At 46.9% G+C, this 144,179-nt stretch overlaps 2 long non-coding RNA genes across 3 annotated transcripts; one reads left to right on the forward strand and one right to left on the reverse strand.

Moving 5' to 3' along the window:
- The first annotated feature begins 1,725 nt into the window (after positions 1-1,725).
- LOC127461964 (uncharacterized) lies at positions 1,726-56,247 on the forward strand. Of its 2 annotated transcripts, none has more exons than XR_007900243.1 (2): positions 1,726-2,268; positions 55,927-56,247. It is a non-coding gene; the product is annotated as an uncharacterized LOC127461964 (long non-coding RNA). The 2 variants fall into 2 exon arrangements; XR_007900244.1 differs by having other exon boundaries at positions 1,726-2,229.
- LOC127461965 (uncharacterized) lies at positions 15,650-66,417 on the reverse strand. Its single transcript, XR_007900245.1, has 2 exons — positions 66,045-66,417; positions 15,650-15,776 (listed from the first exon to the last, which is right to left on the reverse strand). It is a non-coding gene; the product is annotated as an uncharacterized LOC127461965 (long non-coding RNA).
- Between the last annotated feature and the right edge of the window lie 77,762 nt (positions 66,418-144,179).

Below are 144,179 nucleotides of genomic sequence, written 5' to 3' on the forward strand. Positions count from 1 at the left end.
GGGCACTGCCTGTAGGCACGAGAGAAGAGAAGAAAGGCAAAGGGAGGTTAAAGGCAGCAGAAAGATGGCAGGTGTTCAGCTGAGACACAACTTGGGGACACAACTTCACACTCCTCTGCAGAGTGAGTCTACAGGTGCAGGGCAATGTCACTTGTGTTCCTGGAGGAATCTCCTAAAGCTACCACATCCCACAGCCTTGCACATCTGTCAGGACTCTCCCAGTTTCTCTGTTGCACCGGAGGAGGATGTTCTCCAGGGCAGGCCTTCCCTGCAGCACCGTCAGAGGGACAGCGCAGGTGGGCTCCTTCTCCCAGGGATGGCTGCGGGCTGGGAAGGTGGGGGTGCAGCCAGGGATGCCCGGGGCTGTCCTGCAGAGCAGGGTCCCTGTGCTCCGGGGTTCTTTGTGCCAGGGCAGGGACTTTGCTGCCTGCTGGGGTCAGGTCTCATCCTGCCTGGGTAGTTACCCACCCCTCTGCAGGGAGAAGCTGTCGGTGGGTGGTGAGAACCCCAGCAGGAGCCAGGCAGGTTCTTCCTGCCGTTGGATGAGGTGTGTGTGGTCAGGGCTGTGGGAGGTCAGGGCTGCTCCCAGATCCAGATCACACCAGCACATTTCCAAGAGCACTGTCAAATGGGAAGGACAAAGCACAATTATTAGGAAGGAATGGAGCTTTTCTCAGTCAGTGTTTTCAGTTTCCTACTCCTGAGGAATCTGGGGGTTGAGAAATGGAAAAGGAGCTCCCATGTTGGACAAGTCACTGAGACTCCTGAGCTGTAACTTGGAATGCACGAGTGCTTCTGTAAGCAACTTCCTAAAGTGCTTTCAGCCTCTGCTCTGCTTTTGACAGAAGCAGCATCACTTCTGCTGGACCCATCTGTTTTTTCTTTATCTACCCTTTTCCACCTGCAAAAAGAAAAGTTGCCCAGTCAGTGCACTGCAAACAGGCAGGTTTCTCTCAGGCCACAGTGAGTGCACAGACATTCGGATGGAGTGGTGACAGGGAAGTCATGAATGGATTTCTGATGTTGAGTCTACTGTTTTGAAATCAGAAAATGTGGTGTTGAAGTCATCGTTAGCCTTTGAGAGAGAAACAGGAGAAAAATCGGATAAATTTGTTGCTAAAAATGAGCTGCTTCAAACTGAGGTTGACCACCTTCAAAGTCTTGTTAAAATTTGGATGATTATGAAACAGTCAACTCATGGATTACCCCCATCAATACTAGACAATGCCCGCAGTATAAAGGCATAAAGCCCTCCCAGCCCCTCCAGGAACCCTCAAATCCCATCCCGGTCCCACAGGACACTCCCAACTTCCCCTTAAACCCTCCGAGGCCCCCAGACTACCTGCCAGACCCACAAAAACCCACAAGATGCCCCCAAACCCCTCCCAGTTACCTCCAGCCCTCCCAGGACCTTTCAAACCCTCTCCTAGTTGCCCCCTTCCCCTTGAGTATGCCCCCAAACTCTCTCCCAGTTCCTTCCCACATCCCCGACGATTCCCCAAAACCCCTCACAGCTGCCCCAATCTCCCCAACCTCCCTCCCAAACCCCCAAACTCCCCCAAACCCCTTCCCACTTATCCCCACGACCTCCAACCCCTTCTCAGCCGCCCCATTTCTTACCAAAGCCCCTCCCAGTTGCCGACCCGTTCCCCCAGGCTCGGGTGAAGAGGTGCCCCAGGCTGACAGGCCCGCCCAGACAGGGGCGGTTCCAGCAGTATGGTTGAAATTACAACGATGGTTTTTCAGGCCAAAGGTCTTGGATAGAGGCCAAGCAGGAATTGTTATGACATACTTTATACTATTTTTAAGTGTTAGCTTTATTTTGGGGGGATTAGCAGTTGCTTCTAATCCTTCCCCATATTATGCAGTAGTGGGGTTAGTGTTGGCGTCTATTGTGGGGTGTGGATGGTTAATGAGTTTGGGGGTGTCTTTTGTATCATTAGTGCTATTTCTGGTATATTTAGGTGGGATGTTGGTGGTTTTTGTGTATTCGGTCTCATTGGCAGCAGATCCATTTCCTGAAACTTGAGGGGACTGGCGGGTTGTTGGGTATGGTGTTGGGTTAGTTTTAGTGTTGGGGGGCGGGGTATTTATTGTAGGGCTGTCTGAGTGGTTGGGGATGAACACGGTGGATAGTGGGGGTGTTTTATCTGTTCGGTTGGATTTTGAGGGAGCGGCCATGTTTTATTCTTGGGGGGTTGGTCAATTTTTAATTGCGGGCTGGGGTCTGTTGTTGACGTTGTTTGTCGTACTAGAACTTGTACGAGGGTTGTCTCGGGGGGCGATTCGGGCGATTTAAGGTGGTGTGGTTCAGAGAATAGTTTAATGAAAATGCCAGCTTTGGGAGTTGGTGATAAAGGTTTGATTCCTTTTTTTCTGAAGGGTTGGAAAAAAGTTTGGGGTTGATTGTTAAAGGCCCATGTGGGCGGATGTTAATTAGAGTAGCAGGGGTGATTAATTGGGGAGGTGAGAGGAAATGATGGGGTGAATTAAAGTGTAAACAAACAAACAAACAAGCAATTAACAAATGAATGATAAAGGGAAATGATGGGGTGAATTAAAGTGTAAACAAACAAACAAACAAGCAATTAACAAATGAATGATAAAGGGAAATGATGGGGTGAATTAAAGTGTAAATAAACAAACAAACAAGCAATTAACAAATGAATGATAAAGGGACCCCCTGCCTCGAAAACTCCCGCCCGCCCTGGAACCACCTCAGCTGCCCCTGCAGGGGAGAAATCCAGGCCGGAGCACAGCAGGGGGCAGGGCCAGGCTGGGACCTCGGTGGACAGGGGCACTGGGAGAGCAGGGGAGAGACCAGGATGGACTGAGAGGGCACTGGGGGAGAGGGGAGACACTGGGATGGGCTGAGGGGGCACTGGGAGGGAGAGGGGAAAGTTTTTTGCCCCTTTCCTGGGCACTTGAACACCCTCTGCACCCCCATTCCCGGCCGTACCGGCTGTCCTTCCCCCCAAAGCCATGAACAGGTTTTGGGGCTCCCTCGTGGGTCACAGCCAATAGAACGGCTCTGCTGGAATGACGTCATTGCCAAATTCTGCTGGGCCCCTGTCCTTGTGTCGGTGAGTCATCCGATAGAACGTCGAAACTTCCGCAGGGGCTGCCGGGAGCGGGGCGGTGATGGCAGGGGAGGGGAGGATCGGGATTGAACCCGATTGGTCCTGATCAATCCCGGCCCCAGGGTCTCCCCCTGCCACGCTGTTTTTCACGTGCGGCCCCAATGAGGCCATGGTGGTGTGGGGTGAGTTCAGGGGGTCCGGGGGCTCCTGGTGACCCCTCCGAATCTCCCCCAAGACTCTCGGGAACCGCCCAGATCCCCCCCAAGACTCCTGGGGACCCTCCGCCTTTCCCCCTCGTCCCCCAAATCTCCTGTGCATCCCCTTAACCCTTGAAAATCTCCTGGGACCACCTCAGACCCCCAGACTCCCTCCTGGGGACCCCCAAACACTCTTCAGGACTCCGGGGACCCTCCCGACCCCCTCCTAGAGTCTTTTGGGTGTCACCCACCCTTTACGGCGGATTCCTCCATCCATTTTTCCACCCCGGACTGCTGGGGGTCCACCCCCCCAAGAAACTGCTGGGAACTCCCCAGTGTCCCACCACGAGATTCCTGGGTCCCTCCCCCCCTCAACCCCCTGTGGGTGCCCCATCCTTCCTTCCCCTCGAAAATATTCTTGGGGATCCCCCAATGTCCCCTCCAGCCTCCATCCTGCCAGGGATGGATCTGGGGGGATCTCCTTCCCCTTCCCTCTGGCCCGAAGGCAAATGCCCTCCCTGTCCTTCTTCCTTCGCCCCCAGGCAGAAAAGAGAAGAGAAACAGCCAGTTGGCCCTGGCAGGTGTGGGTGTGTGCAGGTTGTGGTTGAGTGGTTGAGAAGGGAGAGGAGGGGGCTTGTGTTTGGGCCAAGTCCAGCAGGTGATGTCTTTGGTGTCTGGCAGTCCTTGGTCGGCTCCACGACCATCCAGCTGTCAGTGTTCATGACATACCCATCAGCCCTTCTCTTCTTGGCTCCTACACTTGCCAACCCTAAGCTGCTCCTAAGTTCTCTTGCTGTCAGTTCATAAAGAGGTCTTGTCAAGTGTTACTGATTTAGAAACTAAAGCCTGACATCTTTGTCTTTGCCAAAGATGTGTGTGAAAGGGCAGTGCTGTTGCAAAGCAGTGTTGAGCTTCACATTGGGTGACTTGGCAGCTTCCTCTGCATCACCCATGCACCCTGGGTTTCTTTGAAAAGTACTTTTCACTCCAAATGTGACACCACATTAGCCTGTAGGACATCCTGTCCCCAAATGGATAACTGTAAATATTAATAATTAAAAAGTGACCCCCTCCATTATTCAAGAAAAGCTTGTATCTCTGTACTAAAAGCATCCAAGGGTCACGTCCCCCAGTTTTCTATCTGACAAGGGTTTGGAGGGGCTGCTTTGTGCAGGGAACCCTTTGAGGACCCCTTGCACATGGGTAGGGCTGCACTCTGGGGGTGTGGGGCTTTGGTTCTTTGGTTGCCAGGGGCCACTGTGAGTCACTGAGCCGGGGTGGGGACAATGGGCAGGGCTGGCTGGGACAGGCTGTGGCACCTGTGACATAAAAGGGAAGTATCCCCGTGGGGCAGCTCTGCAGGGCCCATCAGAGGATGCTGCCCAGTGCAGCCTGTGCTGTGGGGAGCACGCACACAGGGAGAGGCTGGGCCGGACGAGGGCCGGGGCAGCAAGGCCGCCCCAGGGAGTGGCTTCTGCCCCTGCCTGCAGGGCCCAGCCCCTGGCAGGAGCACCTTGGGCAGGGCCCAGTGCTGCTGTTGGGGCAGGGGGTGAGGCCTTGCCGCCTGTCAGCTGCCTGGGCCCCTGTCATTGCTGCGCCACATCCCCGAGGCTCCATCCCCGCTCCCCCAGCGCCAGCTCCCTCCTTCCCAGCCCCAACCAAGCCCTTCTCTGTGTCCTCCTGCAGGCCATGGCTTTCACAACATTCCTTTTGGTGCTTGTGCAAAGCATCATCCAGTCCCTGCAGGCGGTCGGGGAGGGACTGCACAAGACTCAGTGAGCTTGGAGGTCTTTTCCAAGCTGAAGGACTCTTGGATTCTGTGATTGTGTGCTGGATTCAGCTGGGACCGTGTTAGCAGCATTAGTTTGCTCCCAAAGTTTCCTCGCTGTCAGCTCTTGTCGCCTAAGGCTTGAGCTCCTTTAGCTCCTTGTGCTGAGCTACTGATGGGAAAGGAGAGGCCTCTGCGAGCAGATTCCTGGTGTTCCCTGTAGAACAGTGAGGGAGAAGGTGTAGTCAAGTGGGAAGAGGAGTACTGTTTGTGTGTGACCTCCTATGTGGCCTTGGCGCCTTTGAGGGGCTTGAAGGAGAAAAGAACTTTGTTAAAGTGAGAAGTGAAATAGTGTGTTGGCTGTTCTCTCTGCAGGGAGAAGGTGTCGGTGGGGGAGGGGTCACAGAGTGGGGGAGAGGCTGTAAAGTGGGGGAGGGGTCACAGAGTGGGAGAGGGGTCACAGAATGGGGGAGGGGTCACAGAGTGGGGGAGGAACCACAGAGTGGGGGAGGGGCCATAAAGTGGGGGAAGGGTCTGAGAGTGGGGGAGGGGCCATAAAGTGGATGAGGGGCCATAGAGTGGGGGAGGGGTCAGAGAGTGGGGGAGGGGCCATGAAGTGGGAGAGGGGTCACAGAGTGGGGTAGGGGCTACCGAATGGTGTAGGGGCCACAGAATGGGGAAGGGGTATAAAGTGTGGGAGGGGCCACGGGGTGGGGGAGGGGTGACAGCCTGGACTCGGGGGGTCAGGGCAATGACCTCGGGGAGGGAGAGGGGTCAGGGCATGGGGAAGGGGTCTCACCTGATCCCAGGGCTATCGGGGCCATGGCGGGGCCGAACCTGGTGGGGACACCCAAGTTTTTCCCAAATTTCCCCTCATTTTTCCCAGTTTTTCATCCATTTCTCCCAAATTTCCCACTCTTTCCCCAATTTTCCCCCCATTTCCCCCATTTTTCCCAAATTTCCCCATTTTTCTCAATTTTTCCCCATTTTTTTTCCAAATTCCTTCCATTGTTCCCAAATTTCCCCCGTTTTTTCCCATTTTCCCCAAATTTCCCCCCATTTTTCCCAACTTTCCCCAATTTTTCATCCAATTTTACCCAAATTCCCCCTTTTTTTTTCTCAATTCACCCCATTTTTCCCAAATTTCCCCATTTTCCCCAAATTCCACCATTTTTTCCCAATTTTTTCCTAAATTTCCCCTAATTTTTCCCAATTATCCCCCATTTTTCCTGATTTTTCACCTGTTTTCCCCAAATTTCTTACTTTTTTCCCAGTTTTCCCTCCATTTCCCCTCAAAATCCCCCATTTCCCCAAATTTCTGACTTTTTCCCCAAATTTTCCCCCATTTTTCCACATTTTCCTGGATTTCCCCCCAGTTTTCCTAAATTTCCCCCCATTTTTCCCCATTTTTATCAATTTTCCCCAAATTTCCCACTTTTTTCTCAAATTTTCCCCCATTTTTCCCAATTTTTCATTCCTGTTCACCAAATTTCCCACTTTTTTCCCCAATTTTTCCCCATTTTCCCCAAAATTCCTGGTTTTTTCCCCCCATTTTTTCCCACTGGGGAAATTTGGGAAATTTGGAAAACTGGGGACCCAAAAATCCAAGAAAATGTGGGGAAATGGGGGAAGAATGGGGGGGAAATCTGGAGAAAAATCTGTGAAAATGTGGGAAAAATGGGGGGAAAATCAGGAAAATGGTGAAAAATCTGGGAAAATGTGGGCAAATGGGGAAATTGCGGAAAATTCTGGGAAAAATGTGAGAAAAATCCGGGGAAATGGGAAAAAATGGGGGAAAATGTGGGAAATTCTGGGGAAAATGTGGGAAAATATGGGAAAATATGGAAAAATGAGGAAAAAAAGGGGGGAAATGGGGAAAAATGTGTGAAAATCTGGGAAAATGTGGGAAAAATGGGGGGAAAATCTGGGAAAATGGGGGGAAATCGAGAAAAAATCCGGGAAAATGGGGAAAAAAAAGGGAAAAAACTGGAAAAATGGGGAAAAATTGGGAAAAACCCTGGGAAATTCTGGGGAAAATGGGAGAAAATCTGGGGAAAATTGGAAAAAATGGGGGGGAAAGGGGAAAAAATGGGAAAAATCTGGGAAAATAGGGAGAAAATGGGGGAAAATGGGGAATATTCTGGGAAAATCTGGAAATATGGGGAAAAAAATGTGAGACAAATGGGGAAAAATCTGGGAAAAATGGGGGAAAATGAGGAAAAATCTGGGAAAATGTGGAAAAAATGTTGGAAAAATCATGGAAAATGGGGGGAAATTGGGAAAAAATCCGGGGAAATGTGGGAAAAAAAGGGGGGAAATCCGGGAAAATGGGGAAAATAATTGGGAAAAAATCTGGGAAAAAATGGGAAAAATGAGGAAAAATCTGGGGAAATAGGGAGAAAATCTGGGAAAATGTGGGAAAAAATTTGGGAAAATGTGGGAAAATGGGGAAAAATCCGAGAAAATGAAGGTGAAATGGAGGAAAAATTTGGGGAAAATGTGGAAAAATCTGGGAAAATGTGAAAAAACTGGGAAAAACTGTGGGAAAATGGGGGAAATGAGGAGAAATCCGTGAAAATGGTGGAAAATGAGGAAAAATGTGTGAAAATGGGAAAAATGGGAAAAAAATCCGGAAAAATGGGGAAAATCGGGAAAAATCAAGAAAAATGGGGGAAAATCTGGGAAAATGTGGGAAAATGTGGGAAAATCTGGAAGAAAATCTGGAGAAAAAATCTGAGAAAATGTGGGAAAAATGGGAAAAAATGTGGGAAAAATCTGGGAAAATGCTGGAAAATCTGGGAAAAGTGGAGGAAAAATCTGGGAAAAATCCGGGAAAAAAAAGAAAAAATAGGGAAAAATCTGGGAAAATCTGGGAGAAATCTGGGAAAATGGGGAAAAACTAAGGGGGAAATGCTGGAAATTCTGGGGAAAATGGGGGGAAATGGAGAAAAATGGGAAAAAATCCCAGAAAATGGGGAAAAATGGGGAAAGATTTAAAAAAATGGGAAAAAATCTTGGGAAAATCTGGGAAAAATGGGGAAAAATCTGAGAAAATCTGGGAAAAATGAGGAAAAATCTGGGAAAATGTGGAAAAAATGGGAGAAAATCCAGGAAATGGGGAAAAATGGGGAAAGATAAAAAAAATTTTGGAGAAATGGGGAAAATATGGGAAATTCTGGGAAAAATCCAGGAAAATGGGGGAAGAAATCTGGGCAAATCTGGGAAAAATGTGATAAAAAATCGGGGAAAACGTGGAAAAAATGGGAAAAAAATCTGGGAAAATCTGGAGAAAAATGTGTGAAAATGTGGGAAAAATGTGGGAAAAATGTGGAAAAAATGGGGAAAAATCTGGGAAAATGGGGGGAAAATCTGGGAAAATCTGGAGAAAATGGGGAAAAATCTGGGAAAATGGGGTAAAAATGGGAAAAAATCTGGGAAAATGTAGGAAAATTGGGAAAAATCTGGAAAATGGGGGGGAAATGGGGAAAAATTCAGGAAAATGTGGAAAAATGGGGGAAAATCTGGGAAAAATGTGGAAAATGGGGGGAAATGTGGAAAAATGTGGAAAAATGTGGAAAAACTGGGTTAAACTGGGAGGAACTGGGAGAAACTGGGCCAGAGGGAAAGGGATGTTGCCATGGAAATGTGAGCCAGCCCCTCCCCCACCCAGCCCAGGGCCCACAGGGGGGGAACTGGGTTAAACTGGGACATACTGGGAGGCACTGGGGGGGACACTGGGAGTTACTGGGAGCTACTGGAAGCTACTGGGGGGGTCACTGGGGTTACTGGGATGGACACTGGGGTTACTGGGAGCTACTGGGGGGGTCACTGGGGTTACTGGGAGTTACTGGGAGCTACTGGGGGGCTTACTGGGAGTTACCAGGAGTTACTGGGATGGACACTGGGATTACTGGGAGTTACTGGGAGCTACTGGGATAGACACTGGGGTTACTGGGAGCTACTAGGAGCTACTGGGGGGGTCACTGGGGTTACTGGGGGGGTCACTGGAGATACCGGAGGCATTACTGGGGTTATGTGGAGTAATATGATTGTGGGAAGAATAATTTTTAACATTGTAGAAGGTTTAGATTGTGTAAATGGTCTGATCCATGAGTTCGGGTGGAAGCTACTAGGACTGCTAGACCAGTGCCTACTTCACAGGCTGAGAACGCTAACATAAGAATGGGTATTAAGGTGGGGGATGTTGTTTGGGTTTGAATAGGTCACATAGAGAGGGCAATGTATATTGATAGTATTATACTTTCTAAGCATAGTAGGGCAGAAATTAGGTGTATTCGGTGAAAGGCTAGTCCTAAACTACTTAGGGTGAAGGCAGAGTAGAAGCTTAGATGCAGAAAGGTCATTGAGAAAGTCACGGGGTAGGACTGTGGTTTGTTGAGCCGAAATCAACTGTCTTTGCTAGACTAACTTTCTGAAGTTACTCTGCTCATTCTAAGCCCCCTTGAATTCATTCATAGATTAGCCCCAATGCGAGGAGGAGAATGACTGCGGAGGTTCATGTTAGGGTAGTGAGAGGGGAGAGGAGTTGAGTAGCTCATGGGAGGGGCAGTAGGAGGGCAATTTCTAGGTCGAACAAGAGGAATAAGATTGCGACAAGGAAGAATCGGATTGAAAATGGGAGGCGGGCAGAGCCCAGTGGGTCAAAACCACACTCGTATGGGGACAATTTTTCTGAATCTGGATTTATCTGAGCTAATCAAAGGTTTAGTGAAGTTAGGATAATACACAGTGATAGGGAAATTGTGAATATAAAGAGGATTATGTTAATTGCCTTTCTCTGGTTTTGATCCAGATTTTAGAGATTGGAAGTCAATTGTAATTAATATACTAGAAGGGCAAGATCCTCATCAATAGATTGTTATGTAGAGGAACAGTCAGATAATGTCAACAAAATGTCAGTATCAGGCCGCTGCTTCAAAGCCAAAGTGGTGGTTGGATGTGAAGTGGAATTTTACGAGGCGGAGGAGGCAAATCAAGAGGAAGGAGGATCCAATGATTACGTGGAGACCATGGAATCCTGTGGCGACGAAAAAGGTTGATCCATAGACTCCGTCGGCAGTTGAGAATGGGGCTTCATAATATTCTATTGCTTGAAGTGCTGTAAAGTAGAATCCTAATAGGACGGTTATAAGTAGAGCTTGGGTAGCTTGGTTTCGATTACCCTCTGTGATGCTGTGATGTGCTCATGTAACAGTGACTCCTGAGGCTAGGAGGATAGCAGTATTCAGTAGGGGGACTTCTATTGGGTTTAGAGGTTTGATTCCTATAGGGGGTCATTGTCCTCCGAGTTCTGGAGTGGGAACTAAGTTAGAGTGGAAGAATGCTCAGAAGAATCCTAGGAAGAAGAATGCTTCGGATGTAATAAATAGAATTATTCCGTAACGTAAGCCCTTTTGGACTGTAGGGGTATGGTGGCCTTGGAATGTGCTTTCTCGTACGATGTCACGTCATCATTGGAGTATCACTAGGATTATAGAGAGTAGGCCTAGGAGTAAGAGTTGGATAGAGTTGTGGTGAAATCATATGGCTAGTCCAGAAGTGGTGAGGAGGGCGGCTGCTGCTCCAAAAATGGGTCAAGGGCTTGGGTCTACTATGTGAAATGAGTGGGCTTGGTGTGTCATTAAGGGTTAAATGTTTTCTTGTAAGTAAAGGCTTAGAAGAAGTACAAAGACATATGCTTGGATTATTGCTACGGCCACTTCTAGAATTGTTAAGAGGAGTAGAATTGTTATAGTTAGAAGAGACACGGTGGGTATAATGGGAAGGAGGACGGTAGTGGCTGTTGAAATGAGTTGGATGAGTAGGTGTCCTGCTGTGAGGTTGGCTGTGAGGCGAACTCCTAAGGCTAGAGGGCGAATAAGAAGGTTTGTTGTTTCAATTATGATGAGGGCAGGAATTAGAGGTGTTGGGGTGCCTTCTGGTAGAAGGTGCCCAAGAGAAGCTGAGGGTTGGTTTCGTAGGCCTGTTAGCAGGGTGGCAAGTCATAGAGGGAAGGCGAGGGCTAGGTTTATTGATAGTTGGGTGGTAGGTGTGAATGTGTAAGGTAGGAGGCCTAATAGGTTAATTGTTAGAAGTATAATTATGAGTGATGATAGGATTAGGGCTCATTTATGACCTTTTTTGTTTAATGGGGTTATTAGTTGTTTTGTGATTAAGTGGAGGAATCAGAGTTGAAGAGTTGAGAGACGATTTGTAACTCATCGATTGCCAGGAGAAGGAAGTAATAGGGTTGGAAATAACAGTGAAACGAGGATGAGAGGGATTCCGAGGAGGGTTGGGCTTATGAATTGATCAAAGAAGCTTAGGTTCATGGTCAGTTTCAGGAGTGGGGTTTTGTAGTGAGTAGTGTTTTGTTGGAGGGTGGGTTGGTTGGGGTAAATAGTAGGAGTTTGGGTTGCAGGATAAGAGAAAAAGTGAGTCATGAAGTAAGTATGATAAAAAGTCAAGGTGCGGGGTTTAGTTGGGGCATGTCATTAAGGAGGATGAATAATCCTCTTTCTCTAGCTTAAAAGGCTAGTGCTGGTTCATAGCTTCTTAATGATTAGGATGTTAGAAGTGAAGATCAGTTTTCGAAGTGTGTTAGAGGGGCTGATTCTACTACAATAGGTATGAAGTTGTGGTTGGCTCCACAGATTTCTGAACACTGACCGTAGAAGACTCCAGGGCGGGTTGTGATAAAGGAAGTTTGGTTCAGTCGTCCTGGAATTGCATCGGTTTTTACACCAAGGCTAGGAACAGCTCAGGAGTGGAGAACGTCATCAGCTGTAACAATAATTCGAATCGGGGATTCTATTGGAATGACGATGCGGTTATCAACTTCTAGGAGGCGGAAATGGCCGAGTGGTAGATCTGTAGTTGGTAGTATATAAGAGTCAAAAGATAAATCTTTAAAGTCTGTATATTCGTAGGATCAGTATCATTGGTGGCCAATAGCTTTGAGGGTGAGGTCAGGCTCATCGATTTCGTCTATCATGTAGAGGATTTGAAGGGATGGGAGGGCTAGCATAATTAGGACAATGGCGGGTAGGATTGTTCAGACAAGTTCTACTTCTTGTGCGTCGACGGTATTAGAGGATAGTTTTTCTATAAGTATAAGAGCTAGTAAATATAGGACTAGGCTACAAATGGCTAGTGCGACTATTAGGGCGTGGTCGTGAAATTCAATAAGTTCTTCTATAATAGGGGATGAAGCGCCTTGAAAACCAAATTGAGAGTGGTTGGCCATGGAGTTGGGATGGGATGTACTGGGTTTTCACCTGTGATTTAGTCTTGACAAGGCTATGTAATGATTTTACTAACAACCCATAAGAAAGAAGCATGAGTGGTTTGATGCGGTTGGCTTGAAACCAGCTTATGAGGGTTCGATTCCTTCCTTTCTTGTACTTGGACAAAGGCTGGTTCTTCAAAGGTATGATAGGGAGGAGGGCAGCCGTGAATTCATTCGATGTTTGTGGAGGTAAGTTCTGGTTGCACTACTTTCCGTTTGGATGCGAAGGCTTCTCAGATAATGAACATTAGTATAATTACAGCTACTATGGAGATGAGGGAGCCGATGGAGGATAGGGTGTTTCATAGGGTATAAGCATCTGGGTAGTCTGAGTATCGTTGTGGTATACCAGCTAGGCCTAGGAAATGTTGTGGGAAGAATGTTAGGTTGACTCCAAAGAATATTACTCCAAAGTGGGCCTTAGCTCATGTGGAGTGAAGGGTGTAGCCAGTGAACAGTGGGAATCAATGTGTGAAGCCAGCTAGAATGGCGAATACTGCCCCCATAGACAGTACATAGTGGAAGTGTGCAACTACGTAGTAGGTGTCATGCAGGGCGATGTCTAGGGAGGAGTTGGCAAGGACGATGCCTGTTAGTCCACCAATGGTGAAGAGGAAAATAAAGCCTAGGGCTCATAGTATGGGTGGGTCTCATTTGATTGTTCCACCGTGTAGGGTTGCTAATCAGTTGAAGACTTTAATGCCAGTGGGGATTGCAATGATTATAGTGGCGGATGTGAAGTAAGCTCGGGTGTCTACGTCCATACCAACTGTAAATATGTGGTGAGCTCATACGATAAAGCCTAAGAAACCAATGGATAGTATGGCTCAGACTATGCCTATGTAGCCAAAGGGTTCTTTTTTACCGGCGTAATAGGCTACAACATGGGAAATAATTCCGAATCCTGGCAGGATAAGGATGTAGACCTCTGGATGGCCAAAAAATCAGAATAAGTGTTGGTATAAAATTGGGTCTCCGCCTCCTGCGGGGTCAAAGAATGTAGTGTTTAGGTTTCGATCTGTTAGAAGCATTGTAATGCCAGCAGCGAGGACTGGTAGGGAGAGGAGAAGTAGAACTGCAGTAATTAGGACAGATCAAACGAATAGAGGGGTTTGGTATTGTGAGAGAGCAGGTGGTTTTATATTGATTGCTGTGGTGATAAAGTTGATTGCCCCAAGGATAGATGAGACACCTGCCAGGTGAAGGGAGAAGATAGCAAGGTCTACTGATGCACCGGCATGGGCTAGATTTCCGGCTAAGGGTGGGTATACTGTTCATCCTGTTCCGACTCCGGCTTCTACTGTAGAGGATGCTAGGAGAAGTAGGAAGGATGGGGGAAGTAATCAGAAGCTCATGTTATTTATTCGTGGAAATGCTATGTCGGCGGCACCAATTATTAGTGGTACTAATCAGTTGCCAAATCCTCCGATTATAATAGGCATTACTATAAAGAAAATCATAACGAAGGCATGTGCGGTGACGATTACATTGTAAATTTGGTCATCGCCTAAAAGGGTGCCTGGCTGCCCTAGCTCTGTTCGAATGAGGAGACTAAGGGCTGTGCCGATTATACCAGCTCATGCGCCAAAAATAAGGTAAAGTGTGCCGATATCTTTGTGGTTAGTGGAGAATAGTCAACGGTTGATGAAAGTCATAGGTAAGTTGGCTGAGTGTAGAAGCGTTAGGCTGTAGTCCTTTTTACAGAGGTTTAATTCCTCTTCTTATCGATTCTGTAGTGAAATTCATGTTGAGTTGCAAGCTCATTGATGTGCATTAAACATGCGCCGGGATCTAGTAGACAGAAGCCTGTTGGTTAGGGCATTTAGCTGTTAACTAAAATTTTATGGGATCAAAGCCCATCTGTCTAGGGGGAGGTTCTAGCTTAATTAAAGCATCTGAGTTGCATTCAGGAGATGCAGGTTAGTGTCCTGTGTACCTTAACAGAAACTAAGAGGGATTAGCCCTTGTTTAAGGCTTTGAAGGCCTTCGGTTTAAATAACCTAAGTTTCTAAGGGATTGCGAGTACTATGGGAGATAGTGGTAGGAGCATAATTGATAAGGAGGTAAAGGTTGTGGTTATGGTGTTAGTTGGTTTGTTAGTTTGTCACTGTTTTATGTAGTTGGTGAAGTTTGGTGGTAGTGTGATGGTTGCACAGTAGGCCAGTCGTAGGTAGAAGAAAAGTCCAAGTAAAGAGAGTAGGGTAATAGCTGTGGCTACTACTGTTAGTTCTTGTTTTGTGAGCTCTTGAATAATTAACCACTTGGGTAGGAATCCTGTTAGGGGAGGAAGACCTGCAAGGGAGAGGAGGGTGAGCATGAGGATTATGGTGAGTGATGGGATTTTGGTTCATGTGGATATAACAGTGGATAGTTTTAGGGTATTGGTTGTGTTAAGGATGAGGAAGATGGCGGAAGTTGTTACAGTATACAGATAGAACGTAATTAAAGTCAGATTGGGGTTATAGTTGAGAATAATGGTTATTCATCCTAGGTGTGCGATAGATGAGAAAGCTAAAATTTTGCGAATTTGGGTTTGGTTAAGTCCTATTCAGCCACCTAGGGCAGCGGAAGCAATAGCTATTGAAGATAGGAGAGTTGGGTTGAGTGAGGGGGATGTTAGGTAGAATAGTGTGGTTGGTGGAAATTTTATGACTGTGGCTAGTAGGAGGCATGTTGTTATAGTTGAGCCTTGAAGAACTTCTGGAAATCAGAAATGAAATGGGACTAAGCCTAGTTTAATTGAGATTGCAATGGTTAGTAGTATACATGATATGGGATGGGTTAGTTGGGTGATGTCTCATTGGCCAGAGAATCATGCATTGGTCATGCTGGAGAATAAAAGTAGCGTAGATGCGGCTGCCTGGGTTAGAAAGTATTTAGTAGAGGCTTCAATGGTTCGTGGATGGTGGCTTTTAGAGATCAGTGGAAGAATAGCTAAAGTGTTAATTTCTAAGCCGACTCATGCTATTATTCAGTGGTTACTTGAAATTGTGATTGAGGTTCCTAAGAGCAGGCTTATTGTGGAGATTAGTTTAGCTTGGGGATTCATTAGTAAGGGAAGGAGTTAAACCATCATTTTCGGGGTATGGGCCCGATATCTTAATTAGCTGACCTTACTAGAAAATAATATAGAGGGAGTATAGAGGATTTTGATTCCTTTAGTGTAGGTTCGATTCCTACTTTTCTAAAATTAGGAAATGAGAGGGCTGGTATACCTCTATATTTACTTTATCATAGTAACCCTTTTGGATTCAGGCACATTTCCTTGAGTGTCTTAGGTAGGGGGGTAGGCCTGCATAGGAGATAGGAAGGCTGGTATGCCATAGGCATAAGGCTAATGTTAGGGGTAAGAAGTTTTTTCAGAGCAAATGTATGAGTTGATCATATCGGAATCGAGGGTAAGTGGCGCGGATTCATAAGAATCCTGCGGAAAGGAGGAGGGGCTTTGTAGCTAAAGTAGGGGGAATGAGTTCCTGAGGGAGATTAAGTGAGCTGGGGTTTAGGAATAGAATGGTTGTGAGTGCATTTATTAGTATAATGTTAGCATATTCGGCGAGAAAAAATAAGGCGAATGGCCCTGCGGCATATTCTACGTTGAACCCTGAGACTAGTTCAGATTCTCCTTCTGTCAGGTCAAATGGAGCACGGTTTGTTTCGGCAAGAGTGGAGATATATCATATTATTGCTAGGGGTCAGGAGGAGAAAATGAGGTAGAGAGGTTCTTGAGTTGTAGCTAGGGTATTGAGGGTGTAGTTACCACTAAGGATAATTACGGATAGGAGAATAATGGCCAGGGTAACTTCGTAGGAGATAGTCTGTGCGACTACTCGGAGGGCGCCGATTAAGGCATATTTTGAGTTGGAGGCTCATCCTGACCATAGAATTGAATAGACTGACAAGCTAGATAGAGCTACAAGGAAGAGTATGCCAAGGTTTAGGTCAGTAAGGGGAAAGGGTAGGGGAAGTGGTGTTCAGATTGTAATTGCTAGGAGAAGGGCTAATATAGGGGTAGATATAAATAGATAGGGGGATGAAGTTGATGGACGAATAGGTTCTTTGATGAATAGCTTCACTCCATCTGCTATAGGTTGTAAGAGACCAAATGGTCCTACAATATTAGGGCCTTTCCGGGCTTGCATATAACTTAGAATCTTACGTTCAACTAGGGTAAGAAATGCTACAGCGATGAGGATGGAGAGAGCATAGGATATTGATATAATAAGGTAAGTGAGGGTTAAGTGAATTGTCATGTGATTTGTGTTGGAGCTAGGGAGAGGATTTGAACCTCTGGGTAAAGGGCTTAAGCCTTCTGCATTTGCCAAGCTCTGCCACGCTAGTCGTCCTTTTCTAGGAGGCAGTTGTGGTGAAGCTTTTAGTAATTTATTTGGGTTCATTACTGGGTGCGAAGGCGTGCTTGTGGCATAGGCCTTACTTCTTCGGTCCTTTCGTACTAGAAGGAGTTGTAACATAGATAGAAACCGACCTGGATTACTCCGGTCTGAACTCAGATCACGTAGGACTGTTAATCGTTGAAGAAACGAACCCTTGGTAGCGGTTGCACCACTAGGATGTCCTGATCCAACATCGAGGTCGTAAACCTCCTTGTCGATGTGGGCTCTTGAAGGAGATTGCGCTGTTATCCCTGGGGTAGCTAGGTTCATTACTCAATTATATTGGGTCTGGTTACTATTAGCACGTTGATGGGTAGTTCTTGGTTAAGATGGATTGTCTGGTATTTGGAGGTTGAGTTTGTCTCCAAGGTCGCCCCAACCAAAAAATGCACACCAGCAAAATCCCGGGGAGTGGGCCCTGTGGGTGAGTATTGTTAATGGGAGTGGTAGCAGATTTTAAAGTTCCACAGGGTCTTCTTGTCTTATGGGGATATTCCTGCTTTTGCACAGGGAGATCAATTTCACTGATTATCTGCAGGAGACAGCTAAGACCTCGTTAAGCCATTCATACAAGTGCCGATTTATGGGACAATTGATTGCGCTACCTTTGCACGGTTAGGATACCGCGACCGTTGAACGTATTGTCACTGGGCAGGCTTCACCTTTAATACTTGGTTTGCTAAAGGCTATGTTTTTGGTAAACAGTCGGGCCTTGGATTTGCCTAGTTCCTTTTACAGATTTTAATCGTCTTTGGGGGCGCTCCATAGGTGGGTTAACAGAGTTTTGGGTATAAGGTCTTGTTAAGGTTAAAAAATATCCTGTGGATTGTGAATAATGTTGTAATGTAAGCTTGCGCCATAGAGGGGATCCCTAGTTACTTATTTTAGCATAAATTCTCTTATTTAATATAAGTTGGCCTATTGGGGAAGAGGGAGTCATAAGGGAGTTTGGATTTTTTAGGTGAGGAGCTTTGACGCATTCTTTAATGGTGGCTGCTTGAAGGCCCACAGTTAAGTTGTAATTGAATTTATCCGCTAGGGGAGAGTGTACTCTTTTTTAAAGGAGCTGTACCTCCTTTAAATAGCCCTTAATTCGCTTCATGTGGGTTGAGTGTAGTCCTGGGAGGTGAATTAAGAGGGAACTAAGATTCATTTCATAGGCAACCAGCTATCACCCAGCTCGATTGGCTTTTCACCTCTACTAACGAGTCTTCCCACTCTTTTGCAACAGAGACGGGTTTGCTCAGTAGATAGCTGCTCGTGAGTAGCTCGCTTGGGTTTTGGGGAAGCAAGCTTAAATTGGCGTTTTGCTTGGGTAGTTTCTCGCTAAATCATGATGCAAAAGGTACAAGGGTTGGTCTTTGCTATTTATTGCTTGGTTTGTCATTACTATTTCATCCTTCCCTTACGGTACATGATCTCTATTGCGTCTTGAGTTTACCTTTCTATCGCCTATACTAGGTTGAGTAAGAGAATGTTTTGATTTAATGGGTAGTATTAACTTAGTTTCTATGTAATCTGGTAGAAGAGCTAGAGTTAGGCTTCAAGGCGATCTGATATGGAACAGATATCTTTCAGGTGTAAGCTGAATGCTTTAGTTATAGCTACGCCTTGGTAGACTAAGTGCACCTTCCGGTACACTTACCTTGTTACGACTTGCCTCATCTCTAGCTTGAGGGTTTATTATAAATAGAATTAATTATAGCTTGTGAGGAGGGTGACGGGCGGTATGTACGTGCTTCAGAGCCAGCTTAAAGGAGGCATTATTATCCTGCTTTACTGCTAAATCCGCCTTTTAGGGGTGATTTCACACTCCCTGTCGTGAGGTATTTTATGTTAGAAAATGTAGCCCATTTCTACCATCTCATGAGCTATACCTTGTCCTGTCTTATTAGTGGGATGTTGCTGTTGTGCCCACTGTTAAACCCTCAGTTTAGGGGTGGGCTGACGACGGCGGTATATAGGCTGATTTGGCAAGGGATGGTTGGGTGTATCGTGGGTTATCAGTTATAGAACAGGCTCCTCTAGGTGGGTTTGGAGCACCGCCAAGTCCTTAGAGTTTTAAGCGTTTGTGCTCGTAGTTCTCAGGCGGATGCTTAAGTGGTGAAAGCATCAGGATTTAGGGCCAGGCATAGTGGGGTATCTAATCCCAGTTTGTGTTCTGGCTTTCGTGGAGTTTTGTTGATCATGAAGCTAAGATCATTTCTATGGGAGTATTAGATGCATCTTGTGCTTATAACAGCTTGGTTACATTTCAGTCTTAGTTGAAGTGATAGTGGAAAACCACTCTTTACGCCGTATAAAGTTAATTTGGGTTTCTTGTGTGACCGCAGTGGCTGGCACAAGATTTACCAACCCTGGTAGGTTGCTTTAACTAAGTCAAGTTTACACTTATTGCTTAATATTGATTACTGATGAAAACCCGTGGGGGCGTGGCTAGGCAAGGCGTTTTGGGTTACAATTGGAGTGGTGTGCCTGATGCCTGCTCCTGCTGTCTTTTTAAGGTGCTGAGGGCATTTTCACTGGGATGCGGATACTTGCATGTATATATTTGGCAAGAACTAACTGTAAGGTTAGGACTAAGTCTTTTTTGTCCTTGGGTATGTGCAATAGCCGTCTTAACATCTTCAGTGTTATGCTTTATTGTAAGCTACAAGGACTAAGGCTGTTTTAGGCATAGTGATTATTATTGGGGCTTGTTTTAGTTGTAGTAATAGTTGATATTGATTTAGGATTTGTTTAGTGGTTGGTGAAGTAGTTCTAGTGGATAACAAAAATGTGTTGTTGAGAAGTTAGAAGAGTAGAAAGGGGCAGGATTGTAGTGTTGTGGGTGGGTTTGTTAAGGTTTTATGTTCTTGTAGTTGAAATTACAACGATGGTTTTTCAGGCCAAAGGTCTTGGATAGAGGCCAAGCAGGAATTGTTATGACGTACTTTATACTATTTTTAAGTGTTAGTTTTATTTTGGGAAGACTAGAAGTTGCTTTCAATCCTTCTCCATACTATGCAGTAGTGGGGTTAGTGTTGGCGTCTATTGTAGGGTGTGGATGGTTAATGAGTTTGGGGGTGTCTTTTGTATCACTAGTGTTATTTCTGGTATATTTAGGTGGGATGTTAGTGGTTTTTGTGTATTCAGTTTCATTGGCAGCAGATCCATTTCCTGAGACCTGAGGGGACTGGCAGGTTGTTGGGTATGGTGCTGGGTTAGTTTTAGTGTTGGGAGGTGGGGTGTTTATTATAGGGCTATCAGAGTTAGAGTGGTTAGGGATAAACACAGTGGATAGTGGGGGTGTTTTATCTATTCGGTTGGATTTTGAGGGAGCGGCTATGTTTTATTCTTGGGGGGTGGGACAATTTTTAATTGCGGGCTGGGGTCTGTTGCTGACGTTGTTTGTTGTGCTAGAACTTGTACGAGGGTTGTCTCGTGGGGCAATTCGGGCGGTTTAAGGAGGTGTGGTTCAGAGAATAGTTTAATGAAAATGCCAGCTTTGGGAGTTGGTGATAAAGGTTTGATTCCTTTTTTTCTGAAGGGTTGGAAAAAAGTTTGGGACCAACTGTTAAAGGTGTATGTGAGTGGAATATTAGTTAGAGTAGTGGGGGCGATTAACTGGGGAGGTAAGAGGGTGAAAGGAAATGATGGGGTAGATTAAAGTGTAAACAAACAAATGAACAAATGAATGATGAAAGGAAATGATGGGGTAGATTAAAGTGTGTTAAAAAAATTTAGCAAATTGATGATGCAAATGTCTTAATTGGAAAATTAGGGGAATGGAAAGTTTGTAAAATTTGAAATTTTTGTTAAAAAATTTAAAAACAAAAATTAATGATGAATAGAGGGAAAGTCCCTAGATCATTGCAAAAAATGACAAAATATTTGTCATTTTTTGTGAAATTGAAGACAAAAATATGTCTGGCGTACATTAATTAAATTGCAACTTGATGAGAGATGTAATGGAAAAACCAAGCCAACAGCACGTGACAGTGCATCAGTGCAACAGTATGAGACCGAATAACACTTGAAACCATATCATTAATTTTCACGCGAAAGTGAGAAAACCGCTCGCCGACCATAAGGGGTACATGTCAAACATATATGGGAGCCCCCTGGCGGAGCACTCTGAAGGGCTTATTGAGATCTACCCCAAAAAAAAAACCCAAAAGTTTAGAAGAGAGAAAATGCCGCGATCACGAGGTCCAGGTTGGCCGAACATCCCCAACCATTAGTAACGGAGCGCAAGTTTAGGAAAATTAAGCAAGTTATGACCCTGACCGAGGAACCAGAGGCGACAAAGAGCAAGTTATGAGAGTGGGTTATTGGTGGAAAGGGAAAGAATACACCTGAAGCTGGACATGATAAACATTACTAACGCCGGGTTGCTGGTTTCTCGTGAGGAGTACGACTAATAAATAACCCAGCACTTCTTGGTTGGTACATAGAGCAAGGTTAAGTGGTGAGTGGTCCATGGACCATGGATTTTAGGTTCTGTGACGTTCCTCGTATTGAGAAGGATTTTATGCAAAAATTAGCAGCCTTAGGTTTTAGTTCCTTTGGCGGGATTATTCCTAGAACATGACATGTTATGTCCTTGTGTGGGAATGTGCCTAGATCTGTGAATGACAAGTTTTGGATTGTATGGGAGATAGTATGGAAATTTGGATGGTTTTTGCAATAATAGTATGTCAGATTTTCCTACATGCATGTTATGTCTAATGTGGTGGAGGATGCTATGCAAAGTAATACATACCGTAGGGTATGGGGGGGGGGGGGGGGCCCTCCCCTTGATGTACGTGTTGATTGGAAAGTTGGGGGGTGCTTGGATATTTTTTGGAAAACTCTAAGAAGGGGCGGCCTTCAGTCTTTGGTTTACAAGACCAACGTTTTTTATAAACTATTAGAGTGGTTAGAGGTTGAGTATCTTATTTTCTAGGAGACTAGTAATGGGGAATAAGATGAGAATGATTGTGAAGTAGGTAGTTGAGGCGAGTTGTCCAATGATAATAAATGGATGTTCGACTGGTTGGCTACCGATTCATGTAAGGATTAAAAAATTTGTTACTAGGATTCAGAATAGAAGTTGGGAGAGAGGTCGGAAGGTTATAGTTCGTTGCTTTGATATGTGGAGGAATGGGGCTAGAAATAGAATTAAGACGGAGGCGGCTAGGGCTAGGACTCCTCCTAATTTGTTGGGGATTGATCGTAGGATGGCATATGCAAATAGGAAGTACTACTCAGGTTTAATGTGGGGAGGTGTTACTAATGGGTTTGCAGGTGTAAAATTTTCTGGATCTCCTAAGAGGTTGGGTGAGAATATGGCAAGTGTTATTAGAGGAATGAGGAGGAACAAAAGGCCTAGAATATCTTTTATTGAGAAATAGGGGTGAAATGGGATTTTGTCGCAGTCTGAATAAATACCTAGGGGGTTGTTTGAGCCTGTTTTGTGTAAGAAAGTTAAGTGGATGAGGGTGAGACCTGCAATTAAGAATGGGAGGAGGAAGTGGAGGGCAAAGAACCGGGTAAGTGTAGGGTTGTCAACTGAGAATCCTCCTCAAGCTCATTCTACAAGTGTTTGGCCAATGTAAGGAATTGCTGAGAATAGGTTAGTAATTACTGTAGCGCCTCAGAATGATATTTGGCCTCATGGGAGGACATATCCTACGAAGGCAGTTGCTATTAGAGTTAAGAGGAGAATAACTCCTGTGTTTCAGGTTTCTTTATATAGGTAGGAACCATAGTAGAATCCTCGTCCAATGTGTAGGTAAATGCATATGAAGAAGAAGGAGGCGCCGTTTGCATGGAGGTTTCGGATTAGTCAGCCGAATTGAACATTTCGGCATGTATGGGCGACGGACGTGAATGCCAGGGTGATATCCGCTGTATAATGTATTGCTAGTAGGAGGCCAGTGGTGATTTGGATTGTTAGACAGATGCCAAGAAGAGATCCAAAGTTTCATCAGGCGGAAATGTTTGGTGGTGTTGGGAGGTCAATTAAAGAATTGTTGATTATTTTTAGAAGGGGGTGATGTTTTCGTAAGTTAGGGGCCATTAATTCTTAGTTCTGTGTAAATAAGATTATAATTAAGATAGATAGAGCGAAGGATCCTAGATAGGTTTTGATTAGTCCGGAGTGTAGAGTAGTTGAGATTTTGGATACTTTGAGTTGAAGGGTCGCTAGTCCTTCTGGGCCTATTTTTTTATATCAGGATAGGTCGATTAAATGGGATGCAATGTTCTGGCCGTTGTTTAGGAGTTTAGTAGAGCTGAGGCGGTGTATAAGGGGGTTAAAATATCCTAGAGTGCTGGAGAAGTTTATAGTGATATTTTGTTTGGGGACAGAGAAGGTATGTGTGAGTTTTGATAGTTCTAATGCCAGAATGATGCCTAATGTTGTAATAATGATAGCAGTGGTTTTTGTGACCAGTGGTATGGTTATAGGAGGGGTTTTTGTAGGGGAGATATAAGAGGTAATTAATAGACCAGCTATAATACTTCCGAGAGCGAGACGAGTAATTGGGTTTGTGACTGCTGGGTTGTTTTCATTGATGGGAGTAATGGAGGGAATCCGGGTGTAGTCAGTTTGTACTAGTAGGGCTATAGGTAGGCTGTAAGTTGCAGTAAAAGCTGTAGCTACGAGGGTTAGGAGGAGTGCTCAGGTGTTTAGATAGGAGGTATTAAGACTTTGGATAATGAGATCTTTTGAGTAAAACCCTGCTAAAAATGGTGTTCCTATGAGAGCTAAATTTCCGATTGTCAGGCATGAGGTAGTTGTAGGGAGTAGTTTCTGTAATCCTCCTATTTTTCGAATGTCTTGTTCACCGTTAAGGCTGTGAATGATAGACCCAGAGCAAAGGAAGAGTATGGCTTTAAAGAATGCATGCGTAGAGATGTGTAGGAAGGCTCGTTGAGGTAGATTTAGGCCAATAGTGACTATTATTAGTCCTAGTTGGCTGGATGTAGAGAAAGCAATAATTTTTTTGATGTCGTTTTGGGTAAGAGCGCATGTAGCGGCAAATAGGGTGGATAGGGCACCTATACAAAGGCACATAGTTAGGGCAATTTGGTTGTTACATAATATGTGGTGAGTGCGAATAAGTAGAAAGATTCCGGCAACTACTATTGTGCTGGAATGGAGTAGGGCAGATACAGGGGTTGGCCCTTCTACAGCTGCTGGGAGTCATGGATGCAGGCCAAATTGGGCAAATTTACCTGTGGCGGCTAGGATGAGCCCTAAGAGAGGGAGAAGGGATATTTGGTTTGGGGAGGATTGCTGTTGAATTTCTCAAGTGTTTATTGAGGATGCTAGTCATGCTATGCAGAGGATTAGTCCAATATCCCCAATACGGTTGTAAAGTACGGCTTGAAGTGCAGCGGTGTTGGCTTCTGCTCGACCGTGTCACCATCCAATCAGGAGGAAGGATATAATTCCGACTCCCTCTCAGCTGATAAATAAGAGGAATATGTTATTAGCGATGATTAGGATGAGTATTGCAATGAGAAAGATTAGAAGGTAAAGAGAGAATTTTGTGGTGTGGGGTTCTGAGGCTATATATCATGTTGTAAATTGAAGAATAGATCATGTTACGAATAGTGCAATAGGAAAAAACGTTAAGGAGTATTGGTCTATTTTAAGGCTAAAAGGGATTTTGAAGTTCGCAATAAATTTTCATTCTCAATAGAAAGTGGTATTTTCCATATTTAAGTAGATGGAGAGGATTATGGGAATTAAACTAACTATGAAGGAAGTTTTAACAGTGTGTATGATGGTTGTTGGAGAGTTTAGGTAGTTTTTGGATAGGAGGGGGAGTAGGATGGGTATAGAGAGGGTAGCCAGGGTCAAGAATATAGAGGTGTTGAGGATTAATGGGAAGTCCATTACTTTTACTTGGACTTGCACCAAGATGAATGGTTCCTAAGACCAGTGGATTGCTATTATCCTTTAAAAGTAAGGGGGCTGAGGTCTTAGGCTCAGATGCAAGAGTTAGCAGTTCTTGTTGGTTAAACCTCCCCTCGGCAGGCAAGAAGAGTTTAACTTCTATTTTTAGGATCACAGTCTAATGTTTGGTTTAAAACTATGCTTGCATGTGGGAATTCCTGAGATTAGCTCTGGTTTTAGGATGAGGAGGAGGGAGGGTAGGATATGAAGTGTTATAAGGAGATGTTCTCGTGTATTTGAATTTTGGGTGGTTGTAATATAGGTTGGAGTTGGACCTCGTTGGGTTATAAGGAGTATGTAGAGGGTATAGGCTGCAGTTAGTAGAGTTGCGGCTCCGGTTAGGATAATGGTGAAGGTGGATCAGTTGAAGAGTGCAATTACGATAGTTAATTCAGCTATCAGGTTAGTGGTAGGAGGAAGGGCTATGTTTGTTAGGTTGGCTAGGAGCCATCAGATTCCTGTTAGAGGTAAAAGGGGTTGTAGGCCTCGTGTTAGAAGGAGAGTATGACTATGTATGCGTTCCTAGTTTGTATTAGCTAGGCAAAATAGTATGGAAGAGGTGAGTCCATGTGAAATCATTAGGATTATGGCCCCTGAAAAGGATCAGTGGGTTTGGATTATTGTTGCGGCAATGACTAGACCTATGTGGCTTACTGAGGAGTAGGCGATTAATGACTTAAGGTCGATTTGGCGTAGGCAGATGGAGCTTGTCATTAGTGCCCCTCATAAGGCTAGGGTTAAAAATGGGTAGTAGAGGTAGTCTAATAGGGAGTTTGTAATTATTGAGGTACGCATAATGCCATATCCCCCAAGTTTGAGGAGGAGCGCAGCTAGGAGTATGGATCCTGCGATTGGTGCCTCTACGTGGGCTTTTGGGAGTCATAGGTCTAGTCCGTAAAGGGGAGCTTTCACTATGAAAGCGAGCAATAGGGCTAGACTTGATATGAGGCCTGTTCAGGAGTTTGTAAGAGATGAGTGTGAAAGTTTTATTATAGTGATGTGTATAGTTCCTGTTTGGGTGTGAAGATAGAGGATCACTACTAATAGGGGAAGAGAACTAATTAGTGTATAAAATAAGAGGTAGATTCCAGCACTTAAACGTTCTGGTTGGCTACCCCATCGTGTGATTAGAATTAGGGTAGGGATTAGGGTAGCTTCGAATGCGATATAAAATAATATCAGTTCTAAGGCTGAGAAGGCCAAGATAATGAATGGTTGGGTGAGGATTATGGTTATGGTAAAAATATATTTTCGTGTGGGAGGTTCTTGTTGAAGGTGATTTTGGCTTGCCAGGATTATAAGAGGTAGAAGTCAACAAGATAGAACTAATAAGGGGGATGAAATTTGATCAGTTCCAAGTCATGGTGATAGTTTTTTGCTAGGGTAATAGGTTGAAGGAAGTCATTGTAAGCTAGCGGTTGCAATTAAGAGGTTGTGCGAGGTGACATTGAGTCATAGGAATTTTGGAGGAGATAAGAGGGTCATGGGGAGTAATATGACTGTGGGGAGAATAATTTTTAACATTGTAGAAGGTTTAGATTGTGTAAATGATCCGATCCGTGAGTTCGGGTGGAAGCTACTAGGACTGCTAGACCGGCGCCTGCTTCACAGGTTGAGAATGCTAACATAAGAATGGGCATTAAGGTGGGGGATGTTGTTTGGGTTTGAATAGGTCATATGGAGAGGGCAATGTATATTGATAGTATTATACTTTCTAAGCATAGCAGGGCAGAAATTAGGTGTATTCGGTGAAAGGCTAGTCCTAGACTACTTAGGGTGAAGGCAGAGTAGAAGCTTAAATGCAGAAAGGTCATTGAGAAAGTCACGGGGTAGGACTGTGGTTTGTTGAGCCGAAATCAACTGTCTTTGCTAGACTAACTTTCTGAAGTTATTCTGCTCATTCTAAGCCCCCTTGAATTCATTCATAAATTAGCCCTAGTGCGAGGAGGCGAATGACTGTGGAGGTTCATGTTAAGGTAGCGAGGGGGGAGAGGAGTGGAGTAGTCCATGGGAGGGGCAGTAGGAGGGCAATTTCTAGGTCGAACAAGAGGAATAAGATTGCGACAAGGAAGAATCGGATTGAAAATGGGAGGCGGGCAGAGCCCAGTGGGTCAAAGCCACATTCGTATGGGGATAATTTTTCTGAATCTGGATTTATTTGAGCTAATCAAAGGTTTAGTGAAGATAATACATAGTGATAGAGAAATTGTGAATATAAAGAGGAGGATGTTAATTGCCTTTCTCTGGTTTTGATCCAGATTTTAGAGATTGGAAGTCAATTGTAATTAATATACTAGAAGGGCAAGATCCTCATCAATAGATTGTTATGTAGAGGAACAGTCAGATAATGTCAACAAAATGTCAGTATCAGGCCGCTGCTTCAAAGCCAAAGTGGTGGTTGGATGTGAAGTGGAATTTTACGAGGCGGAGGAGGCAAATCAAGAGGAAGGAGGATCCAATGATTACATGGAGACCATGAAATCCTGTGGCGACAAAAAAGGTTGATCCATAGACTCCGTCGGCAATTGAGAATGGAGCTTCATAATATTCTATTGCTTGAAGTGCTGTAAAGTAGAATCCTAATAGGACGGTTATAAGTAGGGCTTGGGTAGCTTGGTTCCGATTGCCCTCTGTAATGCTGTGATGTGCTCATGTGACAGTGACTCCTGAGGCTAGGAGGATAGCAGTGTTTAGTAGGGGGACTTCTATTGGATTGAGAGGTTTGATTCCTATAGGAGGTCATTGTCCTCCGAGTTCTGGAGTGGGGACTAAGCTGGAGTGGAAGAATGCTCAGAAGAATCCTAGGAAGAAGAATGCTTCGGATGTAATAAATAGAATTATTCCGTAACGTAAGCCCTTTTGGACTGTAGGGGTATGGTGGCCTCGGAATGTGCTTTCTCGTACGATGTCACGTCATCATTGGAGTATCACTAGGATTATAGAGAGTAGGCCTAGGAGTAAGAGTTGGATAGAGTTGTGGTGAAATCATATGGCTAACCCAAAAGCAGCGAGGAGGGCGGCTGTTGCTCCAAAAATGGGTCAAGGGCTTGGGTCTACTATGTGAAATGAGTGGGCTTGGTGTGTCATTAAGGGTTAAATGTTTTCTTGTAAGTAAAGGCTTAGAAGAAGTACAAAGACATACGCTTGGATTATTGCCACGGCCACTTCTAGAATTGTTAAGAGGAGTAGAATTGTTCTAGTTAGAAGGGACACGGTAGGTATAATGGGAAGGAGGACGGTAGTGGCTGTTGAAATGAGTTGGATGAGCAGGTGTCCTGCTGTGAGGTTGACTGTGAGGCGAACTCCTAAGGCTAAAGGGCGAATGAGAAGGCTTGTTGTTTCAATTATGATGAGGGCAAGAATTAGAGGCGTTGGGGTGCCTTCTGGTAGGAGGTGTCCAAGGGAAGCTGAAGGTTGGTTTCGTAGGCCTGTTAGCAGGGTGGCAAGTCATAGAGGGAAGGCGAGGGCTAGGTTTATTGATAGTTGGGTAGTAGGTGTGAATGTGTAAGGTAGGAGGCCTAATAGGTTAATTGTTAGAAGTATAATTATGAGTGATGATAGGATTAGGGCTCATTTATGGCCTTTTTTGTTTAATGGGGTTATTAGTTGTTTTGTGATTAAATGGAGAAATCAGAGTTGAAGAGTTGAAAGATGATTTGTAACTCATCGATTGCCAGGAGAAGGAAGTAATAGGGTTGGGAATAACAGCGAGATGAGGATAAGGGGGATTCCGAGGAGGGTTGGGCTTATGAATTGATCAAAGAAGCTTAGGTTCATGGTCAGTTTCAGGAATGAGTTTTTATAGTGGGTAGTGTTTTGTTGGAGGGTGAGTTAGTTGGGGTAAATAGTAAGAGTTTAGGTTGAAGGATAAAAGAAAAAGTGAATCATGAAGTTAGTATGATAAAAAGTCAAGGTGCGGGGTTTAGTTGGGGCATGTCATTAAGGAGGGTGAATAATCCTCTTTCTCTAGCTTAAAAGGCTAGTGCTGGTTCATAGCTTCTTAATGATTAGGATGTTAGAAGTGAAGATCAGTTTTCGAAGTGTGTTAGAGGGGCTGATTCTACTACGATAGGTATGAAGCTGTGGTTGGCTCCACAGATTTCTGAGCACTGACCGTAGAAGATTCCAGTACGGGTTGTGATAAAGGAAGTTTGGTTCAGTCGTCCTGGAATTGCATCGGTTTTTACACCAAGGCTAGGAACAGCTCAGGAGTGGAGAACGTCATCAGCTGTAACAATAATTCGAATTGGGGATTCTATTGGAATGACGATGCGGTTATCAACTTCTAGGAGGCGGAAATGACCGAGTGTTAGATCCATAGTTGGTAGTATGTAAGAGTCAAAAGATAAATCTTTAAAGTCTGTATATTCGTAGGATCAGTATCATTGGTGGCCAAAAACTTAGAGGGTGAGGTCAGGTTCATCGATTTCGTCTATCATGTAGAGGATTTGAAGGGATGGGAGGGCTAGTATAATTAGGACAATGGCAGGTAAGATTGTTCAGACAAATTCTACTTCTTGTGCGTTGACGGTGTTGGAGGATAGTTTTTCTATAAGTATAAGAGCTAGTAAATACAGGACTAGGCTACAAATGGCTAGTGCGACTATTAGGGCATGGTCGTGAAATTCAATAAGTTCTTCTATAATAGGGGATGAAGCGTCTTGAAAACCAAATTGAGAGTGGTTGGCCATGGAGTTGGGATGGGAGGTTCTGGGTTTTCACCTGTGATTTAGTCTTGACAAGACTATGTAATGATTTTACTAACAACCCATAAGAAAGAAGCATGAGTGGTTTGATGCGGTTGGCTTGAAACCAGCTTATGAGGGTTCGATTCCTTCCTTTCTTGTACTTGGACAAAAGCTGGTTCTTCAAAGGTATGGTAGGGAGGAGGGCAGCCGTGAATTCATTCAATGTTTGTGGAAGTAAGTTCTGGTTGCACTACTTTCCGTTTGGATGCGAAGGTTTCTCAGATAATGAACAATAGTATAATTACAGCTACTATGGAGATGAGGGAACCGATGGAGGATAGGGTGTTTCATAGGGTATGAGCATCTGGGTAGTCTGAGTATCGTCGTGGTATACCAGCTAGGCCTAGGAAATGTTGTGGGAAGAATGTTAGGTTGACCCCAAAGAATATTAGTCCAAAGTGGGCTTTAGCTCATGTAGAGTGAAGGGTGTAGCCAGTGAACAGTGGGAATCAATGTGTGAAGCCAGCTAAAATGGCGAATACTGCCCCCATAGATAATACACAGTGGAAATGTGCAACTACGTAGTAGGTGTCATGCAGGGCGATGTCTAGGGAGGAGTTGGCAAGAACGATGCCTGTTAGTCCACCAATGGTGAAGAGGAAAATAAAGCCTAGGGCTCATAGTATGGGCGGGTCTCATTTGATTGTTCCACCGTGTAGGGTTGCTAGTCAGCTGAAGACTTTAATGCCAGTGGGGATTGCAATAATTATGGTGGCGGATGTGAAGTAAGCTCGGGTATCTACGTCCATTCCAACTGTAAATATGTGGTGAGCTCATACAATAAAGCCCAAGAAAGCAATGGATAATATGGCTCAGACTATGCCTATGTAGCCAAAGGGTTCTTTTTTACCGGCGTAGTAGGCTACAACATGGGAAATAATTCCAAATCCTGGTAGGATAAGGATGTAGACTTCTGGATGGCCAAAAAACCAGAATAAGTGTTGATATAAAATTGGGTCTCCGCCTCCTGCGGGGTCAAAGAATGTAGTGTTTAGGTTTCGATCTGTTAGAAGCATTGTAATGCCAACAGCGAGGACTGGTAGGGAGAGGAGAAGTAGAACTGCAGTAATTAGGACGGATCAAACGAATAGAGGGGTTTGGTATTGTGAGAGAGCAGGTGGTTTTATATTGATTGCTGTGGTGATAAAGTTGATTGCCCCAAGGATGGATGAGACACCTGCCAGGTGAAGGGAGAAGACGGCAAGGTCTATTGATGCACCGGCGTGGGCTAGATTTCCGGCTAGGGGTGGGTATATTGTTCATCCTGTTCCGGCCCCGGCTTCTACTGTAGAAGATGTTAGAAGAAGTAGGAAGGATGGAGGAAGTAGTCAGAAGCTCATGTTATTTATTCGTGGAAATGCTATGTTGGGGGCACCAATTATTAATGGTACTAATCAGTTACCAAACCCTCTGATTATAATAGGCATTACTATAAAGAAAATTATAACGAAGGCATGTGCGGTGACGATTACATTGTAAATTTGGCCATCGCCTAAAAGGGTGCCTGGCTGTCCTAGTTCTGCTCGAATGAGGAGACTAAGGGCTGTGCCGATTATACCAGCTCATGCGCCAAAAATAAGGTAAAGTGTGCCAATATCTTTGTGGTTAGTGGAAAATAGTCAACGGTTGATGAAAGTCACAGGTAAGATGGCTGAGTGTAGAAGCGTTAGGCTGTAGTCCTTTTTACAGAGGTTTGATTCCTCTTCTTATCGATTCTGTAGTGAAGTTCATGTTGAGTTGCAAGCTCATTGATGTGCATTAAACATGCACCGGGATCTAGTAGACAGAAGCCTGTTGGTTGGGGCCTTTAGCTGTTAACTAAAATTTTATGGGATCAAAGCCCATCTGTCTAGGGGGAGGTTATAGCTTAATTAAAGCATCTGAGTTGCATTCAGGAGATGCAGGTTAGTATCCTGTGTACCTTAACAGAAACTAAGAGGGATTAGCCCTTGTTTAAGGCTTTGAAGGCCTTCGGTTTAAATAACCTAAGTTTCTAAGGGATTGCGAGTACTATGGGAGATAGTGGTAGGAGTATAACTGATAAGGAGGTAAAGGTTGTGGTTAGGGTGTTAGTTGGTTTGTTAGTTTGTCATTGTTTTATGTAGTTAGTGAAGTTTGGGGGTAGTGTGATGGTTGCACAGTAGGCCAGTCGTAGGTAGAAGAAAAGTCCAAGTAAAGAGAGTAGGGTAATAGCTGTGGCTACTACTGTTAGTTCTTGTTTTGTGAGCTCTTGAATAATTAACCATTTGGGTAGGAATCCCGTTAGGGGAGGAAGACCTGCAAGGGAGAGGAGAGTGAGCATAAGGATTGTGGTTAGTGATGGAATTTTGGTTCATGTGGATATAACAGTGGATAGTTTTAGGGTATTGGTTGTGTTAAGGATGAAGAAGATGGCGGAAGTTGTTACAGTATATAGATAGAACGTAATTAAAGTCAGATTGGGGTTATAGTTGAGAATAATAGTTATTCATCCTAGGTGTGCGATAGATGAGAAATAAAAAGATTTTCTCTCTACTTCCTGTCAGCAGTGATACCTGGCCACTTCATGGGAAGCAGGACTTCACCACACAGAGAAGCCGCTCAGAAGGCATGTATTGTAAAAAAATGGATTTTCCCCCTTTCCTGTTCCTTTCCTGAGCTCTTGTCGCTGAGCTGACGCCATATATTCTGCAATGTCCCTTTGGTCCATTTGGCTCAACTGACCTGTCTGTATCGCCTCCCATGATCTTGCCCCCGATTCAGGGGACGAAGCCGACAATGCAGATGCTGCACCAGCCCGCCCTGCTCAGCAGTTGCCAAAGCACTGGTGTGATTAACCCCTTTGTAGCTCCCAATGCAAAGCACAGCACTGTGACGCCTGCAGTGAGAACATGAACTCCAGCTCAGACAGACCCAACACATGTGGGATTCTGAAATGTCTCAGGGTTCCTTTGGTTCCACGATGCCCCTCTCAGACCTGGTAGTAGAAAAATAAATCAAAAAATTGAGAAGAAATCATCTTAAAGTCATGCTAAGCCTGACTTCTACAGTCCAGAATCTATATATGTGTGACTGCAGATACTTGGGATGAGGGTAGATGCTCAGAGGAATTCATGGGTTTGATCTAGGAAACCTGTCCCAAAGTTTTCACTGCCTTTTCCTCCTTGGACATTTCCTGATGCCCGGAGGAAGCTCATGTCCAACAGCAGCAGGTGACCCTTGTATAACAAGGAATGAATGATGCTCCTCGTGCGGTGGTGAGACAAAGAGAAGTTTATTCAAAATTCCCACTCTTAAATCCCTGTGTACCATGTGACTTCTTCAGCCAATAGAGTTATATGTGACTGTGCATGTCCCCTCGGGCCCATCGCCCTGGCACATCCCCTGTGCATCCAGACACGCCTCCCACATATCCCCTCTCTCTAATATCTTAAAGAAGTCACAAAAAACAGTGCAAAAAACAGTGCAAACAATCAGAACATTGTAAACTACCAAGCTTCGCAGCGACCCAGCGCATTGCTTCGCTTAGCTTCTTAACTCTAATATAAACCTTTTAAAACCTTATATTCCTTTAGGGTAGTGCAACTTGGATAATTATTTTATTAACTTGGGGCCTTTAGCCCAACTGTGTGTAAACTATAACTTTTATTAATCTGAGGGTTTTTTAATAACTGGGGATTTCAAACTTTATTCAAGAAACAGGGTAAGCATATCAAAACTCAATTCTTTCAAGGTGACCTTGTGGTGTACGTAATGTGGTCTTGTGAGGTATTCTGTGTTTTTATGTTTTCCAGTCACTCAACTCTCTTATTCATTCACTCATCTCACACACGACAGCTGTCATCATTCACGCATACACATGCACACACCAATATTTGCAGTTTGCTTGTCACCACATTGGTCATTAATATAAACCGAAACATAACATAACTGTTTTTAAACTCCTGAGTTATCTGGTTCCTGCAGCTGTGATTGTGTATCCAAATAGGGTTTTACACACCTGGAGGGAATCCACTTTAGTTCTGTTCCTGTTGCCACACAAGCGTAACCTCTCCCCCAAGTCAGAAGATCTAAAGGTCCTGTCCATTGTCCCGAGATCAAATCTTTTACCATGACTAATGGCCTGGGAGAGGCAAACGCCTGAGATTTGTGCTGCTTCTCATATCTGCTTCTTTCAGCACTGTCACAATTTAAAAAATTGATAACATATGTGGCTTTCCACAAACGTTCTTGCGGACTGTATAGCTTCTCCCCCCCTCTTTGTTTTATTAGCATCTCTTTCAGTGTGCGGTGTGCTCTTTCTACAATTGCTTGTCCTGTAGGTGAGTGTGGAATTCCTGTAATATGTGAAATTCCCCATTCTGATAGGAAATTCCTTACCTTTTCAGAGATGTATGCTGGTCCGTTATTGGTCTTAATCTGTTGTGGAGTGCCAAGGGTAGCAAAACAGCTTAGCCAGTGTCTTATTACATCCTTGGCTTTCTCACCTGTGTGTGCTGTAGCAGTGATGTACTGTGAATGTGTGTCTACAGTTACATGTACATATTTCAAGGGGCCAAATTCTGGGATGTGTGTAACATCTGTTTGCCATATCTGATTGGATATTAACCCTCTGGGGTTAACACCTTCCTGAGATGGCATGGGGGTAATTTTTTGACAGTCTGGACAAGTCAATATGATATCTCGGGCCTGATTGATAGTAATTTTGAATTGTCTCTTTAGAGAGCGTGCATTCTGGTGGAAAAATGAATGGGACAATTTTGCTTGCTCAAGGGTCCTAGGTACTGTGTTGAACATTGCTACTTTGTCAGCTTCTCGGTTCCCTTCAGCTATTGGCCCTGGCATGTCAGTGTGAGACCTGATGTGCATTATATAAAAATCAAACCTTCTGTGATTGACAAGGAACCAAATACAACGCATTTCAAACAACAAATGAGGGTTAGAAACATCCCGAAGAAATGAACATTCTAGACGTGAAACTAGCCCTGCAGCATAACAAGAATCAGTGACAATATTAACAGGTTGTTCAGAAAACTTTTCCAGGGCAATACAAATGGCAGCCAGTTCCAGAACCTGCACAGAGCATTGGTTCATGGTCTGTACTTTTTGTTCCCATTGTCCGGTATCAGGATTTATCCAAGTCACTGCAGCTTTCTGTGATCGCCCAGATGCATCTGTAAAAACTGTGAGACCTTTTACTGGCTCACTTCTGCATCTAGTCGTGGTTCTTAAAGGCAAATTACCGATTTCTGCCCAAAGTTTGTGCTTAGGGAGATTAACTGAAATGTTACCATCAAAACCTGCTAAGGTAGCTTGGAACTCGGTGTCCTCAGCTAGCATCCAAGCTAAATTGTCCTTCGTGGCTGGAATGTAATGACCGCTGGATCCCTTCCATCTAGTTCCTGTAATCGAACTCTGCCTTTAATAACAAGCTTAGCAAACATTTCATTAATTGTCCATACAGTTTTAGGTGGGGTGTGGGGCAGAAATAGCCATTCTAGAACCAGCAGTGGGTCCTTTTCAGTCTGGTCCCACTGGAATAAGACTGCAAATGGCTGGTACCTGCTGGGAATTAAGGCCAGGTAGATTTGCAGTTCAGGATCTCTCCTTCTGCTCTGCCTAGATTCGATCGCCTTGGCACAGATGTCTAACGCCTGTTTGGCCTCTGCTGTCAGAGCCCTATTAGACGTCAGATCAGAGTCCCCCTTTAGTAACACAAAGAGAGGGTGTAGCTCCTCTGTGGTTAAGCCTAGAACAGGCCTTAACCAATTAATAGCTCCCAGGAGTTTTTGCAACTCATGTAAGGTTAAAGTGTCTTTTACCTCGAGCTGCAGTGGCTGTGGGGAAATCTGTTGTTGCGTGATTCTCCATCCAAGATAGCTCCAGGGCTGCGATCGCTGGATTTTCTCTTCTGCAACCTGTAAGCCTGCTTCTTGGACAGCATCAGTTAAAGCAGTAACAACAATTTGCAGTTCATTTTCTGTGACCATGCTTATTAAAATATCATCCATATATTGGTAGATTATTGCAGAGGGAAAACGTTTTCTGACGGGTTGAATAGCATTTGCAACTACTGTTTGGCATATGGTTGGACTGTTCTTCATCCCCTGAGGGAGAACAACCCAGTGATACCTTTGCATAGGCTGTGAGTTGTTTAATGCTGGAATAGAAAATGCAAACCTTGGGGCATCCTCGGGGTGCAGGAATATGGTGAAAAAGCAGCCCTTTAAATCAATTATTGTCAGAGGCCAGTTCGCTGGGAGCATAGCAGGTGAGGGTAATCCTGGTTGCAATGCCCCCATAGACTCAATGACTGCGTTTACTGCTCTGAGATCCCGAATCATCCTCCATTTGCCAGTTTTTTTGGGAATGCAAAATACAGGAGTGTTCCAGGGACTATTTGTTGGCACAATGTGTCCTGCTTCCAATTGTTCCTCTACAAACATCTTTAAATGTTCAAGCCTTTCTTTTTTCATGGGCCATTGGTCTACCCAGACCGGCTGGTCACTTTTCCAGACCAGCTTAATCGGTGCTTGGGACGGCTGACCAATGGCCCCTATTGAAAAACCTGGTTGCTTGCAGGAGGAATTTGCATTACTGTGCCAAACTGTGAAAGTATATCACGTCCCCACAGAGAGCAAGGGATCGGGGCTATGAATGGAGCTACCTTTGCTACTTGCCCCTCTGGTCCCAAGACAGTGAGTACTTGAGCACTCTGTCTGGGTCTTTGTGTGCCTCCCACCCCTTGAATGGTTGCAGCTGGGCAAACAGTAGGCCAGTCAAGTGGTCATTCGGAGTCCTTTATGATGGAAACATCGGCTCCCGAATCCAAAAGGCCTGTAAATCGGTGCCCATTAACCTGGCACGTCATGAGCGGCTGTGCTGCTTTGATGGCTGCTGCCCAGTAAACTTGTGGTTGTCCCGTGCTGCCAAAGGCCCCTGAACCCCACTCTCTCCCCCCCTCCCCTGCAGGCAACGTACTGTATAAGGGGATTAACTGAGCAAGCTTCTGTCCTTTAGAGATGAAGCAGGGGGGTGAAGGGGTCCATGCCATTATCAGAATCTCGCTATGAGAATCCGAGTCTATTACACCTGGCAGCACAAACAAACCCATTCTGGTGGTAGAGGACCTTCCAATCTGCAGTGCATGTACCCCTGGATTAAGGGGACCCCGATGTCCAGTCGGGATTAGCACCACCTCAGTGGAAGTTATGAGGACTGTGTCCCTGTTGGATAAGTCCAGTCCAGCGCTGGCTGATGTGGCGGGGCACAGATCGCTGGCTGGGGTGCAGGGGCACAGAGCGCTGGTTGAGCTGGGGGGGCACAAATCGCCAGCCTGTTCCCCTGTGTCACATGTGATTGCTGTACCGGGGCATGCGACAGCGCCCCTCGCCTCCAGTTTTTTGGCATCCTCCTTGCTTTGGGTTGCTTTCAAGGTGCCAATGCTAGAGGTTTCTGAGGGCAGTCCCTTTGGAAATGGTCAGGGGCCCCACAAATGAAACAACCATCTTTGGGTCTGGCCCCCTGTTGTGTCCTTAACTGAGTACTCAGTGCTACTGCTAACAAATCTGATTGATGTGTTAAAGAACCCACCTCTTGGCAGGCACGAACTAATTCTGAGATACTGCAAGTTTCCCTCTTAGGAAGGGTTTGCAGAACTCTTTTACAATCCACATTAGCATTTTCGAAAGCCAGTCTTCTACTAAGGATTTCCCTGGCTTCCTCATTTTCAATCTGCCTATCCAGAGTATATTGCAGCCGATCTAGGAATTTTGTGTAAGGTTCTGTTGGGCCCTGTATTATTTTGGTAAATGACAAGTTTGCATCTCTGTCTGATGTAGGTAATTTTCTTATTGCCCGCATGACATGTTTTGCTATTACCTCGTATACCTCTCTATTGTAACCGGTTTGAGCATCTATGGAACGATAGTTCCCATCCCCTGTGAGTTGGTGTGCTGATACCCCTGCTTGCGGGTCATTAGCGTAAGCAGAACAGATTTCTCTAAAATCGTTCAGCCATACATTGTATTGTGTGTTAGAAAGGCTTATTTGTAACAAGGTTCTCCAGTCATGAGGCATGAAGATGTATGTGGAACTTAGTGACTCTAAAAATGCAAGCGTGTTAGGGGATGATACACCAGTTTCTCTCATTAACTGTCTTAGTTCTTTGGTTAGTTCATGTGGTAATGGTTGGAACCTGCGGCTTTGACGTGGACCGATAATTACTGGACATGCTTGTATAACTTGTAAGTCCCCAGTACGCAATGCCTCTTCTCTGCATAAAGCCCAGCTATCAATTGTACCTTCTCGGTATGTTGCTTCATCCCTTGCCGGCGGAGCTATCCCGAAATCCCCCTCCTCCTCCCCCCATTCCTCCCATTCCCCCCCCCCTGCAGCTCCGGCGAAAGCGGCTGTCTGTGGGTGGGTGGTGGTGGTGGTTGGGGAGTACGGCGCGGGGGCGGGGAAGGATGGGTCGGTGTCCGAACCGCGTGGCAGGTGAGATGGTGGTACCCGCTCCTGGGCGCGTACTCGGCGTTCATGCGCGGGATGGGTTGGCGAGTAAGCTGGGCTAGCCCCCCCACTCCCGTCACGGGACCCCCTGCTGCTGTCCCACTGACTGGAACCTTGCATCTGGGGCCCCGCTCCCTCCCGCCGGTCCGTGTCCCTTGGGCTCCCGGTTCCCTTCCCCGGAGTTGAATTGTGAACGGCTCCACCCCCTCCCCCCGCGGAGCTTTGTGAGTTCAAACTGCGGCGCGTAAAAGTGGGACTGCTGCTTGCAGCCTGAGTGGGGGTGTATGTGTTCGTCATTCTTTGGTGGGATCTGCTTAATGCAGTCATTATAGCTTGCCAGGCTGGGTAAGCATTGTTTGCTTGGGAATCCCCTCTCTGAGCCTTGAGTTTGATAAGATTGCCTATTTTGTCCAATATGTGAATGTTGAGGGCTTCAACCAGAGATAGTTCTGGTACGACTGCTTTAATGAGCCGCACCAACTCTGATAATTCAACCCTTGTAACCTCAACATAGTAAGGATTCAGCAGAGCAGCCAGTGCTTCTGTGTCCCGTGATACTTCGTTAGGGAAAAAGTTTCCCATGTTACCTTTGTGTCTCAGCGCTGTTGGGGTGCGCTGCTGAAGAGGGTCTGTCGGTTTGTTGATTTGTGTTGGCTCACTGTCGGTTGGGTTGTGGCGTCCCGTCGTCGGCGGCTGATGTCCCGGTGCAGGCGGCAAGCGGCAAGCGGTGGCGGCAGGCACGGGCAGCTGTAGCGACGGACGCGGTGGTTGGTTGTAGAGGCGGCGACTTGGGGCTGCGGCGATCGGCGTGTGCAGGCTGCAAAGCGGCGAACGAAGCGGCGGCGCTGGCGGCGGCGTCTCAGTCACGTGGCGGCGGCTCGGCGTGGTCCCGGCTCCGTCTCCGGAGAGCGCGGCGTTCGCAGCGGCGGCAGCGGCGGTTCCGGGGGTTCCCGTGGTTCACTGGGCGGCGCGGGGGTCGGGGGCGCGCTGTGTCGGTGAAGCCCGCGCGGTCTGAATACGGTGCAGGGGCTTTTTGCTGGCAGTGCTTTTTAAGCACGCCGCAGGGTCAGTCAGCAGCGGTGAGCAGGCGGGGAGCCGCGACCAGTTTCTGCTGGACAGAAAACTGGAGCGGGGGCTCCGTGGGGGTCAGCAGTGGCTGGGGTTGCTAGGATGCGGCAGCGACAAGCCGCTTCTTGCACGTGGTCCACACAGTCGGTAGCGAAGAGTCGCTTTACCAGATGACCGACACTCAGGGGACTAACAGGCCTTTCCCTGACGATCTTAAGGTGCTCCGCGGCTCGTTCTCCGAGCTGCAGGCACGCTTTCGCCCAGGGAGCAGTCTTAGACGTGCGGGGTGCGTCCCAGTCACTCACCGCTTTCGATGTTGCGTTGACCCTCTCTGCTCTCTCCGGTGGCTGCTTTGACCTCTCTGTTTCTTCCTTAACTCTTTCTTCTCTTCTTCCGTGCACTATCTTACTATTATTGAGCTCGCTAAACTAACTGTCCGTCTCTTAGAAGCCACTAAGAGCACGGGGTTTATTGACGTCAGGGTTTTTTCTGGTGAAGTCTCCCGTCTCTGAAAATTAGGACGATCCCGGAGACACCAGCTTATCTCCTGATCCAGGATAGATATCTCACTTAATATAAGCTAAAGATGTCCCTGTTCAGGCGACACATGTAGCAGGCGACCCTTGTATAACAAGGAATGAATGATGCTCCTCGTGCGGTGGTGAGACAAAGTTTATTCAAAATTCCCACTCTTAAATCCCTGCGTACCATGTGACTTCTTCAGCCAATATAGTTATATGTGACTGCGCATGTCCCCTCAGGCCCATCGCCCTGGCACATCCCCTGTGCATCCAGACACGCCTCCCACACAGCTCCATCCCCCACTTCCTCCTCCTGGCTGCAGCTCTTGCACTTCTGCTTCTTCCTGGGCATCTCCCTGGCTGCCCTCCTGGGCAACGACCTCATCCTCAGCGCCGTAGCCTGCCACCACCACCTGCACACCCCCCAGTGACTTCTTCCTGCTCCACCTCTCCCTCACACACCTGGGCTGCATCTGCACCACTCTCCCCAAAGCCATGGCCAATTCCCTCTGGAACACCAGGGGCATGTCCTACTCAGGATGAGCTGCACAGGTGTTTTTTGCTTTTCTTCTTGATCACAGCGGAGCTTGCCCTTCTCACCATCATGTCCTATGACTGCTACGTGGCCATCTGCAAAGTCCTTCACTAGAGGACCCTCCTGGGCAGCAGAGCTTGTGCCCACGTGGCAGCAGCTGCCTGGGCCACTGGGAAGCGGGTCTGGCCCTGGGGCTGCAGGAGCTGCCGCCTGAGCTGATGATCTCCTGAGCAGTCCAGACATGCAGTCACTCTCCCTGTCCTCTATTGCCTCCCTTTCTTGCTGCACGACCAGAAACGACTGTGCTGCTCTGCTGGGCTGGGGCGTGGCAGGGAGATGGGGGGACCAGGGAGGGGCTGGTCTGGGCAGTTCCAGTGACTAGAAAACCCCAATGTTCATCTGAAGTGTAGGAGTGGGCAGGGTGGGAGCATTACAGGGCTGAGGTGGCTCCAGGCTCTGGGAGTGGTAGCAGGAGCCCAGGGAGACACTGCCCCTGCTGCAATGAACTGCCTGTGTGTGTGCCAGGGAAGGACTCGTGTCTCTGAACACCCCCGTGTGTGCATCAGTCCAGCTCAGGGTTGGACACCTCTCAGAGCCCTGACACATTTCTCTGTGTGACTCCAGGAAAACCCCCACTGTGCCAGGGAGTTACCAGATCCTTTACTGTCACCCTCCTGGTGTCCTGTGTAATGATGAAACTAGAAAAGGTGATCATCATACCCTGGTAATTTTCTAAGAGGAGAAATGTCACTGCTGGAAAGAAGTGTCACTGAAGAGGTGAGAAGAGGGAACATCATTGTTTCCTTCAGTCTGTTCCACAGCAGGTTCCCCTGGAGCCCCAGGGACACCTGCGGGGAACCCAGAGGGGCAGAGAAAGGGTTGCCTTTGGCTCTTGCTGTGCTGCTCAGCTGGGCCGGGCTCCTGGCACACAGGGAAATCCTGGCAAGCGGGCAGCACTGCAGAGAGACAGCTCTGCCCAGGAGCAGCTCCTCTGCACAGCCCAGCAGGGCCGAGGGCACTGCCTGTAGGCACGAGAGAAGAGAAGAAAGGCAAAGGGAGGTTAAAGGCAGCAGAAAGATGGCAGGTGTTCAGCTGAGACACAACTTGGGGACACAACTTCACACTCCTCTGCAGAGTGAGTCTACAGGTGCAGGGCAATGTCGCTTGTGTTCCTGGAGGAATCTCCTAAAGCTACCACATCCCACAGCCTTGCACATCTGTCAGGACTCTCCCAGTGTCTCTGTTGCGCCGGAGGAGGATGTTCTCCAGGGCAGGCCTTCCCTGCAGCACCGTCAGAGGGACAGCGCAGGTGGGCTCCTTCTCCCAGGGATGGCTGCGGGGTGGGAAGGTGGGGGTGCAACCAGGGATGCCCGGGGCTGTCCTGCAGAGTAGGGTCCCTGTGCTCCGGGGTTCTTTGTGCCAGGGCAGGGACTTTGCTGCCTGCTGGGGTCAGGTCTCATCCTGCCTGGGTAGTTGCCCACCCCTCTGCAGGGAGAAGCTGTCGGTGGGTGGTGAGAACCCCAGCAGGAGCCAGGCAGGTTCTTCCTGCCGTTGGATGAGGTGTGTGTGGTCAGGGCTGTGGGAGGTCAGGGCTGCTCCCAGATCCAGATCACACCAGCACATTTCCAAGAGCACTGTCAAATGGGAAGGACAAAGCACAATTATTAGGAAGGAATGGAACTTTTCTCAGTCAGTGTTTTCAGTTTCCTACTCCTGAGTAATATGGGGGTTGAGAAATGGAAAAGGAACTCCCATGTTGGACAAGTCACTGAGACTCCTGAGCTGTAACTTGGAATGCACAAGTGTTTCTGTAAGCAACTTCCTAAAGTGCTTTTGGTCTCTGCTCTGCTTTTGACAGAAGCAGCATCACTTCTGCTGGACCCATCTGTTTTTTCTTTATCTGCCCTTTTCCACCTGCAAAAAGAAAAGTTGCCCAGTCAGTGCGCTGCAAACAGGCAGGTTTCTCTCAGGCCACAGTGAGTGCACAGACATTCGGATGGAGTGATGACAGGGAAGTCATGAATGGATTTCTGATGTTGAGTCTACTGTTTTGAAATCAGAAAATGTGGAGTTGAAGTCATCGTTAGCCTTTGAGAGGGAAACAGGAGAAAAATCGGATAAATTTGTTGCTAAAAATGAGCTGCTTCAAACTGAGGTTGACCACCTTCAAAGTCTTGTTAAAATTTGGATGATTATGAAACAGTCAACTCACGGATTACCCCCATCAATACTAGACAATGCCCGCAGTATAAAGGCATAAAGCCCTCCCAGCCCCTCCAGGAACCCTCAAATCCCATCCCGGTCCCACAGGACACTCCCAACTTCCCCTTAAACCCTCCGAGGCCCCCAGACTGCCTCCCAGACCCACAAAAACCCACAAGATGCCCCCAAACCCCTCCCAGTTACCTCCAGCCCTCCCAGGACCTTTCAAACCCTCTCCTAGTTGCCCCCTTCCCCTTGAGTATGCCCCCAAACTCTCTCCCAGTTCCTTCCCACATCCCCGACGATTCCCCAAAACCCCTCACAGCTGCCCCAATCTCCCCAACCTCCCTCCCAAACCCCCAAACTCCCCCAAACCCCTTCCCAGTTACCCCCACGACCTCCAAGCCCTTCTCAGCCTCCCCATTCCTTCCCAAAGCCTCTCCCATTTCCGGACCATTCCCCTAGGCTCGGGTGAGGATGTGCCCCAGGCTGATGGGCCCGCCCAGACAGGGGCGGTTCCAGCAGCATGTCAGGAGCCACCCCCTGCCCCAAAAGCTCCCGCCCGCCCTGGAGCCACCTCAGCTGCCCCTGTAGGGGAGAAATCCAGGCCGGAGCACAGCAGGGGGCAGGACCAGGCTGGGACCTCGATGGACGGGGGCACTGGGAGAGCAGGGGAGAGACTGGGATGGGCTGAGGGGGCACTGGGAGAGAGGGGAGACACTGGGATGGGCTGAGGGGGCACTGGGAGGGAGAGGGGAAAGTTTTTTGCCCCTTTCCTGGGTACTTGAACACCCTCTGCACCCCCATTCCTGGCCGTGCCGGTTGTCCTTCCCCCCCAAGCCATGAACAGGTTTTGGGACTCCCTCGTGGGTCGCAGCCAATAGAACGGCTCTGCTGGAATGACATTGCCAAATTCTGCTGGGCCCCTGTCCTTGTGCCAGTGAGTCACCCAATAGAATGTCGAAACTTCCGCGGGGGCTGCTGGGAGCAGGGCCGTGATGGCGGGGGAAGGGAGGATCGGGATTGAACCCGATTGGTCCTGATCAATCCCGGCCCCAGGGTCTCCCCCCGCCGCGCTGTTTTTCACGTGCGGCCCCAACGAGGCCATGGTGGTGTGAGTTCAGGGGGTCCGGGGGCTCCTGGTGACCCCTCCGAATCTCCCCCAAGACTCTCGGGAACCGCCCAGATTCCCCCCAAGACTCCTGGGGACCCTCCGCCTTTCCCCCTCCTCCCCCAAATCTCCTGTGCATCCCCTTAACCCTTGAAAATCTCCTGGGACCACCTCAGACCCCCAGACTCCCTCCTGGGGACCCCCAAACACTCTTCAGGATTCCAGGGACCCTCCCGACCCCCTCCTAGAGTCTTTTGGGTGTCACCAACCCTTTACGGCGTATTCCTCCGTCCATTTTTCCACCTCCGGACTGCTGGGGGTCCACCCCCCCAAGAAACTACTGGGAACTCCCCAGTGTCCCACCACGAGATTCCTGGGTCCCTCCCCCCCTCAACCCCCTGTGGGTGCCCCCATCCTTTCTTCCCCTCGAAAATATTCTTGGGGGTCCCCCAATGTCTCCTCCAGCCCCCATCCTGCCAGGGATGGATTTGGGGGGATCTCCTTCCCCTTCCCTCTGGCCCGAAGGCAAATGCCCTCCCTGTCCTTCTTCCTTCGCCCTCAGGCAGAAAAGAGAAGAGAAACAGCCAGTTGGCCCTGGTAGGTGTGGGTGTGTGCAGGCTGTGGTTGAGTGGTTGAGAAGGGAGAGGAGGGGGCTGGTGTTTGGGCCAAGTCCAGCAGGTGATGTCTTTTGTGTCTGGCAGTCCTTGGTCGGCTCCACGACCATCCAGCTGTCAGTGTTCATGACATACCCATCAACCCTTCTCTTCTTGGCTCCTACACTTGCCAACCCTAAGCTACTCCTAAGTTCTCTTGTTGTCAGTTCATAAAGAGGTCTTGTCAAGTGTTACTGATTTAGAAACTAAAGCCTGACATCTTTGTCTTTGCCAAAGATGTGTGTGAAAGGGCAGTGCTGTTGCAAAGCAGTGTTGAGCTTCACATTGGGTGACTTGGCATCACCCATGCACCCTGGGTTTCTTTGAAAAGTACTTTTCACTCCAAATGTGACACCACATTAGCCTGTAGGACATCCTGTCCCCAAATGGATAACTGTAAATATTAATAATTAAAAAGTGACCCCCTCCATTATTCAAGAAAAGCTTGTATCTCTGTACTAAAAGCATCCAAGGGTCACGTCCCCCAGTTTTCTATCTGACAAGGGTTTGGAGGGGTTGCTTTGTGCAGGGAACCCTTTGGGGGCCCCTTGCACATGGGTAGGGCTGCACTCTGGGGGTGTGGGGCTTTGGTTCTTTGGTTGCCAGGGGCCACTGTGAGTCACTGAGCCGGGGTGGGGACAATGGGCAGGGCTGGCTGGGACAGGCTGTGGCACCTGTGACATAAAAGGGAAGTGTCCCCGTGGGGCAGCTCTGCAGGGCCCATCAGGGTATGCTGCCCAGTGCAGCCTGTGCTGTGGGGAGCACGCACACAGGGAGAGGCTGGGCCAGACGAGGGCCAGGGCAGCAAGGCCGCCCCAGGGAGTGGGTTCTGCCGCTGTGCAAAGCATCATCCAGTCCCTGCAGGCGGTCGGGGAGGGACTGCACAAGACTCAATGAGCTTGGAGGTCTTTTCCAAGCTGACGGACTCTTGGATTCTGTGATTGTGTGCTGGATTCAGCTGGGTCCGTGTTAGCAGCATTAGTTTGCTCCCAAAGTTTTCCTCGCTGTCAACTCTTGTGACCTAAGGCTTGAGCTCCTTTAGCTCCTTTTGCTGAGCTACTGATGGGAAAGGAGAGGCCTCTGCGAGCAGATTCCTGGTGTTCCCTGTAGAACAGTGAGGGAGAAGGTGTAGTCAAGTGGGAAGAGGAGTACTGTTTGTGTGTGGTCTCCTATGTGGCCTTGGCGCCTTTGAGGGGCTTGAAGGAGAAAAGAGCTTTGTTAAAGTGAGAAGTGAAATAGTGTGTTGGCTGTGGGAATGGGAAGGGAAGAGGAACGGAGAATGGGAAGGGAAAAAGGAATGGAAAGACATCTACTGATGCTGTCGTTTGTTATGTTTGCATGTAGCAGGGTGTGGTGGAAGAAAAAACCAATTGGGAAAGATATGTGGCATGGAGAAGCATCTATGGGAACTAGATGGACTTTTATACACTGGACAATTCATCCACCGGACTGACAGTTGTTCCCGAGTTTTACCCCAGTTTATTGCTGTATTGTCATGGAGTTTTATGTACCCCAGTTTACTGTTGAATTTTTATGAAGTTTGTTGTACCTCCATATTGTTCCCCTTTCTCCCTCAGATTTTCCTGCCCAAAGTTGTTTGTCACCCTGTCCGCCCCTGCTTTCCCGCTCCTCTGCCACTGATTGGCTACAGTTTGCTGGAGTGCAAAGAGAGCTCCCATTGGCCCTTTCTCCTGGAAACTCCGAAGTTTCACCCGCCTTTTCCCTGTCTCCCTATCACACTTTTCCCTGAGTTGTCAGTTCCATGCTCTTCCCCAGTTCAGAATCCTCCCCTCAGACTTACCTTATTTAAACCCCTGTTGTCCCTGAATAAAGTGGCATTGCTGCACGAACCCTCGACTATGCCAAGAACCGTTATTGCAGTGCTCGGTCCCATTTCCCATCCCCCCGGACCATGGCAAGTGGCGCCCAATGTGGGGCACAGTTGAGGACTCTCATATTGAGAGAATTCCTGTGTCCTCACCTGGGTTCAGGCGACGCCAGGAGAGGCGATCGTCCCCGTCGGTCCTCCTCAGCAGAACGGACGGCTGTGGGCTCAGCGGTAGCTGCACGGGTCGACGCACCAGACAGATGAACTGCTGAGGACATTCCTCACCCTACCCTAACACCCACAGCCCGGCAGAACACCAAAGGGAGGACTTTCCATCAAGAGACTGTTGTTGAGACCCGACTAACATCAACATGGGACTCACACTCTCAACCTCCCAAAAATTTGTATACAGGCGCCTAAAAGACTTTGTAATAGAACACGGTCACCCCTTAGATAAAAAATTGGCAAAATCACTCGCCAGATGGCTCGACCACAAGGGTCACCAGCTTGCCGAGGACACCAGCGTAGAGCAGTGGCAAGCCATAGGCTACAACCTCTGGCGGGACAGCAATAAGGGGGACCGTATAGCTAAAGAGGTGCTCATCGCATGGAGGTTAGTTCTGATGGTGCTACAGCACCAGATGATGAACAAGAATATCAGCCTCCCCAAGACAGACACTGAGCGGATAGAGAGGGACACTGAGCAGACAGAGACAGACACTGAGCAGACAGACACACAAGATGGCGGGAGGGGGAAGAAACCATCGCGCCAAATTCAAAATGGCGTCGAGGAGGAGGGACCCAGGGACCATGCGGAGAAAAGGTGGGAAGGGACACCGGGGGAAAAATCAGCGCAGGAAAGGAGGAGGCGGGCTCCCTTAGCACCACCCTCCAGGCCGCCTCCGCCTCCACCTGATTGCATCAGAGATCCCTCCCCCGGCATGCCCACGAGCACACCCACTTCCTCCAGCCCCACCTCTTCCCCGGATACATCACCTTCAAGGGGCGGAAGGGTGGCAAAGGACAGGGTCAAGGCGAAGGTCAGGGCCTCCTTCCGGCAAGATGGCTGCGCCCATAGGCCTCACACCACCGAGGCCTACCCCGCCTGCCGCCACCCTGAACCGGACATAGACTTAATGCAGCACTCCCCTGAATGGCAGCTTAAGCTACCAGATATCTGGAGAGCCTTCAGGGAGGAGGTTGCTAGCGCTAAAGACACTGAATTCCTAAAAACATTTCCCATCTATGTAGAGGAAGGAAGGACCCCAGAGTGGCTGTAGGGAATTGGCTATAGAACACGGCTTGCCTAGGCCGTGGGAACATCTTAGATAGCGAGGTTACAGTGCCCTTGTACCCTGTTAGCTGGCTGGTAAACAGGACATTGTGATTAGCAAAACAAAAAGCAACTGAGTACCACCTGTGTCAACAAAGAAATGAGTAAGAGGTGAGATCAACATTTAAGCAGAACCAATAATGAGCTTAGCTTTTGCAGTATGTATGAACTAATTATAAAGCATATATTAAGCTGTTAGCAATGATCAATAAACGAAGCTTGCTGATTCTCATATTGAGCGTCTCATTCTTCCCTCGTCACGACAAGTGGCGACCAATATTGTACCCCATGCTAAAAGATATGAAAAAGGCCATCGTCGAGTATGGGTTGGGGGCACCCTTCACCATCGAGTTGCTAGAATCCTTCTTCCTGGCCTATAAGTTGATACGTTACAACATAAGAGCAGTGATAGGAGGACTCTTTACAACAGTACAGTCCTCAGTATTTGAGGCAGAATGGAAAAAATTAATCACTGCATATGTCAATGACAAAATGGAAAGAAGGGGAATCCCAATTCAGCAGGCAATAGACATGCTCTATGGGGAGGGGAACTATTCGAGTAGGGGGGATCAAACTTGAATTGACTCCAAATTTTTAGAAGCGACTAAAGAATTGGCATTAGAGGCCGTGAAAAGGGTGACAGATGCCTATGTGCAGACACCTTCTTTCACACTTATTAACCAAGGCCCAAAAGAACCTTTTGTAGAATTCATACCCAGGCTAAAAGAGGCGATCAGCAGGCAGGTCCACCAAAAAAAGAGACAGGAAATTTTATTCAATAAATTGGTTATCAAAAAGGCGAATGAGGACTGTCAGAAAGCTTTGAAGATGTTAAAGGATCCCTCCCTACTTGAAATGATAGACGCTTGTAAAAATATAGGTTCTAATTCCCATAAAGCGCGTCTATTGGCTGCCACTTTCATGGGTCCCCAATCATGTTTCAATTGTGGTGAAAAGGGACACTTCAAAAAACATTGTCCTAAGTTAGTCCCCGAACCAAATTTACCTAAGACCCTATGTCGGAGGTGTGGGAAGGGCCGCCATTGGTCTTCTAGTTGTAGGTCAATGACCAATATCAATGGTGAGCCCCTTCCCCCCAGGAGGTCCCCAGAGCTGAGGAAAAGGGTAACCTTCCAATCTTTGCCCGATCTTCGCCCTTGCTCCTGTGAACATCAGGGAAACGGGGAGCAGAGCGCCCAGGGGGGCGCGACGACACAAATAACCCCTGCTCTCCGCTCCATCCTGCGCCCAACACCGCGCCCAGCTACCCCATTACCCAAGAGCCTCCGACAGACCTCATTCCCGTTCAGTGTGATCCTTTAAATTCAGCAGACCCTATCTCAGTTAAAAACCAGTGTGTTCCCCTAAATTGGATAATCCTTTCCGTTACTCACCCGTCTACTCACCTAAGCTCCTATGAGCAGGCCAGGGTTAGACCATCTGCCCCGGTCGATCCAGATAAGACTTACCTGATGATATCGCACTTTTCAGCAGTGGCTAAGGGAATAATTGTAGTGCCTACTCTCCTGACGGGACTGACAAACACAAATATAGCTATATGCCTAACTGTGCATCTCCCTCCCGTGCAGTTGGAGGACCGCTTCCCCGTGGCGAAGATGGTCTCCACCGACGAGCTGCTCTGCGTGGTGTCCCCAGATGAGGAGCGGAGGGAGGGATCACTGAGGGAAGTCCACTGGACAACCTCGGTGAAGACCTCTCGCCCTCTTCTAACATGTCTCATCTACTTTTCTCAACCTAGGCACCCTCAGAAAGTCAAGGTGGAAGGGTTACTCGACATGGGGGCGGATGTCACCATAATTGCCTCCAAGGACTGGCCGTACGGCTGGCCAACCCAGACCACTAACATCAGAGTCAACGGTGTAGGGGGATCGCAGTACCCCGTCAGGAGTAAAGAGGTAAAGAGGAACTCCGAAGTTCCACCCACCTTTTCCCTGTCTCCCTATCACACTTTTCCCTGAGTTGTCAGTCCCATGCCCCTCCCCAGTTCAGAATCCTCCCCTCAGACTTTAAACCCCTTATTTAAACCCCTGTTGTCCCTGAATAAAGTGGCATTGCTGCACGAACCCTCAACTGTGCCAAGAACCGTTATTGCAGTGTTCAGTCCTATTTCCCATCCCCCTGGACCGTGGCAGCAGGGAGATTGCCAAAACTGAAACCAGTACACAGTTGAAAGCTGAACAAAACAACATTTATTCCAAAGAAAGTAGCAAACAAAATGAGAAACCGAGAGACAGAAAAGAGAAGGGAAACAAGCCCCCAAGACAACTCCCCATTCACTCAAGTGTTACTTACCAGGTTGTCTTACCGACCCCAGAATGCTTAGAATTCCCCATAGCTGAAGCTGCATCCTCATTATCCTCAATGAGTCAATTTTCATTAATGTGAGGAAAGCTGAGAGACTGTAGAAACATCAGTTGAACTTCAAAGTCTCCTGGTTTCTGTCTCTCCTCAGACTTAGAATCAGGGTTAGGGTTAGGGTTAGGGTTAGGTTTAGGGTTAGGGTTAGGGTTTAGGGTTAGGGTTAGGGTTAGGGTTAGGGTTTTTTTTAGGGTTAGGGAACCGGGTTTGCGCATAGCTTGCAGTCTCTTTTTTTAGGGTTAGTGTTGCTATGCGCAAACCCGATTCCCTGACCCTAATCCTAAAAAAGTGAATGCAAGCTATGTGCAAACCCTGTTCCCTAACCTTAACCTTAAAAAAGAGACTACAAGCTACTAGGGTTAGGGTTAGGGTTAGGGTAAGGGTTAGGGTTGGGGTTAGGGTTTAGGGTTAGGGTTAGGGTTAGGGTTAGGGTTAGGGTTAGGGTTAGGGTTAGGGTTAGGGTTAGGGTTAAGGTTAGGGTTAGGGTTCGGGTTAGGGATTAGGGTTGGGGTTAGGGTTAGGGTTAGTCAGAATCTGTCTCAATGCGCGATCTAACTATCGTGGGTTTACCCCATTCCAGGAACGCAAACCGTAAACCCTAAAACCTAAACCCTAACCCTTGTTAACCTTAACCCTAACCCTAACCCTAACATCTCATAGCAGAGGGAGGGAGGGGCCTGATTCCTCATCAGATATATCAACAGTCAAAAGCCTGTAAGCTCAGCTCTTGCCTTTTCAGGGCTTCACACTGTCAACACTGGAGGGAGGGAGGGGCCCGACTGCTCATCAGAGGTATCATGCAAGTCAAAAGCCTGAAAAGTCTCCTAGAATGCATAAATCATTAACCATTTCAGTCTCTGACAATTGGTCCACACAGTAACTGCAAGCTATGCCCAAAGCCTGTTCCCTAACCTTAGAAGAGAGACTGCAACCCTCGAGATGTTGGAGGCTCGAGGCATGGTCCGTGACACTAATCATGGCTATAACTCATAACTTCTTGGAGTATGGGGACTTCCCTCCTTCACCCCCGGCAGATCAAGGCCACCACTTCAACTGACAGACATGGAAGCATCGCTGGACCCCGTGGGCGGTGACTATATACATCTGTCCACTCTCAGCTTTTCTTTCTCTTACTCTCCCTTGCTCTTATCCTGCCTTTCTCTCCCCTATGCATTTTCTTTCCCCCCCCCAAAGGTTATCTCTGTGTGTAACAGTACGTTCGGATACATGTCCGGAATAAAGACAAGTGCCAAAAAATACTCAAGCACACAAAATATCTTTTATTACAGTGAGAATAATAAGAATAGTAATAAACTTAGCAAGAGGAATTAAAAACTAAAAAAGGATACAAAGTAACTATCTTATCGGGTGGCATTAAAACAAATACTATGAACAGCATTTAATACAGTATTAACTAGTGAAAAGGGATACCAAAAAAAAAAAAGGATCTTAGTAAAAGGGGAAACTAAAGGAAAAATAGTATAAACATAAAAGGAGAATTAAAGGAACACTAAAAGGATATTAAAAAAGTTTGTTCTCTCAGTTGCTTCCTATCAAAAAACTGTGCTTACCCACACAGACAGGCCAGGGTTGTCAGGATCTGCAGCAGCTGGTCGGTACCCATGCTTAGCGGGCGTCCCCGTGGAGCAACACAGTCTCGGTGGTAGGATGAGTATCGCTCAACTCAGCAACTCCGACACCCCATTTTTATCAGTTCCACATTACACTACGTAGGGCCAGTACGCAGTATAAGGTGATGCCTGAATGGCAGCCAAACACCGCCTGATCATTACCTCATGGCAGCAGTCTGCGCATGCCCTACTTGTAGGGCAAGGGGCGAGCGACGCCTGCCCACATAATCTTCCTCCCATCGTCATCTTTCTCACCCCTATGTATGACCTCTACCATTGTGTTTCAAGGGTAGATGTATCTATCTTGCAATATGTAGCAAAACCAAGGAAAAACTCAGCTCTGATAATAGGGAATATCAAACTGACTTGCTAAAAAGCACAATGGACCTTACAAGCTGACTTGTTGAAAAGCACAATGGACCTTACAATTAGCTTCTGCCATGACGTTACATTGTACCATACTCTAGCTGGTTTCACATCCTAATATGACTTTGTTCTCACGCCTCTATGCTCCATTGATCATCTAATTCAAAAGTACCCCCCTTACATACCACCGCGTGATCAATGGTAGCAAGAGGGTGATAACGAACTACTCGTGATTGTAATGCATTTAGCTTGGTGTTTATCATTCGACGTACACATGTTAGTATACAGGGAATCATACACAATATGCATGTTATTATACATCCAACTATTGACAAACCTATTAACGCTTTTCGTAACCAGGGCCATCCCCGTTTCCAATCACCAAAGAGGTTCCATTCATCATGAACATGTAATTGTTGAGTAAGGGCTTTTAATTTCTGGATGCTAGCATGAACAGATTCAGAATGATCACTTAAATTCATGCAGCACATGCCCTCAAAATCTTGACAGCCATGTCCCTGGGCTAACAACAAAAAAAAAATCAATAGCAGCTCTATTTTGTAAACTTGCATGTCTAACAGAGTCTACATCTGTGAGCAATGCACTCAAAGCAGCAGAAGTAGCATTAGCTTCTTTAGCCAACCAGCATCCTAGTTTATTTAGAGAAGCCAAAGCATGAGCAGTCCCTATCTGAGATATTACACTAGCAGTTATTCTTTCAGCCTTATTCCAAAACTCTACATCAGAGTTACAGTCCGGAGTAAACCGCCGTGTGCTACGTCTGCGTCTTCTTAGTTTAGGCAAGGTTACGCTGCGAGGATGAAAAAAGGTTAATCGTCCAAAGGTACAAGGGCCTCCTACAGCCTTTCCCGGAATACCTTTCCATGCTCTTTGTCCACAAATGAGAAACAGATCATTTGGGAGACCTATCACATCGGATCCAGGAATAAATCGTTTTTGCAGAGTCTCATTGCACCAAGCTGATGCGTTCTGGTATATATCTCTAAGAAGAAATGTCAACTCCTGGATATGTGCAGTTTGCTAACACGGTCTCATTATATAGAGTTCCCCACCAGTAGTTATCAATGGGTATTCCAACCAGACAGGTGCGAAAAGGACTCATGGGAGTTACCATGGACACACATATCATGTCCATCTTTGTCACGTTGGCCAGGGTGGTCCACACATTGACATCTAAAACAGAAGTCAGCAAAGAAGCAAAGTATAGCTGATATCTTTCTGGAAGGTACAGTTGGGTCTGGAAAAGGCCCTGCTGCTCTGCACCCTCAGGGGAGAAACCAGCTCCTGGGGGCTGTTGGATTCCATCCCACCGCGTGGTCCATGGTTGGACCATGACACTGGTGAATGACTCGAACAGTGTATTGATGAAGTGTCATTTCTAAAAATGTAAACAACATAACAACTGAGTAACAGTGGAAATACAGACAATAATATAATCATGTCTATCCCCAGTGAGGAGATCTAAGTGGATTACAGTGATCATTTACTTGGAGTCAACAGTACTTGAGATAATCTTTTCCCGGTTGGCAGACCTAGTTTCCAAGTTTGGACAGGTGAACAGGTGTGTCCAATCGTATGGGCTCGGACAACGCAATGAATCTCAGGAATTTCTGCAAAATATAAAGTCTAGTACAACAGAACTTCTCATTTCAGAATTTTATAGTCTGGATTCATCTTTAACTCCTTCCCTTACTAATGAATCCCCAAGCTAAACTAATCTCCACAATAAGCTTACTCCTAGGAACCTCAATCACAATTTCGAGTAACCACTGAATAATAGCATGAGTCGGCTTAGAAATTAACACTTTAGCTATTCTTCCATTAATCTCTAAAAGCCACCATCCACGAGCCATTGAAGCCTCTACTAAATACTTTCTAACTCAAGCAGTCGCATCTAAGCTACTTTTACTTTCCAGCATGACCAAAGCATGATTCTCTGGCCAATGGGACATCACCCAACTAACCCACCCCATATCATGTATACTACTAACTATTGCAATTTCAATTAAACTAGGCTTAGTCCCATTTCATTTCTGATTTCCAGAAGTTCTTCAAGGCTCAACTATAACAACATGCCTCCTACTAGCCACAGTCATAAAATTTCCACCAACCACACTATTCTACCTAACATCCCCCTCACTCAACCCAACTCTCCTATCTTCGATAGCTATTGCTTTCGCAGTCCTAGGTGGCTGAATAGGACTTAACCAAACCCAAATTCGCAAAATTTTAGCTTTCTCATCTATCGCACACCTAGGATGAATAACTATTATTCTCAACTATAACCCCAATCTGACTTTAATTACGTTCTATCTATATACTGTAACAACTTCCGCCATCTTCTTCATCCTTAACACAACCAATACCCTAAAACTATCCGCTGTTATATCCACATGAACCAAAATTCCATCACTAACCACAATCCTTATGCTCACTCTCCTCTCCCTTGCAGGTCTTCCTCCCCTAACGGGATTCCTACCCAAATGGTTAATTATTCAAGAGCTCACAAAACAAGAACTAACAGTAGTAGCCACAGCTATTACCCTACTCTCTTTACTTGGACTTTTCTTCTACCTACGACTGGCCTACTGTGCAACCATCACACTACCCCCAAACTTCACTAACTACATAAAACAATGACAAACTAACAAACCAACTAACACCCTAACCACAACCTTTACCTCCTTATCAATTATACTCCTACCACTATCTCCCATAGTACTCGCAATCCCTTAGAAACTTAGGTTATTTAAACCAAAGGCCTTCAAAGCCTTAAACAAGGGCTAATCCCTCTTAGTTTCTGTTAAGGTACACAGGATACTAACCTGCATCTCCTGAATGCAACTCAGATGCTTTAATTAAGCTAGAACCTCCCCCTAGACAGATGGGCTTTGATCCCATAAAATTTTAGTTAACAGCTAAAGGCCCCAACCAACAGGCTTCTGTCTACTAGATCCCGGTGCATGTTTAATGCACATCAATGAGCTTGCAACTCAACATGAACTTCACTACAGAATCGATAAGAAGAGGAATCAAACCTCTGTAAAAAGGACTACAGCCTAACGCTTCTACACTCAGCCATCTTACCTATGACTTTCATCAACCGTTGACTATTTTCCACTAACCACAAAGATATTGGCACACTTTACCTTATTTTTGGCGCATGAGCTGGTATAATCGGCACAGCCCTTAGTCTCCTCATTCGAGCAGAACTAGGACAGCCAGGCACCCTTTTAGGCGATGGCCAAATTTACAATGTAATCGTCACCGCACATGCCTTCGTTATAATTTTCTTTATAGTAATGCCTATTATAATTGGAGGGTTTGGTAACTGATTAGTACCATTAATAATTGGTGCCCCCGACATAGCATTTCCACAAATAAATAACATGAGCTTCTGACTACTTCCTCCATCCTTCCTACTTCTTCTAGCATCTTCTACAGTAGAAGCCGGGGCCGGAACAGGATGAACAGTATACCCACCCCTAGCCGGAAATCTAGCCCACGCCGGTGCATCAGTAGACCTTGCCATCTTCTCCCTTCACCTGGCAGGTGTCTCATCCATCCTTGGGGCAATCAACTTTATCACCACAGCAATCAATATAAAACCACCTGCTCTCTCACAATACCAAACCCCTCTATTCGTTTGATCCGTCCTAATTACTGCAGTTCTACTTCTCCTCTCCCTACCAGCCCTCGCTGCTGGCATTACAATGCTTCTAACAGATCGAAACCTAAACACTACATTCTTTGACCCCGCAGGAGGCGGAGACCCAATTTTATATCAACACTTATTCTGGTTTTTTGGCCATCCAGAAGTCTACATCCTTATCCTACCAGGATTTGGAATTATTTCCCATGTTGTAGCCTACTACGCCGGTAAAAAAGAACCCTTTGGCTACATAGGCATAGTCTGAACCATATTATCCATTGCTTTCTTAGGCTTTATCGTATGAGCTCACCACATATTTACAGTTGGAATGGACGTAGATACCCGAGCTTACTTCACATCCGCCACCATAATTATTGCAATCCCCACTGGCATTAAAGTCTTCAGCTGACTAGCAACCCTACACGGTGGAACAATCAAATGAGACCCGCCCATACTATGAGCCCTAGGCTTTATTTTCCTCTTCACCATTGGTGGACTAACAGGCATCGTTCTTGCCAACTCCTCCCTAGACATCGCCCTGCACGACACCTACTACGTAGTTGCACATTTCCACTGTGTATTATCTATGGGGGCAGTATTCGCCATTCTAGCTGGCTTCACACATTGATTCCCACTGTTCACTGGCTACACCCTTCACTCTACATGAGCTAAAGCCCACTTTGGACTAATATTCTTTGGGGTCAACCTAACATTCTTCCCACAACATTTCCTAGGCCTAGCTGGTATACCACGACGATACTCAGACTACCCAGATGCTTATACCCTATGAAACACCCTATCCTCCATCGGCTCCCTCATCTCCATAGTAGCTGTAATTATACTAATGTTCATTATCTGAGAAACCTTCGCATCCAAACGGAAAGTAGTGCAACCAGAACTTACCTCCACAAACATTGAATGAATTCACGGCTGCCCTCCTCCCTACCATACCTTTGAAGAACCAGCTTTTGTCCAAGTACAAGAAAGGAAGGAATCGAACCCTCATAAGCTGGTTTCAAGCCAACCGCATCAAACCACTCATGCTTCTTTCTTATGGGTTGTTAGTAAAATCATTACATAGTCTTGTCAAGACTAAATCACAGGTGAAAACCCAGTACATCCCATCCCAACTCCATGGCCAACCACTCTCAATTTGGTTTTCAAGACACTTCATCCCCTATTATAGAAGAACTTATTGAATTTCACGACCACGCCCTAATAGTCGCACTAGCCATTTGTAGCCTAGTCCTGTATTTACTAGCTCTTATACTTATAGAAAAACTATCCTCCAACACCGTCGACGCACAAGAAGTAGAACTTGTCTGAACAATCTTACCTGCCATTGTCCTAATTATACTAGCCCTCCCATCCCTTCAAATCCTCTACATGATAGACGAAATCGATGAACCTGACCTCACCCTCTAAGCTTTTGGCCACCAATGATACTGATCCTACGAATATACAGACTTTAAAGATTTATCTTTTGACTCTTACATACTACCAACTATGGATCTAACACTCGGTCATTTCCGCCTCCTAGAAGTTGATAACCGCATCGTCATTCCAATAGAATCCCCAATTCGAATTATTGTTACAGCTGATGACGTTCTCCACTCCTGAGCTGTTCCTAGCCTTGGTGTAAAAACCGATGCAATTCCAGGATGACTGAACCAAACTTCCTTTATCACAACCTGTCCTGGAATCTTCTACGGTAAGTGCTCAGAAATCTGTGGAGCCAACCACAGCTTCATACCTATCGTAGTAGAATCAGCCCCTCTAACACACTTCGAAAACTGATCTTCACTTCTAACATCCTAATCATTAAGAAGCTATGAACCAGCACTAGCCTTTTAAGCTAGAGAAAGAGGATTATTCACCCTCCTTAATGACATGCCCCAACTAAACCCTGCACCTTGACTTTTTATCATACTAACTTCATGATTCACTTTTTCTCTTATCCTTCAACCTAAACTCTTACTATTTACCCCAACTAACTCACCCTCCAACAAAACACTACCCACTATAAAAACCCATTCCTGAAACTGACCATGAACCTAAGCTTCTTTGATCAATTCATAAGCCCAACCCTCCTCGGAATCCCCCTTATCCTCATCTCGCTGTTATTCCCAACCCTATTACTTCCTTCTCCTGGCAATCGATGAGTTACAAATCGTCTTTCAACTCTTCAACTCTGATTTCTCCATTTAATCACAAAACAACTAATAACCCCATTAAACAAAAAAGGCCATAAATGAGCCCTAATCCTATCATCACTCATAATTATACTTCTAACAATTAACCTATTAGGCCTCCTACCTTACACATTCACACCTACTACCCAACTATCAATAAACCTAGCCCTCGCCTTCCCTCTATGACTTGCCACCCTGCTAACAGGCCTACGAAACCAACCTTCAGCTTCCCTTGGACACCTCCTACCAGAAGGCACCCCAACACCTCTAATTCCTGCCCTCATCATAATTGAAACAACAAACCTTCTCATTCGCCCTTTAGCCTTAGGAGTTCGCCTCACAGTCAACCTCACAGCAGGACACCTGCTCATCCAACTCATTTCAACAGCCACTACCGTCCTCCTTCCCATTATACCTACCGTGTCCCTTCTAACTAGAACAATTCTACTCCTCTTAACAATTCTAGAAGTGGCCGTGGCAATAATCCAAGCGTATGTCTTTGTACTTCTTCTAAGCCTTTACTTACAAGAAAACATTTAACCCTTAATGACACACCAAGCCCACTCATTTCACATAGTAGACCCAAGCCCTTGACCCATTTTTGGAGCAGCAGCCGCCCTCCTCACTACCTCTGGGTTAGCCATATGATTTCACCACAACTCTATCCAACTCTTACTCCTAGGCCTACTCTCTATAATCCTAGTGATACTCCAATGATGACGTGACATCGTACGAGAAAGCACATTCCAAGGCTACCATACCCCTACAGTCCAAAAGGGCTTACGTTACGGAATAATTTTATTTATTACATCCGAAGCATTCTTCTTCCTAGGATTCTTCTGAGCATTCTTCCACTCCAGCTTAGTCCCCACTCCAGAACTCGGAGGACAATGACCTCCTATAGGAATCAAACCTCTCAATCCAATAGAAGTCCCCCTACTAAACACTGCTATCCTCCTAGCCTCAGGAGTCACTGTCACATGAGCACATCACAGCATTACAGAGGGCAATCGGAACCAAGCTACCCAAGCCCTACTTATAACCGTCCTATTAGGATTCTACTTTACAGCACTTCAAGCAATAGAATATTATGAAGCTCCATTCTCAATTGCCGACGGAGTCTATGGATCAACCTTTTTTGTCGCCACAGGATTTCATGGTCTCCATGTAATCATTGGATCCTCCTTCCTCTTGATTTGCCTCCTCCGCCTCGTAAAATTCCACTTCACATCCAACCACCACTTTGGCTTTGAAGCAGCGGCCTGATACTGACATTTTGTTGACATTATCTGACTGTTCCTCTACATAACAATCTATTGATGAGGATCTTGCCCTTCTAGTATATTAATTACAATTGACTTCCAATCTCTAAAATCTGGATCAAAACCAGAGAAAGGCAATTAACATCCTCCTCTTTATATTCACAATTTCTCTATCACTATGTATTATCTTCACTAAACCTTTGATTAGCTCAAATAAATCCAGATTCAGAAAAATTATCCCCATACGAATGTGGTTTTGACCCACTGGGCTCTGCCCGCCTCCCATTTTCAATCCGATTCTTCCTTGTCGCAATCTTATTCCTCTTGTTCGACCTAGAAATTGCCCTCCTACTGCCCCTCCCATGGGCTACTCCACTCCTCTCCCCCCTCACTACCTTAACATGAACCTCCACAGTCATTCTCCTCCTCGCACTAGGGCTAATTTATGAATGAATTCAAGGGGGCTTAGAATGAGCAGAATAACTTCAGAAAGTTAGTCTAGCAAAGACAGTTGATTTCGGCTCAACAAACCACAGTCCTACCCCGTGACTTTCTCAATGACCTTTCTGCATTTAAGCTTCTACTCTGCCTTCACCCTAAGTAGTCTAGGACTAGCCTTTCACCGAATACACCTAATTTCTGCCCTGCTATGCTTAGAAAGTATAATACTATCAATATACATTGCCCTCTCCATATGACCTATTCAAACCCAAACAACATCCCCCACCTTAATGCCCATTCTTATGTTAGCATTCTCAACCTGTGAAGCAGGCACCGGTCTAGCAGTCCTAGTAGCTTCCACCCGAACTCACGGATCGGATCATTTACACAATCTAAACCTTCTACAATGTTAAAAATTATTCTCCCCACAGTCATATTACTCCCCACGACCCTCTTATCTCCTCCAAAATTCCTATGACTCAATGTCACCTCGCACAGCCTCTTAATTGCAACCACTAGCTTACAATGACTTCCTTCAACCTATTACCCTAGCAAAAACCTATCACCATGACTTGGAACTGATCAAATTTCATCCCCCTTATTAGTTCTATCTTGTTGACTTCTACCTCTTATAATCCTGGCAAGCCAAAATCACCTTCAACAAGAACCTCCCACACGAAAATATATTTTTACCATAACCATAATCCTCACCCAACCATTCATTATCTTGGCCTTCTCAGCCTTAGAACTGATATTATTTTATATCGCATTCGAAGCTACCCTAATCCCTACCCTAATTCTAATCACACGATGGGGTAGCCAACCAGAACGTTTAAGTGCTGGAATCTACCTCTTATTTTATACACTAATTAGTTCTCTTCCCCTATTAGTAGTGATCCTCTATCTTCACACCCAAACAGGAACTATACACATCACTATAATAAAACTTTCACACTCATCTCTTACAAACTCCTGAACAGGCCTCATATCAAGTCTAGCCCTATTGCTCGCTTTCATAGTGAAAGCTCCCCTTTACGGACTACACCTATGACTCCCAAAACCCCACGTAGAGGCACCAATCGCAGGATCCATACTCCTAGCTGCGCTCCTCCTCAAACTTGGGGGATATGGCATTATGCGTACCTCAATAATTACAAACTCCCTATTAGACTACCTCTACTACCCATTTTTAACCCTAGCCTTATGAGGGGCACTAATGACAAGCTCCATCTGCCTACGCCAAATCGACCTTAAGTCATTAATCGCCTACTCCTCAGTAAGCCACATAGGTCTAGTCATTGCCGCAACAATAATCCAAACCCACTGATCCTTTTCAGGGGCCATAATCCTAATGATTTCACATGGACTCACCTCTTCCATACTATTTTGCCTAGCTAATACAAACTAGGAACGCATACATAGTCATACTCTCCTTCTAACACGAGGCCTACAACCCCTTTTACCTCTAACAGGAATCTGATGGCTCCTAGCCAACCTAACAAACATAGCCCTTCCTCCTACCACTAACCTGATAGCTGAATTAACTATCGTAATTGCACTCTTCAACTGATCCACCTTCACCATTATCCTAACCGGAGCCGCAACTCTACTAACTGCAGCCTATACCCTCTACATACTCCTTATAACCCAACGAGGTCCAACTCCAACCTATATTACAACCACCCAAAATTCAAATACACGAGAACATCTCCTTACAACACTTCATATCCTACCCTCCCTCCTCCTCATCCTAAAACCAGAGCTAATCTCAGGAATTCCCACATGCAAGCATAGTTTTAAACCAAACATTAGACTGTGATCCTAAAAATAGAAGTTAAACTCTTCTTGCCTGCCGAGGGGAGGTTTAACCAACAAGAACTGCTAACTCTTGCATCTGAGCCTAAGACCTCAGCCCCCTTACTTTTAAAGGATAATAGCAATCCACTGGTCTTAGGAGCCATTCATCTTGGTGCAAGTCCAAGTAAAAGTAATGGACTTCCCATTAATCCTCAACACCTCTATATTCTTGACCCTGGCTACCCTCTCTATACCCATCCTACTCCCCCTCCTATCCAAAAACTATCTAAACTCTCCAACAACCATCATACACACTGTTAAAACTTCCTTCATAGTTAGTTTAATTCCCATAATCCTCTCCATCTACTTAAATATGGAAAATACCACTTTCTATTGAGAATGAAAATTTATTGCGAACTTCAAAATCCCTTTTAGCCTTAAAATAGACCAATACTCCTTAACGTTTTTTCCTATTGCACTATTCGTAACATGATCTATTCTTCAATTTACAACATGATATATAGCCTCAGAACCCCACACCACAAAATTCTCTCTTTACCTTCTAATCTTTCTCATTGCAATACTCATCCTAATCATCGCTAATAACATATTCCTCTTATTTATCAGCTGAGAGGGAGTTGGAATTATATCCTTCCTCCTGATTGGATGGTGACACGATCGAGCAGAAGCCAACACCGCTGCACTTCAAGCCGTACTTTACAACCGTATTGGGGATATTGGACTAATCCTCTGCATAGCATGACTAGCATCCTCAATAAACACTTGAGAAATTCAACAGCAATCCTCCCCAAACCAAATACCCCTTCTCCCTCTCTTAGGGCTCATCCTAGCCGCCACAGGTAAATTTGCCCAATTTGACCTGCATCCATGACTCCCAGCAGCTGTAGAAGGGCCAACCCCTGTATCTGCCCTACTCCATTCCAGCACAATAGTAGTTGCCGGAATCTTTCTACTTATTCGCACTCACCACATATTATGTAACAACCAAATTGCCCTAACTATGTGCCTTTGTATAGGTGCCCTATCCACCCTATTTGCCGCTACATGCGCTCTTACCCAAAACGACATCAAAAAAATTATTACTTTCTCTACATCCAGCCAACTAGGACTAATAATAGTCACTATTGGCCTAAATCTACCTCAACGAGCCTTCCTACACATCTCTACGCATGCATTCTTTAAAGCCATACTCTTCCTTTGCTCTGGGTCTATCATTCACAGCCTTAACGGTGAACAAGACATTCGAAAAATAGGAGGATTACAGAAACTACTCCCTACAACTACCTCATGCCTGACAATCGGAAATTTAGCTCTCATAGGAACACCATTTTTAGCAGGGTTTTACTCAAAAGATCTCATTATCCAAAGTCTTAACACCTCCTATCTAAACACCTGAGCACTCCTCCTAACCCTCGTAGCTACAGCTTTTACTGCAACTTACAGCCTACCTATAGCCCTACTAGTACAAACTGACTACACCCGGATTCCCTCCATTACTCCCATCAATGAAAACAACCCAGCAGTCACAAACCCAATTACTCGTCTCGCTCTCGGAAGTATTATAGCTGGTCTATTAATTACCTCTTATATCTCCCCTACAAAAACCCCTCCTATAACCATACCACTGGTCACAAAAACCACTGCTATCATTATTACAACATTAGGCATCATTCTGGCATTAGAACTATCAAAACTCACACATACCTTCTCTGCCCCCAAACAAAATATCACTATAAACTTCTCCAGCACTCTAGGATATTTTAACCCCCTTATACACCGCCTCAGCTCTACTAAACTCCTAAACAACGGCCAGAACATTGCATCCCATTTAATCGACCTATCCTGATATAAAAAAATAGGCCCAGAAGGACTAGCGACCCTTCAACTCAAAGTATCCAAAATCTCAACTACTCTACACTCCGGACTAATCAAAACCTATCTAGGATCCTTCGCTCTATCTATCTTAATTATAATCTTATTTACACAGAACTAAGAATTAATGGCCCCTAACTTACGAAAACATCACCCCCTTCTAAAAATAATCAACAATTCTTTAATTGACCTCCCAACACCACCAAACATTTCCGCCTGATGAAACTTTGGATCTCTTCTTGGCATCTGTCTAACAATCCAAATCACCACTGGCCTCCTACTAGCAATACATTATACAGCGGATATCACCCTGGCATTCACGTCCGTCGCCCATACATGCCGAAATGTTCAATTCGGCTGACTAATCCGAAACCTCCATGCAAACGGCACCTCCTTCTTCTTCATATGCATTTACCTACACATTGGACGAGGATTCTACTATGGCTCCTACCTATATAAAGAAACCTGAAACACAGGAGTTATTCTCCTCTTAACTCTAATAGCAACTGCCTTCATAGGATATGTCCTCCCATGAGGCCAAATATCATTCTGAGGCGCTACAGTAATTACTAACCTATTCTCAGCAATTCCTTACATTGGCCAAACACTTGTAGAATGAGCTTGAGGAGGATTCTCAGTCGACAACCCTACACTTACCCGGTTCTTTGCCCTCCACTTCCTCCTCCCATTCTTAATTGCAGGTCTCACCCTCATCCACTTAACTTTCTTACACAAAACAGGCTCAAACAACCCCCTAGGTATTTATTCAGACTGCGACAAAATCCCATTCCACCCCTATTTCTCAATAAAAGATATTCTAGGCCTTTTGTTCCTCCTCATTCCTCTAATAACACTTGCCATATTCTCACCCAACCTCTTAGGAGATCCAGAAAATTTTACACCTGCAAACCCATTAGTAACACCTCCCCACATTAAACCTGAGTAGTACTTCCTATTTGCATATGCCATCCTACGATCAATCCCCAACAAATTAGGAGGAGTCCTAGCCCTAGCCGCCTCCGTCTTAATTCTATTTCTAGCCCCATTCCTCCACATATCAAAGCAACGAACTATAACCTTCCGACCTCTCTCCCAACTTCTATTCTGAATCCTAGTAACAAATTTTTTAATCCTTACATGAATCGGTAGCCAACCAGTCGAACATCCATTTATTATCATTGGACAACTCGCCTCAACTACCTACTTCACAATCATTCTCATCTTATTCCCCATTACTAGTCTCCTAGAAAATAAGATACTCAACCTCTAACCACTCTAATAGTTTATAAAAAACGTTGGTCTTGTAAACCAAAGACTGAAGGCCGCCCCTTCTTAGAGTTTTCCAAAAAATATCCAAGCACCCCCCAACTTTCCAATCAACACGTACATCAAGGGGAGGGGCCCCCCCCTCCCCCCATACCCTACGGTATGTATTACTTTGCATAGCATCCTCCACCACATTAGACATAACATGCATGTAGGAAAATCTGACATACTATTATTGCAAAAACCATCCAAATTTCCATACTATCTCCCATACAATCCAAAACTTGTCATTCACAGATCTAGGCACATTCCCACACAAGGACATAACATGTCATGTTCTAGGAATAATCCCGCCAAAGGAACTAAAACCTAAGGCTGCTAATTTTTGCATAAAATCCTTCTCAATACGAGGAACGTCACAGAACCTAAAATCCATGGTCCATGGACCACTCACCACTTAACCTTGCTCTATGTACCAACCAAGAAGTGCTGGGTTATTTATTAGTCGTACTCCTCACGAGAAACCAGCAACCTGGCGTTAGTAATGTTTATCATGTCCAGCTTCAGGTGTATTCTTTCCCTTTCCACCAATAACCCACTCTCATAACTTGCTCTTTGTCGCCTCTGGTTCCTCGGTCAGGGCCATAACTTGCTTAATTTTCCTAAACTTGCGCTCCGTTACTAATGGTTGGGGATGTTCGGCCAACCTGGACCTCGTGATCGCGGCATTTTCTCTCTTCTAAACTTTTGGGTTTTTTTTTTGGGGTAGATCTCAATAAGCCCTTCAGAGTGCTCCGCCAGGGGGCTCCCATATATGGTTGACATGTACCCCTTATGGTCGGCGAGCGTTTTTCTCACTTTCGCGTGAAAATTAATGATATGGTTTCAAGTGTTATTCGGTCTCATACTGTTGCACTGATGCACTGTCACGTGCTGTTGGTTTGGTTTTTCCATTACGTCTCTCATCAAATTGCAATTTAATTAATGTACGCCGGACATATTTTTTGTCGTCAATTTCACAAAAAATGACAAAAATTTTGTCATTTTTTGCAATGATCTAGGGACTTTCCCTCTATTCATCATTAATTTTTGTTTTTAAATTTTTTAACAAAAATTTCAAATTTTACAAACTTTCCATTCCCCTAATTTTCCAATTAAGACATTTGCATCATCAATTTGTTAAATTTTTTTAACACACTTTAATCTACCCCATCATTTCCTTTCATCATTCATTTGTTCATTTGTTTGTTTACACTTTAATCTACCCCATCATCTCCTTTCATCATTCATTTGTTCATTTGTTTGTTTACACTTTAATCTACCCCATCATTTCCTTTCATCATTCATTTGTTCATTTGTTTGTTTACACTTTAATCTACCCCATCATTTCCTTTCATCATTCATTTGTTCATTTCTTTGTTTACACTTTAATCTACCCCATCATTTCCTTTCACCCTCTTACCTCCCCAATTAATCGCCCCCACTACTCTAACTAATATTCCACCCACATACACCTTTAACAGTTGGTCCCAACTTTTTTCCAACCCTTCAGAAAAAAAGGAATCAAACCTTTATCACCAACTCCCAAAGCTGGCATTTTCATTAAACTATTCTCTGAACCACACCTCCTTAAACCGCTCGAATTGCCCCACGAGACAACCCTCGTACAAGTTCTAGCACAACAAACAACGTCAGCAACAGACCCCAGCCCGCAATTAAAAATTGTCCCACCCCCCAAGAATAAAACATAGCCGCTCCCTCAAAATCCAACCGAATAGATAAAACACCCCCACTATCCACTGTGTTTATCCCTAACCACTCTAACTCAGATAGTCCTATAATAAACACCCCACCCCCCAACACTAAAACTAACCCAGCACCATACCCAACAACCTGCCAGTCCCCTCAGGTCTCAGGAAATGGATCTGCTGCCAATGAAACCGAATACACAAAAACCACTAACATCCCATCTAAATATACCGGAAATAACACTAGTGATACAAAAGACACCCCCAAACTCATTAACCATCCACACCCTACAATAGACGCCAACACTAACCCCACTACTGCATAGTATGGAGAAGGATTGGAAGCAACTGCTAGTCCTCCCAAAATAAAACTAACACTTAAAAATAGTATAAAGTACATCATAACAATTCCTGCTTGGCCTCTATCCAAGACCTTTGGCCTGAAAAACCATCGTTGTAATTTCAACTACAAGAACATAAACCTTAACAAACCTGCCCACAACACTACAATCCTGCCCCTTTCTACTCTTCTAACTTCTCAACAACACATTTTTGTTATCCACTAGAACTACTTCTCCAACCACTAAACAAATCCTAAATCAATAGCAACTATTACTACAACTAAAACAAGCCCCAATAATAATCACTATGCCTATAACAGCCTTAGTCCTTGTAGCTTACAATAAAGCATAACACTGAAGATGTTAAGACGGCTATTACACATACCCAAGGACAAAAAAGACTTAGTCCTAACCTTACAGTTAGTTCTTGCCAAATATATACATGCAAGTATCCGCATCCCAGTGAAAATGCCCTCAGCACCTTAAAAAGACAGCAGGAGCAGGCATCAGGCACACCACTCCAATTGTAGCCCAAAACGCCTTGCCTAGCCACGCCCCCACGGGTTTTCATCAGTAATTAATATTAAGCAATAAGTGTAAACTTGACTTAGTTAAAGCAACTTACCAGGCTTGGTAAATCTTGTGCCAGCCACCGCGGTCACACAAGAAACCCAAATTAACTTTATACGGCGTAAAGAGTGGTTTTTCATTATCACTTCAACTAAGACTGAAATGTAACCAAGCTGTTATAAGCACAAGATGCATCCAATACACCCATAGAAATGATCTTAGCTTCATGATCAACAAAACTCCACGAAAGCCAGAACACAAACTGGGATTAGATACCCCACTATGCCTGGCCCTAAATCCCGATGCTTTCACCACTTAAGCATCCGCCTGAGAACTACGAGCACAAACGCTTAAAACTCTAAGGACTTGGCGGTGCTCCAAACCCACCTAGAGGAACCTGTTCTATAACCGATAACCCACGATACACCCAACCATCCCTTGCCAAATCAGCCTATATACCGCCGTCGTCAGCCCACCCCTAAACTGAGGGTTTAACAGTGGGCACAACAGCAACATCCCACTAATAAGACAGGTCAAGGTATAGCTCATGAGATGGTAGAAATGGGCTACATTTTCTAGCATAGAATACCTCACAACAAGGAGTGTGAAATCACTCCTAAAAGGCGGATTTAGCAGTAAAGCAGGATAATAATGCCTCCTTTAAGCTGGCACTGAAGCACGTACATACCGCCCGTCACCCTCCTCACAAGCTAGGATTAATTTTATTTATAATAAACCCCTAATCTAGAGATGAGGCAGGTCGTAACAAGGGAAGTGTACCAGAAGGTGCACTTAGTCTACCAAGACGTAGCTATAACTAAAGCATTCAGCTTACACCTGAAAGATATCTGTTCCATATCAGATCGCCTTGAAGCCTAACTCTAGCTCTTCTACCAGATTACATAGAAACTAAGTTAATACTACCCATTAAATCAAAACATTCTCTCACTCAACCTAGTCTAGGCGATAGAAAGGTAAACTCAAGACGCAATAGAGATCATGTACCGTAAGGGAAGAATGAAATAGTAATGACAAACCAAGCAATAAATAGCAAAGACCAACCCTTGTACCTTTTGCATCATGATTTAGCGAGAACTACCCAAGCAAAACGCCAATTTAAGCTTGCTTCCCCAAAACCCAAGCAAGCTACTTACAAACAGCTATCTACTGAGCAAACCCGTCTCTGTTGCAAAAGAGTGGGAAGACTCGTTAGTAGTGGCGAAAAGCCAATCGAGCTGGGTGATAGCTGGTTGCCTATGAAATGAATCTTAGTTCCCTCTTAATTCACCTCCCAGGACTACACTCAACCCACATGAAGCGAATTAAGGGCTATTTAAAGGAGGTACAGCTCCTTTAAAAAAGAATACACTCTCCCCTAGCGGATAAATGTAATTACAGCTTAATTGTGGGCCTTCAAGCAGCCACCATTAAAGAATGCGTTAAAGCTCCTCACCTAAAAAAATCTAAACTTCCTCATGACTCCCTCTTCCCCAATAGGCCAACTTATATTAAATAAGAGAATTTATGCTAAAATAAGTAACTAGGGATCCCCTCTATGGCGCAAGCTTACATTACAACATTATTAACAATCCACAGGATATTTTTTAACCTTAACAAGACCTTATACCCAAAACTCTGTTAACCCACCTATGGAGCGCCCCCAAAGACGATTAAAATCTGTAAAAGGAACTAGGCAAATCCAAGGCCCGACTGTTTACCAAAAACATAGCCTTTAGCAAACCAAGTATTAAAGGTGAAGCCTGCCCAGTGACAATTCGTTCAACGGTCGCGGTATCCTAACCGTGCAAAGGTAGCGCAATCAATTGTCCCATAAATCGGCACTTGTATGAATGGCTTAACGAGGTCTTAGCTGTCTCCTACAGATAATCAGTGAAATTGATCTTCCCGTGCAAAAGCAGGAATAACCCCATAAGACAAGAAGACCCTGTGGAACTTTAAAATCTGCTACCACTCCCATAAACAATACTCACCCACAGGGCCTACTCCCCCGGGATTTTGCTGGTGTGCATTTTTTGGTTGGGGCGACCTTGGAGACAAACTTAACCTCCAAATATCAGACAATCCATCTTAACCAAGAACTACCCATCAACGTGCTAATAGTAACCAGACCCAATATAATTGATTAATGAACCTAGCTACCCCAGGGATAACAGCGCAATCTCCTTCAAGAGCCCACATCGACAAGGAGGTTTACGACCTCGATGTTGGATCAGGACATCCTAGTGGTGCAACTGCTACCAAGGGTTCGTTTCTTCAACGATTAACAGTCCTACGTGATCTGAGTTCAGACCGGAGTAATCCAGGTCGGTTTCTATCTATGTTACAACTCCTTCTAGTACGAAAGGATCGAAGAAGTAAGGCCTATGCCACAAGCACGCCTTCGCACCCAGTAATGAACCCAACTAAATTACTAAGAGCTCCACCATAACCCCCTCCTAGAAAAGGACGACTAGCGTGGCAGAGCTTGGCAAATGCAGAAGGTTTAAGCCCTTTACCCAGAGGTTCAAATCCTCTCCCTAGCTCCAACACAAACCACATGACAATTCACTTAACCCTCACTTACCTTATTATATCAATATCCTATGCTCTCTCCATCCTCATCGCCGTAACATTTCTTACCCTAGTTGAATGTAAGATTCTAAGTTATATGCAAGCCCGAAAAGGGCCTAATATTGTAGGACCATTTGGCCTCTTACAACCTATAGCAGATGGAGTAAAGCTATTCATTAAAGAACCAATTCGTCCATCAACTTCATCCCCTTACTTATTTATATCTACTCCTATCTTAGCCCTTCTCCTAGCAATTACAATCTGAACACCACTTCCCCTACCCTTTCCCCTTACTGACCTAAACCTTGGCATACTCTTCCTTCTAGCTCTATCTAGCTTGGCAGTCTACTCAATTCTATGATCAGGGTGAGCCTCTAACTCAAAATATGCCTTAATCAACGCCCTCCGAGCAGTCGCACAAACTATCTCTTACGAAGTTACCCTAGCCATTATTCTCCTATCCGTAATTATCCTTAGTGGTAACTACACCCTCAATACCCTAGCTACAACTCAAGAACCTCTCTACCTCATTTTCTCCTCCTGGCCCTTAGCAATAATATGATATATCTCCACTCTTGCCGAAACAAACCGCGCTCCATTTGACCTGACAGAAGGAGAATCTGAACTAGTCTCAGGGTTCAACGTAGAATATGCCGCAGGGCCATTCGCCTTGTTTTTTCTTGCCGAATATGCTAACATTATACTAATAAATGCACTCACAACCATTCTATTCCTAAACCCCAGCTCACTTAATCTCCCTCAAGAACTCATTCCCCCTACTTTAGCTACAAAGCCCCTCCTCCTTTCCGCAGGATTCTTATGAATCCGCGCCACTTACCCTCGATTCCGATATGATCAACTCATACATTTGCTCTGAAAAAACTTCTTACCCCTAACATTAGCCTTATGCCTATGGCATACCAGCCTTCCTATCTCCTATGCAGGCCTACCCCCCTACCTAAGACACTCAAGGAAATGTACCTGAATCCAAAAGGGTTACTATGATAAAGTAAACATAGAGGTATACCAATCCTCTCATTTCCTAATTTTAGAAAAGTAGGAATCAAACCTACACTAAAGGAATCAAAATCCTCTATACTCCCTCTATATTATTTTCTAGTAAGGTCAGCTAATTAAGCAATCGGGCCCATACCCTGAAAATGATGGTTTAACTCTACCTTAAACCCCAAACCGTAAACCCTAAAACCTAAACCCTAACCCTTGCTAACCTTAACCCTAACCCTAACCCTAACATCTCATAGCAGAGGGAGGGAGGGGCCTGATTCCTCATCAGATATATCAACAGTCAAAAGCCTGTAAGCTCAGCTCTTGCCTTTTCAGGGCTTCACACCGTCAGCACTGGAGGGAGGGAGGGGCCCGACTGCTCATCAGAGGTATCATGCAAGTCAAAAGCCTGAAAAGTCTCCTAGAATGCATAAATCATTAACCATTTCAGTCTCTGACAATTGGTCCACACAGTAACTGCAAGCTATGCCCAAAGCCTGTTCCCTAACCTTAGAAGAGAGACTGCAACCCTCGAGATGTTGGAGGCTCGAGGCATGGTCCGTGACACTAATCATGGCTATAACTCATAACTTCTTGGAGTATGGGGACTTCCCTCCTTCACCCCTGGCAGATCAAGGCCACCACTTCAACTGACAGACATGGAAGCATCGCTGGACCCCGTGGGCGGTGACTATATACATCTGTCCACTCTCAGCTTTTCTTTCTCTTACTCTCCCTTGCTCTTATCCTGCCTTTCTCTCCCCTATGCATTTTCTTCCCCCCCCCAAAGGTTATCTCTCTGTCACATTGTGGTATGACAGCACCCAAAGTGCTAGCATGCCTGTTGATACAGAATTGTTAAAATAAACCTTGCCAATATATGTTTTCAGACACCGATTATTTAGTGTCGTTTCACTTTAATCCACCCCAAGGGAATTATTAATAAAAACCTGAGTTACCCCCTCTCCCCTTTTCCTGGGGCGGGTTGCAACACCAATCAACACTGACTCCGCCCAGTAGGCGGAGTCAGTGATGCAGAACAATCAACACGGACTCCAGCTCTTGACTCCACCCAGTGGGCGGGGCCAGTGCTCTATAGAAGCAGAGTACATACCGGACGGCGGTGGGTATTCTGCCAGACACGCAACAGAACAGCAACAGCAAAAGCAGAGACCCAAGAGAAAAAGCAAAAGATTCTGAGAGCGGTGGGCACTGAATCGGGTTTATAGCCCGAGAGGGGTTTACTGGGCACCACTGCGTTCCTGGAATGGGGTAAACCCGCGATAGTTAGATCGCGCATTGAGACAGATTCTGACTAACCCTAACCCTAACCCCAACCCTAACCCCTAACCCTTACCCTAACCCTAACCTTAACCCTAACCCGAACCCTAAAGCATTCGCTTTTTTAGGATTAGGGTCAGGGAATCGGGTTTGCGCATAGCTTGCAGTCTCTTTTTTAAGGTTAGGTTCAGAGAAAAGGGTTTTCGTATAGCTTGCAGTCTCTTTTTTAAGGTTAGGGTTAGGTAACAGGGTTTGCGCATAGTTTGCAGTCTCTTTTTTAAGGTTAGGGTTAGGGAAGAGGGTTTGCGCATAACTTGCAGTCTCGTTTTTAGGGTTAGGGTTAGGGAAAAGGGTTTGCGCATAGCTTGCATTTTCACTTTTAAGGTTAGGGTTAGGGAAAAAGGTTTGCGCATAGCTTGCAGTCTCTTGGTTAGGGTTAGGGTTAGGGAACAGGGTTTGCGCATAGCTCCCAGTCTCTCTTTTAATGTTGGGGTTAGGGGACAGTGCTCTATAGAAGCAGAGTACATACTGGACGGCGGTGGGTATTCTGCCAGACACGCAACTGAACAGCAACAGCAAAAGCAGAGACCCAAGAGAAAAAGCAAAAGATTCTGACAGCGTTGGGCAATGAATCGGGCTTATAGCCTGAGAGGGGCTTATTGGGCACCGCTGCGTGTCCAGAATGGGCTAAAACCGCGATTGTTAGATCGCGCACTTAGACAAATTCTTCCTAACCCTAACCCTTACCCATACCCCTAACCCTAACCCTAACCCTAACCCTAACCCTAACCCTAACAGTAACCCTGTCTTTTGCTAACCCTAGACCTAACCCTAACCCTAACCCTAACTTTTGCTAACTCTAACTCTAACCCTAAATTTCCTAACCCTAACCCTAACCCTTTCTAACCCTAATCCTAACTCAAAACCTAACCCTAACCCTAACCCTAACCCTAACCCTAACCCTAACCCTAACCTTAAACCCTAACCCTAACCCTAACCCTAACACTAAACCCTAAACCAAAAGGAAACTTCCTTTGCTATGCCTACTGGGCGGAGTCAGTGCTGATTGGTGTTACAACCCGCCCCAGGAAAAGGGGAGAGTGGGTAACTCAGGTTTTTATTAATAATTCCCTTGGGGTGGATTAAAGTGAAACGACACTAAATAATCGGTGTCTGAAAACATATACTGGCAAGGTTTATTTTAACAATTCTGTATCAACAGGCATGTTAGCAGTTTGGGAGTTGGGCCATCAGTTGGGAGGCATGGCTGAAAATAGGAAAGAACAGCCCTAATTCCCAGGAAAGAAAGCCTGGAAGCTTTGGCTTTGTGGTGCAGTTGGTGGGCCACACTGGGCACTCCATGGGCAGGCAGCAAGAGTTTTCTGGATCTGGGAGTCAATCTGGGGGCCTCGGTGTGTTTGAGGGGAAGTTGGGCGTGTCCTGTGGGACCAGGATGGGATTTGAGGGCTCCTGGAGGGGCTGGGACGGGTGTATACTGCGGGCATCGTCTAGTATTGATGGGGGTAATCAGTGAGCTGACTGTTTCATAATCATCCAAATTTTAACATACAATATGATTATTAGAATAAAAAGCAAAAAGGTAATATCAACAAAACAGTAACAGGGTGAAGCTCTTGATTGAAGACTGGTTTCTTCTTTTTCTCCAGTGATTTTAATTCTTTTTCGTCTGGGTTTTAATCCCATCTTTGGCATTTTGCTGTGAACATTTTGTCCCCATATCCATTGGAAATTGTATTAACTGTTGATGAGAACAAAGTGGAATCCCAAGGTATGTGATATATTGATAGGATTTCACTGGTTGGCTTTTAATTTGTCCAGGTTTATGGCCATAATGCTTCTGCTCTTTAACCACTTGAATCAGAATGAATTGAGTTGTTTTCTGGGTCGGGTTCTCTTTTTGAGTCCAAGGGTTTTTAGTGGATTCAGTATCAGGTACAAAGGAAGTTGAGGGAGGTAAAGAATAATCTTCCCTTTGTTCATTATCACAGGGATCACTCAGTCTATTTTCATTAATGTGAGGAAAACTGGGAGACTCTAGAAACATCAGTTGAACTTCAAATTCTCCTTGTTTCTTTCTCTCCTGAGACTTAGAATCAGGGTTCTCTGTGGTTTCCCAAGTCTCAATGCCAGGGTAAGACACTGGTTTATGAAGTTGCCTGACCAAACCAGGAGCCTGTTTTTTTAGCAACAGTTTTCTCTCTGCACTCTGGCGCAACAAGACTTTGAAGGTGGTCAACCTCAGTTTGAAGCAACTCATTTTTAGCAACAAGTTTATCTGATTTTTCTCCTGTTTCCCTCTCAAAGGCTAACGATGACTTCAGCACTGCATTTTCTGATTTCAAAACAGTAGATTCAACATCAGAAATCCATTCATGACTTCCCTGTCACCACTCCATCCAAATGTCTGTGCTCTCACTTTGACCTGAGAGAAACCTCAGGCAGGTGGAAAAGGGCAGATAAAGAAAAAACAGATGGGTCCAGCAGAAGTGATGCTGCTTCTGTCAAAAGCAGAGCAGAGACCGAAAGCACTTTAGGAAGTTGCTTACAGAAGCACTTGTGCATTCCAAGTTACAGCTCAGGAGTCAGTGACTTGTCCAACATGAGAGTTTCTTTTCCATTTCTCAACCCCCAGATTTCTCAGGAGTAGGAAACTGGAAACACTGACTGAGAAAAGCTCCATTCCTTCCTAATAATTGTGCTTTGTCCTTCCCATTTGACAGTGCTCTTGGAAATGTGCTGGTGTGATCTGGATCTGGGAGCAGCCCTGACCTCCCAGAGCACTCATCCAATGGCAGGAAGACCCCACCTGGTTCCTGCTGGGGTTCTTGCCACCACAACCCAGTATGGGTCAATGGAATGGGGAGCAGGGCGGTGGGACCAGTAAGGACCAGTTAAGGGGGTTGGGGGCACTTCAGCATCTCCATCAAGGTCAGACCAGTACAGAGCAGCATAGACCAGTATAGATCGGTATAGACCAGTATAAACCAGTATGGACCAGTATAGACCAATATGGGTCACTGGAATGGGGAATGGGGCAGTGGGACCGATAAGGACCAGTTAAGGGGCTTGGGGGCACTTCAGCATCTCCATCAAGGTCAGACCATTATAGACCAGTATAGACCAGTGTAGACCAGTATAGACCAGTATAGACCAGTATAGACCAGTAAAAAACCAGTACGGACCAGTATGGACCAGTATGGACCAGTACAGGTCACTAGAACAGCGAGCAGGGTGGTGGGACCAGTAAGGACCAGTTAAGGGGGTTGGGGGCACTTCAGCATCTCCATCAAGGTCAGACCAGTACAGACCGGTACAAACCAGTAGGGACCAGTATAGACCAGTATAAACCAGGGTAGAGCAGTATAAACCGATATAAACCAGTACGGGTCACTGAAAGAGGGAATGGGGTGGTGGGATCAGTAAGGACCAGTTAAGGGGGTTGGGGGCGCTTCATCATCTCCGTCAAGGTCAGACCAGTACAGACCAGTATAAACCAGTATAGACCAGTATGGACTGGTATAGACCGGTATAGACCAGTATAAACCAGTATGGACCAGTACGGGTCACTGGAACGTGGAATGGGGTGGTGGGACCAGTAAGGACCAGTTAAGGCAGAACTCAGCTGGGACTTAGTGGTTTGGGGGTGGGCGTGTCCCTTCTTTAGGTGGGCGTGGTCTCTCCCTGGTGGGCGTGTCCCATCCCAAGGTGGCCATAGCCTCTGCAAGTGGGTGTGTCTTTTGCATCCTCTCCCTCTCCCTGAACTGGGAGCTCAACTGGGACTTACTGGGTTTTGGGTGGGCGTGTCCCCTCCCAATGATGGACCCACTTTCAGCCCCTCCCCCCACCTTTAAGGGCCCCCCCAAAGCCCCTCCCCCCCTTCCTGCACCTCCCCAACCCTCAGGGTCCCTCCTGTCCCTCCCCCACCCTCAGGGTCCCTTCCTTCCCCTCCCCCAGTGAACCTGCTACCCCTCCCCCACTCTCAGGAGCCCTCCCTGCCCCTCCCCCACCTTCAGGGGCCCTCAGGACCCCTCCCCCAACCTCAGAGACTCTCCTGCCCCTCCCCCACCCTCGGGGAACTTCCTACCCTTCCCCCATCCTCAGGGACCCTCAGGGCCCCTCCTTCACTTTTAGGGTCCCTCCCTGTCCCTCCCCAACCCTCAGGACCCTCCTGCCCCTCCCCCCACCTCGGGGTCCCTCCTGCCCCTCCACCACCCTCAGGGACCCGCCTACCCCTCCCCCACCCTCAGGGACGGTCCTGCCCTTCCCCCACCCTCAGGGAACCTCCTGCCCTTCCCCCACCCTCAGGGAACCTCCTGCCCTTCCCCCACGCTCAAGGACCATCCTGCTCCATCCCCACCCTCAGTGTTCCCTCCTTCCCCTCCCCCCCCCACTGGGGCCTTACTGGTCCCTTACTGGTCTGTACTGGGAAGGGAGAGGGGAGGGGCCACCCCCTCGAGGCCCCTCCCCCCCGGTGACGTCACCGGGTCCCAAAAATAGCCCCGGGGGCCCAAACTGGAGGGGGGACCTGGAGCCGCTCCCAGTGTGACCAGTTCAGGTACTGGGAGGGACTGGGAGGGAACTGGGAGGGACTGGGAGGGACTGGGAGGGGGCAGGGCTTCCCCCCCTCCCCCCCTCCGTGTCCTTGGGGTGACCTTGGGGAGGGAGGGGGATGGGCCGCTCCCAGTGGCTCCCAGTAGCTCCCAGTAACCCCAGTAATGCCTCCGGTATCTCCAGTGACCTCCCCAGTAACCCCAGTGACCCCCCCAGTAGCTCCTAGTAGCTCCCAGTAACCCCAGTGTCTATCCCAGTAGCTCCCAGTAACTCCCAGTAATCCTAGTGTCCGCCCCAGTAACTCCCAGTAACCCCAGTGTCCACCCCAGTAGCTCCCAGTAACTCCCAGTAAGCCCCCCAGTAGCTCCCAGTAACTCCCAGTAACCCCAGTGACCCCCCCAGTAGCTCCCAGTAACCCCAGTGTCCATCCCAGTAACCCCAGTGACCCCCCCAGTAGCTTCCAGTAGCTCCCAGTAACTCCCTGTGTCCCCCCCAGTGCCTCCCAGTATGTCCCAGTTTAACCCACTTCCCCCCCCGTGGGCCCTGGGCCGGGTGGGGGAGGGGCTGGCTCACATTTCCATGGCAACATCCCTTTCCCTCTGGCCCAGTTTCTCCCAGTTCCTCCCAGTTTAACCCAGTTTTTCCACATTTTTCCCCATTTTTCCACATTTCCCCCCATTTTCCCCATTTTTCGCAGATTTTCCCCCATTTTTCCACATTTTCCTGAATTTTTCCCCATTTCCCCCCCATTTTCCAGATTTTTCCCAATTTTCCTACATTTTCCCAGATTTTTTCCACATTTTTACCCCATTTTCCCAGATTTTTCCCCATTTTCTCCAGATTTTCCCAGATTTTCCCCCCATTTTCCCAGATTTTTCCCCATTTTTTCCACATTTTTCCCACATTTTCACACATTTTCACACATTTTTCTCCAGATTTTCCCAGATTTTTTTTCCCATTTTTTCCACATTTTCCCCGATTTTTTATCACATTTTTCCCAGATTTGCCCAGATTTCTTCCCCCATTTTCCTCGATTTTTCCCAGAATTTCCCATATTTTCCCCATTTCTCCAAAATTTTTTTTATCTTTCCCCATTTTTCCCCATTTCCTGGATTTTCTCCCATTTTTTCCACATTTTCCCAGATTTTTCCTCATTTTTCCCAGATTTTCCCAGATTTTTCCCCATTTTTCCCAGATTTTCCCAGATTTTTCCCCATTTTTCCCAGATTTTCCCCGGATTTTTTCCCATTTTTTTAAATCTTTCCCCATTTTTCCTCATTTTCTGGGATTTTTTCCCATTTTTCTCCATTTCCCCCCATTTTCCCCAGAATTTCCAGCATTTCCCCCCCAGTTTGTCCCCATTTTCCCAGATTTCTCCCAGATTTTCCCAGATTTTTCCCTATTTTTTCCCCATTTTCCCGGATTTTCCCCAGATTTTTCCTCCACTTTTCCCAGAATTTCCTACATTTTCCCAGATTTTTCCCACATTTTTTCCCATTTTTCCCACATTTTCTCAGATTTTTCTCCAGATTTTCTTCCAGATTTTCCCAGATTTTCCCGCATTTTCCCAGATTTTCCCCCATTTTTCTTGATTTTTCCTGATTTTCCCCATTTTTCTGGATTTTTTTCCCATTTTTTCCCATTTTCACACATTTTTCCTCATTTTCCTCCATTTTCACGGATTTCTCCTCATTTCCCCCATTTTCCCACAGTTTTTCCAAATTTTTTCACATTTTCCCAGATTTTTCCCCATTTTCCCCATTTTCCCCAGATTTTTCCCCATTTCACCCCCATTTTCTCGGATTTTTCCCCATTTTCCCACATTTTCCCAAATTTTTTCCCACATTTTCCCAGATTTTTCCTCATTTTTCCCATTTTTTCCCAGATTTTTTCCCAATTATTTTCCCCATTTTCCCGGATTTCCCCCCTTTTTTTCCAACATTTCCCCGGATTTTTTCCCAATTTCCCCCCATTTTCCATGATTTTTCCAACATTTTTTCCACATTTTCCCAGATTTTTCCTCATTTTCCCTCATTTTTCCCAGATTTTTCCCCATTTTTCTCAGATTTTTTTCCCCATATTTCCAGATTTTCCCAGAATATTCCCCATTTTCCCCCCATTTTTTCCCTATTTTCCCAGATTTTTCCCATTTTTTCCCCTTTCCCCCCCATTTTTTCCACATTTTTCCCAGATTTTCTCCAATTTTCCCCAGAATTTCCCAGGGTTTTTCCCAATTTTTCCCCATTTTCCCAGTTTTTTCCCAATTTTTTCCCCATTTTCCCGGATTTTTTCTCCATTTCCCCCCATTTTCCCAGATTTCCCCCCCATTTTTCCCACATTTTCCCAGATTTTCACACATTTTTCCCCATTTTCCCCCTTTTTTTCCTCATTTTTTCCATATTTTCCCATATTTTCCCACATTTTCCCCAGAATTTCCCACATTTTTCCCCATTTTTCCCCAGTTCCCCGGATTTTTCTCACATTTTTCCCAGAATTTTCCGCAATTTCCCCATTTGCCCACATTTTCCCAGATTTTTCACCATTTTCCTGATTTCCCCCCCATTTTTCCCACATTTTCACAGATTTTTCTCCAGATTTCCCCCACATTTTTCCCCCATTTCCCCACATTTTCTTGGATTTTTGGGTCCCCAGTTTTCCAAATTTCCCAAATTATCCCAGTGGGAAAAAATAAGGGGAAAAAAACAGGAATTTTGGGGAAAATGGGGGAAAAATTGGGGAAAAAATTGGGAAATTTGGGGAAAATTGATAAAAATGGGGAAAAATGGGGGGAAATTTAGGAAAACTGGGGGAAAATCTGGGAAAATGTGGAAAAATGGGGGAAAATTTGGGAAAAAGTCAGAAATTTGGGGAAATGGGGGATTTTGAGGGGAAATGGAGGGAAAACTGGGAAAAAAGTAAGAAATTTGGGGAAAATGGGTGAAAAATCAGGAAAAATGGGGGATAATTGGGAAAAATTAGGGGAAATTTAGGAAAAATTTGTGAAAAAATAGCGGAATTTGGGGAAAATGGGGAAATTTGGGAAAAATGGGGTGAATTGAGAAAAAAAGGGAATTTGGGTAAAATTGAATGAAAAATTGGGGAAAGTTGGGAAAAATGGGGGGAAATTTGGGGAAAATGGGAAAAAATGGGGGAAATTTGGGAACAATGGAAGGAATTTGGAAAAAAAATGGGGAAAAATTGAGAAAAATGGGGAAATTTGGGAAAAATGGGGGAAATGGGGGGAAAATTGGGGAAAGAGTGGGAAATTTGGGAGAAATGGATGAAAAACTGGGAAAAATGAGGGGAAATTTGGGAAAAACTTGGGTGTCCCCACCAGGTTCGGCCCCGCCATGGCCCCGATAGCCCCGGGATCAGGTGAGACCCCTACCCCATGCCCTGACCCCTCCCCCTCCCCGAGGTCACTGCCCTGACCCCCCGAGTCCAGGCTGTCACCCCTCCCCCACCCCGTGGCCCCTCCCACACTTTATGGTCCCTTCCCCATTCTGTGACCCCTACCCCATTCTGTAGCCCCTGCCCCACTCTGTGACCCCTCTCCCACTTCATGGCCCCTCCCCCACTCTCAGACCCTTCCCCCACTTTATGGCCCCTTATCCACTTTATGACCCCTTCCCCACTCTCAGACCCTTCCCCCACTTTATGGCCCCTCCCCCACTCTGTGGCTCCTCCCCCACTCTGTGACCCCTCCCCCATTCTGTGACCCCTCTCCCACTCTGTGGCCCCTCCCCCACTTTACAGCCTCTCCCCCACTCTGTGACCCCTCCCCCACCGACACCTTCTCCCTGCAGAGAGAACAGACAACACACTATTTCACTTCTCACTTTAACAAAGCTCTTTTCTCCTTCAAGCCCCTCAAAGGCGCCAAGGCCACATAGGAGGCCACACACAAACAGTACTTCTCTTCCCACTTGACTACACCTTCTCCCTCACTCTTCTACAGGGAACACCAGGAATCTGCTCGCAGAGGCCTCTCCTTTCCCATCAGTAGCTCAGCACAAGGAGTTAAAGGAGCTCAAGCCTTAGGCGACAAGAGCTGACAGCGAGGAAACTTTGGGAGCAAACTAATGCTGCTAACACGGACCCAGCTGAATCCAGCACACAATCACAGAATCCAAGAGTCCTTCAGCTTGGAAAAGACCTCCAAGCTCACTGAGTCTTGTGCAGCCCCTCCCCGACCGCCTGCAGGGACTGGATGATGCTTTGCACAAGCACCAAAAGGAATGTTGTGAAAGCCATGGCCTGCAGGAGGACACAGAGAAGGGCTTGGTTGGGGCTGGGAAGGAGGGAGCTGGCGCTGGGGGAGCGGGGATGGAGCCTCGGGGATGTGGCGCAGCAAGGACAGGGGCCCAGGCAGCTGGCAGGCGGCAAGGCCTCACCCCCTGCCCCAGCAGCAGCACCGGGCCCTGCCCAAGGTGCTCCTGCCAGGGGCTGGGCCCTGCAGGCAGGGGCAGAACCCACTCCCTGGGGCGGCCTTGCTGCCCTGGTCCTCGTCCGGCCCAGCCTCTCCCTGTGTGCGTGCTCCCCACAGCACAGGCTGCACTGGGCAGCATCCCCTGATGGGCCCTGCCGAGCTGCCCCACGGGGACACTTCCCTTTTATGTCACAGGTGCCATAGCCTGTCCCAGCCAGCCCTGCCCATTGTCCCCACCCCGGCTCAGTGACTCACAGTGGCCCCTGGCAACCAAAGAACCAAAGCCCCACACCCCCAGAGTGCAGCCCTACCCATGTGCCAGATAGAAAACTGGGGGACGTGACCCTTGGATGCTTTTAGTACAGAGATACAAGCTTTTCTTGAATAATGGAGGGGGGCACTTTTTAATTATTAATATTTACAGTTATCCATTTGGGGACAGGATACAGGCTAATGTGGTGTCACATTTGGAGTGAAAAGTACTTTTCAAAGAAACCCAGGGTGCATGGGTGATGCAGAGGAAACTGCCAAGTCACCCATTGTGAAGCTCAACACTGCTTTGCAACAGCACTGCCCTTTCACACACATCTTTGGCAAAGACAAAGATGTCAGGCTTTAGTTTCTAAATCAGTAACACTTGACAAGACCTCTTTATGAACTGGCAGCAAGAGAACTTAGGAGCAGCTTAGGGTTGGCAAGTGTAGGAGCCAAGAAGAGAAGGGCTGATGGGTATGTCATGAACACTGACAGCTGGATGGTCGTGGAGCCGACCAAGGACTGCCAGACACCAAAGACATCACCTGCTGGACTTGGCCCAAACACCAGCCCCCTCCTCTCCCTTCTCAACCACTCAACCACAGCCTGCACACACCCACACCTGCCAGGGCCAACTGGCTGTTTCTCTTCTCTTTTCTGTCTGGGGGTGAAGGAAGAAGGACAGCGAGGGCATTTGCCTTCGGGCCAGAGGGAAGGGGAAGGAGATCCCCCCAAATCCATCCCTGGCAGGATGGGGGCTGGAGGAGACATTGGGGGACCCCCAAGAATATTTTTGAGGGGAAGAAAGGATGGGGACACCCACAGGGGGTTGAGGGGGGGAGGGACCCAGGAATCTCCTTGTGGGACACTGGGGAGTTCCCAGTAGTTTCTTGGGGGGGTGGACCCCCAGCAGTCCGGGGTGGAAAAATGGACGGAGGAATCCGCCGTAAAGGGTTGGTGACACCCAAAAGACTCTAGGAGGGGGTCGGGAGGGTCCCCAGAGTCCTGAAGAGTGTTTGGGGGTCCCCAGGAGGGAGTCTGGGGGTCTGAGGTGGTCCCATGAGATTTTCAAGGGTTAAGGGGATGCACAGGAGATTTGGGGGAGGAGGGGGAAAGGCGGAGGGTCCCCAGGAGTCTTGGGGGGGATCTGGGCAGTTCCCGAGAGTCTTGGGGGAGATTCGGAGGGGTCACCAGGAGCCCCCGGACCCCCTGAACTCACACCACCATGGCCTCGTTGGGACCGCACGTGAAAAACAGCGCGGCGGGGGGACACCCTGGGGCCGGGATCGATCAGGACCAATCGGGTTCAATCCCGATCCTCCCCTCCCCTGCCATCACCGCCCCGCTCCCGGCAGCCCCCACGGAAGTTTCGACGTTCTATTGGGTGACTCACTGGCACAAGGACAGGGGCCCAGCAGAATTTGGCAATGACGTCATTCCAGCAGAACCGTTCTATTGGCTGCGACCCACAAGGGAGCCCCAAAACCTGTTCATGGCTTGGGGGGAAAGGACAGCCAGCACGGCCGGGAACGGGGGTGCAGAGGGTGTTCAAGTGCCCAGGAAAGGGGCAAAAAACTTTCCCCTCTCCCTCCCAGTGCCCTCTCAGCCCATCCCAGTGTCTCCCCTCTCTCCCAGTGCCCCCTCAGCCCATCCTGGTCTCTCCCCTGCTCTCCCAGTGCCCCCGTCCATCGAGGTCCCAGCCCGGACCTGCCCCCTGCTCTACTCCGGCCTGGATTTCTCCCCTGCAGGGGCAGCTGAGGTGGCTCCAGGGCAGGCGGGAGCTTTCGGGGCAGGGGGTGGCTCCTGACATGCTGCTGGAACCGCCCCTGTCTGGGCGGGCCCATCAGCCTGGGGCACCTCCTCACCCGAACCTGGGGGACGGGTCGGCAACTGGGAGGGGCTTTGGGAAGGAATGGGGAGGCTGAGAAGGGCTTGGAGGTCGTGGAGGTAACTGGGAAGGTGTTTGGGGGAGTTTGGGGGTTTGGGAGGGAGGTTGGGGAGATTGGGGCAGCTGTGAGGGGTTTTGGGGAATCGTCGGGGATGTGGGAAGGAACTGGGAGAGAGTTTGGGGGCATACTCAAGGGGAAGGGGGCAACTAGGAGAGGGTTTGAAAGGTCCTGGGAGGGCTGGAGGTAACTGGGAGGGGTTTGGGGGCATCTTGTGGGTTTTTGTGGGTCTGGGAGGCAGTCTGGGGACCTCGGAGGGTTTAAGGGGAAGTTGGGAGTGTCCTGTGGGACCGGGATGGGATTTGAGGGTTCCTGGAGGGGCTGGGAGGGCTTTATGCCTTTATACTGCGGGCATTGTCTAGTATTGATGGGGGTAATCCGTGAGTTGACTGTTTCATAATCATCCAAATTTTAACAAGACTTTGAAGGTGGTCAACCTCAGTTTGAAGCAGCTCATTTTTAGCAACAAATTTATCCGATTTTTCTCCTGTTTCCCTCTCAAAGGCTAACGATGACTTCAACACCACATTTTCTGATTTCAAAACAGTAGACTCAACATCAGAAATCCATTCATGACTTCCCTGTCACCACTCCATCCGAATGTCTGTGCACTCACTGTGGCCTGAGAGAAACCTGCCTGTTTGCAGCGCACTGACTGGACAACTTTTCTTTTTGCAGGTGGAAAAGGGCAGATAAAGAAAAAACAGATGGGTCCAGCAGAAGTGATGCTGCTTCTGTCAAAAGCAGAGCAGAGACCGAAAGCACTTTAGGAAGTTGCTTACAGAAGCACTTGTGCATTCCAAGTTACAGCTCAGGAGTCTCAGTGACTTGTCCAACATGGGAGCTCCTTTTCCATTTCTCAACCCCCAGATTCCTCAGGAGTAGGAAACTGAAAACACTGACTGAGAAAAGCTCCATTCCTTCCTAATAATTGTGCTTTGTCCTTCCCATTTGACAGTGCTCTTGGAAATGTGCTGGTGTGATCTGGATCTGGGAGCAGCCCTGACCTCCCACAGCCCTGACCACACACACCTCATCCAACGGCAGGAAGAACCTGCCTGGCTCCTGCTGGGGTTCTCACCACCCACCGACAGCTTCTCCCTGCAGAGGGGTGGGCAACTACCCAGGCAGGATGAGACCTGACCCCAGCAGGCAGCAAAGTCCCTGCCCTGGCACAAAGAACCCCGGAGCACAGGGACCCTACTCTGCAGGACAGCCCCGGGCATCCCTGGCTGCACCCCCACCTTCCCACCCTGCAGCCATCCCTGGGAGAAGGAGCCCACCTGCGCTGTCCCTCTGATGGTGCTGCAGGGAAGGTCTGCCCTGGAGAACATCCTCCTCCAGCGCAACAGAGAAACTGGGAGAGTCCTGACAGATGTGCAAGGCTGTGGGATGTGGTAGCTTTAGGAGATTCCTCCAGGAACACAAGCGACATTGCCCTGCACCTGTAGACTCACTCTGCAGAGGAGTGTGAAGTTGTGTCCCCAAGTTGTGTCTCAGCTGAACACCTGCCATCTTTCTGCTGCCTTTAACCTCCCTTTGCCTTTCTTCTCTTCTCTCGTGCTTACAGGCAGTGCCCTCGGCCCTGCTGGGCTGTGCAGAGGAGCTGCTCCTGGGCAGAGCTGTCTCTCTGCAGTGCTGCCCGCTTGCCAGGATTTCCCTGTGTGCCAGGAGCCCAGCCCAGCTGAGCAGCACAGCAAGAGCCAAAGGCAACCCTTTCTCTGCCCCTCTGGGTTCCCCGCAGGTGTCCCTGGGGCTCCAGGGGAACCTGCTGTGGAACAGACTGAAGGAAACAATGATGTTCCCTCTTCTCACCTCTTCAGTGACACTTCTTTCCAGCAGTGACACTTCTTTCCAGCAGTGACATTTCTCCTCTTAGAAAATTACCAGGGTATGATGATCACCTTTTCTAGTTTCATCATTACACAGGACACCAGGAGGGTGACAGTAAAGGATCTGGTAACTCCCTGGCACAGTGGGGGTTTTCCTGGAGTCACACAGAGAAATGTGTCAGGGCTCTGAGAGGTGTCCAACCCTGAGCTGGACTGATGCACACACAGGGGTGTTCAGAGACACGAGTCCTTCCCTGTCCCACACACAGGCAGTTCATTGCAGCAGGGGCAGTGTCTCCCTGGGCTCCTGCTACCACTCCCAGAGCCTGGAGCCACCTCAGCCCTGTAATGCTCCCACCCTGCCCACTCCTACACTTCAGATGAACATTGGGGTTTTCTAGTCACTGGAACTGCCCAGACCAGCCCCTCCCTGGTCCCCCCATCTCCCTGCCACGCCCCAGCCCAGCAGAACAGCACAGTCGTTTCTGGTCGTGCAGCAAGAAAGGGAGGCAATAGAGGACAGGGAGAGTGACTGCATGTCTGGACTGCTCAGGAGATCATCAGCTCAGGCGGCAGCTCCTGCAGCCCCAGGGCCAGACCCGCTTCCCAGTGGCCCAGGCAGCTGCTGCCACGTGGGCACAAGCTCTGCTGCCCAGGAGGGTCCTCTAGTGAAGGACTTTGCAGATGGCCACGTAGCGGTCATAGGACATGATGGTGAGAAGGGCAAGCTCCGCTGTGATCAAGAAGAAAAGCAAAAAACACCTGTGCAGCTCATCCTGAGTAGGACATGCCCCTGGTGTTCCAGAGGGAATTGGCCATGGCTTTGGGGAGAGTGGTGCAGATGCAGCCCGGGTGTGTGAGGGAGAGGTGGAGCAGGAAGAAGTCCCTGGGGGGTGTGCAGGTGGTGGTGACAGGCTACGGCGCTGAGGATGAGGCCGTTGCCCAGGAGGGCAGCCAGGGAGATGCCCAGGAAGAAGCAGAAGTGCAAGAGCTGCAGCCAGGAGGAGGAAGTGGGGGATGGAGCTGCTGTTGGACATGAGCTTCCTCCGGGCATCAGGAAATGTCCAAGGAGGAAAAGGCAGTGAAAACTTTGGGACAGGTTTCCTAGATCAAACCCATGAATTCCTCTGAGCATCTACCCTCATCCCAGGTATCTGCAGTCACACATATATAGATTCTGGACTGTAGAAGTCAGGCTTAGCATGACTTTAAGATGATTTCTTCTCAATTTTTTGATTTATTTTTCTACTGCCAGGTCTGAGAGGGGCATCGTGGAACCAAAGGAACCCTGAGACATTTCAGAATCCCACATGTGTTGGGTCTGTCTGAGCTGGAGTTCATTTTCTCACTGCAGGCGTCACAGTGCTGTGCTTTGCATTGGGAGCTACAAAGGGGTTAATCACACCAGTGCTTTGGCAACTGCTGAGCAGGGCTGGTGCAGCATCTGCATTGTCATCTTCATCCTGTGAATCGGGGGCAAGATCATGGGAGGTGATACAGACAGGTCAGTTGAGCCAAATGGACCAAAGGGACATTGCAGAATATATGGCGTCAGCTCAGCTACAAGAGCTCAGGAAAGGAACAGGAAAGGGGGAAAATCCATTTTTTTACAATACATGCCTTCTGAGCGGCTTCTCTGTGTGGTGAAGCCCTGCTTCCCATGAAGTGGCCAGGTATCGCTGCTGACAGGAAGTAGAGAGAAAAACCTTTTTTTTCCCTCTTCACTTATGCACGCACAAACTTTGGCTTTTGCTTTAGTAAAGTGCCTGATCTCAAGGTAGAAATAATTTTCCATCTTATTCTGTCTCTTCTGTCTGACTGGGAAGGGCAGAAATAGAGCAGCTTGGTGGGCACCTGGCATCCAGGTAAGGTCAACCCACTGCAACATTGCAGGGTCTCATGGAACCAAAGGACTGCTGGGAGACTGGGGGAACTCACGGAATCAAGTGGCCGTCGTGGCACTGCCCTGCATCATAGAAGCAAATGTTCCCTGGGAAACTACAGAAACCAGGGACTTAAGGGACATCATTGGGATGTGCGGGACCTCATGGAATTAAACAAACCGTGGGATATCTTTGGAACTTCATGGAATCAAAGGGATAAAACAAAAGAATTAAACCCCATGACCAGAAACCATTGGATCGAACATTTCTTTAATATGCCAGCTGGGGATTCATGGGGGTACTCTGCCATGCATGAATCAAAGAATCAGTATAAATTTCAGAGTATAAATACAGTGATACTTGAAAGACCCTCCCCTTCACAAGCAGTCCAAAATTCTCTTCTGATTTTAGGGTCAAATCGCCTCTTGGATTTTATTCGTGGAGCAAGACTGCCATCTAGCGTCCATTTCTTCTGGGAGGGGCAGTCATTTTCACAGAGTGGTCTTCTCCCTTAGGCGGCCTCGTAGCATCTCTGATTGATCTATCCGACCCCTAACCCCTAAACTAAATGCTTTAGGACCAGCTAAGACGTGTCTTAGAACTTCCCATTTGCTTAAACAATGTAAGACTTTCTTCTTAACAGAACAATCTCTAATTAAAAAGTTTTCTGAGGCCTGTAAGCTAATTTCTGGAAGATGGGCATATGATACACTCTCTATTAGTTTCCATGTATCATCTACATTCTCTCTCCTACAACTAATTGTAGTCTTAAAAGAAAAGAAAAGACTGCTACCATGCCAAGAAAGCAAACGCCTTTGTTGATTAGGATTTTTATCTAAGAAAAACTTGTGATTTACGAAGCCATTAAGGATGGAGATCCTCTCTCATTTCAGTGCCATTGTGACAATATGGGGCCTCATGTAACACATGGAACACAGAACACTGCACATTCCCAAGCAATCAAGGGGCCATTGTAACACTCCAGGGCCTCATGGAAGACGGAGGCCCCGCAGAGAGACCTCAAATCAGAGGTTTGGGCAATCCTCAACCAGAGGAAGTTCAACAAGGGGAAGTGCCAGATTCTGTCCCTGTGATGGGGCAACCCCGAATGTCCGGACAGACTGGGAATGATATTCTGCATAGCAGCGCTGGAAAATGGCCTCTGGGGTCCTGGTGGATGGCCAGTTGGCCAAGAGTCAGTGGTGCTCTGGCGGGGGCTCACTGCTCGGTCACAGAAGGGTTTTCAGACACACGAGTCCTTTGCTTGCAGGTCTGTGATGAATGCCCTGAGGAGATGACCTGGGTTTTCCAGTGCACATGGCAATAGATCACACCCTGTTTTGGTGGTCATTTATGTCCTACGGAGGTGACAGAGATGAGAAAGAGAATGAAATTTTTGAATGTGCCTCTGAGTGCCCCTCAACCTGCTGCAAATGTGCAGATTCCAGTACATCCAGTTCAGGTGTGAGAGGCTGTTCCCTGGTCCTCTGAGCAAGAAGAGCCGGACGAGGGACACAGCAGAACTCGCTTACTGAGCCTGTATCTCCATGAATCCCAAAGCAAGTGCGAGGGGTTATGCCACGTCCGAGTTTTCTCAGGGGAAGGTGTTTCTCCCATGCACTACCTCCCCGTGGCACTGGTGCCACAGCCCCCGACAAAACCACAAGTGGTCTTTGTCCCTAGCAAAAGTGCTCCTGCTGCTAGCCGGGATGTTCCACGGGAAAGGCCAGGAGAGGTTGAACCCGGAGGGCACTGAGCCCGGAGGGATGTTCTGCCTCTCGTACCCCTCGACCATTCCGGCAAGCGCTTACCCTGGCGGACAATTCAGGAGTCTCTACGTGCCAAAAGAGAGATGTGAGGGAAGAGACGATGGCCGTGTAAGAAGCACATGGTCTGTCAATCTGAAGATCCTCGATACCAAACACCACCCCTGCCACCCAGTCCGGCCCCGCCGGTTCTACGGTGCAGAGCATGGACCGCCGCCGCGCTGCCGCCACTGTCGCCTGCCCTCTGCCTCCAACCAGCACCCGAGGAGAACCCGAGAGGCGCCGGCACCTGTCCCAGCCCCGGGGCGGATTTGTCGGAGGAGGACAGGGGAGGAGGGAGAGGAAGGCAGAGGAGGCGGAGGCGACCCGCTTGGAGCAGAGAGTCGGGGCTCGCGGGGGCAGCGGGGTGCCGGGAAGCGGATCGGCGGCTGCGGCGTTGTCGGAGAGCGGGGCTGGTGGCGCTGGCCGCGGTTTTGATCTGTGCGCAGGGCTGGCGGCCGAAGACCGTAGGGGCCGGGGCAGCCCCCTGGGGTGGACGTGCATATTCCTCGAGGTTGCCCTCCTGTCTGGTAGGTTCTTCACAAAGCTCTTCTCCCGAACTATCTTCCCAGCCCTCCCTCCCTCTGGTCCATAAAGTATTCCCTGGGAACAATCATCGCTTTTTTCTTTGTCGAGCCGTTATTCTTTCCTTGCTTTACTCTCTGTCCTTCAGTGAATTCGTGCAGTCCGTCCTTCCCCTTTCCTACTTTTCTTCCTCTCTTCGCTTGGCTTAATCCCGCAGCTTTCCATTCTTCTGTGACTTCACCAATCCACTTCTCTTTTCCGCTCACCTCTCTCCAGCAAATATTAATGGACATTTCAACTACTACACACCGTTATATCCTCTTCAAATTCTTCTCCGTATTGGCTTGACTGCTGCTGTGCTCTTTGTTTTAGGCAAAAACATCCAGTGCAAAACCACTTCCGACGGTTTTTCTTCAGCTCCCTGCCCGTGTTTGCAGGTAGAGCCCAGGTGCAGCAGGACCCATTGGTAGAGACCAGCGGGAGCAGTGAAATCACCAAGTACTCACACGCCAACATACAAAACGTTGAATTTATCCATTCCTACCGGTAGCTCCCGGGTCACAACCCCGAGTTTCTCGGTGCTAAATGGTCCAGAGAGCTGCGGGCGCCAACGGGGCAGCTGTGGGTGACGGGTGATGGTCTTTCCACCATCCTCTGGCTCTCCGGGCACCGTCATGGAGATGAGTTGGGTATTAGCGCTTCTATTAAAACAGGGTTTTCAGCCATACAAAGAGAACAGGCTTGAGTACCTGCGTGCCAAGTGACGTAAAAAGCACAGCACAGCGCAAGAGGCACCAGTGCTAGAACACTGAATTTAGCCCTGGCCTATCAAATCCTCATCTCACTAAACTTAATAATGCGTCAGATTCTGCTTCCAGGCTGCCTCTGGCACGACCTCCAGTTTTCTCCAGGCTGCCCAAATAGTTAGAGCTCTCTGTTTTCAGGACAAGCATACATATTTCAGGTGTTCCCTAGTCTTCTGAGCAGGAGAAGTGACAAAACTGGGATCTCATCACGGAGACTGTATCTCCATTGGTCCAAAGCGGCTGGGAGATGCCATGCCATGATTTCTCATGGGCAGGTGCTTCACCCATGCATTACTTCAGCGTAGAACTGGTCCACAGCCCAAGTCTAAAACTAAGGTGCTATTTGTCTCCAGCAGAAATGCTCCTGCTGACAGCTCCGCTCCCCACAGACGTCGATCGGTCTCCCGGTGTATCGCAGCCCCCGTAAGCCATGGCCCACTGCAAACAGAGAGATTTGAATATGTTGCCAGCCGGGGAAAACTGGAAGTCGTGCCAGAGGCAGCCTACAGGTTGAAAGGGATGCATTAATAAAGTTAGTGAGATGAGAGTTTGATAGACCGGGAGCAGCTTTGGAATGATCTCCTGATTTTCTTTAGAAAAGGAGAAATGTGTGACTGCAGAGAGAGCCGAGATATCTTTTGGTGGTAGCATGTGGAGGAGAGGACAGATGGAGAGGGATAGTGAAGTTGAAGTGGCGAGCAGAGAGAGAAGGAGGCCTGAGCTTTCACTTCTTTCCCTCTTTATTTCTTTAGAGAAGTAAGATCGCCTGGAGTGAACACATGAAGGACAGCAAGTACATGATCTGCAGCGATGTTTCTCTATTCAGTTGTATTCCCCCACGGGGCCTGAAAAGGCAGTTGACTATTTCCTGGGAGGAAAAAGAATGCATTTATGAAAAGCTGGGATATAGAGAGGAGGTGTACCAGGCAGAAAGTGACGTCGAGGTAGCCAAAATTCATGCTGAGACGAACCTGCCTGTTTGCCGAGAGTGTCAGAAATCTCCACCCTGTGCCGAGAGAAGAGAGCTGCCAGAAACGAATCTCTTAGAGGGGGAGCAAAGGAAGTAGGAGGGCCGAGAAATGAACTGTACTTTCAGTACCTCAAATACTCTCTTTGGTTTTCTCCCTCCCCAAGCAACAGCTCGTCTGGCTCCCCCAGCCGATGGCATTCTGAGCATTGCCTGGCTCTGGGGTCTCACTCATGAGCAGAGATTGTTCCCGGTCAGCTCGCAGTGCAGTCCTCCCATCCCCAGTTACAATCACCTGCTCTGCTGCACACCCACTGATGTGCTTTTGGGAGCTCCCGGCTTCTACCCTTCTGCACCTTTCACATCTTCCCGTGCTGTCCTCAGCTCTCTGGGCTGCTTGCAGCTTCCTCGGAGAACACGTGTCTCCTCCGCTTCTGTGGCTTTTCCCCTGTCCTTCTTCATCTGCCTGGGAAGAATGCCTCTCTCCCAGCTCCCCGGGAAAGGGAGATGAGCCCTGCTGGGCAGCAGCCCAGTGTCTCTAGATTTGCCTTTCTCTTCTGCGAAAACGCAAAGTCTGAGAGGAACGTGGCTCCAGCAGGGCTGCTGGATATCCCAGCTCCAGCGATGGCAAGGAGAGCATATGCCCTAGGGAATGTACTGAGGGATGAGCAGGGAACAGGATGAAGACCCTGACGCACATGCAGGGAGCACATGGGGCAACTACCAGAGTGCTGCTTGCGAGTGGTGGGGCTAGGAGAGCCCTGGCCCACCCAGGGCAGTTGAAGGTCTGGGGGCTTGGCAGATGGAGACCCTTACACCCAGCCCCTTCCCTAAACCAAGTCCAGAGGGATCCCAGGCACCCATCACACCACAGGAAACAGAGGCTTTCACATGCTTCCCAGGTGGAAGAGCATTATCGAGTTCACCCTCCTTATGCCTGTGTGCTCCTGAAAATTTTCTACCATCTTAAATATCAGAGGAGAGATAACACATTTAGAGGAAGCTGAGAATTCTGCATTTTTACTGAGAGGCTAATGAAGGATGGTCCTGCAACCATCCTTCCTGAGGCCAGGGCCACATGGTTGGAGGTCTCTCCTTTCTTACTGCTTTGCTTTCCTCTCTCACCACCTCTAACGCTTGGTCTGGCTTGGTTGCACCTCCCTCCTTTCGCACTGTCTGCCTTCACAGCTACTTCAGAACACGTCCGAGATGTAGTGTTCAGATCCTTGACGAGTGACACTCCAAATCTTGCGGACCCTTACTCTCTGTCTTTTCCACACTCCAGGCAAGGCAAGAACCCCTCCTCCTATCCAAAGAGAAAGATCTTCATGAACCAGGGAATCGCGGTTCCTACCTGGAGTGGATCAAAGTAACCAGGAGACGATGCCTCAAGAGAAGGTAGGGACAAACCTGACAACTTACTGCAGGATGCCCAGATTTGCACTGCCCTGTGCTGTATAAATCACTTTGCACTCAGGCATTCTGTCGCAAACCTGCGCTCTGTGTAGGAATGAAAAGCCATGTTTTCATAAGGGTGCTAATTTGCTCTGCCGTAGAACCAATTAACCGAGTTTTGTTTCTAAGAGAATCCCCTGAAATCTCTGAAGACGACAGTGTCAATGAGTCCGTGTGCGCCAGAGCCCAGGAATACAGAGCCGCTTCCCATGATGGGGTCCGGAGAGCCAGAGGACGGCGGAAAGACCGTCTCCCGTCACCAACAGCCACACCGTTGGCGTCCGCAGCTCTCTGGACCATTTAGCAGCGCGTACGAGGAGATCGAGGCTGTGACCCGGGAGTTGCCGGTAGGAATGGATACGATCTCCGGCCTCCAGCCCTGCGCACAGATCAAAACCGCGACCAGCGCCACCAGCCCCGCTCCCCGAAAACGTGCAGCCGCCGATCCGCTTCCCGGCGCTTCCCTGCCCCCACCAGCCCCGACTCTCAGATCATGGTGGGCCGTCTTCTCTCCGCCTCCTCTGCCTTCCTCTCCCTCCTCCACTGTCCTCCTCCGACAAATCCGCCCCGGGGCTGGGACAGGTGCCGGCGCCTCTCGGGCTCTCCTCGGGTGCTGGCTGGAGGCGGAGGCCAGGAGAGAGCGGTGGCAGCGCGGCAACGGTCCGTGTTCTGCACCGTAGAACCGGCGGGGCCGGGTTGGGCTTGCGAGAATGGTCGAGGGGTACGAGAGGCAGAACATCCCTCCGGGCTCAGTGCTCTCCGGGTTCAACCTCTCCTGGCCTTTCCAGTGGAACATCCCGGATAGCAGCAGGAGCACTTTTGCTAGGGACAAAGACCACTTGTGGTTTTGTCGGGGGCTGTGGCACCAGTGCCACGGGGAGGTAGTGCATGGGAGAAACACCTTCCCCTTGAGAAAACTCGGACGTGGCATAACCCCTCGCACTTGCTTTGGGATTCATGGAGATACAGGCTCAGTAAGTGAGTTCTGCTGTGTCCCTCGTCCAGCTCTTCTTGCTCAGAGGACCAGGGAACAGCCTCTCACACCTGAACTGGATGTACTGGAATCTGCACATTTGCAGCAGGTTGAGGGGCACTCAGAGGCACATTCAAAAATATCATTCTCTTTCTCATCTCTGTCACCTCCGTAAAACATAAATGACCACCAAAACAGGGTGTGATCTATTGTCATGTGCACTGGAAAACCCAGGTCATCTCCTCAGGGCATTCATCACAGACCTGCCATCCGCTCTTGGCACTCACAATAGAACCACAACTTCCAGCACTGGCTTCTCACCCGGCACACAGAGATTCTTTTGCCTTCCTTGGAGAGACCGGAAGAACTAGGCAGGGTGTATCTGTTTGCATTGCACAGACAAGTCTTGAGCACACACCTGCTGTTGGTGTGAGGAGATGACCCTGAGCAAGAACAATTGCCATCAACCTCCTGGGGAGACCTTGAAGTTATGTGGGACAAAGAGTGTCTCGGTGTCACATTGCATTTACGGTTCTAAATCCTGGCAAAGCCCATGCGTGCAGCTCTGGGATGTGCTTCTCTTGGACAGAGCTCCGCGTTTCCGTCTCTCAGGCGGTGGGGCATCTCAGATAGTGGCAGAGTAGGTGGCACCCCACAAGGGCTTAGGTGCATCCAGGCTCCTGGCGTGGCAGCAGGAACTCCAAGAGATACTGGCCCTGTTGCCATGAACTGTCTGTGTCTGTGTGAAAGCAAAGGACTCGTGTGTCTGAAAACCCTCCTGTGACCGAGCAGTGAGCCCCCGCTAGAGCACCACTGACTCTTGGCCAACTGGCCATCCACCAGGACGCCAGAGGCCATTTTCCAGCGCTGCTATGCAGAATATCATTCCCAGTCTGTCCGGACATTCGGGGTTGCCCCATCACAGGGACAGAATCTGGCACTTCCCCTTGTTGAACTTCCTCTGGTTGAGGATTGCCCAAACCTCTGATTTGAGGTCTCTCTGCAGGGCCTCCGTCTTCCATGAGGCCCTGGAGTGTTACAATGGCCCCTTGATTGCTTGGGAATGTGCAGTGTTCTGTGTTCCATGTGTTACATGAGGCCCCATATTGTCACAATGGCACTGAAATGAGAGAGGATCTCCATCCTTAATGGCTTCGTAAATCACAAGTTTTTCTTAGATAAAAATCCTAATCAACAAAGGCGTTTGCTTTCTTGGCATGGTAGCAGTCTTTTCTTTTCTTTTAAGACTACAATTAGATGATACATGGAAACTAATAGAGAGTGTATCATATGCCCATCTTCAAGAAATTAGCTTACAGGCCTCAGAAAACTTGTTTAATAAGAGATTGTTCTGTTAAGAAGAAAGTCAATTATACATTGTTTAAGCAAATGGGAAGTTCTAAGACACGTCTTAGCTGGTCCTAAAGCATTTAGATTAGGGGTTAGGGGTCGGATAGATCAATCAGAGACGCTAAGAGGTCTGCTAAGGGAGAAGACCACTCTGTGAAAAGGACTGCCCCTCCCAGAAGAAATGGACGCTAGATGGCAGTCTTGCTCCACGAATAAAATCCAAGAGGCGATTTGACCCTAAAATCAGAAGAGAATTTTGGACTGCTTGTGAAGGGGAGGGTCTTTCAAGTATCACTGTATTTATACTCCGAAATTTATACTGATTCTTTGATTCAATCAGAGATGCTACGAGACCTGCTAAGGGAGAAGACCACTCTGTGAAAATGACTGCCCCTCCCAGAAGAAATGGACGCTAGATGGCAGTCTTGCTCCACGAATAAAATCCAAGAGGCGATTTGACCCTAAAATCATAAGAGAATTTTGGACTGCTTGTGAAGGGGAGGGTCTTTCAAGTATCACTGTATTTATACTCTGAAATTTATACTGATTCTTTGATTCATGCATGACAGAGTACCCCCATGAATCCCCAGCTGGCATATTAAAGAAATGTTCGATCCAATGGTTTCTGGTCATGGGGTTTAATTCTTTTGTTTTATCCCTTTGATTCCATGAAGTTCCAAAGATATCCCACGGTTTGTTTAATTCCATGAGGTCCCGCACATCCCAATGATGTCCCTTAAGTCCCTGGTTTCTGTAGTTTCCCAGGGAACATTTGCTTCTATGATGCAGGGCAGTGCCACGACGGCCACTTGATTCCGTGAGTTCCCCCAGTCTCCCAGCAGTCCTTTGGTTCCATGAGACCCTGCAATGTTGCAGTGGGTTGACCTTACCTGGATGCCAGGTGCCCACCAAGCTGCTCTATTGCTGCCCTTCCCAGCCAGACAGAAGAGACAGAATAAGATGGAAAATTATTTCTACCTTGAGATCAGGCACTTTACTAAAGCAAAAGCCAAAGTTTGTGCGTGCATAAGTGAAGAGGGAAAAAAAAGGTTTTTCTCTCTACTTCCTGTCAGCAGCGATACCTGGCCACTTCATGGGAAGCAGGGTTTCACCACACAGAGAAGCCGCTCAGAAGGCATGTATTGTAAAAAAATGGATTTTCCCCCTTTCCTGTTCCTTTCCTGAGCTCTTGTAGCTGAGCTGACGCCATATATTCTGCAATGTCCCTTTGGTCCATTTGGCTCAACTGACCTGTCTGTATCGCCTCCCTTGATCTTGCCCCCGATTCAGGGGACGAAGCTGACAATGCAGATGCTGCACCAGCCCTGCTCAGCAGTTGCCAAAGCACTGGTGTGATTAACCCCTTTGTAGCTCCCAATGCAAAGCACAGCACTGTGACGCCTGCAGTGAGAAAATGAACTCCAGCTCAGACAGACCCAACACATGTGGGATTCTGAAATGTCTCAGGGTTCCTTTGGTTCCACGATGCCCCTCTCAGACCTGGCAGTAGAAAAATAAATCAAAAAATTGAGAAGAAATCATCTTAAAGTCATGCTAAGCCTGTCTTCTACAGTCCAGAATCTATATATGTGTGACTGCAGATACTTGGGATGAGGGTAGATGCTCAGAGGAATTCATGGGTTTGATCTAGGAAACCTGTCCCAAAGTTTTCACTGCCTTTTTCTCCTTGGACATTTCCTGATGCCCGGAGGAAGCTCATGTCCAACAGCAACTCCATCCCCCACTTCCTCCTCCTGGCTGCAGCTCTTGCACTTCTGCTTCTTCCTGGGCATCTCCCTGGCTGCCCTCCTGGGCAACGGCCTCATCCTCAGCGCCGTAGCCTGTCACCACCACCTGCACACCCCCCAGGGACTTCTTCCTGCTCCACCTCTCCCTCACACACCCGGGCTGCATCTGCACCACTCTCCCCAAAGCCATGGCCAATTCCCTCTGGAACACCAGGGGCATGTCCTACTCAGGATGAGCTGCACAGGTGTTTTTTGCTTTTCTTCTTGATCACAGCGGAGCTTGCCCTTCTCACCATCATGTCCTATGACCGCTACGTGGCCATCTGCAAAGTCCTTCACTAGAGGACCCTCCTGGGCAGCAGAGCTTGTGCCCACGTGGCAGCAGCTGCCTGGGCCACTGGGAAGCGGGTCTGGCCCTGGGGCTGCAGGAGCTGCCGCCTGAGCTGATGATCTCCTGAGCAGTCCAGACATGCAGTCACTCTCCCTGTCCTCTATTGCCTCCCTTTCTTGCTGCACGACCAGAAACAACTGTGTTGCTCTGCTGGGCTGGGGCGGGGCAGGGAGATGGGGGGACCAGGGAGGGGCTGGTCTGGGCAGTTCCAGTGACTAGAAAACCCCAATGTTCATCTGAAGTGTAGGAGTGGGCAGGGTGGGAGCATTACAGGGCTGAGGTGGCTCCAGGCTCTGGGAGTGGTAGCAGGAGCCCAGGGAGACACTGCCCCTGCTGCAATGAACTGCCTGTGTGTGTGCCAGGGAAGGACTCGTGTCTCTGAACACCCCCGTGTGTGCATCAGTCCAGCTCAGGGTTGGACACCTCTCAGAGCCCTGACACATTTCTCTGTGTGACTCCAGGAAAACCCCCACTGTGCCAGGGAGTTACCAGATCCTTTGCTGTCACCCTCCTGGTGTCCTGTGTAATGATGAAACTAGAAAAGGTGATCATCATACCCTGGTAATTTTCTAAGAGGAGAAATGTCACTGCTGGAAAGAAGTGTCACTGCTGGAAAGAAGTGTCACTGAAGAGGTGAGAAGAGGGAACATCATTGTTTCCTTCAGTCTGTTCCACAGCAGGTTCCCCTGGAGCCCCAGGGACACCTGCGGGGAACCCAGAGGGGCAAAGAAAGGGCTGTCTTTGGCTCTTGCTGTGCTGCTCAGCTGGGCCGGGCTCCTGGCACACAGGGAAATCCTGGCAAGCGGGCAGCACTGCAGAGAGACAGCTCTGCCCAGGAGCAGCTCCTCTGCACAGCCCAGCAGGGCCGAGGGCACTGCCTGTAGGCACGAGAGAAGAGAAGAAAGGCAAAGGGAGGTTAAAGGCAGCAGAAAGATGGCAGGTGTTCAGCTGAGACACAACTTGGGGACACAACTTCACACTCCTCTGCAGAGTGAGTCTGCAGGTGCAGGGCAATGTCGCTTGTGTTCCTGGAGGAATCTCCTAAAGCTACCACATCCCACAGCCTTGCACATCTGTCAGGACTCTCCCAGTTTCTCTGTTGCGCCGGAGGAGGATGTTCTCCAGGGCAGGCCTTCCCTGCAGCACCGTCAGAGGGACAGCGCAGGTGGGCTCCTTCTCCCAGGGATGCCTGCGGGGTGGGAAGGTGGGGGTGCAGCCAGGGATGCCCGGGGCTGTCCTGCAGAGTAGGGTCCCTGTGCTCCGGGGTTCTTTGTGCCAGGGCAGGGACTTTGCTGCCTGCTGGGGTCAGGTCTCATCCTGCCTGGGTAGTTGCCCACCCCTCTGCAGGGAGAAGCTGTCGGTGGGTGGTGAGAACCCCAGCAGGAGCCAGGCAGGTTCTTCCTGCCGTTGGATGAGGTGTGTGTGTGGTCAGGGCTGTGGGAGGTCAGGGCTGCTCCCAGATCCAGATCACACCAGCACATTTCCAAGAGCACTGTCAAATGGGAAGGACAAAGCACAATTATTAGGAAGGAATGGAGCTTTTCTCAGTCAGTGTTTTCAGTTTCCTACTCCTGAGGAATCTGGGGGTTGAGAAATGGAAAAGAAACTCTCATGTTGGACAAGTCACTGAGACTCCTGAGCTGTAACTTGGAATGCACAAGTGCTTCTGTAAGCAACTTCCTAAAGTGCTTTCGGTCTCTGCTCTGCTTTTGACAGAAGCAGCATCACTTCTGCTGGACCCATCTGTTTTTTCTTTATCTGCCCTTTTCCACCTGCAAAAAGAAAAGTTGTCCAGTCAGTGTGCTGCAAACAGGCAGGTTTCTCTCAGGCCACAGTGAGTGCACAGACATTCGGATGGAGTGGTGACAGGGAAGTCATGAATGGATTTCTGATGTTGAGTCTACTGTTTTGAAATCAGAAAATGTGGTGTTGAAGTCATCGTTAGCCTTTGAGAGGGAAACAGGAGAAAAATCGGATAAATTTGTTGCTAAAAATGAGCTGCTTCAAAATGAGGTTGACCACCTTCAAAGTCTTGTTAAAATTTGGATGATTATGAAACAGTCAACTCACGGATTACCCCCATCAATACTAGACAATGCCCGCAGTATAAAGGCATAAAGCCCTCCCAGCCCCTCCAGGAACCCTCAAATCCCATCCCGGTCCCACAGGACACTCCCAACTTCCCCTTAAACCCTCCGAGGCCCCCAGACTGCCTCCCAGACCCACAAAAACCCACAAGATGCCCCCAAACCCCTCCCAGTTACCTCCAGCCCTCCCAGGACCTTTCAAACCCTCTCCTAGTTGCCCCCTTCCCCTTGAGTATGCCCCCAAACTCTCTCCCAGTTCCTTCCCACATCCCCGACGATTCCCCAAAACCCCTCACAGCTGCCCCAATCTTCCCAACCTCCCTCCCAAACCCCCAAACTCCCCCAAACACCTTCCCAGTTACCTCCACGACTCCCAACCCCTTCTCAGCCTCCCCATTCCTTTCCAAAGCCCCTCCCAGTTGCCGGCCCGACCCCCAGGTTTGGGTGAGGAGGTGCCCCAGGTTGACAGGCCCGCCCAGACAGGGGCGGTTCCAGCAGCATGTCAGGAGCCACCCCCTGCCCCGAAAGCTCCCGCCCGCCCTGGAGCCACCTCAGCTGCCCCTGCAGGGGAGAAATCCAGGCCGGAGCAGAGCAGGGGGCAGGTCCGGGCTGGGACCTCGATGGATGGGGGCACTGGGAGAGCAGGGGAGAGACTGGGATGGGCTGAGGGGGCGCTGGGAGAGCAGGGGAGAGACTGGGATGGGTCGAGGGGGCACTGGGAGAGACACTGGGATGGGCTGAGGGGGCGCTGGGAGAGAGGGGAGACACTGGGATGGGCTGAGGGGGCACTGAGAGGGAGAGGGGAAAGTTTTTTACCCCTTTCCTGGGTACTTGAACACCCTCTGCACCCCCGTTCCCGGCCGTGCTGGCTGTCCTTTCCCCCCAAGCCATGAACAGGTTTTGGGGCTCCCTTGTGGGTCACAGCCAATAGAACGGTTCTGCTGGAATGACGTCATTGCCAAATTCTACTGGGCCCCTGTCCTTGTGCCGGTGAGTCACCCAATAGAACGTCGAAACTTCCACGGGGGCTGCCGGGAGCGGGGCAGGGATGGCGGGGGAAGGGAGGATCGGGATTGAACCCGATTGGTCCCGATCGATCCCGGCCCCAGGGTCTCCCCCCGCCGCGCTGTTTTTCACGTGCGGCCCCAACGAGGCCATGGTGGTGTGGGGTGAGTTCAGGGGGTCCGGGGGCTCCTGGTGACCCCTCCGAATCTCCCCCAAGACTCTTGAGAACCGCCCATATCCCCCCCAAGTCTCCTGGGGACCCTCCGCCGTTTACCCTCCTCCCCCAAATCTCCTGTGCATCCCCTTAACCCTTGAAAATCTCCTGGGACCACCTCAGACCCCCAGACTCCCTCCTGGGGACCCCCAAACACTCTTCAGGACTCCGGGGCCCCTCCCGACCCCCTCCTAGAGTCTTTTGGGTGTCACCAACCCTTTACGGCGGATTCCTCCGTCCATTTTTCCACCTCGGACTGCTGGGGGTCCACCGCCCCAAGAAACTACTGGGAACTCCCCAGTGTCCCACCACGAGATTCCTGGGTCCCTCCCCCCCCCCAACTCCCTGTGGGTGCCCCCATCCTTTCTTCCCCTCGAAAATATTCTTGGGGGTCCCCCAATGTCTCCTCCAGCCCCCATCCTGCCAGGGATGGATTTGGGGAGATCTCCTTCCCCTTCCCTCTGGCCCGAAGGCAAATGCCCCCCCTGTCCTTCCTTCGCCCCCAGACAGAAAAGAGAAGAGAAACAGCCAGTTGGCCCTGGCAGGTGTGGGTGTGTGCAGGCTGTGGTTGAGTGGTTGAGAAGGGAGAGGAGGGGGCTGGTGTTTGGGCCAAGTCCAGCAGGTGATGTCTTTTGTATCTGGCAGTCCTTGGTCAGCTCCACGACCATCCAGCTGTCAGTGTTCATGACATACCCATCAGCCCTTCTCTTCTTGCCAGCCCTAAGCTGCTCCTAAGTTCTCTTGCTGTCAGTTCATAAAGAGGTCTTGTCAAGTGTTACTGATTTAGAAACTAAACCCTGACATCTTTGTCTTTGCCAAAGATGTGTGTGAAAGGGCAGTGCTGTTGCAAAGCAGTGTTGAGCTTCACATTGGGTGACTTGGCAGCTTCCTCTGCATCACCCATGCACCCTGGGTTTCTTTGAAAAGTACTTTTCACTCCAAATGTGACACCACATTAGCCTGTAGGACATCCTGTCCCCAAATGGATAACTGTAAATATTAATAATTAAAAAGTGCCCCCCTCCATTATTCAAGAAAAGCTTGTATCTCTGTACTAAAAGCATCCAAGGGTCACGTCCCCCAGTTTTCTATCTGACAAGGGTTTGGAGGGGTTGCTTTGTGCAGGGAACCCTTTGGGGGCCCCTTGCACATGGGTAGGGCTGCACTCTGGGGGTGTGGGGCTTTGGTTCTTTGGTTGCCAGGGGCCACTGTGAGTCACTGAGCCGGGGTGGGGACAATGGGCAGGGCTGGCTGGGACAGGCTGTGGCACCTGTGACATAAAAGGGAAGTGTCCCCGTGGGGCAGCTCTGCAGGGCCCATCAGGGGATGCTGCCCAGTGCAGCCTGTGCTGTGGGGAGCACGCACACAGGGAGAGGCTGGGCCGGACGAGGGCCGGGGCAGCAAGGTCACCCCAGGGAGTGGGTTCTGCCCCTGCCTGCAGGGCCCAGCCCCTGGCAGGAGCGCCTTGGGCAGGGCCCGGTGCTGCTGCTGGGGCAGGGGGTGAGGCCTTGCCGCCTGCCAGCTGCCTGGGCCCCTGTCCTTGCTGCGCCACATCCCCGAGGCTCCATCCCCGCTCCCCCAGCGCCAACTCCCTCCTTCCCAGCCCCAACCAAGCCCTTCTCTGTGTCCTCCTGCAGGCCATGGCTTTCACAACATTCCTTTTGGTGCTTGTGCAAAGCATCATCCAGTCCCTGCAGGCGGTCGGGGAGGGGCTGCACAAGACTCAGTGAGCTTGGAGGTCTTTTCCAAGCTGAAGGACTCTTGGATTCTGTGATTGTGTGCTGGATTCAGCTGGGTCTGTGTTAGCAGCATTAGTTTGCTCCCAAAGTTTCCTTGCTGTCAGCTCTTGTGGCCTAAGGCTTGAGCTCCTTTAACTCCTTGTGCTGAGCTACTGATGGGAAAGGAGAGGCCTCTGAGAGCAGATTCCTGGTGTTCCCTGTAGAAGAGTGAGGGAGAAGGTGTAGTCAAGTGGGAAGAGGAGTACTGTTTGTGTGTGGCCTCCTCTGTGGCCTTGGCGCCTTTGAGGGGCTTGAAGGAGAAAAGAGTTTTGTTAAAGTGAGAAGAGAAATAGTGTGTTGGTTGTTCTCTCTGCAGGGAGAAGGTGTCGGTGGGGGAGGGGTCACAGAGTGGGGGAGGAGCCACAGAGTGGGGGAGGGGCCATAAAGTGGGGGAAGGGTCTGAGAGTGGGGAAGGGGCCATAAAGTGGATGAGGGGCCATAGAGTGGGGGAGGGGTCAGAGAGTGGGGGAGGGGCCATGAAGTGGGAGAGGGGTCACAGAGTGGGGTAGGGGCTACCGAATGGGGTAGGGGCCACAGAATGGGGAAGGGACCATAAAGTGTGGGAGGGGCCACGGGGTGGGGGAGGGGTGACAGCCTGGACTCGGGGGGTCAGGGCAGTGACCTCGGGGAGGGGGAGGGGTCAGGGCATGGGGTAGGGGTCTCACCTGATCCCGGGGCTATCGGGGCCATGGCGAGGCCGAACCTGGTGGGGACACCCAAGTTTTTCCCAAATTTCCCCTCATTTTTCCCAGTTTTTCATCCATTTCTCCCAAATTTCCCACTCTTTCCCCAATTTTCCCCCCAGTTCCCCCATTTTTCCCAAATTTCCCCATTTTTCTCAATTTTTCCCCATTTCTTTTCCAAATTCCTTCCATTGTTCCCAAATTTCCCCCATTTTGTCCCATTTTCCCCAAATTTCCCCCCATTTTTCCCAACTTTCCCCAATTTTTCATCCCATTTTACCCAAATTCCCCCATTTTTTTCTCAATTCACCCCATTTTCCCCAAATTCCGCCATTTTTTCACAAATTTTTCCTAAATTTCCTCTAATTTTTCCCAATTATCCCCCATTTTTCCTGATTTTTCACCTGTTTTCCCCAAATTTCTTACTTTTTTCCCAGTTTTCCCTCCATTTCCCCTCAAAATCCCCCATTTCCCCAAATTTCTGACTTTTTCCCCAAAATTTCCCCCGTTTTCCCACATTTTCCCAGATTTTCCCCCAGTTTTCCTAAATTTCCCCCCATTTTTCCCCATTTTTATCAATTTTCCCCAAATTTCCCACTTTTTTCTCAAATTTTCCCCCATTTTTCCCAATTTTTCATTCATGTTCACCAAATTTCCCACTTTTTTCCCCAATTTTTCCCCATTTTCCCCAAAATTCCTGGGTTTTTCCCCCCATTTTTTCCCACTGGGGAAATTTGGGAAATTTGGAAAACTGGGGACCCAAAAATCCAAGAAAATGTGGGGAAATGGGGGAAAAATGTGGGGGAAATCTGGAGAAAAATCTGGGAAAATGTGGGCAAAATGGGGGGGAAATCAGGAAAATGGTGAAAAATCTGGGAAAATGTGGGCAAATGGGGAAATTGCGGAAAATTCTGGGAAAAATGTGAGAAAAATCCGGGGAACTGGGGAAAAATGGGGGAAAATGTGGGAAATTCTGGGGAAAATGTGGGAAAATATGGGAAAATATGGAAAAATGAGGAAAAAAAGGGGGAAAATGGGGAAAAATGTGTGAAAATCTGGGAAAATGTGGGAAAAATGGGGGGAAATCTGGGAAAATGGGGGGAAATGGAGAAGAAATCCGGGAAAATGGGGAAAAAATTGGGAAAATGGGGAAAAATTGGGAAAAACCCTGGGAAATTCTGGGGAAAATGGGAGAAAATCTGGGAAAAATGTGGAAAAAATGGGGGGGAAAGGGGAAAAAATGGGAAAAATCTGGGAAAATAGGGAAAAAATGGGGGGAAAATGGGGAATATTCTGGGAAAATCTGGAAATATGGGGAAAAAAATCTGAGAAAAATGGGGAAAAATCTGGGAAAAATGAGGGAAAATGAGGAAAAATCTGGGAAAATGTGGAAAAAATGTTGGAAAAATCATGGAAAATGGGGGGAAATTGGGAAAAAATCCGGGGAAATGTGGGAAAAAAAGGGGGGAAATCTGGGAAAATGGGGAAAATAATTGGGAAAAAATCTGGGAAAAAATGGGAAAAATGAGGGAAAATCTGGGAAAATGTGGGAAAAAATTTGGGAAAATGTGGGAAAATGGGGAAAAATCCGAGAAAATGGGGGTGAAATGGGGAAAAATCTGGGGAAAATGGGGAAAATGGGGAAAAATCTGGGAAAATGTGAAAAAATTGGGAAAAACTGTGGGAAAATGGGGGAAATGAGGAGAAATCCGTGAAAATGGAGGAAAATGAGGAAAAATGTGTGAAAATGGGAAAAAATGGGAAAAAAATCCAGAAAAATGGGGAAAATTAGGAAAAATCAAGAAAAATGGGGGAAAATCTGGGAAAATGCGGGAAAATCTGGGAAAATCTGGAAGAAAATCTGGAGAAAAATCTGAGAAAATGTGGGAAAAATGGGAAAAAATGTGGGAAAAATCTGGGAAAATGTGGGAAATTCTGGGAAAAGTGGAGGACAAATCTGGGAAAAATCCAGGAAAAAGGGGGAAAAATAGGGGAAAATCTGGGGAAATCTGGGAGAAATCTGGGAAAATGGGGACAAACTGGGGGGGAAATGCTGGAAATTCTGGGGAAAATGGGGGGAAATGGAGAAATATGGGAAAAAATCCCAGAAAATGGGGAAAAATGGGGAAAGATTTAAAAAAATGGGAAAAAATCTGGGGAAAATCTGGGAAAAATGAGGAAAAATCCGGGAAATGTGGAAAAAATGGGAGAAAATCCAGGAAATGGGGAAAAATGGGGAAAGATAAAAAAAATTTTGGAAAAATGGGGAAAATATGGGAAATTCTGGGAAAAATCCAGGAAAATGGGGGAAGAAATCTGGGCAAATCTGGGAAAAATGTGATAAAAAATCGGGGAAAAAGTGGAAAAAATGGGAAAAAAAATCTGGGAAAATCTGGAGAAAAATGTGTGAAAATGTGTGAAAATGTGGGAAAAATGTGGAAAAAATGGGGAAAAATCTGGGAAAATGGGGGGAAAATCTGGGAAAATCTGGAGAAAATGGGGAAAAATCTGGGAAAATGGGGGAAAAATGGGAAAAAATCTGGGAAAACGTAGGAAAATTGGGAAAAATCTGGAAAATGGGGGGGAAATGGGGAAAAATTCAGGAAAATGTGGAAAAATGGGGGAAAATCTGGGAAAAATGGGGAAAATGGGGGGAATGTGGAAAAATGGGGAAAAATGTGGAAAAACTGGGTTAAACTGGGAGGAACTGGGAGAAACTGGGCCAGAGGGAAAGGGATGTTGCCATGGAAATGTGAGCCAGCCCCTCCCCCACCCAGTCCAGGGCCCACGGGGGGGGGAACTGGGTTAAACTGGGACATACTGGGAGGCACTGGGGGGGACACAGGGAGTTACTGGGAGCTACTGGAAGCTACTGGGGGGGTCACTGGGGTTACTGGGATGGACACTGGGGTTACTGGGAGCTACTGGGGGGGTCACTGGGGTTACTGGGAGTTACTGGAAGCTACTGGGGGGCTTACTGGGAGTTACTGGGAGCTACTGGGGTGGACACTGGGATTACTGGGAGTTACTGGGGTGGACACTAGGATTACTGGGAGTTACTGGGAGCTACTGGGATAGACACTGGGGTTACTGGGAGCTACTAGGAGCTACTGGGGGGGTCACTGGGGTTACTGGGGAGGTCACTGGAGATACCGGAGGCATTACTGGGGTTACTGGGAGCTACTGGGAGCCACTGGGAGCGGTCCATCCCCCTCCCGCCAAAGGTCACCCCAAGGACACGGAGGGGGGGAGGGGGGGAAGCCCTGCCCCCTCCCAGTCCCTCCCAGTCCCTCCCAGTTCCCTCCCAGTCCCTCCCGGTACCTGAACTGGTCACACTGGGAGCAGCTCCAGGTCCCCGCTCCAATTTGGGCCCCCGGGTCTATTTTTGGGACCCGGTGACGTCACTGGGGAGGAGGGGCCTCGAGGGGGCGGCCCCTCCCCTCTCCCTTCCCAGTACAGACCAGTAAGGGACCAGTAACGGCCCCAGTAGGGGGGGGGAGGGGAAGGAGGGAACACTGAGGGTGGGGATGGAGCAGGATGGTCCTTGAGCGTGGGGGAAGGGCAGGACCGTCCCTGAGGGTGGGGGAAGGGCAGGAGGTTCCCTGAGGGTGGGGGAGGGGCAGGAGGGACCCCGAGGTGGGGGGAGGGGCAGGAGGGTCCTGAGGGTTGGGGAGGGGCAGGGAGGGACCCCGAAAGTGAAGGAGGGGCCCTGAGGGTCCCTGAGGGTGGGGGAAGGGTAGCAAGTTCCCCGAGGGTGGGGGAGGGGCAGGAGAGTCTCTGAGGTTGGGGGAGGGGTCCTGAGGGCCCCTGAAGGTGGGGGAGGGGCAGGGAGGGCTCCTGAGAGTGGGGGAGGGGTAGCAGGTTCACTGGGGCGAGGGGAAGGAAGAAACCCTGAGGGTGGGGGAGGGACAGGAGGGACCCTGAGGGTTGGGGAGGTGCAGGAAGGGGGGGAGGGGCTTTGGGGGGGCCCTTAAAGGTGGGGGGAGGGGCTGAAAGTGGGTCCATCATTGGGAGGGGACACGCCCACCCAAACCCCAGTAAGTCCCAGTTGAGCTCCCAGTTCAGGGAGGGGGAGAGGATGCAAAAGACACGCCCACTTGCAGAGGCTATGGCCACCTTGGGATGGGACACGCCCACCAGGGAGAGACCACGCCCACCTAAAGAAGGGACATGCCCACCCGCAAACCACTAAGTCCCAGCTGAGTTCTGCCTTAACTGGTCCTTATTGGTCCCACCACCCCATTCCGCGTTCCAGTGACCCATACTGGTCCATACTGGTTTATACTGGTCTATCCTGGTTTATACTGGTCTGTACTGGTCTGACCTTGACGGAGATGATGAAGCGCCCCCAACCCCCTTAACTGGTCTTTACTGATCCCACCACCCCATTTCCTGTTTCAGTGACCCGTACTGGTTTATGTCGGTTTATACTGCTCTACCCTGGTTTATACTGGTCTATACTGGTCCATACTGGTTTGTGCCGGTCTGTACTGGTCTGACCTTGATGGAGATGCTGAAGTGCCCCCAACCCCCTTAACTGGTCCTTACTGGTCCCACCACCCTACTCGCTGTTCTAGTGACCTGTACTGGTCCATACTGGTCCATACTGGTCCGTACTGGTTTTTTACTGGTCTATACTGGTCTATACTGGTCTATACTGGTCTGACCTTGATGGAGATGCTGAAGTGCCCCCAACCCCCTTAACTGGTCCTTCCTGGTCCCACCACCCTGCTCCCCATTCCACTGACCCATACTGGGTCGTGGTGGCAAGAACCCCAGCAGGAGCCAGGTGGGGTCTTCCTGCCATTGGATGAGTGCTCTGGGAGGTCAGGGCTGCTCCCAGATCCAGATCACACCAGCACATTTCCAAGAGCACTGTCAAATGAGAAGGACAAAGCACAATTATTAGGAAGGAATGGAGCTTTTCTCAGTCAGTGTTTCCAGTTTCCTACTCCTGAGGAATCTGGGGGTTGAGAAATGGAAAAGAAACTCTCATGTTGGACAAGTCACTGAGACTCCTGAGCTGTAACTTGGAATGCACAAGTGCTTCTGTAAGCAACTTCCTAAAGTGCTTTCGGTCTCTGCTCTGCTTTTGACAGAAGCAGCATCACTTCTGCTGGACCCATCTGTTTTTTCTTTATCTGCCCTTTTCCACCTGCCTGAGGTTTCTCTCAGGTCAAAGTGAGAGCACAGACATTTGGATGGAGTGCTGACAGGGAAGTCATGAATGGATTTCTGATGTTGAATCTACTGTTTTGAAATCAGAAAATGTGGTGCTGAAGTCATCGTTAGCCTTTGAGAGGGAAACAGGAGAAAAATCGGATAAACTTGTTGCTAAAAATGAACTGCTTCAAACTGAGGTTGACCACCTTCAAAGTCTTGTTGCGCCAGAGTGCAGAGAGAAAACTGTTGCTAAAAAAACAGGCTCCTGGTTTGGTCAGGCAACTTCATAAACCAGTGTCTTACCCTGGCATTGAGACTTGGGAAACCACAGAGAACCCTGATTCTAAGTCTCAGGAGGGAAAGAAACAAGGAGAATTTGAAGTTCAACTGATGTTTCTAGAGTCTCCCAGCTTTCCTCACATTAATGAAAATAGACTGAGTGATCCCTGTGATAATGAACAAAGGGAAGATTATTCTTTACCTCCCTCAATTTCCTTTGTGCCTGATACTGAATCCACTAAAAAACCTTGGACTCAAAAAGAGAACCCGACCCAGAAAACAACTCAATTCATTCTGATTCAAGTGGTTAAAGAGCAGAAGCATTATGGCCATAAACCTGGACAAATTAAAAGCCAACCAGTGAAATCCTATCAATATATCACATACCTTGGGATTCCACTTTGTTCTCATCAACAGTTAATACAATTTCCAATGGATATGGGGACAAAATGTTCGCAGCAAAATGCCAAAGATGGGATTAAAACCCAGACGAAAAAGAATTAAAATCACTGGAGAAAAAGAAGAAACCAGTCTTCAACTAAGAGCTTCACCCTGTTACTGTTTTGTTGATATTACCTTTTTGCTTTTTATTCTAATAATCATATTGTGTGTTAAAATTTGGATGATTATGAAACAGTCAGCTCACTGATTACCCCCATCAATACTAGATGATGCCCGCAGTATACACTCATCCCAGCCCCTTCAGGAGCCCTCAAATCCCATCCTGGTCCCACAGGACACGCCCAACTTCCCCTCAAACACTCCGAGGCCCCCAGATTGACTCCCAGATCCAGAAAACTCTTGCTACCTGCCCATGGAGTGCCCAGTGTGGCCCACCAACTGCACCACAAAGCCAAAGCTTCCAGGCTTTCTTTCCTGGGAATTAGGGCTGTTCTTTCCTATTTTCAGCCATGCCTCCCAACTGATAGCCCAACTCCCAAACTGCTAGCATGCCTGTTGATACAGAATTGTTAAAATAAACCTTGCCAGTATATGTTTTCAGACACCGATTATTTAGTGTCGTTTCACTTTAATCCACCCCAAGGGAATTATTAATAAAAACCTGAGTTACCCCCTCTCCCCTTTTCCTGGGGCGGGTTGTAACACCAATCAGCACTGACTCCGCCCAGGAGGCATAGCAAAGGAAGTTTCCTTTTGGTTTAGGGTTAGGATTAGGGTTAGGGTTTAGGGTTAGGGTTAGGGTTAGGGTTAGGTTTTGAGTTAGGGTTAGGGTTAGAAAGGGTTAGGGTTAGGGTTAGGAAATTTAGGGTTAGAGTTAGAGTTAGCAAAAGTTAGGGTTAGGGTTAGGGTTAGGTTTAGGGTTAGCAAAAGACAGGGTTACTGTTAGGGTTAGGGTTAGGGTTAGGGGTATGGGTAAGGGTTAGGGTTAGGAAGAATTTGTCTAAGTGCGCGATCTAACAATCGCGGTTTTAGCCCATTCTGGACACGCAGCGGTGCCCAATAAGCCCCTCTCAGGCTATAAGCCCGATTCATTGCCCACCGCTGTCAGAATCTTGTGCTTTTTCTCTTGGGTCTCTGCTTTTGCTGTTGCTGTTCAGTTGCGTGTCTGTCAGAATACCCACCGCCGTCCAGTATGTACTCTACTTCTATAGAGCACTGTCCCCTAACCCCAACATTAAAAGAGAGACTGGAAGCTATGCGCAAACCCTGTTCCTTAACCCTAACCCTAACCAAGAGACTGCAAGCTATGCGCAAACCCTTTTCCCTAACCCTAACCCTAAAAACGAGACTGCAAGTTATGCGCAAACCCTCTTCCCTAACCCTAACCTTAAAAAAGAGACTGCAAACTATGCGCAAACCCTGTTACCTAACCCTAACCTTAAAAAAGAGACTGCAAGCTATACGCAAACCCTTTTCTCTGAACCTAACCTTAAAAAAGAGACTGCAAGCTATGCGCAAACCCGATTCCCTGACCCTAATCCTAAACAAGTGAATGCAAGCTATGTGCAAACCCTGTTCCCTAACCTTAACCTTAAAAAAGAGACTGCAAGCTATGCACAAAACCAGTTCCCTAACCCTAACTTTAAAAAAGAGACTGCAAGCTACTAGGGTTAGGGTTAGGGTAAGGATTTGGGTTGGGGTTAGGGTTTAGGGTTAGGGTTAGGGTTAGGGTTGGGGTAAGGGTTAGGGGTTAGGGTTGGGGTTGGGGTTAGGGTTAGTCCGAATCTGTCTCAATGTGTGATCTAGCTATCGCGGGTTTACCCCATTCCAGGAATGCAGTGGTGCCCAGTAAACCCCTCTCGGGCTATAAGCCTGATTCAGTGCCCACCGCTGTCAGAATCTTTTGCTTTTTCTTTTGGGTCTCTGCTTTTGCTGTTGCTGTTCTGTTGCGTGTCTGGCAGAATACCCACCGCCGTCCGGTATGTACTCTGCTTCTATAGAGCACTGGCCCCGCCCACTGGGTGGAGTCAAGAGCTGGAGTCCGTGTTGATTGTTCTGTGTCACTGGCTCCGCCTACTGGGCAGAGTCAGTGCTGATTGGTGTTACAACCCGCCCCAGGAAAAGGGGAGAGGGGGTAACTCAGGTTTTTATTAATAATTCCCTTGGGGTGGATTAAAGTGAAACGACGCTAAATAATCGGTGTCTGAAAACATATACTGGCAAGGTTTATTTTAACAATTCTGTATCAACAGGCATGCTAGCACTTTGGGTACTCTCATACCACAATGTGACACAGAGATAACCTTTGCGGGGGGGGAAAGAAAATGCATAGGGGAGAGAAAGGCAGGATAAGAGCAAGGGAGAGTAAGAGAAAGAAAAGCTGAGAGTGGACAGATGTATATAGTCACCGCCCACGGGGTCCAGCGATGCTTCCATGTCTGTCAGTTGAAGTGGTGGCCTTGATCTGCCGGGGGTGAAGGAGGGAAGTCCCCATACTCCAAGAAGTTATGAGTTATAGCCATGATTAGTGTCACGGACCATGCCTCGAGCCTCCAACATCTCGAGGGTTGCAGTCTCTCTTCTAAGGTTAGGGAACAGGCTTTGGGCATAGCTTGCAGTTACTGTGTGGACCAATTGTCAGAGACTGAAATGGTTAATGATTTATGCATTCTAGGAGACTTTTCAGGCTTTTGACTTGCATGATACCTCTGATGAGCAGTCGGGCCCCTCCCTCCCTCCAGTGCTGACGGTGTGAAGCCCTGAAAAGGCAAGAGCTGAGCTTACAGGCTTTTGACTGTTGATATATCTGATGAGGAATCAGGCCCCTCCCTCCCTCTGCTATGAGATGTTAGGGTTAGGGTTAGGGTTAAGGTTAGCAAGGGTTAGGGTTTAGGTTTTAGGGTTTACGGTTTGGGGTTTAAGGTAACGTTAAACCATCATTTTCAGGGTATGGGCCCGATTGCTTAATTAGCTGACCTTACTAGAAAATAATATAGAGGGAGTATAGAGGATTTTGATTCCTTTAGTGTAGGTTCGATTCCTACTTTTCTAAAATTAGGAAATGAGAGGATTGGTATACCTCTATGTTTACTTTATCATAGTAACCCTTTTGGATTCAGGCACATTTCCTTGAGTGTCTTAGGTAGGGGGGTAGGCCTGCATAGGAGATAGGAAGGCTGGTATGCCATAGGCATATGTTAGGGGTAAGAAGTTTTTTCAAAGCAAATGTATGAGTTGATCATATCGGAATCGAGGGTAAGAGGCGCGGATTCATAAGAATCCTGCGGAAAGGAGGAGGGGCTTTGTAGCTAAAGTAGGGGGAATGAGTTCTTGAGGGAGATTAAGTGAGCTGGGGTTTAGGAATAGAATGGTTGTGAGTGCATTTATTAGTATAATATTAGCATATTCGGCAAGAAAAAACAAGGTTTATGGCCCTGCAGCATATTCTACGTTGAACCCTGAGACTAGTTCAGATTCTCCTTCTGTCAGGTCAAATGGAGCGCGGTTTGTTTCGGCAAGAGTGGAGATATATCATATTATTGCTAAGGGTCAGGAGGAGAAAATGAGGTAGAGAGGTTCTTGAGTTGTAGCTAGGGTATTGAGGGTGTAGTTATCACTAAGGATAATTACGGATAGGAGAATAATGGCCAGGGTAACTTCGTAAGAGATAGTTTGTGCGACTGCTCGGAGGGCGTCGATTAAGGCATATTTTGAGTTAGAGGCTCACCCTGATCATAGAATTGAGTAGACTGTCAAGCTAGATAGAGCTAGAAGGAAGAGTATGCCAAGGTTTAGGTCAGTAAGGGGAAAGGGTAGGGGAAGTGGTGTTCAGATTGTAATTGCTAGGAGAAGGGCTAAGATAGGAGTAGATATAAATAAGTAAGGGGATGAAGTTGATGGACGAATTGGTTCTTTAATGAATAGCTTTACTCCATCTGCTATAGGTTGTAATAGGCCAAATGGTCCTACAATATTAGACCCTTTTCGGGCTTGCATAGAATCTTACGTTCAACTAGGGTAAGAAATGCTGCGGCGATGAGGATGGAGAGAGCATAGGATATTGATATAATAAAGTAAGTGAGGGTTAAGTGAATTGTCATGTGGTTTGTGTTGGAGCTAGGGAGAGGATTTGAACCTCTGGGTAAAGGGCTTAAGCCTTCTGCATTTGCCAAGCTCTGCCACGCTAGCGGTCCTTTTCTAGGAGGGGGTTATGGTGGAGCTCTTAGTAATTTAGTTGGGTTCATTACTGGGTGCGAAGGCGTGCTTGTGGCATAGGCCTTACTTCTTCGATCCTTTCGTACTAGAAGGAGTTGTAACATAGATAGAAACCGACCTGGATTACTCCGGTCTGAACTCAGATCATGTAGGACAGTTAATCGTTGAAGAAACGAACCCTTGGTAGTGGTTGCACCACTAGGATGTCCTGATCCAACATCGAGGTCGTAAACCTCCTTGTCGATGTGGGCTCTTGAAGGAGATTGCGCTGTTATCCCTGGGGTAGCTAGGTTCATTAATCAATTATATTGGGTCTGGTTACTATTAGCACGTTGATGGGTAGTTCTTGGTTAAGATGGATTGTCTGATATTTGGAGGTTAAGTTTGTCTCCAAGGTCGCCCCAACCAAAAAATGCACACCAGCAAAATCCCGGGGGAGTAGGCCCTGTGGGTGAGTATTGTTTATGGGAGTGGTAGCAGATTTTAAAGTTCCACAGGGTCTTCTTGTCTTATGGGGTTATTCCTGCTTTTGCACAGGAAGATCAATTTCACTGATTATCTGTAGGAGACAGCTAAGACCTCGTTAAGCCATTCATACAAGTGCCGATTTATGGGACAATTGATTGCGCTACCTTTGCACGGTTAGGATACCGCGACCGTTGAATGAATTGTCACTGGGCAGGCTTCACCTTTAATACTTGGTTTGCTAAAGGCTATGTTTTTGGTAAACAGTCGGGCCTTGGATTTGCCTAGTTCCTTTTACAGATTTTAATCGTCTTTGGGGGCGCTCCATAGGTGGGTTAACAGAGTTTTGGGTATAAGGTCTTGTTAAGGTTAAAAAATATCCTGTGGATTGTGAATAATGTTGTAATGTAAGCTTGCGCCATAGAGGGGATCCCTAGTTACTTATTTTAGCATAAATTCTCTTATTTAATATAAGTTGGCCTATTGGGGAAGAGGGAGTCATGAGGAAGTTTAGATTTTTTTAGGTGAGGAGCTTTAACGCATTCTTTAATGGTGGCTGTTTGAAGGCCCACAATTAAGCTGTAATTACATTTATCCGCTAGGGGAGAGTGTATTCTTTTTTAAAGGAGCTGTACCTCCTTTAAATAGCCCTTAATTCGCTTCATGTGGGTTGAGTGTAGTCCTGGGAGGTGAATTAAGAGGGAACTAAGATTCATTTCATAGGCAACCAGCTATCACCCAGCTCGATTGGCTTTTCGCCACTACTAACGAGTCTTCCCACTCTTTTGCAACAGAGACGGGTTTGCTCAGTAGATAGCTGTTCGTAAGTAGCTTGCTTGGGTTTTGGGGAAGCAAGCTTAAATTGGCGTTTTGCTTGGGTAGTTCTCGCTAAATCATGATGCAAAAGGTACAAGGGTTGGTCTTTGCTATTTATTGCTTGGTTTGTCATTACTATTTCATTCTTCCCTTACGGTACATGATCTCTATTGCGTCTTGAGTTTACCTTTCTATCGCCTAGACTAGGTTGAGTGAGAGAATGTTTTGATTTAATGGGTAGTATTAACTTAGTTTCTATGTAATCTGGTAGAAGAGCTAGAGTTAGGCTTCAAGGCGATCTGATATGGAACAGATATCTTTCAGGTGTAAGCTGAATGCTTTAGTTATAGCTACGTCTTGGTAGACTAAGTGCACCTTCCGGTACACTTCCCTTGTTATGACTTGCCTCATCTCTAGCTTAGGGGTTTATTATAAATAAAATTAATCATAGCTTGTGAGGAGGGTGACGGGCGGTATGTACGTGCTTCAGAGCCAGCTTAAAGGAGGCATTATTATCCTGCTTTACTGCTAAATCCGCCTTTTAGGAGTGATTTCACACTCCTTGTCGTGAGGTATTCTATGCTAGAAAATGTAGCCCATTTCTACCATCTCATGAGCTATACCTTGACCTGTCTTATTAGTGGGATGTTGCTGTTGTGCCCACTGTTAAACCCTCAGTTTAGGGGTGGGCTGATGACGGCGGTATATAGGCTGATTTGGCAAGGGATGGTTGGGTGTATCGTGGGTTCTCGGTTATAGAACAGGTTCCTCTAGGTGGGTTTGGAGCACCGCCAAGTCCTTAGAGTTTTAAGCGTTTGTGCTCGTAGTTCTCAGGCGGATGCTTAAGTGGTGAAAGCATCGGGATTTAGGGCCAGGTATAGTGGGGTATCTAATCCCAGTTTGTGTCCTGGCTTTCGTGGAGTTTTGTTGATCATGAAGCTAAGATCATTTCTATGGGAGTATTGGATGCATCTTGTGCTTATAACAGCTTGGTTACATTTCAGTCTTAGTTGAAGTGATAATGAAAAACCACTCTTTACGCCGTATAAAGTTAATTTGGGTTTCTTGTGTGACCGCGGTGGCTGGCACAAGATTTACCAAGCCTGGTAAGTTGCTTTAACTAAGTCAAGTTTACACTTATTGCTTAATATTAATTACTGATGAAAACCCGTGGGGGTGTGGCTAGGCAAGGCATTTTGGGCTACAATTGGAGTGGTGTGCCTGATGCCTGCTCCTGCTGTCTTTTTAAGGTGCTGAGGGCATTTTCACTGGGATGCGGATACTTGCATGTATATATTTGGCAAGAACTAACTGTAAGGTTAGGACTAAGTCTTTTTTGTCCTTGGGTATGTGTAATAGCCATCTTAACATCTTCAGTGTTATGCTTTATTGTAAGCTACAAGGACTAAGGCTGTTATAGGCATAGTGATTATTATTGGGGCTTGTTTTAGTTGTAGTAATAGTTGATATTGATTTAGGATTTGTTTAGTGGTTGGTGAAGTAGTTCTAGTGGATAACAAGAATGTGTTGTTGAGAAGTTAGAAGAGTAGAAAGGGGCAGGATTGTAGTATTGTGGGCGGGTTTGTTAAGGTTTTATATTCTTGTAGTTGAAATTACAACGATGGTTTTTCAGGCCAAAGGTCTTGGATAGAGGCCAAGCAGGAATTGTTATGACGTACGTACTTTATACTATTTTTAAGTGTTAGTTTTATTTTGGGAGGACTAGCAGTTGCTTCTAATCCTTCTCCATACTATGCAGTAGTGGGGTTAGTGTTGGCGTCTATTGTAGGGTGTGGATGGTTAATGAGTTTGGGGGTGTCTTTTGTATCACTAGTGTTATTTCCGGTATATTTAGGTGGGATGTTAGTGGTTTTTGTGTATTCGGTTTCATTGGCAGCAGATCCATTTCCTGAGACCTGAGGGGACTGGCAGGTTGTTGGGTATGGTGTTGGGTTAGTTTTAGTGTTGGGGGGTGGGGTGTTTATTATAGGACTATCTGAGTTAGAGTGGTTGGGGATAAACACGGTGGATAGTGGGGGTGTTTTATCTATTCGGTTGGATTTTGAGGGAGCGGCTATGTTTTATTCTTGGGGGCTGGGACAATTTTTAATTGCAGGCTCGGTCTGTTGCTGACGTTGTTTGTTTTGCTAGAACTTGTACGAGGGTTGTCTCATGGGGCAATTCGGGCGGTTTAAGGAGATGTGGTTCAGAGAATAGTTTAATGAAAATGCCAGCTTTGGGAGTTGGTGATAAAGGTTTGATTCCTTTTTTTCTGAAGGGTTGGAAAAAAGTTTGGGACCAACTGTTAAAGGTGTATGTGGGTGGAATATTAGTTAGAGTAGTGGGGGCGATTAATTGGGGAGGTAAGAGGGTGAAAGGAAATGATGGGGTAGATTAAAGTGTAAACAAAGAAATGAACAAATGAATGATGAAAGGAAATGATGGGGTAGATTAAAGTGTAAACAAAGAAATGAACAAATGAATGATGAAAGGAAATGATGGGGTAGATTAAAGTGTAAACAAACAAATGAACAAATGAATGATGAAAGGAAATGATGGGGTAGATTAAAGTGTGTTAAAAAAATTTAACAAATTGATGATGCAAATGTCTGAATTGGAAAATTAGGGGAATGGAAAGTTTGTAAAATTTGAAATTTTTGTTAAAAAATTTAAAAGCAAAAATTAATGATGAATAGAGGGAAAGTCCCTAGATCATTGCAAAAAATGACAAAATTTTTGTCATTTTTTGTGAAATTGATGACAAAAGATATGTCTGGCGTGCATTAATTAAATTGCAACTTGATGAGAGACGTAATGGAAAAACCAAGCCAACAGCACGTGACAGTGCATCAGTGCAACAGTATGAGACTGAATAACACTTGAAACCATATCATTAATTTTCACGCGAAAGTGAGAAAACCGCTCGCCGACCATAAGGGGTCCATGTCAACCATTAATGGGAGCCCCCTGGCGGAGCACTCTGAAGGGCTTATTGAGATCTACCCCAAAAAAAAACCCCCAAAAGTTTAGAAGAGAGAAAATGCCGCGATCACGAGGTCCAGGTTGGCCGAACATCCCCAACCATTAGTAACGGAGCGCAAGTTTAGGAAAATTAAGCAAGTTATGGCCCTGACCGAGGAACCAGAGGCGACAAAGAGCAAGTTATGAGAGTGGGTTATTGGTGGAAAGGGAAAGAATACACCTGAAGCTGGACATGATAAACATTACTAACGCCGGGTTGCTGGTTTCTAGTGAGGAGTACGACTAATAAATAACCCAGCACTTCTTGGTTGGTACATAGAGCAAGGTTAAGTGGTGAGTGGTCCATGGACCATGGATTTTAGGTTCTGTGACGTTCCTCGTATTGAGAAGGATTTTATGCAAAAATTAGCAGCCTTAGGTTTTAGTTCCTTTGGCGGGATTATTCCTAGAACATGACATGTTATGTCCTTGTGTGGGAATGTGCCTAGATCTGTGAATGACAAGTTTTGGATTGTATGGGAGATAGTATGGAAATTTGGATGGTTTTTGCAATAATAGTATGTCAGATTTTCCTACATGCATGTTATGTCTAATGTGGTGGAGGATGCTATGCAAAGTAATACATACCGTAGGGTATGGGGGGAGGGGGGGGCCTGGGGGGAGGGGGGGGGCCCTCCCCTTGATGTACGTGTTGATTGGAAAGTTGGAGGGTGCTTGGATATTTTTTGGAAAACTCTAAGAAGGGGTGGCCTTCAGTCTTTGGTTTACAAGACCAACGTTTTTTATAAACTATTAGAGTGGTTAGAGGTTGAGTATCTTATTTTCTAGGAGACTAGTAATGGGGAATAAGATGAGAATGATTGTGAAGTAGGTAGTTGAGGCGACTTGTCCAATGATAATAAATGGATGTTCGACTGGTTGGCTACCGATTCATGTAAGGATTAAAAGATTTGTTACTAGGATTCAGAATAGAAGTTGGGAGAGAGGTCGGAAGGTTATAGTTCGTTGCTTTGATATGTGGAGGAATGGGGCTAGAAATAGAATTAAGACGGAGGCGGCTAGGGCTAGGACTCCTCCTAATTTGTTGGGGATTGATCGTAGGATGGCATATGCAAATAGGAAGTACTACTCAGGTTTAATGTGGGGAGGTGTTACTAATGGGTTTGCAGGTGTAAAATTTTCTGGATCTCCTAAGAGGTTGGGTGAGAATATGGCAAGTGTTATTAGAGGAATGAGGAGGAACAAAAGGCCTAGAATATCTTTTATTGAGAAATAGGGGTGGAATGGGATTTTGTCGCAGTCTGAATAAATACCTAAGGGGTTGTTTGAGCCTGTTTTGTGTAAGAAAGTTAAGTGGATGAGGGTGAGACCTGCAATTAAGAATGGGAGGAGGAAGTGGAGGGCAAAGAACCGGGTAAGTGTAGGGTTGTCAACTGAGAATCCTCCTCAAGCTCATTCTACAAGTGTTTGGCCAATGTAAGGAATTGCTGAGAATAGGTTAGTAATTACTGTAGCGCCTCAGAATGATATTTGGCCTCATGGGAGGACATATCCTACGAAGGCAGTTGCTATTAGAGTTAAGAGGAGAATAACTCCTGTGTTTCAGGTTTCTTTATATAGGTAGGAACCATAGTAGAATCCTCGTCCAATGTGTAGGTAAATGCATATGAAGAAGAAGGAGGCGCCGTTTGCATGGAGGTTTCGGATTAGTCAGCCGAATTGAACATTTCGGCATGTATGGGCGACGGACGTGAATGCCAGGGTGATATCCGCTGTATAATGTATTGCTAGTAGGAGGCCAGTGGTGATTTGGATTGTTAGACAGATGCCAAGAAGAGATCCAAAGTTTCATCAGGCGGAAATGTTTGGTGGTGTTGGGAGGTCAATTAAAGAATTGTTGATTATTTTTAGAAGGGGGTGATGTTTTCGTAAGTTAGGGGCCATTAATTCTTAGTTCTGTGTAAATAAGATTATAATTAAGATAGATAGAGCGAAGGATCCTAGATAGGTTTTGATTAGTCCGGAGTGTAGAGTAGTTGAGATTTTGGATACTTTGAGTTGAAGGGTCGCTAGTCCTTCTGGGCCTATTTTTTTATATCAGGATAGGTCGATTAAATGGGATGCAATGTTCTGGCCGTTGTTTAGGAGTTTAGTAGAGCTGAGGCGGTGTATAAGGGGGTTAAAATATCCTAGAGTGCTGGAGAAGTTTATAGTGATATTTTGTTTGGGGGCAGAGAAGGTATGTGTGAGTTTTGATAGTTCTAATGCCAGAATGATGCCTAATGTTGTAATAATGATAGCAGTGGTTTTTGTGACCAGTGGTATGGTTATAGGAGGGGTTTTTGTAGGGGAGATATAAGAGGTAATTAATAGACCAGCTATAATATTTCTGAGAGCGAGACGAGTAATTGGGTTTGTGACTGCTGGGTTGTTTTCATTGATGGGAGTAATGGAGGGAATCCGGGTGTAGTCAGTTTGTACTAGTAGGGCTATAGGTAGGCTGTAAGTTGCAGTAAAAGCTGTAGCTACGAGGGTTAGGAGGAGTGCTCAGGTGTTTAGATAGGAGGTGTTAAGACTTTGGATAATGAGATCTTTTGAGTAAAACCCTGCTAAAAATAGTGTTCCTATGAGAGCTAAATTTCCGATTGTCAGGCATGAGGTAGTTGTAGGGAGTAGTTTCTGTAATCCTCCTATTTTTCGAATGTCTTGTTCACCGTTAAGGCTGTGAATGATAGACCCAGAGCAAAGGAAGAGTATGGCTTTAAAGAATGCATGCGTAGAGATGTGTAGGAAGGCTAGTTGAGGTAGATTTAGGCCAATAGTGACTATTATTAGTCCTAGTTGGCTGGATGTAGAGAAAGCAATAATTTTTTTGATGTCGTTTTGGGTAAGAGCGCATGTAGCAGCAAATAGGGTGGATAGGGCACCTATACAAAGGCACATAGTTAGGGCAATTTGGTTGTTACATAATATGTGGTGAGTGCGAATAAGTAGAAAGATTCCGGCAACTACTATTGTGCTGGAATGGAGTAGGGCAGATACAGGGGTTGGCCCTTCTATAGCTGCTGGGAGTCATGGATGCAGGCCAAATTGGGCAGATTTACCTGTGGCGGCTAGGATGAGCCCTAAGAGAGGGAGAAGGGATATTTGGTTTGGGGAGGATTGCTGTTGAATTTCTCAAGTGTTTATTGAGGATGCTAGTCATGCTATGCAGAGGATTAGTCCAATATCCCCAATACGGTTGTAAAGTACGGCTTGAAGTGCAGCGGTGTTGGCTTCTGCTCGACCGTGTCACCATCCAATCAGGAGGAAGGATATAATTCCGACTCCCTCTCAGCCGATAAATAAGAGGAATATGTTATTAGCGATGATTAGGATGAGTATTGCAATGAGAAAGATTAGAAGGTAAAGAGAAAATTTTGTGGTGTGGGGTTCTGAGGCTATATATCATGTTGTAAATTGAAGAATAGATCATGTTACGAATAGTGCAATAGGAAAAAACGTTAAGGAGTATTGGTCTATTTTAAGGCTAAAAGGGATTTTGAAGTTCGCAATAAATTTTCATTCTCAATAGAAAGTGGTATTTTCCATATTTAAGTAGATGGAGAGGATTATGGGAATTAAACTAACTATGAAGGAAGTTTTAACAGTGTGTATGATGGTTGTTGGAGAGTTTAGGTAGTTTTTGGATAGGAGGGGGAGTAGGATGGGTATAGAGAGGGTAGCCAGGGTCAAGAATATAGAGGTGTTGAGGATTAATGGGAAGTCCATTACTTTTACTTGGACTTGCACCAAGATGAATGGCTCCTAAGACCAGTGGATTGCTATTATCCTTTAAAAGTAAGGGGGCTGAGGTCTTAGGCTCAGATGCAAGAGTTAGCAGTTCTTGTTGGTTAAACCTCCCCTCGGCAGGCAAGAAGAGTTTAACTTCTATTTTTAGGATCACAGTCTAATGTTTGGTTTAAAACTATGCTTGCATGTGGGAATTCCTGAGATTAGCTCTGGTTTTAGGATGAGGAGGAGGGAGGGTAGGATATGAAGTGTTATAAGGAGATGTTCTCGTGTATTTGAATTTTGGGTGGTTGTAATATAGGTTGGAGTTGGACCTCGTTGGGTTATAAGGAGTATGTAGAGGGTATAGGCTGCAGTTAGTAGAGTTGCGGCTCCGGTTAGGATAATGGTGAAGGTAGATCAGTTGAAGAGTGCAATTATGATAGTTAATTCAGCTATCAGGTTAGTGGTAGGAGGAAGGGCTATGTTTGTTAGGTTGGCTAGGAGCCATCAGATTCCTGTTAGAGGTAAAAGGGGTTGTAGGCCTCGTGTTAGAAGGAGAGTACGACTATGTATGCGTTCATAGTTTGTATTAGCTAGGCAAAATAGTATGGAAGAGGTGAGTCCATGTGAAATCATTAGGATTATGGCCCCTGAAAAGGATCAGTGGGTTTGGATTATTGTTGCGGCAATGACTAGACCTATGTGGCTTACTGAGGAGTAGGCGATTAATGACTTAAGGTCGATTTGGCGTAGGCAGATGGAGCTTGTCATTAGTGCCCCTCATAAGGCTAGGGTTAAAAATGGGTAGTAGAGGTAGTCTAATAGGGAGTTTGTAATTATTGAGGTACGCATAATGCCGTATCCCCCAAGTTTGAGGAGGAGCGCAGTGAGAAGTATGGATCCTGCGATTGGTGCCTCTACGTGGGCTTTTGGGAGTCATAGGTGTAGTCCGTAAAGGGGAGCTTTCACTATGAAAGCGAGCAATAGGGCTAGACTTGATATGAGGCCTGTTCAGGAGTTTGTAAGAGATGAGTGTGAAAGTTTTATTATAGTGATGTGTATAGTTCCTGTTTGGGTGTGAAGATAGAGGATCACTACTAATAGGGGAAGAGAACTAATTAGTGTATAAAATAAGAGGTAGATTCCAGCACTTAAACATTCTGGTTGGCTACCCCATCGTGTGATTAGAATTAGGGTAGGGATTAGGGTAGCTTCGAATGCGATATAAAATAATATCAGGTTTAAGGCTGAGAAGGCCAAGATAATGAATGGTTGGGTGAGGATTATGGTTATGGTAAAAATATATTTTCGTGTGGGAGGTTCTTGTTGAAGGTGATTTTGGCTTGCCAGGATTATAAGAGGTAGAAGTCAACAAGATAGAACTAATAAGGGGGATGAAATTTGATCAGTTCCAAGTCATGGTGATAGGTTTTTGCTAGGGTAATAGGTTGAAGGAAGTCATTGTAAGCTAGCGGTTGCAATTAAGAGGCTGTGCGAGGTGACATTGAGTCATAGGAATTTTGGAGGAGATAGGAGGGTTATGGGGAGTAATATGACTGTGGGGAGAATAATTTTTAACATTGTAGAAGGTTTAGATTGTGTAAATGATCCGATCCGTGAGTTCGGGTGGAAGCTACTAGGACTGCTAGACCGGCGCCTGCTTCACAGGTTGAGAATGCTAACATAAGAATGGGCATTAAGGTGGGGGATGTTGTTTGGGTTTGAATAGGTCATATGGAGAGGGCAATGTATATTGATAGTATTATGCTTTCTAAGCATAGCAGGGCAGAAATTAGGTGTATTCGGTGAAAGGCTAGTCCTAGACTACTTAGGGTGAAGGCAGAGTAGAAGCTTAAATGCAGAAAGGTCATTGAGAAAGTCACGGGGTAGGACTGTGGTTTGTTGAGCCGAAATCAACTGTCTTTGCTAGACTAACTTTCTGAAGTTATTCTGCTCATTCTAAGCCCCCTTGAATTCATTCATAAATTAGCCCTAGTGCGAGGAGGAGAATGACTGTGGAGGTTCATGTTAAGGTAGTGAGGGGGGAGAGGAGTTGAGTAGCCCATGGGAGGGGCAGTAGGAGGGCAATTTCTAGGTCGAACAAGAGGAATAAGATTGCGACAAGGAAGAATCGGATTGAAAATGGGAGGCGGGCAGAGCCCAGTGGGTCAAAGCCACATTCGTATGGGGATAATTTTTCTGAATCTGGATTTATTTGAGCTAATCAAAGGTTTAGTGAAGTTAAGATAATACATAGTGATAGAGAAATTGTGAATATAAAGAGGATGATGTTAATTGCCTTTCTCTGGTTTTGATCCAGATTTTAGAGATTGGAAGTCAATTGTAATTAATATACTAGAAGGGCAAGATCCTCATCAATAGATTGTTATGTAGAGGAACAGTCAGATAATGTCAACAAAATGTCAGTATCAGGCCGCTGCTTCAAAGCCAAAGTGGTGGTTGGATGTGAAGTGGAATTTTACGAGGCGGAGGAGGCAAATCAAGAGGAAAGAGGATCCAATGATTACGTGGAGACCATGAAATCCTGTGGCGACAAAAAAGGTTGATCCATAGACTCCGTCGGCAATTGAGAATGGAGCTTCATAATATTCTATTGCTTGAAGTGCTGTAAAGTAGAATCCTAATAGGACGGTTATAAGTAGGGCTTGGGTAGCTTGGTTCCGATTGCCCTCTGTAATGTTGTGATGTCTCATGTGACAGTGACTCCTGAGGCTAGGAGGATAGCAGTGTTTAGTAGGGGGACTTCTATTGGATTGAGAGGTTTGATTCCTATAGGAGGTCATTGTCCTCCGAGTTCTGGAGTGGGGACTAAGCTGGAGTGGAAGAATGCTCAGAAGAATCCTAGGAAGAAGAATGCTTCGGATGTAATAAATAAAATTATTCCGTAACGTAAGCCCTTTTGGACTGTAGGGGTATGGTGACCTTGGAATGTGCTTTCTCGTACGATGTCACGTCATCATTGGAGTATCACTAGGATTATAGAGAGTAGGTCTAGGAGTAAGAGTTGGATAGAGTTGTGGTGAAATCATTTGGCTAACCCAGAGGTAGTGAGGAGGGCGGCTGCTGCTCCAAAAATGGGTCAAGGGCTTGGGTCTACTATGTGAAATGAGTGGGCTTGGTGTGTCATTAAGGGTTAAATGTTTTCTTGTAAGTAAAGGCTTAGAAGAAGTACAAAGACATACGCTTGGATTATTGCCACGACCACTTCTAGAATTGTTAAGAGGAGTAGAATTGTTAGAAGGGACATGGTAGGTATAAGGAGGACGGTAGTGGCTGTTGAAATGAGTTGGATGAGTAGGTGTCCTGCTGTGAGGTTGGCTGTGAGGCGAACTCCTAAGGCTAAAGGGCGAATGAGAAGGCTTGTTGTTTCAATTATGATGAGGGCAAGAATTAGAGGCGTTGGGGTGCCTTCTGGTAGGAGGTGTCCAAGGGAAGCTGAAGGTTGGTTTCGTAGGCCTGTTAGCAGGGTGGCAAGTCATAGAGGGAAGGCGAGGGCTAGGTTTATTGATAGTTGGGTAGTAGGTGTGAATGTGTAAGGTAGGAGGCCTAATAGGTTAATTGTTAGAAGTATAATTATGAGTGATGATAGGATTAGGGCTCATTTATGGCCTTTTTTGTTTAATGGGGTTATTAGTTGTTTTGTGATTAAATGGAGAAATCAGAGTTGAAGAGTTGAAAGATGATTTGTAACTCATCGATTGCCAGGAGAAGGAAGTAATAGGGTTGGGAATAACAGTGAGATGAGGATAAGGGGGATTCCGAGGAGGGTTGGGCTTATGAATTGATCAAAGAAGCTTAGGTTCATGGTCAGTTTCAGGAATGGGTTTTTATAGTGGGTAGTGTTTTGTTGGAGGGTGAGTTAGTTGGGGTAAATAGTAAGAGTTTAGGTTGAAGGATAAGAGAAAAAGTGAATCATGAAGTTAGTATGATAAAAAGTCAAGGTGCGGGGTTTAGTTGGGGCATGTCATTAAGGAGGGTGAATAATCCTCTTTCTCTAGCTTAAAAGGCTAGTGCTGGTTCATAGCTTCTTAATGATTAGGATGTTAGAAGTGAAGATCAGTTTTCGAAGTGTGTTAGAGGGGCTGATTCTACTACGATAGGTATGAAGCTGTGGTTGGCTCCACAGATTTCTGAGCACTGACAGTAGAAGATTCCAGGACGGGTTGTGATAAAGGAAGTTTGGTTCAGTCGTCCTGGAATTGCATCGGTTTTTACACCAAGGCTAGGAACAGCTCAGGAGTGGAGAACGTCATCAGCTGTAACAATAATTCGAATCGGGGATTCTATTGGAATGACGATGCGGTTATCAACTTCTAGGAGGCGGAAATGACCGAGTGGTAGATCCATAGTTGGTAGTATGTAAGAGTCAAAAGATAAATCTTTAAAGTCTGTATATTCGTAGGATCAGTATCATTGGTGGCCAAGAGCTTTGAGGGTGAGGTCAGGCTCATCGATTTCGTCTATCATGTAGAGGATTTGAAGGGATGGGAGGGCTAGTATAATTAGGACAATGGCAGGTAAGATTGTTCAGACAAGTTCTACTTCTTGTGCGTCGACGGTGTTGGAGGATAGTTTTCCTATAAGTATAAGAGCTAGTAAATACAGGACTAGGCTACAAATGGCTAGTGCGACTATTAGGGCGTGGTCGTGAAATTCAATAAGTTCTTCTATAATAGGGGATGAAGCGTCTTGAAAACCAAATTGAGAGTGGTTGGCCATGGAGTTGGGATGGGAGGTGCTGGGTTTTCACCTGTGATTTAGTCTTGACAAGACTATGTAATGATTTTACTAACAACCCATAAGAAAGAAGTATGAGTGGTTTGATGCGGTTGGCTTGAAACCAGCTTATGAGGGTTCGATTCCTTCCTTTCTTGTACTTGGACAAAAGCTGGTTCTTCAAAGGTATGGTAGGGAGAAGGGCAGCCGTGAATTCATTCAATGTTTGTGGAGGTAAGTTCTGGTTGCACTACTTTCCGTTTGGATGCGAAGGTTTCTCAGATAATGAACATTAGTATAATTACAGCTACTATGGAGATGAGGGAGCCGATGGAGGATAGGGTGTTTCATAGGGTATAAGCATCTGGGTAGTCTGAGTATCGTCGTGGTATACCAGCTAGGCCTAGGAAATGTTGTGGGAAGAATGTTAGGTTGACCCCAAAGAATATTAGTCCAAAGTGGGCTTTAGCTCATGTAGAGTGAAGGGTGTAGCCAGTGAACAGTGGGAATCAATGTGTGAAGCCAGCAAAAATGGCGAATACTGCCCCCATAGGTAATACATAGTGGAAATGTGCAACTATGGAGTAGGTGTCGTGCAGGGCGATGTCTAGGGAGGAGTTGGCAAGAACGATGCCTGTTAGTCCACCAATGGTGAAGAGGAAAATAAAGCCTAGGGCTCATAGTATGGGCGGGTCTCATTTGATTGTTCCACCGTGTAGGGTTGCTAGTCAGCTGAAGACTTTAATGCCAGTGGGGATTGCAATAATTATGGTGGCAGATGTGAAGTAAGCTCGGGTATCTACGTCCATTCCAACTGTAAATATGTGGTGAGCTCATATGATAAAGCCCAAGAAACCAATGGATAATATGGCTCAGACTATGCCTATGTAGCCAAAGGGTTCTTTTTTACCGGCGTAGTAGGCTGCAACATGGGAAATAATTCCGAATCCTGGTAGGATAAGGATGTAGACTTCTGGATGGCCAAAAAACCAGAATAAGTGTTGATATAAAATTGGGTCTCCGTCTCCTGCGGGGTCAAAGAATGTAGTGTTTAGGTTTCGATCTGTTAGAAGCATTGTAATGCCAGCAGTGAGGACTGGTAGGGAGAGGAGAAGTAGAACTGCAGTAATTAGGACGGATCAAACGAATAGAGGGGTTTGGTATTGTGAGAGAGCAGGTGGTTTTATATTGATTGCTGTGGTGATAAAGTTGATTGCCCCAAGGATGGATGAGACACCTGCCAGGTGAAGGGAGAAGATGGCAAGGTCTACTGATGCACCGGCGTGGGCTAGATTTCTGGCTAGGGGTGGGTATACTGTTCATCCTGTTCCGGCCCCGGCTTCTACTGTAGAAGATGCTAGAAGAAGTAGGAAGAATGGAGGAAGTAGTCAGAAGCTCATGTTATTTATTCGTGGAAATGCTATGTCGGGGGCACCAATTATTAATGGTACTAATCAGTTACCAAACCCTCCGATTATAATAGGCATTACTATAAAGAAAATTATAACGAAGGCATGTGCGGTGACGATTACATTGTAAATTTGGTCATCGCCTAAAAGGGTGCCTGGCTGTCCTAGTTCTGCTCGAATGAGGAGACTAAGGGCTGTGCCGATTATACCAGCTCATGCGCCAAAAATAAGGTAAAGTGTGCCGATATCTTTGTGGTTAGTGGAAAATAGTCAACGGTTGATGAAAGTCATAGGTAAGATGGCTGAGTGTAGAAGCGTTAGGCTGTAGTCCTTTTTACAGAGGTTTGATTCCTCTTCTTATCGATTCTGTAGTGAAGTTCATGTTGAGTTGCAAGCTCATTGATGTGCATTAAACATGCGCCGGGATCTAGTAGACAGAAGCCTGTTGGTTGGGGCATTTAGCTGTTAACTAAAATTTTATGGGATCAAAGCCCATCTGTCTAGGGGGAGGTTCTAACTTAATTAAAGCATCTGAGTTGCATTCAGGAGATGCAGGTTAGTATCCTGTGTACCTTAACAGAAACTAAGAGGGATTAGCCCTTGTTTAAGGCTTTGAAGGCCTTCGGTTTAAATAACCTAAGTTTCTAAGGGATTGCGAGTACTATGGGAGATAGTGGTAGGAGTATAATTGATAAGGAGGTAAAGGTTGTGGTTAGGGTGTTAGTTGGTTTGTTAGTTTGTCATTGTTTTATGTAGTTAGTGAAGTTTGGGGGTAGTGTGATGGTTGCACAGTAGGCCAGTCGTAGGTAGAAGAAAAGTCCAAGAGAGTAGGGTAATAGCTGTGGCTACTACTGTTAGTTCTTGTTTTGTGAGCTCTTGAATAATTAACCATTTGGGTAGGAATCCCGTTAGGGGAGGAAGACCTGCAAGGGAGAGGAGAGTGAGCATAAGGATTGTGGTTAGTGATGGAATTTTGGTTCATGTGGATATAACAGTGGATAGTTTTAGGGTATTGGTTGTGTTAAGGATGAAGAAGATGGCGGAAGTTGTTACAGTATATGGATAGAATGTAATTAAAGTCAGATTGGGGTTATAGTTGAGAATAATAGTTATTCATCCTAGGTGTGCGATAGATGAGAAATAAAAAGATTTTCTCTCTACTTCCTGGCCACTTCATGGGAAGCAGGGCTTCACCACACAGAGAAGCCGCTCAGAAGGCATGTATGGAGAAAAAATGGATTTTCTCCCTTTCCTGTTCCTTTCCTGAGTTCTTGTAGCTGAGCTGACGCCATATATTCTGCAATGTCCCTTTGGTCCATTTGGCTCAACTGACCTGTCTGTATCGCCTCCCATGATCTTGCCCCCGATTCAGGGGACGAAGCTGACAATGCAGATGCTGCACCAGCCCTGCTCAGCAGTTGCCAAAGCACTGGTGTGATTAACCCCTTTGTAGCTCCCAATGCAAAGCACAGCCCTGTGACGCCTGCAGTGGGAAAATGAACTCCAGCTCAGACAGACCCAACACATGTGGGATTCTGAAATGTCTCAGGGTTCCTTTGGTTCCACGATGCCCCTCTCAGACCTGGCAGTAGAAAAATAAATCAAAAAATTGAGAAGAAATCATCTTAAAGTCATGCTAAGCCTGTCTTCTACAGTCCAGAATCTATATATGTGTGACTGCAGATACTTGGGATGAGGGTAGATGCTCAGAGGAATTCATGGGTTTGATCTAGGAAACCTGTCCCAAAGTTTTCACTGCCTTTTCCTCCTTGGACATTTCCTGATGCCCGGAGGAAGCTCATGTCCAACAGCAGCAGGCGACCCTTGTATAACAAGGAATGAATGATGCTCCTCGTGCGGTGGTGAGACAAAGAGAAGTTTATTCAAAATTCCCACTCGTAAATCCCTGCGTACCACGTGACTTCTTCAGCCAATAGAGTTATATGTGACTGCGCATGTCCCCTCGGGCCCATCGCCCTGGCACATCCCCTGTGCATCCAGACACGCCTCCCACATATCCCCTCTCTCTAATATCTTAAAGAAGTCACAAAAAGCAGTGCAAAAAACAGTGCAAACAACCAGAACATTGTAAACTACCAAGCTTCGCAGCGACCCAGCGCATTGCTTCGCTTAGCTTCTTAACTCTAATATAAACCTTTTAAAACCTTATATTCCTTTAGGGTAGTGCAACTTGGATAATTATTTTATTAACTTGGGGCCTTTAGCCCAACTGTGTGTAAACTATAACTTTTATTAATCTGAGGGTTTTTTAATAACTGGGGATTTCAAACTTTATTCAAGAAACAGGGTAAGCATATCAAAACTCAATTCTTTCAAGGTGACCTTGTGGTGTAGGTAATGTGGTCTTGTGAGGTATTCTGTGTTTTTATGTTTTCCAGTCACACAACTCTCTTATTCATTCACTCATCTCACACACCACGGCCGTCATCATTCACGCATACACATACACACACCAATATTTGCAGTTTGCTTGTCACCACATTGGTCATTAATATAAACTGAAACATAACATAACTGTTTTTAAACTCCTGAGTTATCTGGTTCCTGCAGCTGTGATTGTGTATCCAAATAGGGCTTTACACACCTGGAGGGAATCCACTTCAGTTCTTTTCCTGTTGCCACACAAGCGTAACCTCTCCCCCAAGTCAGAAGATCTAAAGGTCCTGTCCATTGTCCCGAGATCAAATCTTTTACCATGACTAATGGCCTGGGAGAGGCAAACGCCTGAGATTTGTGCTGCTTCTCATATCTGCTTCTTTCAGCACTGTCACAATTTAAAAAATTGATAACATATGTGGCTTTCCACAAACGTTCTTGCGGACTGTATAGCTTCTCCCCCCCTCTTTGTTTTATTAGCATCTCTTTCAGTGTGCGGTGTGCCCTTTCTACAATTGCTTGTCCCATAGGTGAGTGTGGAATTCCTGTAATATGTGAAATTCCCCATTCTGATAGGAAATTCCTTACCTTTTCAGAGACGTATGCTGGTCCGTTATCGGTCTTAATCTGTTGTGGAGTGCCAAGGGTAGCAAAACAGCTTAGCCAGTGTCTTATTACATCCTTGGCTTTCTCACCTGTGTGTGCTGTAGCAGTGATGTACTGTGAATGTGTGTCTACAGTTACATGTACATATTTCAAGGGGCCAAATTCTGGGATGTGTGTAACATCTGTTTGCCATATCTGATTGGATATTAACCCTCTGGGGTTAACACCTTCCTGAGATGGCATGGGGGTAATTTTTTGACAGTCTGGACAAGTCAATATGATATCTCGGGCCTGATTGATAGTAATTTTGAATTGTCTCTTTAGAGAGCGTGCATTCTGGTGGAAAAATGAATGGGACAATTTTGCTTGCTCAAGGGTCCTAGGTACTGTGTTGAACATTGCTGCTTTGTCAGCTTCTCGGTTCCCTTCAGCTATTGGCCCTGGCATGTCAGTGTGAGACCTGATGTGCATTATATAAAAATCAAACCTTCTGTGATTGACAAGGAACCAAATACAACGCATTTCAAACAACAAATGAGGGTCAGAAACATCCCGAAGAAATGAACATTCTAGACGTGAAACTAGCCCTGCAGCATAACAAGAATCAGTGACAATATTAACAGGTTGTTCAGAAAACTTTTCCAAGGCAATACAAATGGCAGCCAGTTCCAGAACCTGCACAGAGCATTGGTTCATGGTCTGTACTTTTTGTTCCCATTGTCCGGTATCAGGATTTATCCAAGTCACTGCAGCTTTCTGTGATCGCCCAGATGCATCTGTAAAAACTGTGAGGCCTTTTACTGGCTCACTTCTGCATCTAGTCGTGGTTCTTAAAGGCAAATTACCGATTTCTGCCCAAAGTTTGTGCTTAAGGAGATTAACTGAAATGTTACCATCAAAACCTGCTAAGGTAGCTTGGAACTCGGTGTCCTCAGCTAGCATCCAAGCTAAATTGTCCTTCGTGGCTGGAATGTAATGACCGCTGGATCCCTTCCATCTAGTTCCTGTAATCGAACTCTGCCTTTAATAACAAGCTTAGCAAACATTTCATTAATTGTCCATACAGTTTTAGGTGGGGTGTGGGGCAGAAATAGCCATTCTAGAACCAGCAGTGGGTCCTTTTCAGTCTGGTCCCACTGGAATAAGACTGCAAATGGCTGGTACCTGCTGGGAATTAAGGCCAGGCAGATTTGCAGTTCAGGATCTCTCCTTCTGCTCTGCCTAGATTCGATCGCCTTGGCACAGATGTCTAACGCCTGTTTGGCCTCTGCTGTCAGAGCCCTATTAGACGTCAGATCAGAGTCCCCCTTTAGTAACACAAAGAGAGGGTGTAGCTCCTCTGTGGTTAAGCCTAGAACAGGCCTTAACCAATTAATAGCTCCCAGAAGTTTTTGCAACTCATGTAAGGTTAAAGTGTCTTTTACCTCGAGCTGCAGCGGCTGTGGGGAAATCTGTTGTTGCGTGATTCTCCATCCAAGATAGCTCCAGGGCTGCGATTGCTGGATTTTCTCTTCTGCAACCTGTAAGCCTGCTTCTTGGACAGCATCAGTTAAAGCAGTAACAACAATTTGCAGTTCATTTTCTGTGGCCATGCTTATTAAAATATCATCCATGTATTGGTAGATTATTGCAGAGGGAAAACGTTTTCTGACGGGTTGAATAGCATTTGCAACTACTGTTTGGCATATGGTTGGACTGTTCTTCATCCCCTGAGGGAGAACAACCCAGTGATACCTTTGCATAGGCTGTGAGTTGTTTAATGCTGGAATAGAAAATGCAAACCTTGGGGCATCCTCGGGGTGCAGGAATATGGTGAAAAAGTAGTCCTTTAAATCAATTATTGTCAGAGGCCAGTTCGCTGGGAGCATAGCAGGTGAGGGTAATCCTGGTTGCAATGCCCCCATAGACTCAATGACTGCGTTTACTGCTCTGAGATCCTGAATCATCCTCCATTTGCCAGTTTTTTTGGGAATGCAAAATACAGGAGTGTTCCAGGGACTATTTGTTGGCACAATGTGTCCTGCTTCCAATTGTTCCTCTACAAGCATCTTTAAATGTTCAAGCCTTTCTTTTTTCATGGGCCATTGGTCTACCCAGACCGGCTGGTCACTTTTCCAGACCAGCTTAATCGGTGCTTGGGACGGCTGACCAATGGCCCCTATTGAAAAACCTGGTTGCTTGCAGGAGGAATTTGCATTACTGTGCCAAACTGTGAAAGTATATCACGTCCCCACAGAGAGCAAGGGATCGGGGCTATGAATGGAGCTACCTTTGCTACTTGCCCCTCTGGTCCCAAGACAGTGAGTACTTGAGCACTCTGTCTGGGTCTTTGTGTGCCTCCCACCCCTTGAATGGTTGCAGCTGGGCAAACAGTAGGCCAGTCAAGTGGCCATTCGGAGTCCTTTATGATGGAAACATCGGCTCCCGAATCCAAAAGGCCTGTAAATCGGTGCCCATTAACATGAGCTGTTGTGCTGCTGTGATGGCTGCTGCCCAGTAAACTTGTGGTTGTCCCGTGCTGCCAAAGGCCCCTGAACCCCGCTCTCTCCCCCCCTCCCCTGCAGGCAACGTACTGTATAAGGGGATTAACTGAGCAAGCTTCTGTCCTTTCGGGATGAAGCAGGGGGGTGAAGGGGTCCATGCCATTATCAGAATCTCGCTATGAGAATCCGAGTCTATTACACCTGGCAGCACAAACAAACCCATTCTGGTGGTAGAGGACCTTCCAATCAGCAGTGCATGTACCCCTGGATTAAGGGGACCCCGATGTCCAGTCGGGATTAGCACCACCTCAGTGGAAGTTATGAGGACTGTGTCCCTGTTGGATAAGTCCAGCCCAGCGCTGGCTGATGTGGCGGGGCACAGATTGCTGGCTGGGGTGCAGGGGCACAGAGCGCTGGCTGAGCTGGGGGGGCACAAATCGCCAGCCTGTTCCCCTGTGTCGCATGTGATTGCTGTACCGGGGCGTGCGACAGCGCCCCTCGCCTCCAATTTTTTGGCATCCTCCTTGCTTTGGGTTGCTTTTGAGGTGCCAATGCTAGAGGTTTCTGAGGGCAGTCCCTTTGGAAATGGTCAGGGGCCCCACAAATGAAACAACCATCTTTGGGTCTGGCCCCCTGCTGTGTCCTTAACTGAGTACTCAGTGCTACTGCTAGCAAATCTGATTGATGTGTTAAAGAACCCACCTCTTGGCAGGCACGAACTAATTCTGAGATACTGCAAGTTTCCCTCTTAGGAAGGGTTTGCAGAACTCTTTTACAATCCACATTAGCATTTTCGAAAGCCAGTCTTCTACTAAGGATTTCCCTGACTTCCTCATTTTCAATCTGCCTATCCAGAGCAGATTGCAGCCGATCTAGGAATTTTGTGTAAGGTTCTGTTGGGCCCTGTATTATTTTGGTAAATGACAAGTTTGCATCTCTGTCTGATGTAGGTAATTTTCTTATTGCCCGCATGGCATGTTTTGCTATTACCTCGTATACCTCTCTATTGTAACCGGTTTGAGCATCTATGGAACGATAGTTCCCATCCCCTGTGAGTTGGTGTGCTGATACCCCTGCTTGTGGGTCATTAGCATAAGCAGAACAGATTTCTCTAAAATCGTTCAGCAGTACATTGTATTGTGTGTTAGAAAGGCTTATTTGTAACAAGGTTCTCCAGTCATGAGGTATGAAGATGTATGTGGAACTTAGTGACTCTAAAAATGCAAGCGTGTTAGGGGATGATACACCAGTTTCTCTCATTAACTGTCTTAGTTCTTTGGTTAGTTCATGTGGTAATGGTTGGAACCTGCGGCTTTGACGTGGACCGATAATTACTGGACATGCTTGTATAACTTGTAAGTCCCCAGTACGCAATGCCTCTTCTCTGCATAAAGCCCACCTATCAATTGTACCTTCTCGGTATGTTGCTTCATCCCTTGCCGGCGGAGCTATCCCGAAATCCCCCTCCTCCTCCCCCCATTCCTCCCATTCCCCCCCCCCTGCAGCTCCGGCGAAAGCGGCTGTCTGTGAGTGGGTGGTGGTGGTGGTTGGGGAGTACGGCGCGGGGGCGGGGAAGGACGGGTCGGTGTCCGAACCGCGTGGCAGGCGAGATGGTGGTGCCCGCTCCTGGGCGCGTACTCGGCGTTCATGCGCGGGATGGGTTGGCGAGTAAGCTGGGCTAGCCCCCCCACTCCCGTCACGGGACCCCCTGCTGCTGTCCCACTGACTGGAACCTCGCATCTGGGGCCCCGCTCCCTCCCGCCGGTTCGTGTCCCTTGGGCTCCTGGTTCCCTTCCCCAGAGTTGAATTGTGAACGGCTCCACCCCCTCCCCCCGCGGAGCTTTGTGAGTTCAAACTGCGGCGCGTAAAAGTGGGGCTGCTGCTTGCAACCTGAGTGGGGGTGTATGTGTTCGTCGTTCTTTGGTGGGATCTGCTTAATGCAGCCATTATAGCTTGCCAGGCTGGGTAAGCATTGTTTGCTTGGGAATCCCCTCTCTGAGCCTTGAGTTTGATAAGATTGCCTATTTTGTCCCATATGTGAATGTTGAGGGCTTCAACTAGAGGTAGTTCTGGTACAGCTGCTTTAATGAGCCGCACCAACTCTGATAATTCAACCCTTGTAACCTGACCATAGTAAGGATTCAGCAGAGCAGCCAGTGCTTCTGTGTCCCGTGATACTTCGGTAGGGAAAAAATTTCCCACGTTACCTTTGTGTCTCGGCGCTGCTGGGGTGCACTGCTGAAGAGGGTCTGTCGGTTTGTTGATTTGTGTTGGCTCACTGTCAGTTGGGCTGTGGCGTCCCGTCGGCGGCGGCTGATGTCCCGGTGCAGGCGGCAAGCGGCAAGCGGTGGCGGCAGGCACGGGCAACTCTAGCGACGGACGCGGGGGTTGGTTGTAGAGGCGGCGGCTTGGGGCTGCAGGGATCGGCGTGTGCGGGTTGCAAAGCGGCGAACGAAGCGGCGGTGCTGGCGGCGGCGTCTCAGTCACGTGGCGGCAGCTCGGCGTGGTCCCGGCTCCGTCTCCGCTGAGCGCGGCGTTCGCAGCGGCGGCAGCGGCGGCTCCAGGGGTTCCCGCGGTTCACTGGGCGGCGCGGGGGTCGGGGGCGCGCTGTGTCGGAAGGCGCGGTGCGGCGCCTCGGTGAAGCCCGCGCGGTCTGAATACGGTGCAGGGGCTTTTTGCTGGCAGTGCTTTTTAAGCACGCCGCAGGGTCAGTCAGCAGTGGTGAGCAGGCGGGGAGCCACGGCCAGTTTCTGCTGGACAGAAAACTGGAGCGGGGGCTCCGCGGGGGTCAGCGGTGGCTGGGGTTACTAGGACGCGGCAGCGGCAAGCCACTTCTTGCACATGGTCCACACAGTCGGTAGCGAAGAGTCGCTTTACCAGATGACCGACACTCAGGGGACTAACAGGCCTTTCCCTGACGATCTTAAGGTGCTCCGCGGCTCGTTCTCCGAGCTGCAGGCAGGCTTTCGCCCAGGGAGCAGTCTTAGACGTGCGGGGTGTGTCCCAGTCACTCACCGCTTTCGATATTGCGTTGACCCTCTCCACTCTCTCCAGTGGCTGCTTTGACCTCTCGGTTTCTTCCTTAACTCTTTCTTCTCTTCTTCCGTGCACTATCAGAGTTACAGTCTGGAATAAATCGCCGTGTGCTACGTCTGCGTCTTCTTAGTTTAGGCAAGGTTACGCTGCGAGGATGAAAAAAGGTTAATCGTCCAAAGGTACAAGGGCCTCCTACAGCCTTTCCCGGAATACCTTTCCATGCTCTTTGTCCACAAATGAGAAACAGATCATTTGGGAGACCTATTGCATCAGATCCAGGAATAAATTGTTTTTGCAGAGTTTCATTGCACCAAGCTGATGCGTTCTGGTAAATATCTCTAAGAAAAACTGTCAACTCCTGGATATGTGCAGTTTGCTAACACGGTCTCATTATATAGAGTTCCCCACCAGCAGTTATCAATGGGTACTCCAACCAGACAGGTGCGAAAAGGACTCATGGGAGTTACCATGGACACACATATCACGTCCATCTTCGTCACGTTGGCCAGGGTGGTCCACACATTGACATCTAAAACAGAAGTCAGCAAAGAAGCAAAGTATAGCTGATATCTTTCTGGAAGGTACAGTTGGGTCTGGAAAAGGCCCTGCTGCTCTGCACCCTCAGGGGAGAAACCAGCTCCTGGGGGCTGTTGGATTCCATCCCACCGCGTGGTCCATGGTTGGACCATGACACTGGTGAATGACTCGAACGGTGTATTGATGAAGTGTCATTTCTAAAAATGTAAACAACATAACAACTGAGTAACAGTGAAAATACAGACAATAATATAATCATGTCCATCCCCAGTGAGGAGATCTAAGTGGATTACAGTGGTCATTTACTTGGAGTCAACAGTACTTGAGATAATCTTTTCCCGGTTGGCAGACCTAGTTTCCAAGTTTGGACAGGTGAACAGGTGTGTCCAATCGTATGGGCCCGGACAACACAATGAATCTCAGGAATTTCTGCAAAATAGAAAGTCTAGTACAACAGAACTTCTCATTTCAGAATTTTATAGTCTGGATTCATCTTTTATAGTATGAAGTGGTTGACTGCCAGTCACACGTTTATAGGTCTGTTAGGCGCTATCACAGGCAATGTTTATCTGGAGTTTGATGCAACACCAGACAACATCCTGGTCTCACCAACCGCTCCCACAGAAAGCTTGCACTCTCTGTACAGATTCCAGGCCTCATCGGGAGCAAACCGTCCTGCCCCAGTTTACCCCTGACTGCAGTCAATCCCCCTTCACCTCATGGAGTGATAGTACAGGTTATCTCTTGCCTCCATGCTATAAAAGAATTTTATCCATCTTCATATTAACTATACCATTGAGTGTGAAATCATTTCTGTACTTAACTAGAATATTACCAGTTCATCATAAGAAAATTGTAAACATGATGCGAGCCAGAGCCCATAGGGAGGTCCACAAACATCAGTCCTTCATTTGCAGTCTTACCAACCAGCTTTTCAACATAAGCTTTTCTTCTGCCAGGCCCAGCACCTCACACATGGTTATTTCACAATCACATATATTCTTGTATAGACTCGTAAGCCAAAAGGTTTCTGTCATTTGTTGATTCCAAATAATTCTTGCCACCTGCTGTAACACTACCGGGATGAAACACATACAAATATGAGCACTGCAAAACAATCAGTGTCTGATTTAGAATTCCCAAACCACACCGTTCTGCCTGATCTTCACAAACATCATTGGTGTGGCATGAATAGCACAGAAACAGATCATTCTATACAGTGATGACCATTAGGCTTCAGGATGTTACAAGTTTTATAGTTTTCTATTGTCTTCTTTCCCCCCTTAATGGCACGTCTGCCCCATCCCAGGAGACAAAACCAAGTACAATTGCAGTCCCTCTGCACACGGCATCACATATGTCCTTCACTTCTTGAAGCCAGGGCTTAGCTTTAGCCTTTACCTTTAACACTGCTGCCAGAACAACTTGGCAGCACACTGTTCAGGAATAATATTCCAATTCTGATTGTTGCTTACCAGTAATACAAAACGAAGCATACAGATTGTTGGTGCAACTCATCTAAGAAATATAAAACTTCTTATCTCTGGAAGAGTAGATCCAGGGATCTATTGGGACACGAGACTTGCTATGCAGGAAAGAATAACCAATCCATCTTGTTATTCAAGATACATGACCTGCACTGAATAGGCTAATGCAGGAGTAATCATGGCTTTGGTAGCTATAGCCTCCCAGCCTCTGGCCAGGACATTGACATTGTTCATTACATAAATCACAACATCAGGTGTGGACAAGACACACGAGAGACAGGTACACGATAACTGAGTCATTACACCAGTTAGCAAAAGTTAGTAGACACAATTAATTACATTTAGGATATGTTTTTCTTCCATGTGATATTCGGGCTGGTCTTGTGCTGCTCAGCATTCACTGATCTCTGTCCAGAATTCTTGCCGCTCATGATAAGGTTTCATCAAACATGCTGGAAGCCAGCAGGGTCCTGTGGGAGACAAAACACAAACAACTCCCCCCTTCCAAATACTAACAACTTAATATTTACTTGAGGTATCATATTACCCCTCCTCATTACAACAGTATCAAGTTAAGGTTTTGTTCTGTGGGTGGGAGGCCTGGAAGGTCACCAAGTTGCTGCAACCTCTCTATGATCTCTTCTATGGGTGCCCCTGAGTTAGACACTAACAGTGGAATAATGTATGGTTTCCAGGGTACAGGACAGCCTTCTAACAATTTGTTTCGCATTACTGGAATTAAAGGCTGTTGCATGTAAAGTTCAGGGCTTTGCAGCTCAATAGCTATTTTCATTTCTTCCCCCTTTAATATTTTGATTGCTTGATGCAGAGTTACCCAGGATGAACTTCCATCCTGCCATGATCCATCATTAGTAAAACGGTCACTGAGACCTTCAGCAATAACTGAAACCAAAGTTCTATCAACTCCTGGTGTTCGTCTTAAACGCCGAAGGGCATTTTGTACATATACATCATTAGTTAACCCTAAAAACTTCGTGGCATCAACATCGTCTATTATCACAGAGTCAGCCCCTTGCTCTGTGTGCCAACTCATCTGATGTTGATAACTTCTCTGAATTTTCTATAAAATCGTCCTCATCAGAATCATCACTACTACTCTATATGTTACTATCTCACTTCTCTGGATCTCAATCAGGGGAAGTGATTATAGCTCGCACCCCTGGTCCCCGATCACTTGGGTCTATTTTCCTTTGCCTGTGCCGAACAGTTCTCACAGCATATTTCTCAGCTAAAGTAACACATTTATCTTCTACCCTGTTCTTTTAGGCCTGAAGGTCAAGTAAAGTCTGGCGTTGTACCAGCTGAGTGGCTCTTAGAGCATTCAGCTGCTCCTGCAGTTTTTTGCATTTTTCCACAGTTAACTTGTATGCAGTAAGCAGTGCACCCCCCCATTCGTCCAGCCTGTTCCAGATGACTGCTTGATTTAGTAGTAGGGGTAAACTACTCCCAGTATTGCAATACCTCCATTGGGGTCTGCTGCCCCCAATACTCAAGAGGAATCTTTGTACACGCTTCCCACTTATTCTACAAAGTAATCTATGGCTCCTGCCCCAATTCTATTAATTCACGGGGAGGAGCTTTCTTAGGTTCATTGCCGCCTGCGGCTGACCCTCCTAACCACTTTTTCATCTTAATCTACTAATGTTCTCACTAACAGAACAATGACAAAAGATTCTCAATTTTTAAGCTAAACACAATGAGACACACTAATCCACAAACTATGGCTCTTACATCACAAACAAGCCTAACTACACATACACATCAAATCTAAAATCTTTATATACCAACCACAAAATACACACTCTACAGTAACTCTAAATGAATCCTCAGAAAGACATATCTATGAGTGAAACAACAATAAAACCTAATCCACTGAGTATCTTCTAGGCTTTGATTCGCTCCACACCGAATACAATAAAAATTTAAAGTCCGATCTAGCCTTATCTCCTGGCTACCTCTACGTCCCAAGATATATTTATTACAATTAATACAACAAAGTCGTACATATAAACAACAGTTGCAAAAAAGGACAAATCTTAATTCTAGGTCTCAAGAAGTGTGGTATACTCACAATTAATTGCTCAGAACTACCTCCCATATGCAAAAAACAAACAAAGCATATAAAACACAAGCATTGCCAGTAACTTAATCAACAAGAACAACAAAAACCACTTTAAAACAAAACAATTATAAGATATGAACCCAGACACTGGCACTCACGGCACCCACACAGAGTTCACCACACACACAGGGACGCGGTTTCCCAGGCTATGCTCTCCACCTGAGAATCTCCCTTTTACACAACACACACGAGGACACGGTTCTCCAGGCTGTGCACTCCACCTGAAGATCTCCCACCAATACACAGGGACACGTCAGTTGAGCACTCCACCAACGAATTCCCTGGGGCACTGCTTATTCCTCCATGTATCCTGCCGACTACGCCAATTTATGTAGCAGTACGTTCGGATACATGTCCGGAATAAAGACAAGTGCCAAAAATACTCAAGCACACAAAATATCTTTTATTACAGTGAGAATAATAATACTAGTAATAAACTTAACAAGAGGGATTAAAAACTAAAAAGAAAAAGGGATACAAAATAACTATCTTATCAGGTGGCATTAAAACAAATACTACGAACAGCATTAAATACAGTATTAACTAGTGAAAAAGGGATACCAAAGAAGGATCTTAACACAATATTATGGATAACACGATATTGGTTAGTAAAAAGGGAAAACTAAAGGAAAAATACTATAAACATAAAAGGAGAATTAAAGGAACACAAAAAGGATATTAAAAAAGTTTGTTCTCTCAGTTGCTTCCTATCAATAAACTGTGCTTACCCACACAGACAGGCCAGGGCTGTCAGGATCTGCAGCAGCTGGTCGGTACCCATGCTTAGCGGACGTCCCCGTGGAGCAACACAGTCTCGGTGGTAGGATGAGTATCGCTCAACTCAGCAGCTCCGACACCCCATTTTTATCAGTTCCACATTACACTACGTAGGGCCAGTACGCAGTATAAGGTGATGCCTGAATGGCAGCCAAACACCGCCTGATCATTACCTCATGGCAGCAGTCTGCGTATGCCCTACTTGTAGGGCAAGGGGCGAGCGACCCCTGCCCACATAATCTTCCTCTCATCATCATCTTTCTCACCCCTATGGATGACCTCTACCATTGTGTTTCAAGGGTAGATGTCTCTATCTTGCAATATGTAGCAAAACCAAGGAAGAACTCAGCTCTGATAATAGGGGATATCAGGCTGACTTGCTGAAAAGCACAATGGACCTTACAATTAGCTTGTGCCATGAAGTTACTTTGTACCATACTCTAGCTGGTTTCACATCCTAATATGATTCCGTTCTCACGCCTCTATGCTCCATTGATCATCTAATTCAAAAGTACCCCCCTTACATACCACCGTGTGATCAATGGTAGCAAGAGGGTGATAACGAACTACTCAAAATTGCAATGCATTTAGCCTGGTGTTTATCATTCGACGTACACATGTCAGTATACAGGGAATCATACACAATATGCATGTTATTATACATCCAACTATTGACAAGCCTATTAACGCTCTTCGTAACCAGGGCCATCCCCATTTCCAATCACCAAAGAGGTTCCATTCATCATGAACATGTAATTGTTGAGTAAGGGCTTTTAATTTCTGGCTGCTAGCATGAACAGATTCAGAATGATCACTTAAATTCATGCAGCACATGCCCTCAAAATCTTGACAGCCATGTCCCTGGGCTAACAACAAAAAATCAATAGCAGCTCTATTTTGTAAACTTGCATGTCTAACAGAGTCTACATCTGTGAGCAATGCACTCAAAGCAGCAGAAGTAGCATTAGCTTCTTTAGCCAACCAGCATCCTAGTTTATTTAGAGAAGCCAAAGCATGAGCAGTCCCTATCTGAGATATTACACTAGCAGTTATTCTTTCAGCCTTATTCCAAAACTCTACATCAGAGTTACAGTCCGGAGTAAACCGCCGTGTGCTATGTCTGCGTCTTCTTAGTTTAGGCAAGGTTACGCTGTGAGGATGAAAAAAGGTTAATCCTCCAAAGGTACAAGGGCCTCCTACAGCCTTTCCCAGAATACCTTTCCATGCTCTTTGTCCACAAATGAGAAACAGATCATTTGGGAGACCTATCACATCGGATCCAGGAATAAATTGTTTTTGCAGAGTTTCATTGCACCAAGCTGATGCGTTCTGGTAAATATCTCTAAGAAGAAATGTCAACTCCTGGATATGTGCAGTTTGCTAACATGGTCTCATTATATAGAGTTCCCCACCAGTAGTTATCAATGGGTATTCCAACCAGACAGGTGCGAAAAGGACTCGTGGGAGTTACCATGGACACACATATCACGTCCATCTTCGTCACGTTGGCCAGGGTGGTCCACACATTGACATCTAAAACAGAAGTCAGCAAAGAAGCAAAGTATAGCTGATATCTTTCTGGAAGGTACAGTTGGGTCTGGAAAAGGCCCTGCTGCTCTGCACCCTCAGGGGAGAAACCAGCTCCTGGGGGCTGTTGGATTCCATCCCACCGCGTGGTCCATGGTTGGACCATGACACTGGTGAATGACTCGAACAGTGTATTGATGAAGTGTCATTTCTAAAAATGTAAACAACATAACAACTGAGTAACAGTGAAAATACAGACAATAATATAATCATGTCTATCCCCAGTGAGGAGATCTAAGTGGATTACAGTGATCATTTACTTGGAGTCAACAGTACTTGAGATAATCTTTTCCCGGTTGGCAGACCTAGTTTCCAAGTTTGGACAGGTGAACAGGTGTGTCCAATCGTATGGGCTCGGACAACGCAATGAATCTCAGGAATTTCTGCAAAATATAAAGTCTAGTACAACAGAACTTCTCATTTCAGAATTTTATTGTCTGGATTCATCTTTAACTCCTTCCCTTACTAATGAATCCCCAAGCTAAACTAATCTCCACAATAAGCTTACTCCTAGGAACCTCAATCACAATTTCGAGTAACCATGAGTCGGCTTAGAAATTAACACTTTAGCTATTCTTCCACTGATCTATAAAAGCCACCATCCACGAGCCATTGAAGCCTCTACTAAATACTTTCTAACTCAATCAGTCGCATCTACGCTACTTTTACTCTCCAGCATGACCAATGCATGATCCTCTGGCCAATGGGACATCACCCAACTAACCCACCCCATATCATGTATACTACTAACTATTGCAATTTCAATTAAACTAGGCTTAGTCCCATTTCATTTCTGATTTCCAGAAGTTCTTCAAGGCTCAACTATAACAACATGCCTCCTACTAGCCACAGTCACAAAATTTCCACCAACCACACTATTCTACCTAACATCCCCCTCACTCAACCCAACTCTCCTATCTTCGATAGCTATTGCTTCCGCAGTCCTAGGTGGCTGAATAGGACTTAACCAAACCCAAACTCGCAAAATTTTAGCTTTCTCATCTATCGCACACCTAGGACGAATAACTATTATTCTCTACTATAACCCCAATCTGACTTTAATTACGTTCTATCCATATACTGTAACAACTTCCGCCATCTTCTTCATCCTTAACACAACCAATACCCTAAAACTATCCACTGTTATATCCACATGAACCAAAATTCCATCACTAACCACAATCCTTATGCTCACTCTCCTCTCCCTTGCAGGTCTTCCTCCCCTAACGGGATTCCTACCCAAATGGTTAATTATTCAAGAGCTCACAAAACAAGAACTAACAGTAGTAGCCACAGCTATTACCCTACTCTCTTTACTTGGACTTTTCTTCTACCTACGACTGGCCTACTGTGCAACCATCACACTACCCCCAAACTTCACTAACTACATAAAACAATGACAAACTAACAAACCAACTAACACCCTAACCACAACCTTTACCTCCTTATCAATTATACTCCTACCACTATCTCCCATAGTACTCGCAATCCCTTAGAAACTTAGGTTATTTAAACCGAAGGCCTTCAAAGCCTTAAACAAGGGCTAATCCCTCTTAGTTTCTGTTAAGGTACACAGGATACTAACCTGCATCTCCTGAATGCAACTCAGATGCTTTAATTAAGCTAGAACCTCCCCCTAGACAGATGGGCTTTGATCCCATAAAATTTTAGTTAACAGCTAAATGACCCAACCAACAGGCTTCTGTCTACTAGATCCCGGCGCATGTTTAATGCACATCAATGAACTTGCAACTCAACATGAACTTCACTACAGAATCGATAAGAAGAGGAATCAAACCTCTGTAAAAAGGACTACAGCCTAACGCTTCTACACTCAGCCATCTTACCTATGACTTTCATCAACCGTTGACTATTTTCCACTAACCACAAAGATATCGGCACACTTTACCTTATTTTTGGCGCATGAGCTGGTATAATCGGCACAGCCCTTAGTCTCCTCATTCGAGCAGAACTAGGACAGCCAGGCACCCTTTTAGGTGGTGACCAAATTTACAATGTAATCGTCACCGCACATGCCTTCGTTATAATTTTCTTTATAGTAATGCCTATTATAATCGGAGGGTTTGGTAACTGATTAGTACCATTAATAATTGGTGCCCCCAACATAGCATTTCCACGAATAAATAACATGAGCTTCTGACTACTTCCTCCATCCTTCCTACTTCTTCTAACATCTTCTACAGTAGAAGCCGGGGCCGGAACAGGATGAACAGTATACCCACCCCTAGCCGGAAATCTAGCCCACGCCGGTGCATCAGTAGACCTTGCCATCTTCTCCCTTCACCTGGCAGGTGTCTCATCCATCCTTGGGGCAATCAACTTTATCACCACAGTAATCAATATAAAACCACCTGCTCTCTCACAATACCAAACCCCTCTATTCATTTGATCCGTCCTAATTACTACAGTTCTACTTCTCCTCTCCCTACCAGTCCTCGCTGCTGGCATTACAATGCTTCTAACAGATCGAAACCTAAACACTACATTCTTTGACCCCGCAGGAGGCGGAGACCCAATTTTATATCAACACTTATTCTGGTTTTTTGGCCATCCAGAAGTCTACATCCTTATCCTACCAGGATTCGGAATTATTTCCCATG

The sequence above is a fragment of the Manacus candei genome, unplaced genomic scaffold (genome assembly GCF_025592945.1).
Source record: "Manacus candei isolate 608988 ecotype Guabito, Panama unplaced genomic scaffold, ASM2559294v1 h1tg000117l, whole genome shotgun sequence".
NCBI classification, from domain to species: domain Eukaryota; kingdom Metazoa; phylum Chordata; class Aves; order Passeriformes; family Pipridae; genus Manacus; species Manacus candei.